The sequence below is a fragment of the Nycticebus coucang genome, unplaced genomic scaffold, assembly GCF_027406575.1.
Source record: "Nycticebus coucang isolate mNycCou1 unplaced genomic scaffold, mNycCou1.pri scaffold_49, whole genome shotgun sequence".
In the NCBI taxonomy this organism is placed as follows: Eukaryota; Metazoa; Chordata; class Mammalia; order Primates; family Lorisidae; genus Nycticebus; species Nycticebus coucang.
Genome location: NW_026515580.1, coordinates 866,547 through 998,859, shown reverse-complemented (window position 1 = coordinate 998,859; position 132,313 = coordinate 866,547). Strand labels below are relative to the sequence as shown.

General features: G+C 38.7%; 1 protein-coding gene, 1 non-coding gene and 1 gene segment (V, D, J or C); 2 read left to right on the top strand and 1 right to left on the bottom strand.

The window, feature by feature from the left end:
- Nucleotides 1–21,678: 21,678 nt before the first annotated feature.
- Nucleotides 21,679–22,638, bottom strand: LOC128579372 (immunoglobulin lambda variable 6-57-like). The segment is given in 2 exon segments: nucleotides 21,679–22,452; nucleotides 22,571–22,638. Coding segments are annotated over 2 exon segments (369 nt in total).
- Nucleotides 22,639–30,471: 7,833 nt separating this feature from the next.
- On the top strand, nucleotides 30,472–82,228 carry LOC128579371 (solute carrier family 5 member 4-like). 2 transcript variants are annotated; one of them, XM_053581503.1, is made up of 10 exons: nucleotides 30,472–31,379; nucleotides 32,831–33,032; nucleotides 36,304–36,439; nucleotides 38,143–38,250; nucleotides 39,180–39,280; nucleotides 39,461–39,541; nucleotides 42,011–42,179; nucleotides 43,383–43,598; nucleotides 76,311–76,481; nucleotides 80,408–82,228. In XM_053581503.1, exons 4-10 carry the CDS (start codon nucleotides 38,155–38,157, stop codon nucleotides 80,489–80,491), a joined length of 918 nt encoding a protein of 305 aa, XP_053437478.1. In that variant the 5' UTR covers nucleotides 30,472–31,379; nucleotides 32,831–33,032; nucleotides 36,304–36,439; nucleotides 38,143–38,154; the 3' UTR covers nucleotides 80,492–82,228. The 2 variants fall into 2 exon arrangements, with proteins under 2 accessions (XP_053437478.1, XP_053437479.1); XM_053581504.1 differs by lacking the exons at nucleotides 30,472–31,379; nucleotides 32,831–33,032; nucleotides 38,143–38,250; nucleotides 39,180–39,280; nucleotides 39,461–39,541 and having other exon boundaries at nucleotides 34,701–36,439.
- Nucleotides 82,229–84,765: 2,537 nt separating this feature from the next.
- LOC128579390 (U6 spliceosomal RNA) lies at nucleotides 84,766–84,872 on the top strand. The gene has a single exon (XR_008378137.1). It is a non-coding gene; the product is annotated as a U6 spliceosomal RNA (small nuclear RNA).
- Nucleotides 84,873–132,313: the final 47,441 nt, after the last annotated feature.

Genomic DNA, 132,313 nt, shown 5'->3' with positions numbered 1-132,313 from the left:
ACTCAAGAAACTAAAAGTAGACATAACATTTGATCCTGCAATTTCTCTACTAGGTATATACCCAGATGATCAAAAATCATTTTACAACAAAGACATTTGCACCGGAATGTTTATTGCAGACCAATTCATAATAGCCAAGACTTGAAAACAGCCCAAGTATCCATCAACCCATGAATGGATTAACAAATCGTGGTATATGTACACCATGGAATACTATGCAGCCATAAAAAGATGGAGACTTCACAACTTTTATGTTTACCTGGATGGAGCTGGAGTATAGTCTTCTTAGTAAAGTATCTCAAGAATGGAAAAGAAAGTATCCAATATACTCAATACTACTATGAAATCAATATATAATCCCCTACACATTCATATGAATTGTAAAACATAATTATAGTCCAGAAAGTAGAAGGAAAGAGGAGAGAGAGGGGAGGAAAAAGGAGTGATGGGAGGAGGGAGAGCATTTGGGGGGACCTCACCTAATGTGTGTGATGCAATGGTACATTTCAAAACTATTAAGAAATGAGCATAACTGTGAAGGATGTGTTACTTAATTCAATGTAAGCATTTTACATTGTATATTAAACCAGTACACTGAAACGCATAAATACATCAATGTACACAGTTATGATTTAAGAAAAAATATAAAATTATAAATAAATAAATAAATTTCACATTTAAAATAAATAGTGAAAAACTGAATAAGCTTAAAAAATCCTTCAAAAAATAAGAAGACAAAGAGGCAATGTCTCAAATATGAAGCAATAGAATGGGAGTCAGACTCAGGAGCAGAAGGGGTAGTGGGCAGGGACTCACAGGTGGAGGAAAGTCACACGTCACCCATCAGTGAGGACATGGTGGTCAACTTCTTTCCCCCCAGCTGAGTGATTTACCAGCTGTCTGCACAGCACCCTTGTTCTCAGCACATCACACAGCGTCCCCTGCTGGCCACAGGGCCCACCTCCTCCACTCACTGTGACAGCTGTAAGTACTTAGGACATGGTTCTTTTCACATGGTACTTTTGTCTGGTGTCACAACCCAAGAAAAGAAGGAGCCCTTATGATCTCACACTTAGATTTTCATCTCTGTGGAAAATGATTTTTGAATTACGATTTATTCCTGTTTTTCAAAACGGGGTCAAAATTGTTGTCAAATGTACCTGGAATCTCCTACCTTGCCTGTTTCAGACACTGCTAGTGGTTGTCAGAGTGAAAGAGCACAATAAAAAGTGGGGACATTGTCTGTGTAGGGGATGGGGTAGACAGGGAAGTGGGGGATGGGGGTAGACAGGGAAGTGGGGGATGGGAATAGACAGGGAAGTGGGGGATGGGGATAGACAGGGAAGTGGGGGATTTGGATAGACAGGGAAGTGGGAAATGGGATAGTCAGGGAAGTGGGGGATGGGAATAGACAAGGAAGTGGGGGATGCGATAGTCAGGGAAGTGGGGGATGGGATAGTCAGGGAAGTGGGGGATTGGAATAGACAGGGAAGTGGGGGATGGGGATAGACAGGGAAGTGGGGGATTTGGATAGACAGGGAAGTGGGAGATGGGATAGTCAGGGAAGTGGGGGATGGGATAGTCAGGGAAGTGAGGGATGGGAATAGACAGGGAAGTGGGGGATGGGATAGTCAGGGAAGTGAAGGATGGGAATGGGCAGGGAAGTGGGGGATGGGGATAGACAGGGAAGTGGGAGATGGGATAGTCAGGGAAGTGGGGGATGGGAATAGATGGGGAAGTGGGAGATGGGATAGACAGAGAAGTGGAACTGCAGAAGCATCAATCAACTGTGATGTTTATGTCCAGATCTATGGTGTAAGTCAAGGAATCCCCATCGAAGAGAATTAAGGGTGTTCTAATGAGAGGTCAGGATATGTGCCCAGACCACAAGGTGGGAGGTAGTTTCTGGTGACGGGACTGGCAAGAGCAGAGAGATGGATAATCTGAGCATGGATTCCAGCAGCTCCAAGTTGAGGACACAAGAAAAATCTAAGAAAACTTAGTTAAGCCTTATATTTCATTTTACCAAATACTAGGGCACATATACATTCATATGTGCAAATAGTCACATATATACTCAGTGGTGTTGCCTACACAGGCTTGTTAATTACTAATTTTATTCATGTTAATATTTTTTACTGTCTTGAATAGTACACAATATTATGACTAGGAAGCTGTCTTTTTTACAGGTCTAGTTTACACAGTGCTCTGTGAAGTTCCCATGTGCTGCGTGAGGAAGGGGGAGCTCATGAGCTTTTGTCTCACTTCCCCACTGGCCTGAAGCACCGTGCAAACCGTTGAGGTCTTGTCCCATGCTGTACAGAAATAGTCAGCCTCGTCCTCATCCTGGAGCCCAGAGATGGTCAGGGAAGCGACATTTCCTGATATGGACCCCATGAACTTCGCTGAGATCCCTGGAGGTCGATTGTGCACCCTGTCCACCAGGAGTTTGGGGGACCGACCTGGGTGCTGCTGCAGCCAGACTGCTCCCTCATTACCAACATTATTGCCGTTCCCAGTGCAGGTGAGTGTGACTATCTGTCCCAGGCCCATGGACACCGATGGGGGCTGAGTCAGTCCTGCCTGGGCCAAAGACACTGTAAGGGGGACAGAGAGGACAGTGAGAGCAGGATCACAGCCCAATGTGAGTGAAAGTGAGGGGAGTGGAGCAGAGCTGGGTGAGGATCCCATAGCTCCCTTTCCCACACCCACTGTAAGGTGCACCCTCACCTGTATGACATGTGAGGAGAGTGAGGAGCAGCAGAGGAGCCCAGGGCATGGTGCAGACTCAAGTTCTGCTTCCTGAAGTTCTGGTTTGGAGACTGAACTCCACTAATTCTCCTCATATCTCCCACCGTCTTCATGGGGGTGGGGCCACTACATTCAAATATGAATTTGCTTTCTGTCTGTTTCTGGGCCACCTGCCTGGGTACTCGCAGGACAGCAGGAGAAAGAGTAAAAGGAGATCAGCTGGCCCCATGGCTGGAGGTGGCCTGACTCATGGTCCTGCAGGTCAGTGCTGTGGCCCAAATCTAACACAGTGAACGCAGTGATGGCTGAACTCCCCTGCAGGCCCTCAGAGGTTTCCCAGGTGGGTGGGGCCATCTCAGAAATGTCCCCCACTGCTCGTCACGGCCTCCAGATCCCAAACCCTACTTGTCTTTCTAACACATCTGGGCATTCCAGATGTGAAGAATTAGAGGAACACTGGGTGTCCTGACCCTCTTTTCTCAACTGTTCATGATGTTGGTGAAAGATACAGGGAAGCTGGGAATTCTCAGTATACTGAGTGCCAGGCTAAGTGATTCCCTTGCCTGCAAAGAGCTTGACTTTCACCTGCATCAGCATCAGGTTATGTCATTACTTTACTGAGATCATCTGTTACATCTCCAAAAATAAAGAATATTTTATGTTTCCATTTTGGGGAGTACAATCACACTTATTAACAGCACTCTCATGGTCAGCCTCTGAAAGTTCTCTATATTGTTATTTAACTTATTTTTTAACCACCATATATGTCTCTTTGTTTGAGACCCTCCCATTCAAGTGTAAATAATATCCCTGTCTACATTCCCAAGTGCCCATTATACACATACAACCTTGCAAATGTTACAATGTGAGTTTGTGTTTTACAATAAACAACTCACTTTTTTTTTGTTTAGAACTTTTGCTCTTTATTTAGTGGATTTTTTTTCTTTTTAAACTGATAATTATACTTTGAATTTTATCCATTTTATATGAAATTATTTTATTACTTCCAATTGGTTAGTGTCTCACCTTCTGTGTGTTCGTTATAAATTCCCCTTGTGTTAGACAACGAGCTTGCTTCCAACACTTTGCTCACAGTAAGGATCTTCTGGTAAACATTTCCCTCTGTCTCTGTACAGGGTAGACATCTGCGTGGCATGTACAAACACACTTATTTTTCGTGTGTGCTGAGGAACTTTCTTCCAGATAGCTGAACATGTTTATGCCCCCACACTTGACAGTTTGTGATTTCCCACATTCTCACTGGCATTTTATTATATTTTACATTTTATGTATTTATTGTTCTTTTTTAAAATTTCAGATTAATATGAGGGTACAAATGTTTAGGTTACATTGTTTTCATTTCTAAGGTAAAGTTCAAGTTGTAGTTGGGCCCTTCACCCAGGGCTGTACTGAACACCCTCACAATGTGCACATTAGTTGAGATCCCGCCAGTTGCCCCCTTTTGCCCCTCTCCCTACTCATACTCTGAGGGCTCCATCCGACATTCAGTATGTCAGGTCTTCCTTGTCCAGCTAGCAGAAGTACAATGGGGCTAGTGGTTCCACAAATCTGGAGTTTTGGGGAAAGCACAAGTAAGAGCTGGTACCAACACAAATGATAAGATGGAAACGTTGCTGCTTCTCCCAGAGCAGGAGATAGTGACTTCCTGATCCACAGACTCCAGCAATAAGAATGGTACGGGATCCTGAAAGTGCATTTACTCAAAGATAGAAAGTCTGGGGCCCAAAACACCAGCCATGCTGGGCACCCAGAAGGAAATAAACCACCGTGTTTTCTTCTAGGGATTCTCCCCTTACCACAAATCCAGTCATCTTTGTAGAGAGTGATGAGAAGGAGGAGGAAAAAGGCCAGGCCATAGTGGAGAATCTCCAGACATCTGCTTCCAAAGAACATCAGCTGAGACAGAGATGCCCAAATCTTTATCATTCCCCTCATTCTGGTAGAGGAAGGAGCCCATTGTTAAAATTATTTTTCACCTGATTCTCCAAGCCCCTTCCTGAGACATGACTGATTCTAGGTCCCTCTGCCTTGGAGTTTGGTTGTGGAGGGTGTAAGTCTGGTGAACTTCTGATGTGGGCATCCTTAGGGATTTGGGAGGAAGGATCCAATGGGCACCAGGGAGCGCTGAGCACAGGGCACCAGCCAAAGAAGCCCAGCTGCCGCCTCACCATATGTAACAGACAGTCCCACAGCGCCTCCTGCTGGCTGTCCGTGGTCCAGAATCGTGTCTGAAAGGCACTGTCAGCATCCTGGGCTGTGCCAGTGCCTCTGTGACGGGTACTACCTGACCGTTGCCTTTACCACACCCCTCGTCTTCACAAAGTACACCAAGGGCCCTCTCAAGGTTCCAACTTCCTCACCACAACTCATCTCTTACCTTCATAGAGTGCTCTCCTCACTATTTGGACTTACTGAGTGATCCTTGTTTATGTGAGGAGTGAACATTCAGCACAGCAAAAGGACAAAGGACGCAAAGAACAGCCACAGGCTCAATGTGTAGAATTCTCAAGAAGCTCCATGTCTTTCTGACCCCAATTTCCACACACTTGGGATCAGGTCCCTTAAATCTCCCATTTATTCCTCTCATAACCACCCAGGTGTGGATAAGGTAGGTCCCACAGTAGATCAGAAAACAGCCCTCTGCTTCAGTCTAAGAGCATCACACTCACCCAGGATCCTAGAGGGAGGCAGACACATCTGTGCCCCCAAAAGCAGACCAGAAAATCAATAAGGCTCAGCAGATGCTGAAATGGCCCCAACATTCATCTCTACCCTTTCTCAGCTGTGACTTTACCTTAGTCCTATCACTGATCTTAAATTGTCCGTGTAAATCAGCTCCAGATTCTCTTGCCTGTACTCTGAGATCAGGCCAGTCCTCCCAGGGACCAACTAGGAGATACACCTATTTGTGACCCCAGATCAGGCTTGAAGACCTCAGTCTTGGCTGTAATTATTGAAGCATCCCTGTAACTCGGTTACAGTCCCTCCCAGCCAGGGTCTAGGGCTGCACTGCCTGCCTAGGGATCTACTCAGTGGCCATTAGGAGACTTAACGTGGGCCAAGAGGAAGCAAAGCTGTCCCACACACCTGATAATAGGCCTTCTACCTGTGCAACCCAAAGAAGATCCTCATCACTGCCCCAGCTCTCTGGACCAAAGTCCAGGATACAGTCCAGTCCACCTATGGACTAAATGGATTCTATGCTGATGATGACTTCAGGTAAGTGTCTTCCTCACCCCCCTATTATGGTCTCTATAGCAGCCATGTGACCCAGGTCCAACCTCATTCAACTATGATCCCACAAACAATTCCATCATCCCAGAGACCTAACAGAAGAAGTCATTAATGTGCTGAAACTGAAAGTATATTATCTATCTAATAGTATTTTCCCTCTTGTTCTTCTCATCCTTTAGAAACCACCTTTGTAATTTCTGTTTCTGTGATTTTGGCTATACTGGGTACTTCCTATGTGTGCAATTGTAAAATCTTGCTTAGCATAATGCCCTCGAGGTTTATTCATGTTGTGGCCTGTGACAATATTTCCTCCTTTGTAATGTGCATAATATTTCTTATATTCATATAAATCATTTTCTTTACCCATTCACATCAATAAGCATTTCAATTGTTTCTACCTCTTGGTTTTTGTGAATAAATGAAACAATCAACATGAATGTGTAAAGATCTCTTTGAGATTCTGCTTTGAATTATTTTGAATATATGCCCACAAGTGGGAACTAATGAGATTTTTAATTTTGAATTTCAGCTCCTGGAATACAGGAAGAATCTTATTTTATATTCTGTGTCCATAACTCCAACTTGAGCCCGTGTTGTTCTATTTTTCTTACCTGTTCTTTTCTTTTTGTCTATGTCTTCTTAATCTGTCATATACGGATATATTTTTGCTGAGTATTATATATTCTGTTTGTTACATTTTTAAGATTGTTTTAGATTTTGAATGATGTTATTATACTGCAAATAGGCCTTATATTTGCTTCAGGCAGGTGATTGTGAAACATTAACAATAATTGTTAAAAGAGAAAAAGATGTTCATTATTTAATACAGGTTTTCTGTATGACCTTAAATGGTCTACTCTAAAGAATGTTTTTATGTGTACTAGGGAAAAAAAATGTACATTCACCTGCTGTTGGATACAAATTTCCATATACAAAGTGGACATAAAATTCATGTGCAATTTGAAGTTACAACTATTTTAAATTGCACACAAACTTTATCTATGCCTTGTATGTCTATTTGGTTCATTTGGTATAAAGCACTCTTCAAGTTCAGTATTCCCTTATTAATTTTCTGTGTGGTGATTGAATGTGGGATATTGGAGTCCACTGATAGTATTATATTGCTATCTGTTTATTCCTTCATGTTGATTAATATTTTTTTATACAGCAAACCTTGAGAAATTCAAGAAAATTTAAATAATACCTAGTAGTGTTTATCACCAAAAAGGAATGAATCTAGAAATCAGTAACTGGAGGAATCTTGAATAATTCACAAATATGTGGAAGTTAAACAGAATGCTTCTGAACATCCAGTTGGTCAAAGGAAAGGTCAAAAGGGAAAATTTAAAATATCTTGACACAAATGACAACAGAAACACAACATAACAAAATTTATAGGATTCAGGAATAGCAGCTGTAAAGGAGAATTTTATAGAAATTAAAAAGAAGATGTCTTGGTGCCCATAGCACAATGGTTAGTGTGCCAGGCATGTACACTGAGGCAGGTGAGTTCAAACCTGGCCCATGCCTGCTAAGCAACAATGACAACTGCACCAAAAATTAGTCAGGCATTGTGGCAGGCACCTGTAGTCCCAGCCTTTTGGAAGGGTGAGGCAAGAGAATCTTTTAAGCCTAAGAATTAGAAGTTGCTGCAAGCTGTGACAGCTGAGAACTCTACTGAGGGCAACATAGTGAGACTGTATCTCAAAACAAACAAACAAACACATAAACAGCCTAACATTATGCCTTAAGGATCTAGAAAAAGAAAGATATATTAAGCTCATAGTTAGCAGAGAGAATGAAGATCAGAATACAAATAGATCAAATAGAGAACAGAAAAAAGACAGTGGAAAAATGTGAATAAAACTAAGTTGTTCTTTTGAGAAAAAATTGGATAAACACTATGTAGGCTAAAAAAAAAAAACGAAAAGAATCAAATAAGTAAAATTAGAAATGATAGTGGATCCATTACAACAGATGTCTCAAATGTTAAACAAAACCATAAATAAACTATTATGAATAACTATATGACAACAAATTAGATAACCTAGAAAAAAACTAGATAAATTCTATTATAACATACCATGATTTGATCAGGAATAAATAGAAAGCTTAAATATAGGAGTAGTAAATACAGTGATTTGGAGAAGTAATTTTAAATCTTTCCAAAAGGACAAGGCAAGGTCCAGATGGTCTCACCACTGAATTCTTCTAAATACTAATAGAAGAATCATCACTAATACTTTTTCACCACTGAATTCTTCTAAATACGAATAGAAGAATTATCACTAATACTTTTTAATCTCTTTCAAAAAATAGAATAGAACAAGAGGGAATACTTCATAGCACCTTTATTAAGGTCAGTATCACCTTGATACTTAAGACAAAGACACCACAAGAAAAGAAAACCAGAGGCCAATATCTCTGATAAATATTTATGCAAAAATCTATAATAAGATTTTAGCAAAAATTCAACAATATATCAAAAAGATTATACATCATGACCATGTGGAAATTATCCCTGTCGTGCAAAGCTTAACACATGCAAACCAAGCATTGTTAAATCACATTGACAGAATAGGTAGACAACACACGATCATCTGAAATGATGCAGAAAAACATATGACAAATTTCAGCATCTTTTCTTGATGCAAAAAAGTCTGAATGCTTAAATATAGAAAGAAATGTCTCAAAAATAATAGAGTCTATTTATGAAGAAAACAATAGCTAACATCACAATTAACAGGAAACAACTGAAAGGTTTCTCCACTAAGATATGGGACCAGGCAGGCATGCCCACTCTCACCATGTTTATTCAACAAAGTACTGTCAGTACCGGTAAGAGTAGTCAGAAAATAAAGAGAAATAAGAAACCATCTATATCTGAAGGGAAGAAGTAAATTACCTCCATTTGTAGGTGACGTGATTCTATATATGTAGAAACTCTAAAAACTCTATCAAAAAACCTGTTAGAAGTAATAAATAAATAAAGTTGCAGGATACACAGCCAACATGCAAAACTCATCTCTACACACAAATAACAACCTAGGTGAAAAAGAAATCAAGAAAACACCAAAAAATGATAGCACCAAAAAATAAATAAATTTGACCAAGGCGGTGCAAGATTTGCACACTGAAAACAGTAAAATACAGATGAAAGAAGTCTGGGTGTGGTGGTTCATGTCTGTAATCCTGTAAATTTGCAAGACTTAACACACATGTCAAAGAACTAGAAAACAAGAACAAACCAATCCTAAATTTAGCAGAAGAAAAGAAATAATAAAGCTCAGAGCAGAGCTAAATTAGATACAGAACAAAAAAAAAAAAAACAACACAAAGGATCAACAAAATAAAAGGTTATTTATTCAAAAAGACAAACAAAAATGAAAAATCAATAGCTAGACTAACAACAAAAAAATTAGAGACAAGATTCAAATAAACAAAACCAGAAATAAAGAAGGATACATTACAACTGATACTACAGAAATGTAAAAGGTCATCAGAGACTATTATGGATAATCATGTGTGTACACTCACTAACTGGAAAATCTAAAGGAAATGCATAGATTCCTAGACACATACCTATAACCTTCTGAGATTGAAATAGAAAGAAAGAGAAATGAACAGATCAATAATGAGTAGTGAGATTGAAACAGGAATAAAATTCCAAATTTAAAAAATAAAAAAGAGCGAAGTGCCACCTGTATTCACACCTGAATTCTACCAGACATATTATGAATAACTGGTTCCAATGCCTCTAAAACTGTTTCAGAAATTGAGGAGGATAAAATTCTCCCTAAATCATTTTAGTAGGTCAGTATTGCCCTGATACCAAAATGAGACAAGGACAAAATAGCAACAACAAAAAAGAAAATTACACAGCAAAATCCCTGATGAACATAGACATAAAAACCTTCAACAACATACTAGCAAACCCAGTACACCGTGAATAAGTGGGTCATATACCAGAACACAAAGGTGGCTCAATGTATAGAAATCAATGAATGTGATATATTGTGTAAACATATTTAAGGGCAAAAAACATTTTATTATATGCAGAAAAATAGTTTTATATTATCTAGTGTGCCTTCATAACTAAAACACTAAACAAAGCAGGCATAGAAGCAATAATGGCCGTATACCAGAGACTCACAGCAAACGTCACACAAAATGGAGAAAAATTGAAAGCATTCCTTCAAAGAACTATAACAAGACAAAGATGCCCACTTTAACCACTCCTGTTCAGCATAGTACTGGAAGTCCCAGCCAGTTTAGTTAAGTCAAAGGGAAAACAAACAAACAAAAAAAATAATAATGCATCCAGGTTGGAAAAGAGGAAATCAAATTACCTTTGTTCACTGATATGATCATTTATCTACAAAATCCTAAAAACTACACAAAAAATTCTGGATTTGATAAATTAATTCAGTAAAATTTCAGGATGCAAAATCAACATACAGAAATAAGTGGTGTTTCTATATACCCAGCTAATAATAAAATCAAGAAGGCAAACCATTTACAATAGTGACAAAACTAAAATATATGGAACTACAAAGGAGGTGATATATCTCTGAAAGGAAAACTACAAAATACTGATAAAAAAATTGTAGATAACACAACCAAATGGAAAAACATCTCAAGCTCATTAATTGGAAGAATTAATGTTATTAAAGTAATCAATGCAATCCCTGCCAAGACACCATTGTAATTTTTTGCAGAATTAGAAAAAAATGGTAAAGTTCACAATATCTGAAACAATCCCCAGCAAAAATGGCAAAGCTGGAGACATCTTATTATCTGACTTCAAATTATACTACAGGGCTATAGTAATGAAAACAGCATGGCACTTATATAAAAATGAACACAGATCAGTAGGACAGGGAAAGAAGCCCAAAACAAAGCCACATATAACCAACTAACCTTTCACAAAGTTGACAAGAACATACAATGGTGAAAAGACACCCTTTTTAATAAATCATGCTGGTAATTAGCTTGTCCTATGCATAAAAATGTAACAGGGCCCCTATCTCTCACCATCTAAAAAATCTACTCAAGGTAGATTACAGACTTGGATGTAACACCTGAAACTATAAAAAATATTAGAAGATAACCAATAATAAACTCTTCTGGACACTGGTCTAGGGAAAGAATTCTTAACTATGACTTCAAAAGCAGAAGCAAATGAGACTTAATTAAACTTTCAACAATAGAAAAATGAGGCTTAATTAAACTAAAAAGCTTCTGCAAAGCAAAAGAAGTAACCAACAATGGAGTGAATAAATAACTCACAAAATGGGGGAAAATCTTTGCGAACTATATATCCAACAGGGCACTAATACGCAGAATTTACAAGGAGCTCAAACAACTCAGACATAACAACCACCGAAAACCCAAATAATCCCATTACATTTGGGCTAGGAATATGAATATAAATTCTTCAAAAGAAGACAAAAACACATATAAGAATGTCCAGCATCTCTACTCATCAGAGAGATACAAATTAAAACCACAGTGAGATATTTTATACCAATCAGAAGGGGTACTATTAAAAAAGATTAGAAAAAATAACAAATGATGAGGATGCAAAGAAAAGAAAACTCTTATACCCTCTTGTTGAGAATATAAACTAGGACAACTTCCATGGAAAACAGTAGGGATATTTATCAAAGAACTGAAATTAAAAGTACCCTGATTGCCATACAGTCCAGCCATCCTGCTACCAGTTAAGTACTCAAGGGAGAAAAAATAATCTTATCAGAAAGATACCTGTGCTTGTACTTTTATCACAGCATTACTCACAATGGCAAAGATAAGTAATCAACCTAAGAGTTCATCAACAGAAGACAGGGTAAATAAAATGCAGTGGAATACAGGCAGTCCCCAAGTTGCAAACATCTGACTGATGTATGACTCAACAATTAGGAAGAGAGGCCATTACAGGTGATAGGAAAATATACACATTCCCACTGATATACAAATTCAATTTAAGAACAAACCTATAGTATCTATCTCATTTCTAACCAGGGACTGCCTGTACTATTCTGCTATAAAAATAACCATGAGATAGTATATTTTGCTGCAATGTGGGTGGAATCTGAGAATGCTATCTTAAGTGAAACAACTGAGACATGGAAAGATAAATATGACATGTTCTTGATTAGGACTGGGAATTAAATATTGTTTATGCATGGAAATAGAGTGTGAAATGATGGACAGGGAGACTCACAGGAGGGCTAGGTGGGAGGGGTTGTGTGATAGGAAGTTGCCTGGCGAGCACATTGTGTGTGGCTACCCTGCAGATACACTGAAGGCCCCCAACTTACTACAGAGAAGTATAGCAATGTAGAAAAATTACATTGTTATCAAAATATAAAAAATGGTGAAACCCTTCGTTAGTCTAGTTACACAGTGCCCGTCCAGTCTTGGGAGCCACTGTCTTCATTAAGCCACCAGCCCATCCTGATCCACCCCATACACACACTCTTATTTATTTATTTATTTATTTATTTTTTGAGACAGAGTCTCACTATATTGCCCCTAGTAAGTGCTGTTATGTCACAGCTCACAGCAAACACAAACTCTTTGGCTTAAGTGATTCTCTTGCCTCAGCCTCCCAAATAGCTGGGACTACAGGCACCCACCACACCGACTGGCTATTTTTTAGAGACCAGGTCTTGCTCTTGCTCAGGTTGGTCTGGAACCTGTGAGCTCAGGCCATCCACCTGCCTCAGCCTCCCATGTGCTGGGATTACAGGCTTGAGCCCCATACCCACACTCTCATGGATAATCACCTAGCACACAGTAGACCCTGAAGACCTAGATTGTGACTGATGCAGAGGCTTTCCCATTATGTCACGTAATTCAGCCTCTGCTGCTCCTCATCTGTACTGTCCTATGTCAGCGTTCTCCCAGGGCTATTGTGTTGTATGGAGACCTCGTCAATATTTGTACAAATGTCCAACTCTGCTCATCTGTCCTTTCAAATGCTCCTTTCCACCGGAGCCCACACTATCTGTACTATGAGAGGCACATTCTCCAAGCCCTCTGAATGATGGAGACAGATCCCACTCAGGCTGATAAGAGAGCTCAGTGGACAAGTGGATGTCACAGAGGGGACAGCATTGTCCAGTCTTATCCCTGAACTGTGCCCAGATATGCAGTTGGTGCTGTGTCCCTCATTTCAGGCTGTCTTCCCACTGAGGTGGGTGTTTTATGGCCATCCTGCAGACCTTGGCAGTGACACATACAGCAATTCAGTAACATGTCTAGTATGCGTGTGTCATGTTTGTAAGAGCCGTGTTTGCAATTCAGATTTTTTAAAACTAAGAAAACAAAAAAAAATTTAAAAAAATATTTCTGTTATTATTTCCTTTCTTGATGGAAGAGTCTTGGAGAAAGGAGTGATAGGAGGAACAGGAATCAGGGAAAGAATCAAAAGACAAGAATTCTGGAAGGGAGTGTTGATGATGCTCACAGCAGCTGAGTCTGGGCCAAACACCATGACGAGATTATTCTGTGACCTTGTTTAATCTCCCACAACCCTACGACATAAGCAATGTCCTGATCCATCTTCGACAGGCTGAGGACCCCAAGATGGAGAAATTATTGGACCTACGAGGTGAATTAGGGTCATCTAGGACACAGGGCTTCTGGGGCCCAGTGTTCCTGCAGACTTACGAGTGGCTGCACCCTGAGGATGTTCCAGCCCAGAACAGAGCAATGTCCATGAGGCTGTGCATATGCGGCTCTGAGAGCTCACCAAGTTCAGAGGCAGGTGCAGGAACAGAGCATAGCCCCGGGATGTTCCGGCCCAGAACTGAACAATGTCCATGAGGCTGTGCATATGTGGTTCTGAGAGCCCACCCAGTGCTGGGGCAGAGGGAGGAGCCGGTCAGAGACCTCGGAGGTTTTTGTCTCATTGCACCACAAAGGTCTTTGGGTTGCCGTGATATGTTTTACAGTAATTCTCGGCCTCTTCCTTGGACTAGAACACAGAGATGAGCCAAAGTCCTGCATCAGCTGATGTCTGGTTGGATCCAGACAGTTAACCAGGAACCCTAGAGCTGGGGCACTTGTCTGATTAAGGTGAAATGTCAGGAGATACTGGGCTCTCTGGTTTCTGATGCCAATGTATCCAGAAGTCATTGACACTGAAGCCACTGCTCAGTGTGCAGATGACTCTCACAGACCCTCCCACAGATTCAGATAGAGAGGGTGGCCGAGTCAGCCCAGCGGGAGAGGGAACCTGCAAACACAGGCTCTCATGGGACAGGGACGAGTTACTGTATGTGGCATTCGGAGCCAGAGGGGCTGACAAGATTGGGGAGTTTCTCTGGGCCTTGGAGGCCTGATCTTACCTGGCCAGTGAGAAAGGAGCATGACTAGAAGTGTCCAGGACAAGGTGGACACAGCCCTTCTTTGGCTCTTGAGCGGGGAGTGGGATGCCCTGAGCATCTTTTATCTCCTTATCTCCTTCCATGGCCTCAGGTGGGAGAGGATGTTCATGCAAATCACTTCCCCCTCCAAGAGGTCTTTACTCTTCCATCAGCACCAGCTGAAGCCTGAGCTGTGTTCTTTAGACAAATGAGGCTGATGGGTGAGACACACACTGCGGCTCATGGGAGCATCTGTGAGGAAGCTGGGGCCTTCCCCAGACCTGTAAGCAGGAGTCCCCATCAACAAGCATCTTGAACTTCTAGTACCGTACATGGAAAATCCTTACAAGACACAAATCTGAGGTCCCAGAGGCCTCACATTATGCAGAATGAGCCCATTAGGTGAACAAGAAAATGAGAAATGTATCCTGCCACCACAGTTTGCTTTCCTGATGGGTGGAATCTTTGGGAGCCTTTTTAGCTCATGCCTAGATATTTCCTTTATACCTTTCATTACCATGACTGTTTGGTTTTCAAAACTAAGTGCTCATAAGAATTACACACTGCAGGTCAGATATAGTGGCTTATGCCTGTAATGCTAGCACTCTGGGAGGCTGAGGAGGGAGGATCACTTGAGCTCAGGAGTTCAAGAAGAGCCTAAGCAAGAGTGAGACCCTATCTTATTCTTAGCTCAGTGTTCTGGAGGGCTCCCATAGTCCCAGATAATCAGGAGGCTGAGGCAGGAGGATCATTTGAATCCAGGAGATTGAGGGTGCTGTGAGTTAGGCTGATGCCATGGCAATCTAGCCCAGTAAACAGAGTGAGATTCTTTGTGAAAAGAAAAAAAATACACAACATACTTTTTTGTTGTTGTTGTTGTTTTTGATTGTTCATTTGTTTTTGTTTGTCTTTTCCCAAATTCACTATGGCTCACACAGTAAAAGAGGACTTTCTCTAGGATATTTTTACAAAATGTTTTGCCTTTACCACGGACTCACTTCAAATTGCAAAGGGAAAATATCTCTCTTCTATGACTGATGGGATGGAATGGCCTACACAGTCAGGGGCGTCAGCACAGACAGAAGTCAGCACAGAAACCTGTGTGTGTAACACCACAGGGAGAGAGCAGCCATCTGTGTGTGTGTGGGGGAGAGGGGGTCACTGTCCTGCTCCCTGGGCTCCACAGCGAGTGGGGAACGAATAAAAGGGTGCTGCTCTTTGGAACAGCATGAAGGTGCCTGGAATGACAACCACAGTAGCTGAGGAATTTACTCGTGAGCCTCATCTCTGAAAGGCGCAGCCCTGGTGAGCACTGTGCCCACTACGGCTCATGATGACAATGTCACATGTGATGCATCATTTGGTCTTCACCACACATGGGAGGGTACCTGTCATTCATACAGGAATGGAGTGAAGTGAGGCTCTCCAATTACAGATTACAGACTGCCCTCTGAATCACCCTCTCCCCAGGACAGCGAGGACCACCTGCTGGCTCTCTGAGGATGCTCATGGGAAAAGTGGACACTTGGCTTCCTGCAGAGGACAGGATCACACTACTGGCTCAGCCCTCATGGGAGATGACTGGACCCCATCCAGGATGGGGGAGCTAGCTGGGGACAGTGGATGATGAGTTACCTCTGGGGTCTGTCAGGGAAAGAGGGAACACACAAGAACTTGTCAGCACAATCACAAGTCTATTCTGATAAACTCCCAAATATCAAAGCCTGTTTCTTTTTGCTAAAGAGTTCTTCCCTCATTTTATCTAATACCTCACACATTTTACTGTATCAAGGAGAAGGAACATAGACATGCCTTCAACACTTGGCTTGGAAATCTCAGCTAAATATTGAAGTTTATTATTCTCAAGTTCAGCTTTCACCACAAGTGCAGAACACAACCCAGCTGAGATTTCTTCACAGCACAGCAAAGGTGCCCTGTCCTCCAGTTTCCAGGACATTTCCTCCTTTCCTTCTGAGTCTTCACCAGCATGGTCATCAGCACCCACATTTCTACAGATGGCATGTTGGAAGCAATCTAGTCCTTTGCTAACATGCTCTTCAAAATTCCTCCAGGCTCTATCTTTTATCTAATTCCAAAATTATTTCCACATTTGTAGATGTTTGGTATAAAAGCATCTTTCTTCCAAGCAACAAATATGTATCTGTTTCCATTGTTACTGTGTGACTTACCACAAACCGAGATACTCAGGGAGATGTGTACCCATGTGTCTAATAGAATACACTATATGTAGTGAAAAATGGAGCAGTGGATGGGGGAGCTGCAGGGGAGCCCCTGAGACAGAGCTGTTGTGGACATAATGGTGAGTGTTGGTTGCTTCAGTGAAGACCGTCCACTGTATCCTCTATGGATTTGAGAATATACTGATGTTTTCAGTAAAGAAAGAAAAAAAAAGAGAGAGAGAAAAGAAAGGAAGGGATGGTAAGGGAAGGAAATGAAGGGAGAGGAAAGGAAGGGAAGGGAGAAGAAAAGGAAAGAGAAAAATAGAAGAGAAAAATTTAGACTTTTTATTCGTCTGTTTCAGACAAATTTCACAGAATAAAGGATGAACTTAGGCCAGCTGTCACTCAAGGAGGACAGTGTAGATCAGCTATGGCCTGGTAGCTATAGAGAGAAAGAAAAAAGAGAGAAACAAGAAGGGACCAATCTGAGCAATGTTTAAGATTTTCTTCTCCAGCTCCAGTTATCAACTAGATGTGTAGTGTGACTAACAAAGAAGAATAAGTAAATATTCAGAGGTTTCCAATTATGTTTACTTTCACTGAGAAAAGGGCAATGCCATAAAAGCAGATAATACATATTAGACAAGGTACATGATTGGGAGGATAAGATAATGCTTGATAATTGCAAATGAGTATGGTTCCTGTTTTAGCAAAAACATGTGTTGTTCATTCAAAGCATGTTATGATAACTAACAGTAAGCAAGTGTGATAGATACCTATCTTTTAGAATCTCCATTTCTGGGCTATAGTATCCTTATCCTTTTTTTATATCCAAAATTTCATGGGAATGGCATCCTACCATTTCAAGAATGGCATCCTACCACTTCTTGCTTCGCTGAATGGAAGGTCAGCACTGTGCTGTTGTCATCAAACACATCCACAATGATTTCTTTGAAGATATAGTTGATTTTACCACAGAGGTAAACTGTATTTATCCCCTTTACATGCTACTTTTTAATCTTGAATTTTCTTAAATAATAGGTATTCTCTAGTTTTGATAATACGAGGGAGTATATAATTCATGATTTACAATGATTTGGATTTTAGCGTCCTATTAAGCTTAAAAACACCTGTACAACTTCCATCCAGACAGGGCATCAAAAGCAAGAAATAAGTTCCTTGTATGCCCTGGACTATACTTGCCATTGGTGACTAATGAACATCAAAATATTTATTTTTCAATCTCCAAAGCCACAACTTCTTGTCATTTTTGTTTCCATCTTCACAAATGAATTTCAATTCTTGGTGATACAACTTCCAGAATTCTGTGGACAAGACTTGGTGCTGTCACTGCTTTTAATGTGAGGACAGATCTGAAATATGTGTAGGAGGCACCCGGCAGTGAACTCTAAGCAGGAGAACCAGGAGTCTCTGGGGACTGATGAGTCTTCTCCTTCCTTCCCATGAAGAGGGTCCCTGGGGAAGGACGACAGGTCAGCTCCCATGCTGACTGGACATGATCCCTTCCCTGACCTCTGGTTGATGCTAAACTTCAGGTCCACATAGGTAAGCAGAAGAAATTCCTCTCCAATCTTTTCACTTCTGTGTTTGTGTTGGTTTGAGTAAAAATGTCCGTTTTTTATTAAGTCATATAGACATAGATCATGTCTACATTAATGCATTTATGGGGAACAATGTGCTGATTTTATTCTTTATACTTATTTAATGGAAAAGTGGGAGAAAATTTCCGAGTGGAGAGTTTTGTTTTTATGAGAGCAATGTAGGTGCCTTTCAGTTTCAGCAAAGACACAGACCAGCGCCTGTGGAGTGTTTGTCCCCTTCTCCATGTGTCTGTGCTACTATGGGAATCATCACTGTTCCTGGACTGACAGTGATACTCAGCCCATCCTCAGGCTGCAGCCCATAAATGCGCAGAATCCCTGCCATGATCAAGGTATCTTTGAATCCAGAGAAGAAGTTGGGGACCCCAGAGCCGTGGTGCTTATCTGAGTCTGAGTAGTAGCTCAGGAGATGCCAGGAGGGCTCCCTGTCTTCTGCTGGTATAAACGTACCTAGAAATCACTTGCATGGAAGCCACTGCCCAGAGTGCAAGTGAGTCTGGGTGATGCTCCCAGGGATGCATAGAGGGAGGGCGGCTAAGTCAGCACAGGCTGGAAGAGGGAATCTGCAAACACAGACACTTGTGGGTGCTAGGGCAGGGACTAGGGCTAGCCTGCTAGGGTTCTGAACCGGGGGGTGGTCTGCTAGGGGAGCTGATCCTAGACTTTGAAGCCTGTAGTAACTTGTGCAGTAAATTAAGAGTAGGAGGAGAAGAGGAATTGTGTCCTACAGCTGTGTGGAAAGCTTTGCTCAGGCCATAAATCACAGTGGTTTTGCCTGTCCCAGGCTGTCTTATCCATTCTCAAAGGTCTCACACAGGAGGCCTTGTTTATGCAAATGTGTTGTTCCCACAGTACATGGCCTGGGCGGGTTGTGGACAGTTAATTGCCTGATCTGCAGAGCCTGCAAAGAAGCAGGTGCTGGGACCACATACAGAGAGGACACGGCTGCTAACTCCACATCAGTGAGCACTGTGTTCCCCTTTCTAGGGCCCAGAAATTATCCTAAGGTGCCCCCTGGTGACCACATGTAAAACGTCACTCTCCTCTTAGTCCCGAGTCTGTGCTGTTCTGGCTTTTCACTGGGATTCCACACATCCTGACTGAGAGGTCTGTGTGCCAAATACTTGGCTCAGATCAGTTTTCCTAAACTCTGTAATTTTTCTGGAGTTTGTGATTTCAAAGAAAATACCTTAGGGTCTGAGAAATAAATAGTACATTGAATATTTAAAAATCCTGTAACACAGTAAGGTGTCTTTAACACTGTCACCCACTACTCGGGGAAATTTGGGGAACCTACTCAGAGTGGACAACCTTTAATTTTGTTCTTGGGAAAATTTGGGAGTAGAGCTCCCAGGAAAGAAATAGAAATTTTAGGCCTTTTAAGAAGAAAAAGAGGTAACACGTCTCAGAGCAGAAAAGGTCACAGCAGCTCCCAGGAGGGCAGCTGTGAGGGGACATTGCAGGTGAGGAGTGACGAGGAGAGGGGTGACCCTGCCAGGATGTGACAATAATGAGAGTTCAAAGAAAGGAACCAATGGGGGAAATCAAAATGAGAGGATGATTTTGAAAAATCATCCAGGTTGCCTTAGGAGGCAACCTGTAGTGGATTTCCAAGCTAGAAATCAGAAGAATGAAAGTGAAGATGTGAACCAGGTGCTAAGAAAGGAGATTTGGATGTACACGTTCTTCTCTGGTGAAGTCAGAAATACCCACCTGCCATTGTTTAACTCAAACATTTTCAGATTTGGCTTTACATGTTTGGGGTTGAGAATAATTGCCTTCTCAAGTCTGCCATTCTCCTTTTCTTGACTGTCTTTCATGCCTTCTTCCTCTGACTGGAGGTGGGGACCCACAATTCTCTCTAAGGTTCTCTCAAGAATAGTATGCCTCAAAATGCCACCTATGGGAATTAACCCATACTTGTAATCAGCTTTTCAACCTCTTAAGCTACAGCCATCAGTTCACTAGAATTATATTCTCTTCCATGTTTCACAGGTAACACCTTAATGAAATATTTGTCAATGAATAAAATGGAAAACCATCCCTGCAACCTCCTTAAACAATTTTTTCAATGTCTCCTGTTTGGCACCAAAACCAATTTTATATATTTCATTAATAGTTCATTATTATTGTGACTGTGGATCCCCGTCTCCCACACATACTTTCAGTTTTAATTCCTATAGTACTCAGAATAGGATAGGACAGGGTAGGTTACAGTAATATTTTATTATAACTCAGTGCCATACAAAAGTAAAAGCTTATTTCTCATGTATATACCATTTCTAACCCTAATTGGCTGTGCTTGTAGTCCATTTGATTTTCATCCAGGATGCAGGCTGGCAGAAAAAATTCTATGGGGTGCACTGAACACATTAGTTTTACATCTGCTGCTAAGAAATAACACATCTCACTCTGTTCATTTCACTGGAGAAAGCTAGTTATATAGAACCAGGCCTCATTTCAGTAGGATTGAAATGTTCAATATATTCCCCACAGACAGAGTGTTGGAAATTGTGGAAACGGTTGGAATTTTATTAAGGTTTTAAACATCTCATTTTACAGGTAAGGGAACAGAGGTAATAAACTACTAAGTCATTTGTCTACATCAGAACTATCCATTAGAATAATCTACTGTGATGGAAATGTTCTCTACCAACTTGTCAAATATGATGACCACTAGGCAGAGATGGGCATTGGGCAGTTGAAATTTAACTAGTGTAACTGGAAGACAGGCTTTTAAATTTTTATTTAGTTTTAATTAACTTAAATTTAAATATGAATATCCACATGCTGTTAGTAGTGTCCATACTGTACAGTGGAGGTACAGGGCATATAAACAGGCAGAGCCAAAATCTGAGCACAGATGCTCTGGCAAAATAAAAGGACATTTGTTATCACTCAGTAACGTGGCTGCTTGTGCCTGTTGTCTCATTCCCATCTTGAAATGTAAATTCTGAGAGGGTAGGACCTTGTCATATGTTTCTTCATATTTGTAAATCATGCTTGAAACCATACTTCCTGGGAGAATAAATGACAGTGGATTTATTCTCCAGCTCAGTATGGTTCAACTTATGATTTTTTGACTTTTGTGAGAATAATAGGAAAGAAAATTTAGATTTAGGGTAATTTTAACTTCCAATGTGTTTATTGGAGCACAATCCCATCATAAGTTGAGTGACACCTGTATTAGATTTTCATGTGCTTGTGAAAAGTTTAGAAATGTTAATTACACACCTAGTCTGGTTAAAAGTAATTCACTCCATGCTGGTTGTGAGGACGTTCTGTGTGACTATCAGGTTTTCTGATCTCACGGGTGCTTGGAATATTATTCCCCCACCAAAATGATCATTTGATTTATGCGTAATTGTTTCATTTAACACATGCAGAAGCAAAAGCACAGAGAGAGGATACGTCTAGCCTCACATACAGCTGAATGGCATACAGAGGATTCAAACCAAGGCTTCCCAATAGCTAAGAATATGCGCTTTTAACCCATTAGCTCTCAAACATGAAAAACATTATGCCCATTGAATGCTTAAAAACAAATGGAGATTTTGTTTGTTTGTTTGTTTGTCACTACTTGGGCATTAGGTTGCTACTGACATCTGATACGTGAGGACCAGGATGCTTCTCAACATCTCAGAATGCACAAAATAGCCCTAACCACAAGGAATAACACAGTCCACACTGGTAACAGTGCCAAGGCTCAAAAACCCTATTTTAAACCACATCCCTTCCATGAAATGATATCAAAGAAATTAGAAGATAATTTCTCAAGACATGGAAATTTGTGTTGGGGGGATGGGAAGGACGCTTGAGCAGAAAATCGCAGCTCTATCCTTAAAGCAGGAGACACGGAAGTGCAGCACATCGTGGTGGGTACAGGCTGAGGGCAGACCCAGGGTGTGGCAGCTCTGGGGAGTTTTTGTCTCACTTCCTCATGAGTCTAGAGCACTGTGTGATAACAGTTATCATAACTAGACAGACAGTAATAGTTGGCCTCGTCCTCAGTCTGCAGATCAGAGATGGTCAGGGAGGCAGAGTTGGAGGAGCTGTGGATGGAGCCTGAGAACCGAGCTGGAACCCCAGAGGGTCTTTGGTTATCTCTATAGATCACAGTGGTGAGGGCACCGCCCAGGAGCTGCTGGTACCAGTTCACATAATTGTCCCCAATGTTGCCGCTGCTGCGGGTGCAGGAGATGGTGAACTTCTGCCCTGGAGACCCTGACACAGACTGAGGCTGAGTGAACACAACGTGGGTCCAAGACCCTGCGAAGAAAGAGCAGCACACAGATCAGTGAGGGCTGTCCCCACATTGTTTCCAAGGAGGAGGGTGAGGCTGTCATCCCAGATGGCCCCCCTCCCTGCATTCCCTGCAGGGAGCCACCTGTGTAATGAGCAAACAGAGTGAAGAGGATTAGAGCCCAGGCCATGGTGGAGACAACCTGTCCTAGGCGTTGCTTCTGGAGCCTCGCAGAACTGAGTCCACCAATTCTTTCTTTCTTTTTTTTTTTTTTTTTTAGAGTTAGTCATTTGATAGATTTATTTATTTTTTATTAAATCTTAGCTGTGTACATTAATGAAATCACGAGGCACCATATACTGGTTTTATACACCTTTTGACACATTTTCATCACACTGGTTAACATAGCCTTCCTGGCATTTTCTTAGTTATTGTGTTAAGACATTTGTATTCTACATTTACTAAGTTTCACATGTATCCTTGTAAGATGCACCTTGTAAGGTGTAATCCCACCAATCACCCTCCCTCCACCCATCCTCCCCTGTCCCTCCCCTCCCTCTCCCCCTTCCCCCTATTCTTAGGTTATAACTGGGTTATAGCTTTCATATGAAAGCCATAAATTAGTTTCATAGTAGGGCTGAGTACATTGGATACTTTTTCTTCCATTGAGATAATTTACTAAGAGGAATATGTTCTAGCTCCATCCATGTAAACATGAAAGAGGTAAAGTCTCCATGTTTCTTTAAGGGTGCATAATATTTCATGGTGTACATATACCATAATTTATTAATCCATTCGTGGATTGATGGGCACTTAGGCTTTTTCCATGATTTAGCAATTATGAATTGGGCTGCAATAAACATTCTGGTACAAATATCTTTGTTATGATGTGATTTTTGGTCTTCTGGGTATATAGATAGCTAGTAAATTAATTATAGGATTGAATGGCAGATCTATTTTTAGATCTCTAAGTGTTCTCCAAACATCTTTCCAAAGGGAATGTATTAATTTGCATTCCCACCAGCAGTGTAGAAGTGTTCCCTTTTCTCCACATCCAGGCCAATATCTCTGGTCTTGGGATTTTATGATATGGGCTAATGTTACTGGAGTTAGATATCTCAAAGTAGTTTTGATTTGCATTTCTCTAATGATTAAGGATGATGAACATTTTTTCATATGTCTGTAGGCTGTGCACCTGTCTTCTTCAGAGAAGTTTTTCTCCAAGTCCCTTGCCCAGGGACTGTGATGGGATCACTCGTTCTTTTCTTGTTTATATGTTTGCGTTCTCTGTGGATTCTGGTTATTAAACCTTTGTCGGAGACTTAACCTGCAAATATCTTCTCCCATTCTGAGGGCTGTCTGCTTGCTTTGCTTACTGTGTTCTTGGCTGTGCAGAAGCTTTTTATTTTGATCAGGTCCCAGTATTGTATTTTTGAAGCTGCTTCAATTGCCCGGGGGGTCCTCCTCATAAAATACACACCCAGACCGATTTCTTCAAGAGTTTTACCTGCACTTTCTTCTAGTATTTTTTTTTTTTATTGTTGGGGATTCATTGAGGGTACAATAAGCCAGGTTACACTGATTGCAATTGTTAGGTAAAGTCCCTCTTGCAATCACGTCTTGGCCCCACCCCCTCCCTCCGTCCCTCTTTCTGCTTCCCCCTCCATAACCTTAATTGTCATTAATTGTCCTCATATCAAAATTGAGTACATAGGATTCATGCTTCTCCATTCTTGTGATGCTTTAGTAAGAATAATGTCTTCCACTTATATCCAGGTTAATACGAAGGATGTAAAGTCTCCATTTTTTTTAACGGCTGAATAGTATTCCATGGTATACATATACCACAGCTTGTTAATCCACTCCTGGGTTGGTGGGGATTTAGGCTGTTTCCACATTTTGGCGATTATAAATTGAGCTGCAATAAACAGTCTAGTACAAGTGTCCTTATGATAAAAGGATTTCTTTCCTTCTGGGTAGATGCCCAGTAATGGGATTGCAGGATCAAATGGGAGGTCTAGCTTGAGTGCTTTGAGGTTTCTCCGAACTTCCTTCCAAAACGATTATACTAGTTTGCAGTCCCACTAGCAGTGTAAAAGTGTTCCCTTCTCTCCACATCCACGCCAGCATCTGCAGTTTTGAGATTTTGAGATGTGGGCCATTCTCACTGGGGTTAGATGATATCTCAGGGTTGTTTTGATTTGCATTTCTCTAATATATAGAGATGATGAACATTTTTTCATGTGTTTGCTAGCCATTCGTCTGTCATCTTTAGAGAAAGTTCTATTCATGTCTCTTGCCCATTGATATAAGGGATTGTTGGCTTTTTTCATGTGGATTAATTTGAGTTCTCTATAGATCTTAGTTATCAAGCTTTTGTCTGATTGAAAATATGCAAATATCCTTTCCCATTGTGTAGGTTGTCTCTTTGCTTTGGTTATTGTCTCCTTAGCTGTACAGAAGCTTTTCAGTTTAATGAAGTCCCATTTGTTTATTTTTGTTGTTTTTGCAATTGCCATGGCAGTCTTCTTCATGAAGTCTTTCCCCATGCCAATATCTTCCAGTGTTTTTCCTATGCTTTCTTGGAGGATTTTTATTGTTTCATGCCTTAAATTTAAGTCCTTTATCCATCTTGAATCAATTTTTGTGAGTGGGGAAAGGTGTGGGTCCAGTTTCAGTCTTTACATGTAGACATCCAGTTATCCCAACACCATTTATTGAACAGGGAGTCTTTCCCCCAAGGTATGTTCTTGTTTGGTTTATTGAAGATTAGGTGGTTCTAAGATGTTAGTTTCATTTCTTGGTTTTCATTTCGATTCCAAGTGTCTATGTCTCTGTTTTTGTGCCAGTACCATGCTGTCTTGAGCACTATGGCTTTGTAGTACAGACTAAAATCTGGTATGCTGATGCCCCCAGCTTTTTTTTTGTTACTAAGAACTGCCTTAGCTATATGGGTTTTTTTCCGGTTCCATACAAAACGCAGAATCATTTTTTCCAAATCTTGAAAGTACGATGTTGGTATTTTGATAAGAATGGCATTGAATAGGTAGATTGCTTTGGGAAGTATAGACATTTTAACAATGTTGATTCTTCCCATCCATGAGCATGGTATGTTCTTCCATTTGTTAATATCCTCTGCTATTTCCTTTCTGAGGATTTCATAGTTTTCTTTATAGAGGTCCTTCATCTCCTTCGTTAGGTATATTCCTAGGTATCTCATTTTCTTTAAGACTATGGTGAAGGGAGTTGTGTCCTTAATTAGCTTCTCATCTTGACTGTTATTGGTGTATACAAAAGCTACTGACTTGTGGACATTGATTTTATATCCTGAAACATTACTGTATTTTTTGATGACTTCTAGGAGTCTTGTGGTTGAGTCTTTGGGGTTCTCTAAGTATAAGATCATGTTGTCAGCAAAGAGGGAGAGTTTGACCTCCTCTGCTCCCATTTGGATTCCCTTTATTTCCTTGTCTTGCCTAATTGTATTGGCTAGAACTTCCAGCACTACGTTGAATAGTAAAGGTGATAGCGGACAACCTTGTCTGGTTCCAGTTCTAAGAGGAAAAGCTTTCAGTTTTACTCCATTCAGTAAAATATTGGCTGTGGGTTTGTCATAGATAGCTTCAATCAGTTTTAGAAATGTGCCACCTATGCCTATACTCTTCAGTGTTCTAATTAGAAAAGGATGCTGGATTTTATCAAATGCTTTTTCTGCATCTATTGAGAGGATCATGTGATCTTTATTTTTGCCTCTGTTAATATGGTGGATTACGTTTATGGACTTGCGTATGTTAAACCAGCCTTGCATCCCTGGGATGAAGCCTACTTGGTCGTGATGAATGACTTTTTTGATGATAAGCTGTAATCTATTGGCTAGGATTTTGTTGAGGATTTTTGCATCTATGTTCATGAGTGAGATTGGTCTGAAATTCTCCTTTTTGTTTGGGTCTTTTCCTGGTTTTGGTATCAGGGTGATGTTTCCTTCATAGAATGTGTTGGGGAAGATTCCTTTTTCCTCAATTTTTTGGAATAATTTCTGCAGTACAGGAATAAGCTCTTCCTTGAAGGTTTGATAGAATTCCGGATTGAAGCCATCTGGACCAGGGCATTTTTTGGTTGGAAGCTTTTTTATTATTTCTTTGATCTCTGTGCTTGAAATTGGTCTGTTCAGGAGCTCTATTTCTTCCTGGCTAAGTCTAGGGAGAGAGTGTGATTCCAAATATTTATCCATTTTCTTCACATTGTCAAATTTCTGTGCATAGAGTTACTGGTAGTATTCAGAGATGATCTCTTGTATCTCTGTGGGATCAGTTGTTATTTCCCCTTTATCATTTCTGATTGAGGTTACTAGAGATTTTACTTTTCTATTCCTCATCAGTCTGGCCAATGGTTTATCTATTTTATTTATTTTTTTCAAAAAACCAACTCCTTGTTTCATTAATTTTCTGAATGATTCTTTTGTTTTCAATTTCATTGATCTCTGATTTGATTTTGGATATTTCGTTTCTTCTACCGTGTTTAGGCTTAGATTGTTCTTCTTTTTCCAATTCTATAAGATCTCTTGTGAAATTGTTGATGTGCTCTCTTTCTGATTTTTGAATGTAGGCATCTAAAGCGATGAATTTTACTCTCGAAACTGCTTTTGCAGTGTCCCACAGGTTTTGGTAGCTTGTGTCTTCATTGTTGTTATGCTCAAGGAAGTTAATGATTTCCTGTTTTATTTCTTCCTGCACCCATCTATTATTCAACAGAAGATTGTTTAATTTCCATGTCTTTGGGTGGGGTCGAACATTTTTATTAGAATTGAGTTCCACCTTTAGTGCCTTATGGTCTGAGAAGATACAAGGTAAAATGTCAATTCTTTTGATTCTGTTGATATTTGTTTTGTGTCCCAGGATATGATCAATTTTGGAGAATGTTCCATGGGGTGATGAGAAGATGTATATTCTTTATCTTTTGGGTGGAGTGTTCTATATGCGTCTATCAAGCACAGTTGTTCTAGGGTCTCATTTAAATCTCTTATATCTTTGTTTAATTTCTTTGTTTAGAGGATCTGTCCAGCTCTGTAAGAGGAGTGTTAAAAACCCCAGTTATTATGGTATTATCAGCTATCATATTGCTCAGACTGTGTAAGGTCTGTTTCAAGAATCGGGGAGCATTCAAATTGGGTGCATAAATATTTAGAATTGAAATGTCTTCTTGTTGTATTTTTCCCCTGACCAATACAAAGTGACCAGCTTTGTCTTTTTTGACTTTAGTTGCTTTAATTCCACATGTATCTGAAAATAAGATTGCAACTCCTCTTTTCTTCTGAATTCCATTTGCCTGAAAAATTGTCTTCCACCCCTTGACTCGGAGCTTTAATTTGTGTTTTGAAGCCAGGTGTGTTTCTTGCAGACAGCAAGTGGATGGCTTGTGTTTTTTAATCCAGTCAGCCAATCTTTGTCTCTTCAGTGGGGAATTCAAGCCATTAACATTTATTGAGATAATTGATAAGTGTGGTAGTATTCTATTCGTCTTATTTTGTGAGAGTCCATTGCTTCGTTTTATCTTTTGCATCATTGTGGAGGTTAGGTTCTGTCCTTTAATTTCTGAGTTCTTACTTTGCTGCTGATCCATTGTGGTGGTCAGTGTGCAGAACAGGTTGAAGTATTTCCTGTAGAGCTGGTCTTGTTGTGGCAAATTTCCTCAATGTTTTTATATCCGTAAATGATTCGATTTCTCCGTCAATTTTGAAGCTTAGCTTAGCAGGGTACAGAATTCTGGGCTGGAAATTGTTCTGTTTAAGTAGATTAAAGGTAGATGACCATTGTCTTCTTGCTTGGAAAGTTTCATTAGAGAAGTCTGCGGTCACTCTGATGGATTTGCCCCTGTAGGTCAACTGGCGCTTACTCCTGGCAGCTTGCAGAATCTTTTCTTTTGTCTTGTCTTTGGACAGGTTCATCACAATGTGTCTTGGAGAAGCTTGTTTAGAGTTGAGGCGACCTGGGGTCCGATATCCCTCTGAAAGCAGTGTGTCAGAATCTTTGGTGATATGATCTGGGAAATTTTCTTTTATAATATTCTCTAGTATGGCTTCCATTCCTTTGGGGCATTCTTCTTCCCCTTATGGAATTCCTATAACTCGTATGTTGGAACGCTTCATAAAGTCCCATAATTGTGATAGTGAACGTTCTGCTTTCTCTCTCTTCTTTTCTGCCTCTTATACTATCTGAGTTATCTCAAGAACTTTGTCTTCTACCTCTGAAATTCTTTCTTCTGCATGGTCTAACCTGTTGCTGATACTTTCCATTGCATCTTTAAGTTCCCTAATTGACTGTTTCAGTTCCTTTAGCTCTGCTATATCCTTTCTATATTCTTCATATCGTTCATCTCTTATTTGATTCTGTTTTTGGATTTCCTTTTGGTTATTTTCCACTTTATTAGCATTTTCCTTCATTGTTTCCATCATTTCTTTCATTGTTTTCAATATGTGTATTCTAAATTCCCTTTCTGTCATTCCTAACATTTCTTCATAGGTGGAATCCTCTGCAGTAGCTACCTCATGGTCCCTTGGCGGGGTTGTTCTGGACTGGTTCTTCATGTTGCCTGGAGTTTTCTGCTGATTCTTCTTCATGAGTGGTTTCTTTTATCTGTTTCCTTGCCCTAATTTTCCTTTCCCTTCCTCTTGCTCTTTAACTTCTCGTGCCTGTGGAAGTTGCGGGTGGGTTTAGACGGATTGAACACATGCGACCACTTGTCAGTTTTCCACTGGTTTAGTCCTCCTCTTGGGGTCCAGAAGTCTCTCGCTGACTCCCTGCATCCACGCAGGGGTGATGATAGGGAGATCCCACCAGCCAGTGATGCCTGGAGTTCTATCTCCCCAGACTCACGGTGCCCAGATGCAAGAAAGCTGTTACTCGGTTGCCATCTTGCTCCGCCTCCGAGTCCACCAATTCTTATATGTCACCCTGATCCTCAGAGTGGGAGATCTCCATGCAAATCTATCTTCCCCTTCCTGGAGGCTGCATAAGCTCCTCCTTCAAACTTTCAACCTTAGCCTTGGCTGCAGTTGGGGAGAGACTGTAGGAGTGTGCATGTTGGGGGCGGGGGAGGATGTTCACTCCCTGGAAGGCGCGGGAGCACCAGCTGGGATTGGGTAAACAGCCCAGGCCCTGGGGAGCTCCAAGCAAGTGCCTAGAGTACAGTGCCCTCTGGTGGTCCGAGAAGACAAGTCAGCCCTGGGTAAGCGCTTGCTCAGGGCTCCTTAGCTTTCCCAACTCTCACCCCTCGCAGTTCAACCACGGGTACAGGGTGCCGCCTGTGGCTGAAGGAGCAGGGCGCCGGCCTCATATGCCAGGGGTGGTGGGTTTGAGTCCAGCCCTGGCTAAAACTGCAAAAATAAAAAGGAAAAAACAAACCTACATTTCTCGTGTTCAGGGATCTCTGTGCATCTTCCTGTGTTCACTGTACATCTAACCTTCAAATATCTCCATATTTTCTAAGGTACACTATTCAGGTTCAGATGTTTTGAGTCACTCTGTGTTACGACACGTAACAAATATCTTTTTTGTTTATTTTTTATTTATTTATTTCTGACAGAGTCTCACTATGTCTCCTTGGGTAAAGTACCATGACGTCATAGCTCATAGCAACCTCAGACCCCTGAGCTGGAGCCATCCCCTTTTTTATTCTTTTACAAAATGAAAATAATGATTTAATGATAAAAATTGTGGCATATCTACATCTTTGATAGACTATAAAATGAATTAATCTTCACAAAGGATATCTAATCGCAGTACATTAAGTAAAAATAGAGCAATATTAAGCCAGACTAAGTACTCTGACATTCAATTAACACATGTTGAATAATGTTGATTAGAACTATGGAAATACAATTTTGAGAGACCTAAAAATATGCCAATATGAGAATTTTCTAACATTTGTTTTCTTCTCTTTCTTTTTGTGAATCAATTATCTTATTCAAGAAAAAAATTTATGCAGAAAGTATAAAGAAAATTTTTTTCCTTTTATTTAATTTTTAATTAAAACCAGAACTTTATACATTTGCAGGATACAATGTGATGACTTGATATACAATGTGGAATGCTTAAATCAAACTGATTAACATAACCATCACCTCACTTACTTTTTTTTTTTTGTAGTAAGACATTTATAATTTATAGGATCTCACCTAATGTGCACAATTCAAGGATATATTTCAAAATAACTAAGGGTAAATTATAAATGTAACCATACTCTTGCCTCAGCCTCCTGAGTGGCTGGGACTACAGGCGTACACCACCATTAAGCCCAGCTAGAGGTAATAAATATCATAATGACAATGGGCTGTTTGAAGGAATGAAGAGGAGGGCTGTGTCTTCTCCAGGATGGACCATGTGGGATGAGTCCGACCATGTGATTGAAAGAAGGCCCAGACATTCTGGAAGGAAGAGGGAGGGACCCTAGGATGGGAGCCCATTTTTCATCATCAAAAGACATCCTGAAGGCATGGTCTTGGGTTTGAATCAAGGAAAATTTAATCAGGGACATGGTCAAGAAGAGCCATTCAGATTTGAAATAAAGACATCAGAATGAAAAGTCAGCAGGACTAGATGAATTTGAAAGAGGTTTGGAGACAGAATTTGCAGAGCTGGGGATCAACTGGATCTCAGGATAGGATAGAGAGAAGAGATTAGAGATTCCTCATTTTTGTGAACCAGATGAGTGTTACTACTTTAGGTGTTATGTCGAGTAGTCTTAAGCCAAAATTTGAGCCTAATAAAATGGCAACATAGAATTAGAGTCAGTGATTCTGGATTAGGATGAAAATAAATGGTATGTGGAGAGTCTGTGACCACCATGATGTCCTATAAAAGCATCTGATTTACACCGGAGGTACAGCCACAGGACTGCCCTTGGTGCTGCCATGCCTACAGCTGAGATTTGTGGACATGCTACTTTTCAGCACAAGGTCAGTGAAAATGCAGAAAGTATTGTTCCTTTTTCACACACCCAGACTGTACCCCATGTTGGCAGCCTGTGCTTCAATGAGTCCCTTCATCTCTAGATTTGGTTCTTTATGAAAATTGTTTTAGAGAAAAATAAAAAAAAAAAAACATAAAACTTATCATCTTAACCCTTTTAAATGTACCATTCAGTAGTGTTAATACTGTTAAGTCCTCCAGAATATTTTTGTTTTGCAAAACTTCATACCCCTTATATTCTATAAATCTGACTGCTTTAGATAACTGATATAAGTGGAATCATACAGTTTTTTGTCTGTTCATCACTGGCCTATTTCATTTAGCTTAATGTTGAAAATTCATCCAGGCTATAGCATGAGACAGGTTTCCTTCCCTTTTAAAACTAAATATTATTGCATTGTATGTATATACTATATTTTTTTTCCATTCATCTGTGGATGGACATTTAGGTTGTTTCCATGTGCTGTTTAATGTGAATAATGCTCTGTAAACATGGGTATGTAAATATATATTTGAGATCCTGCTTTCAGTATTTTTGGATGGAGTCAGAAATGGTGTTGCTGGATCGTATGAGAATTTTGTGAGGGACCACTGTACAGTTTCCCACAGCAGATGCACCATTTTTTCATTCCCACCAACGGTCCATAGGGTTCTAATTTCTCTACAACCATGGCAACACTTGGAATTTCCTGTTTGTTTGTTCTTATAGGAGCCATCCTAATAAGTGTGAGATAATCGTCACTGTGGCCTTGATTTGACACGTGATGTTGAGCCCCTCTTCATCTTTCCATATACTTATTCATCATTTGTAGATCATCTTTGGAAACATGTCTGTTCAAGTGATTTTTCCATTTCATAATAAGGTTATTTGTGTTTTTGTTGTTGATGTTGTTTATACAGGGCAGACATAAATTCTGTGTGAAATTTACTACATTAAACTATATTAAATTGCACAGGAATGTAATGTCCACCTGTATATGATTTTAAAATATTTTATCTCATTCTATAAATTCTCTTTTCATTTTGTTGACCATGTCCCATGACGTACAGACATTTTAAATTTGGATGTTGCCCCTAATTTTGATTTTGTTTGGTGGGCTTTTGGTGTCATATCCAGGAATTCATTGCCAATGTGAATCAACATCAGCCTGCTGGTTATAGTCTCATTTTTACCTGAATGTGAGACATTAACTCAAAATTCTAAAGCACACTCTAGGGAGAGAAGTTAGAGTTGTCTGCATTAGAAATTTGTGACAGTCAATTTGGTACCATGCTCACTGCCAGGGAAGGTGCTAGAAAGACGGAATCGTGGGAGGTCAGTGCAGATTTGAGCAGGCTGGTGGGAAGCGCTTGTGCATCTCCACCACAAAGCAGGGACCCAAATATCAGGTATGTTGGATTTCAGTAAGACAATTCATTTCACCTGATGCCTTTTCAGCATTTGTGGAAGTTGGAGGTTATGAGAGTTTTACAGAGAAGTACATGAATGCCATCACGTCCATAGCAGAAGAGGACAACCTGACAATCGGCGCCAGCTGCTACACTCTTTCGGCGGACTCCTTCCACTTATTCCGAGATCCTGCCATGGCGGATGTTCCGTGTCTTGGAATGATACTCAGAGCACCCATTACAGCTCCGTGGTACTGGTGCATGGATAGGGTGAAGTGTGTGTGTGCATGCACACATGTGCGGGCATGCATTTGTTTATGCTGTTCTTTCTTGTAGAAAAAAATTTAGTTTCTATTTTGTACACATACGTCAGTTAAAGACTCAACCATTTCTACGTGGCTTTTTTTAAAAAATAAAATATAGCTGCCTGGTACCTCACTCTGTACCCTATTTCTTGTCTCTCGGATGCAGACACTTTCAGCTCTTTCAATTAGGTTTTTGACATTTATTTCTATTTTCTAAATCCCTGTGCTCAGTGTGTGGTTTGTGACCATCAGCAAGGACGTCACCTTGAAGATCATTAGGAATAAACACTTTCAGAACCTATGACTCTGTCCAGAACCATAGAATCAGAATTTGCTCCTTAACTTGATCCTCAAGTGAGTCAAATAAGTGCTGGTGTTGCTGCCCCTTTTTTTCCAGTTTTAGGATTTCTCTGCTGGCTTCTCTTGGTGAGCCGTGAGGGCTCAGCTCTCTTACAACCTTCCAGTCTCACTTCCACACGAGCACATCTCCTGCCTCCCACCCTCTTGATGTATCTGCATCAGAATTTTGTGACTTCTTCAATGAAATTCACAAAGAGCCACATAACATGATCTGTTTTTGTGTGTGTCTGTTTGTTTGTTTTCTTTTAGCTTTTTAGAATATTTTCCATGGTATGTATACTCCCTAATTTTTGGTTTTAAATTTTCTTACTAATTTTTAATCATTAAACAGCACACCCTACAAGTATTTCCCTTAATAGTTGTAAGCACACCAAGTACTCCACAAACCCTTTTGCTCATTTTCTCCGGGAGCCTCTGTCCTCTCAGAGCCTGGCAGGGTTTCCTCTCTGTTTTGTGCCCTGCTCTGCCCACAATCCCATCACTACTGTCTTTGGGAAGCCTTTTGTCTCACTCTTGAGTTAAATCTCCTTTTCAGCATCCCATGTGATTTCTTTTTCTTGGTTTATTCCCTCTTTGGGGGCAATCAATACATCTAGTATTTTTCTGAGATCAGTGTTATCACGGGAGGTCAATTTATCGTGGATTTGCATATTTGAGAATGTCTTCATTCTAACATTTCCTTGATAGATAATTTAGTCATTTACACATTTCTAGCTTAGGAAGAATTTTTCCAAAGTCATACATTCATTGTATTCTGAATTCATCTGTTAACAGATTAGAATCCAAAATGATTCTTGATCCTTTAGATATGACTGCTATTTTCTCTCTGGAAGTTTTTCCTTTGTCATGAGAATTCTGAAATTTCACCACTATTGTGTGGATCTATTTTTGTCCCTTGCAATGAGCAACTGTGAGCCTGTTCAACCTGGTAATCGATGTCTTAGAAATTTGGGGGAGGGCGGTGCCTGTGGCTCAGTTGGTAAGGCACCAGCCCCATATACCGACGGTGGCGGGTTCAAGCCCAGCCCCAGCTGAACTGCAACAAAAAAATAGCCAGGCGTTGTGGCGGGCACCTGTAGTCCCAGCTACTCGGGAGGCTGAGGCAAGAGAATCGCTTAAGCCCAGGAGTTGGAGGTTGCTGTGAGCTGTGTGAGGCCACGGCACTCTACCGAGGGCCATAAAGTGAGACTCTGTCTCTACAAAAAAAAAAAAGAAAAAAGAAAATTTGGGGGAATTTTTTCTTTGATTTTTTTTTCCATTTTGTTTACTTCTTGGGACCTTCTATTTAGTGGTAGACTCAGCTGTCCTCTGGTGTCTATACCATTTGTCCCCATTTTTATCTCTTGGTCATTTTACTCTGCTTTCTAGGACCCTTCTTTAACTGTATCCTTGTTTTACTGCTTTTGTTTTTATAACTTTAGAGACCTCATTTTTTGTTTACTGACTATTCATTTTGATAATCTGGATTTATTTTCTTTTATTTTAAATTATTTTCTCTCTGAAGAGTATCTGTGAACTTGAAGCTTATAATTTCACAATTGTTAGCCAGAACCATAGCCAGAGCTTTATTTTCTGTATGTAATCAACTGCTTTTCAAAAAAAAAAAAAAAATGCAGGCTCAGCACCCGTAGCACAGTGGTTGTGGCACCAGCCACATACACAAAGGCTGGCTGGTTTGAACTCAGCCCAGGCCTGCTAAAACAACCATGACAACTACAAGAAAAAATAGCCAGGTATTGTGGCGGGCACCAATAGTCCCAGGTACTTGGGAGGCTGAGGCAAGAGAATCACTGAAGCCCAAGAGTTTGAGGCTGCTCTGAGTTGTGACACCATGGCACTCCACTGAGGGCAACATAGTGAGACTCTGTCTCAAAAAAAAAAAAAAAAGCATCATTTTACCATTAACCTGTGGAACCATCTCTACTATCTATAATTCATCCCAGACAACCTGACTTGCATCCTGTAAGTGGCCCTGTGTTCACCTTAGTTCTGATGCCCAGCCCAGCTTGCCTGCCAGCAGGGCTCCCCTGCTCCCCTGCAGCTTGTGTTTTATCTCCACGTACCTGCTTCCAGCCCTCAGCCTTAAAATACCATCTGCTTCCTCAGCACTGAATTGATAACCACTGCTGTCCTTGATGACTCTCCAAGGACAATCAAGCAGAAAAAGCATTTCTATTATTTTGATAGTCCTTGAGAAGAAAAAATATCAAGAAGTTATGTCATTATGGGTAGAAGTCCTACATTGCTGCAAAATTCTTACTTAAGAGATTGTATAATTTAAGTAGGGTTATGAAATGATATGCATTCTTTTCCCCAGGACTGTCATATTTGAATCATGATTGATGAGGTTCTCAGAATATTCTGAAGAAATCTAGGAATGACTGTCTCACTGTTCTGTTCTAATGGCTACCTGACCATGGTGTTTCCATGACAAGTTGTTAATGTCCCATGGAGACAACTGCCCCGTAACAAGGAAAAGGCATTGATGAAAGGCATTGATGATGCCTCCGTGTATTACAGACATAATTTAAACACATAATTTATGGTGGAATCAGAAGTCACAACTTTGTACCTGGAAGGGCACATTACCATTATTGAGTTGCTGCCTGGGAGCTGTGAGCATATTTTAATAGTAGCTAATGTGTACTGACATCTATGTACCAAGGGTCCTACATACATTATTCCAGATATTCAGAAGTCCTTGCAGTAGGGAATCCTATTTTAGGGATGAGAAACCAGATTCAATTGCCTTTTATTTTCTACTAGCCATGACATCATTCTCATTGTCATGTTAAACTCTGAAAAGAGATACTTTTTGAAATCATCCTCTGGTTGTTCATGAGTGTTTTCCTGGCAGGTTATCATGCAACACCGTCTGTGCAGCAAGGACATGTCCCACGTGAAGGCCGCTTGCATCATGTGTTTTTACCTGAAGCTGCTGCCCATGTTTCTCATCGTGATGCCAGGGATGATCAGCCACATTCTGTACACAGGTGAGCCCTGAATCCATATGGCCTGTCTTTGTTCTATGCTTGGATTCTGAGATGAGTTTTTAAGATGCAATAAAATCGTTACAAACTAGAAAATCCATTCTGGATGGAAGGAAAGGAAGAATTCTTAGTGAAAGTAATAACTTGCGTGGCAGGTGGGAGGCAGGGAAATTTGGCACAGTTGCCGCTTTGCTCCCTTATCCCACAAGCCTGTCTTATTGTGGATATTTGATTCCGTGAATACTGTTTGTGAGTGGCGTGGACTGAGGAAGCACAGAATGTGAGACATAGGCCGCTGGAAGTTGGAGTAGATTTGAGCTAATTTGAGTTGGGTGAGTGGTAGTGGTTGGGTTTGATGACGTCTTGGACTGAGAAGGGCTTTGAGATGTGCTGTCATATCTTAGTCGCTCTGAGGCAGCTGGAGAACTGAGTCTAATTTCATTGCTTTGGAATTGGGCTGTTTGTGGTATGTGAATTTCTGAGTCATCTGAGGGTAACTTCTAGTGCTGAAAGTCTTCCTAAAATATACACTTTCTTTTGTCATTATAAAGAGTGCTGAGAGTGTAACCAAATCTTACTAGGCTAATAGAGAATTCATTTTTCCTACAGAAATCCATGGGGTAAGACTCCATGGATTTCATGTTTTCTCAGCGGGGCACATTAGTTTATTTCACTGAACTCTAACTGAGACAAACACATCAAGAGACCAGAATCCCTTCTCATTGCAGCCTCACGGTGTGGTTTATAACAGGAAGGAAGGTGTAGCCATCCAAGTAGGGAACAGCTAAAGAAATCATTGTATATTTCTTTTCTGGAAAGTTGCACAGAAGAGACTGAAGAATATCTCAAAACTTGGGAAATTGCTGAGGTTATTATGTTACATGTAAAAAGAAGGCTACAAAATAGTATCTCAACCATTACCATAGTTATGCACAAAAGATAATTCTCTGGGAAAAAGGATTAGAAAGGAATATAGAAAATAAGCTCATAACATAAACTGTTATTATCCTGGATCTTACTTTATCAACTTTCCATATCTCTTGTTATGATACTTTGTGTTTTCTCTTTGCAGTTTTGGCCAGGGGTGGGTTTGAACCTGCCACCTCTGGCATATGGGGCCGGTGTCCTACTCTTTTGAGCCACAGACGCCACCCTTGTTATGATACTTTTTAAACAACCTAAAAGCACCTCAAGCAAACAAACAAAAAACCCCCAATGTCTTATGCAATTGCTGGTGACGTAAGGCATCATCACACACCAGGTACTCAGCCTGATTGGCCACTACAAGGGACACCTCCTCTCAGATGTAGGCAAAACATACTGGGCTGAATATGACCAGACAGAGGACTTAACTTCCTGTGCATCCATGGAATGTGTTGCTACCGAAGGAATTTCTTCACTTGCTATTTTTCTGGAGGATGGGATCAGCGTCCTCTGTTTGCTCTCATGGTGTGGCTGGGCCACATCCCAAGAGAAAGCCCCGCCCCATGGGACAGCTCAAGGAGAGCTGCAGAGATGAGATGCTATAAGCTCTTGTTCTAGGCAAAGCAGCAACAGACCTATGGTATGGACTTCAAAGTTCAATCTCCAATTTTAAGGCAAATGTCTTTCCTTCCCCATGATCTATTGAAGTTACCGATTTGTTCAGCTGTTGTGATTTGTGCCTGTCTGGACTTCACTGAACTCACCCTTGAATCCTTCCTCAGATAAGGTGGCCCATGTGGTGCCTTCTGAATGTGTGTAAGACTGTGGCACTGAAGTCGGCTGTACCAACTATCCCTACGCAATCATGGTGCTGGAACTGCTACCTGCAGGTAGGAAACGTCTCTGCTGAGATGGCCTTGGAGGGCTTCATGTGTGGAACTTCAGGAAGGGCTGTGGTATAGTTCTTGGTAATTCTGACATCCATTAATTCATATCTGTGCATCAGACATTTTGTGAGCACCTTACATAGGCTACAAGCCCTTTGCAAAGATTGGAGATTTCATAGACAAACCAGATATATTTCCTGTCAGAAGACACCTTCCTTACTTCTACAGATTCAAGATTATCTTCCAAGGCAATTAAAAACAGTGAAATGATCTGCTGGTCAATAAAAGAGTTTAATGGCCATAAAATTATAAATGCAGGGGCTAGAGGATAACTATTTATTCTGCCTTTCTTGGACTAGAGGTATTCAAATATTATATTTCAATCTATTTAATATACGACCACTTATTGAGTGCCTATCATGTGCCATGTATTGCTCTTGCACTTAGAAAATATCAGTAAAATAGGTACAAAGCCCCTGTCCTTAAGAGTTCACATTTTAGCATTTTGAAATAGCAAATAAATAACACATATAATTTAAGTACATTGTTAGGATTCCAGAAGGATTTCCTACTGAAGTGAACAGAAGCAGCGTCAGGTACAGAGCTCAGGACTGACCAGAAAATCTCATCAGAGGTTGGCTAATATCTGTGACCTTTCCTTCACAATGATATAGATGAGCTTCATCAGTAGGAAGGAGGCGGGAGTCACTGGCATGAATACCCCCATCCACTGTCTGTCAGGGAGGTTTAGAGCCTACTTGGCAGAGGAAACCAGTTCAAAACTCTTGTCTTTGCCCCTGCAGAGACTTCTTTAGCAGAAAAACTTACTCACCTTCTTCCTTTCCAGTTATCTAAGGCTTTAGGAACCCAAGAGTTCCTTCCCCAAATAATATGCTAAAACATGGTTTCTATTCTTCTAAAACTTGTTGCAGGGGATGATCTCTAAGTTTATACTGAAGACTAAAATTCTATACTGGATTATTCTGGGATCATTAGGAAATATGCAGGAACCTCCACATGCTGATGTAGATGGGTAAGGACATTAATTAATGTTCCAGATGACATGTTTAAATGGCTCTCCTGTTGAGCAAGGCCCTCATGGAGCATGGTGTCCAGTAACTAACAAAGCCCCTCCTGCCTCCAGTACTGCGTAGCCTGATGCCGTCTGTCATGCTGGCTCTCTCATGAGCTCCCTGACCTCTATCTTCAACAGCGCCAGCATCCTCTTCATCATGGACATCTACACCAAGGTGCGGAAACAGGCATCAGAGAGAGAGCTTTTGATAGCTGGAAGGTGAGGGAACCCTGGTTTCTCCCTAGAATCCTCTGGAGAAGTGCATATGTCTACATGGTCTAAAACTCCCTTGTTAATGACTTTGGTGAAAGTAAGCATAGAGCCCTAAAGTGAAGGAGGGATCAATAGAGCATTTTTAACTCAGCATATGTCTTTCCAGATACCAAAATTTAGGCCACACATTTAAATGGGACAATTTATATTTCATACTTGAAAGTGTCTCCAATTATCTCTTATTTCTCTCCTTCCTCATACTATTCCCCATCCACATCTTCATGTAACTCCATCAGTATATTAATGGTGTGTAAAATTCCATCCTCCTCTGATAGGTTAATGTGTTATCTCTAGCAGTTCCAGGTGCATCACATGGAGGTAATAGATTAGGATATCCAAACACTGACATGATTGCATTCCTTAAGCAGTGGACCATTTTAGAAAGGGACAGACCCATGGAGGGGGCTAATTCCAAGGCACTTCTGGGAGAGTTCCCTCCATGCAGGGGTTCCTGAGCACCCAGTGGTCCTTGAAGACAGAGAGCTTGAAGAAAATAAGCAGAAAGAAAGTATAGTCTTCTTTCTTCCCTTTATACTTTCTGAGTGGAACCCATATTGTCATAGAATTTTCTAACATTTTAAACATCAAAGTGTAATGTTCAGAAATATAGTGTAATATTCAGAAGTGCAATATTCAGAAGTAATGAGTTCACTTTCTTTCAATGTGGTATCTCATCACAGTAATATATTAGAATTTATCTACTCTACTCATGGACATCTGACTTGATCACTTTTGTTAATGTCTGTTGGTGAACATTGGCACACATTTCTACTGAGTAGATTGTTACAAATGTGCATGTATTACACACTTAGCCTTTTAAAATTTAGCCATTCTTTTTAGAAAGGACTGTAAGAAGAGACCTTAAAAAAAATCGTGACTCTTGCAAAACGTGGTACAATTGATGGTGATGATGATTCTCAATGTTGGAGGGGCTTTAAAATGTTTGCACGTAGGATCTATTAGGTATAGAGTATAAATGTCTGTGTTGAGCACCTGGGGCTGGGCTCAAACCCACCACCCTCAGCATATGGGGACAGCACCCTACTTCTTGAGCCACAGGCACTGCCCCGTAGTATAAATGTCTTAACACAACAATTAAGTAAATGAGGTGAGGGATATACTAACTAGTGTGACATAAGCACTCCAAATTGTATATGAAATAAGCACTTTGTACCCCATAAATGCATTAATGTATACATGATCTATGTGTTTATGACTTAATTCAAAAACTAAAATGGTTGACAAGAGCCTTCTGATACTTACCTTCTTCACAATAAAGAAGTAAAATACGAGTGGCGGATGCCTGTAGTCCCAGCTGCTCGGGAGGCTGAGGCAGGAGAATCGCAAAAGCCCAAGAGCTGGAGGTTGCTGTGAGTCCTGCGATGTCGCAGCACTCTACTGAGCGTGGTAAAGTGAGACTCTGTCTCTACAAAACAAACAAACAAAAAAAAAAAAAGAAGTAAAATACGAAATAGATCACAATTTGAATAGGTGACCCAAGAGAAAATTGACAGGAAAATTCTAAAGCAAGGAAGGAGAGAAAAGGAAGGCAGCCTGCATTACCAGGACTTGCCACGAACCAAGAGAAGCTTCCTGATGAGAAGTGAAGTGAAGCCAACCACACACAGCCTATATTCCTGCCATGAACTCTTACAATTCAAGACACAGGAGAGCCTCTTGCTTGACCTTTCTGGGCAATGAACCTCAAACAGGGAGGTGCCTGGAGACCATGTGAAGGCATTGCTTCACAGGGGAAACACACGATGGCTCCCACATCCACCCCCCAGTCCTAGAGAGCTACAGCACAGTGCCAATGTGAGAGCCCAGACCCCACTGAACTAAGCCTATCCCTGGAGCCAAACAGCCCCTCCATCTCCACATCACTGGAGCCCCATCTACATCCCCCACCCATATTTCCTGCTGCTCTTGTTTGCTGCCATCAGAGCCAAAGGGCAAACCATTCTGCACCCAGCAGAAGAGCTATTGCACATTTTGTGCTCCTCCCCCTTGAGTTGTTGCTACTGCTGGTTGCCAACACTGTGGCCAAGGTAGGAGCAACTGAAAGCAACACTGTTTCCTCCAGAAGTGGGGCTGCTGCACACTTTTAAGAGCTCTGAGGTCAAACTCCTTCATCCATGGCAGCCACCCGAGGCCAAATCACATGTCCCCAGCTTCCTGCTTCCATCTGTTGTCAGTGAAAGCAGCCCTGCCCCTAACATCATCACGGGCACAGTTGTTTCGTGTACTGGTAACATTTGAGTCCTTTCTTTTCTTAAGAATGTATACAGTCAAGAAGCTTGATTTTGTTTGGAAAATCAACAAAAGGCAACAGGAATGAGTTCAAAAACTAAAGTACAACAAACATGCCTATAATAACTTATGTTTAATATCTACAAGATTTTATTTTCTTGCCAGGATATTTATTCTTGCAACAATTGTCATAAGCATCCTGTGGGTCCCACAAGTACAGGCATCTCAAAATGGACAACTGATCCATTACACACCAGCAATGGCTAGTTACCTTGGATCTCCAGTTGCAGCTGTCTTCCTGCTCGCCGTCTTCTGTAAAAGAATCAACGAACAAGTAAGTGGAAACTGAAAAAGCCTTCTCCCCTATGGAGTGGGGAAAATATTGTTTGTTCCACTGCATTCTTGATACCCTATCTATATAAATCATAGCCCATCTCAATTTCTGTTGAAGTCAGCCACAATTACTGAACCTCACTAAAGGATAAAAATACAGTACACATTCATAGTACAGTGTCTATATTTCTTAAAACATATTGTGTATGTGAATTTGCCAGTGCTGAGGAGCACAGATTTAGGAAACAGACTATCACAGTCCAATCATGGCTGTACTACCTAATAGTATCATGATCTGAAGCAAATTACTTGGCTTTGTAAAATGAAGATAAAGAGAGTGTCTATGGTATTGTGGGCTACTGTGACGATTAAATGAGATAGTACGTGAAATGCTTAGAGGAAAACCCTTAGTAAGGGTTAAAAATATGTTAATTTCCATTATGAAACATGAGCACCACATGTGTGATCAACTATAGTGGACCATGTACATTCAATCCCTTACTTGTTCCTAGGTTATTAGCCTTATTATTAAGATTTTGCACATGAGGATCAGATGCAGAGATGTCACTAACAAAATTCTTTCCACGTATTACTTAATATTAGTAAGTAAAGTCATGGGATTCAGACTCGGGTGTTCCTTACTCCAAAGTTCATATTATTATATTAATATCCAGACAATACCATTTTCCTAAAGCATGGCATCTTGAACAAAGGAAGAGGGGCGTATCTTTCCACCTCTATCAATGCCTCAGGGAAAATGAATGCTTTCCATTGTCCAGAGCTTAATAGAACTCAAAACTACCTAATATCAGTTTTACAAATTGTGTAACATAATTCATAGTTCTATTTAATTTGTAAAATAAATTATAATTCCCATATATGTGTGTATATGTATAGGCCTGCATATATGTACACACATATATATATATATATATATATTAATATGTGTGTGTGTCAAGAAAATTTCATCTTGAGTCAGTATAGACAGTAGTTTCCTGGAATTAGAGAATCAACATTGCAGTAGTATTGCCCCAGTAATAAACACATATGTTTGCAATTTTCTCTGTTTTGATAACTTTGTGTTCAATGTCAGCCATTTGTTGCTTCTTCACTGAGGATGCAGGCAAGGTGATAATTATGACTTCCTTGAATGAGTTTCTGATCTTTTCTAAACACTCCTATTTTGTTCTTTGTTCTTTTGCAGGGAGCATTCCGGGGCCTAATCACTGGACTTGTGATGGGCTTTATTCATATGATCACAGAGTTTTCCTATAGAACAGGGAGCTGCCTGGCTACCAGTGACTGTCCCAACATTATCTGTGGAGTGCACTATCGGTACTTTGCCACCATTCTCTTCTCTGGGACCACCGTGGATGCTCTGGGAATTTCTCTATTAACAAAACCCATTCGTGACGTACATGTGAGTGATAAGTAATGGACTTATGCTCATTTAAAAAATAAGGGTTTGTTGCCTTCTAAAGTTGCTGCTAGTATACGACTCCCAGGCAATGTATTCATTGTAACACTACAGTGAGAATAGCAATGAGAGATTATCATCCAGTCCTTCAAACAAACAACCATTTGCACCTAATATGTGCAAACCAGCAGGGAAATAGGAAGTAAGATGTTAGGAAATGAGTGTCATACTTCTAAAATCTCACAGTGCTTTCAGGAGATAAATGTACACCATTTTTAAAATAGGATGTGGGGAAGAGAAGGACAACTGTTGTCTAAAGACTTCACTGCAGAACTGTCACTGGGTTGTGCCTATTTTGGATGAGGAGGAGGTTGTATACAGCATGAACACGGGTATAGAGAGAGAAGAAAAAAAAACACACAGCATAAGGTGGAGGGACAGAGAAAGCGGAGTAATGAGAAGCATTTTTTTTTTTTTTGCAGTTTTTGTCCAGGGCTGGGTTTGAACCCATGACCTCGGTGTATGGGGCTGACACCCTACTTTTTTGAGCCACAGGTGCCACCCATGAGAAGCATTTTTGTCTTTAAAATTGACAATATTTTTAATATGAATTAAATATAGTGTTGGTAAAGATGTGGAGAAATTCCCATAGTCCAGAACTGTGGATGAGTGACTAAGCTTTATAATTTACAGGAACGCAATTGAATAGTATTTATCTATTTCAAAATTTCTATACCTTAAGAGTCAGCAATCTTACTTTCAGGAGCTTATTATGTACAAATTATTTACAAGTACTAATATATATATTTATTTACATAAATACATACAAAATATATCCATACACACTCATATATAAATACATACATATATAAATACATATACATACATACACACTCACATATATGTATATATGTATGCATATATATGGTTTTCTCTGTAAAAGTTTAAAAATGGAAAAAAGTGGGAAAATCCAAACTTCATCATGAAAAGCCTGAGTACACAATAATAATGTATTGAATATTATGTGTCTGCATAAAATATGAGGAGACAAGCAGAAAAATATGTACAGAATAATATAATATTGTAGAGTTGTGCATTTGTACTAAATTACATGTAGATAGATACATGTTTGTCCAACCATAGAATAAAGTCTTAAAGCATACACTCCTGAAATTTTCTACAAAAAGTATCTCAGTAGAAAGGGGCACTGGAGGGCCCTTGTAGAGATTAATCATTTTAAAAATAGAAATACAGCCTATTTTTTCTTCCATCCCATTACCTTGAGTCCTTGTGAATCCTTGTAGTTTAGATGTATTTCTTGGAGGTGGTAAATAATTGGGTTGTGTTATTTCATCCATTCAGCCAGTCTTTTAAGTGCTGCCTTCAGACCATTAAAACTGACTTTTAGGGCGGCGCCTGTGGCTCAAGGAGGAGAGCGCCGGTCCCAAATGCCGGAGGTGGCAGGTTCAAACCTAGCCCTGGCCAAAAACCACAAAAAAAAAAAAAAAAAAAACAAAAGAAGAAGAAAAAAAACCCTGACTTTTAGTGTTGATATTTTGGAGACTGTTCTTTTCAAAATGTTAGATGATATCTTACAGTTTTGTATTCTCTTTGATACTATTGTTTTTGAAGAGCTATGAGCTATAACTTGTGCTTGTTTTTACACTTTTTGGTAGCTATCGTGCTGTTGTATGTTAATGAACTTTTGAGCATTTCATGTAGGGTGGTTCTAATATTAACAAATGCCCTCAGTCTTTGTGTGTTTGGGAACAACATTATATGTACTTAACTTATATAACTTAGTTTAACATGACACAATACCCTTGGCTAGCAGTTATCCTGTTTAAGGACACTAAAAATAAGATCCATTCCTTAATTGTTTGTAAAGCTTCTCTTGAGAAGCCTGCAATTAGTCTAATGGGTTTTCCTTTGTAAGTTATTTGATGTTTTGGAACACTACTCATGAAAGTCTCTCCTTTGTGTTAATTCTGGCCAGTGTTATGATGAATCACATGCCTTGATGGTTCCCTTTTGCAATGAGTCTCCTAGGTATTCTTTGGACTTTTGTCTTTTCTTTATGTCTAAATGTCTTGCAAGATGAGGCAATTTTTGCAATTATTCTCTTAAATAGGTTTTCAAAGTCTTGTGTTTAGTCTTCTTTATTCTCAGAGATGCCTGTGGGTCTTACATTTGGTCATTTTATATATGTGCAATCCCATATTTCTCTTAGACTTTCTTCGTTTCTCTTGATTCTTTGTTATTTTGACTGATTTAGTTCATTAGAAAGACTTGTCTTCAAGCTCTGCAATTCTTTCTTCTGCTTGGTGTAATCCACTCTTAACATTTGCATTGGGTTTTATATTTCTCTAAATGAGTTTTTATTTCTGGAAGTTACTTTGTTTTAATGTATCTATTTCTTCAATAAGCTTTTTTTAAAAATGTTTTCACTAGTTTCTTTGAATTTGTTTTCCATTTTCTCTTGAAAGTCATTGAGAATCCTTATAACTCATGCTTGGAATTTTTTTTTTATATGACATTTTCCTATTTTTATTTTGGTTGGAATTCACTGCTAGAGAGATGTTGTGCTCCTTTAAGGGTGCCCTTTCATACTGATTCTCCCTATCCCAGAATTCTTGCACTGAATTCCTTCTATTCCCCCCCCATTTGGCTGGAAACAGGTTTGAACGCACCACTTCCAGTGTATAAGGCTGGCGCCCTACTCCTTAGAGCCACAGGTGCCACCCACTGAATTCCTTTTAATTGGTAGCAACTGCCTCTTTTTGTTTTTGAATTTTCTTTTGTTTAGATGTTTTTCTCCCCCTTACTCATAAGGATATGTCTGTAGCATAATTTGGGAAAGAACCTTTGGCTTTGCTTGTGAGTACTTAAAAGGTGGTCTAGATTCTGAATGAACACCTTGGTTACAAATATCCTTCATGTGGTGGTTTTCTAAATTTCCAGTTAAATGTAGACTATGGTCGTAGTCTGCTATGTACATGAGCAATCCTATCTCCTTTTGACAAGGACATTTGGAGTCTTTGAAATCCTTTATCTTTCCCCAGCCCTACAGTCTCTTAACAATGTGAATTGTATTGGAATGGTAGGTTTAATCTCTATGACAGTATGAACTGCTTTCAGGTGAGAGCCATCCAAGCTCTGTATGATTGACTCAGTAAATACTGTTTGGGGCTGTATAAGTCATTCTCCTTGCCACTCGGTGGTGACTTCAGGAAATAGCCAGCTGCAGTTTTGTTTTGGGGGACCTTTGAGGGGCTCTGACACTTCAGGAGAAGCACTCCAATGCCCAAGGCAGTCAGTGGAGCCCTGGATCTCCCAGGGGAATACTTTGGTGGAAAAGGGAGGCTGGCTGGGATTGGGTGGGGTGAGTCTTGCTTCAGTCTCCACAAAGGTGGGCATAAAAGCTGTCCTGGCAGGGATTAAAGGACAAATCTGAGGCCACTAGGGAAAGCCACCATGGAGTGGCTGAAATGGACCCACCAAGCCTAAAAGTCTGCTCACAGAGAAGAACCCCTCTGCGATTCATAGTCTGGCAAAAGCAGACTTTTGAATCCACAATTGCCCCAAGGTCTCCTTCCAATATCTGTCCACAAGCAGCAGAGCAAAATAGCTGAGCTCACCAGCAATGGTGTCACAGGCTGGGATTTCTCTACCCAGGATTTTGCCCAGTGCTGAAAGATTGGCTTCCATGTGAGGGGAGGGGGGCACTGTGAGTGTGCTGGGGTTCGGACCCACACTACACTCTCCTTTCAATTCTTCCCTGAGCTCCCTTTCCTCCTAATATTAGTTCAAAAATGTCCATTCTATTCCTTCAAGAATCTAGATTGAATCCTGGGCATATGGGATTTGGCCTGGGGGACTACCCCTGGTCCTCCAAGTTCAATTACTCACCATGCCACAGAGATATTTACTGTTTCCAAGTTGCACATGGAGTGCTCAAGAAGGCTTAATGCCCCTCCATGTGGGTGTATACCTTGATTTGCTGAAGTAGCCAGGCAAGCAACACCAGGGAGGGCTGGCAGACAGGGATCTCATAGTCCAAGCACCACTTGGTCCACTGACAAGTCCATAATAGGAAAAGTATGAGCCCCCACTTTCTGTGGAAGCCTCACTGTAGGGAATATACCAACCAGAGGGGAAGCAGCTGCCCCAGAGACCAGGTCAATTGTCTTTTGGGGAACATGTGCCACTCAGAAACAGTAGGAAGGAGAGGAGACACAGAGGAAAGAGTCTGCATGGAAGTGGTCTGGCATACTGATCCTCTTTGATTTTATTCCAAGTAGGCATCCTGCTTAGGATGTCTTAGCTCTTGGATTACACAGTTACCCTGAGCTCCACAAGTCCATTGTGGCCACCACATTCTGGAAATGCAATGGGAAATGTTTCTGGTGGGACCAGTAACATGAACATCAGTAGCTCCCTGGGGAGCACAAAGACACACAATAGGTAGGGACACACCATGGCATCCATCATCTCAACTCAGGTTTGTGTTGATCGGGGACACTGGCCACCTAGTGCTCTGTTTTCAAGAAGCTCCTCATTTGCTGGCAGGGGCTTTTGGGCTTTTGGGGATGGAGAAGCTCTCCAGCAGGTCTGTAGCCATTAGTCTGCCAGAGATGTGAGTGGAGGAGAAACAGACCCCACGTATCCTTTCCAAAGGACTCCATGTGTCTGGGGCGTTGATTTCTGCCAAAATATTGCTCCTTACTGTTTGTTTCCACAATATCTTCCCACAGATTCTTCAGTAGGATCTGGCACTTTTCCCTTAGAATTATATGTTTTGTTTTGTTTTGTTTTTTAATCTAAAAAGTTTCCTTTCTGGGACGTTCTGGTGATCTATGTCTCTAGTTATCCATCTTTCCCTCCTCCTTCTCCTTCACTGACTGAATTGTGGATTCAAAAGCCCACTGATTCTAGGAACAATTTTCCTAGAATGACCCAGTGCTGGTGTGATTAATTGTGCCTAATGCCATGTCTTGAATCTGTGGCCAAAATATGACAAAGTATATGATAGCACAAATTCTATTGTATTAAAATTATATTTACAGAAAAAATTACAAGTATAAAGCTACAAGTATAAAGTATAAAGCTTAAGTACATAGCCTTATGTACTTTTATAATGTTGTGCACCAGCAGCACTATTTCCTATGTTATTATTATCCATTAAATAATATTATCCATTATATAATGCATTATTATCCATTAAAAAATAACACTCCATTCTTCTCTACTTCCAGCCCCTGGCTCTTGAATTCTCTATTCTATGTTCCTCATCTGAGTATAACCATACAAAAATTGTCATTTCATATCTTGTATCTTTCAATTAACATAACATTTTTAAGATTCAACTGTGTCAGTTTGAGGATCAAATAAAAAAATATCATTGCTAAAGCCAATGTCAAGGAGCTTTTCCTCTGATATTTTTGTTTGTTTTGCTGATTTTTTTTTTTGGGGGGAGAGTGTTTCTTGAAAAAGTTTACAGTTTGGGGTGGCTCCTATGGTTCAGTGAGTAGGGTGCCAGCTCCACAAACCAAGGGTGGTGTGTTCGATCCTGGCCCCAGCCAAACTGCAACAAAAAATAGCCAGGCGTTGTGGCAGGGACCTGTAGTCCCAGCTAATTGGGAGTCAGGCAAGAGAATCGCCTAAGCCCAAGAGCTGGAGATTGCTGTGAACTGTGATATCAAAGCACTGTACTGAGGACAACAAAGTGAGACTCTGTCTCTAAAAAAAAAAGTAAAGAAAGAAGGAAGGGAGGGAGGGAGGGAGGGAGGAAGGAAGGAAGGAAGGAAGGAAGGAAGGAAGGAAGGAAGGTTAGTTTACAGAGTCTTACATTTAAATCTTCCACTTTGGATTGATTTTTATGTATGGCATAAGAGGAGAGTCAAATTTCTTTCTTTTTTGGAGGGTTCTTTGGTTTTTGGTTTTGGTGGGGGGGGGGTTGCATTTAGCTATCCAATTTCCACAACTCAAATTACTAAAAAGACTATCCTTTCCCCATTGGGTATTCTTAGAGTCATTGTTGAAAAATAGTTGATGAAACATAAGTAGATTTATTATTGGTCTCTCTATTCTGTTCCACTGTTCTATATCTTTTATAGCAATATCATATGTTTTCATTTCTACAATATTGTAATATAGTAATAAATAAGGAAATGTGATGCCTTCAACTTTGTTCCACTTTTTTAAATTTTTTAATCAATGAATAATAATTATATATGTTTACAGGGCACACTGTGATGTTTTAATATATGTGTGCATTGTGGAATGATTATATCAAGCTAATTAGGATAGCAATGACCTTGCATACTAGCCAAGAACAGAAAGACAAGTCCTGCATCATCTCACTTATATGAAGAAGCTAAAAAATCAAAACTCATAAAAGCAGAGAGCAGAATGGTGGTTACCAGAGGCTGTCATGGGGGTGGCTGAGCAGGGAGAGTGATCACAAGAGTACAAAATTTCAGTTATGAGGAATACCATGTTTTTTTGCATTTTTTTACTGGGGTTGGGTTTGAACCCGCCACCTCCTGTGTATGGGGTCAGTGCCCTACTCCTTTGAGCCACAGGTACCACCCAGGAATACCTTTTTGAGATGAATTGCACAGTAGGGTGACTATAGTTAATCTTGTAATATACATCTCAAAATTACGAAGAGAATAGATTTTAAATGTTCCTACCATCTTTGTTCTTAATTGCTCAAGATGGCTTTAGCTGGAAAGGCATGGTGGCTTATACCTATAATCCTAGGACTCTGGGAGGCCAAGGTGAGTGGATTGCTTAAGCTCATGAGTTCAAGACTAGCCTGAGAAAGACCCAGATCCTGTCTCTACTAAAAATAGAAAAAACAGCCAGCATCAAGGTGAACACCTGTATTCTCAGCTATTGGGGAGGTTGAGGCAAGAGGATCACTTGAGCCCAAGAGAATGAGTTTACTGTGAGCTATGACATCACAGCTCTCAACCCAGGGTGACAGAGTGAGGCTCTCGTCTCTAAAAAAAAAAAAAAAAAAAAAAAAAATCCTTCAGATGTTGAGAGTCTTTTGTAGTATCATATAAATAGTAGGATATATCAATAACCAATATAAATAGTAGGAAATATCAATAACCAACTTTTAACAATGCATAGATCATCAACACAGAAAATCAATAAGAAAACATTGAACTTGAATGTTTTCATGTCTACACTTCAGACCAAAGGGACCTAATAGACATATCCCGAACATTGCCTCCTACAACAACAGAATGTGTTCTTATCAAAATCACATGCAACAGTCTCCAGGGTAGATAATATGTGAAGCCACAAAACAAATCTTAACAAATTTAAGAAGATTGAAGTCACATCATGCATCTTGTCCAACCACAACAATATAAAACTAAAAATCAGTAACAGAAGAAACTGGACAATTTACAAACATGGAAATTAAGACCCTCCTCAATAACCAATGGTTTAAAAAAGAAATAGAAGGGTAAATTGAAAACCATTTTGAGATAAATAGAAATGGAATTGCAAAAAACTAAAATTTATAGGATGCTATACCCACAGTTCTAAAAGGGATTATAGCAATAAAATTCTACATTAAAAAAGGGAAAGATTTCAAATAAACATCCTGTTACACATCAAAAAAGCTAGAAAAAGCACAACCTAGGCCCAAAGTTAGTAGAAGGAAAAATAATAAATATCAGAGAAAATATAAATAAAATAAGACTAAAATAAACAATAGAAAAGATCAAGAAAACAAAGGTTTTCTTTTTAAGATAAAAAATACTGATGAATCTTAAGCTAGGCTAAGAAAAAAACAAAGAGGACTCAAATAAAATCAGAAATGAAAGAGAAGACATTATGAATGATACCACAGAAATGTAAAGGATCATAGGAAACGTCAATGAACAATTACACATTAATGAATTGAATAACCTAGAAGAAATGAATAGATTCCTATAAAGACAAGCCTACCAAGACTAAATTATGAAGAAACACGAAATATGACTGGCCCAATAATGATGATGGAGATTTAATAAACAATCAAAAAGCTCCTATTTAAAAAAAGCCCAAAGCAAGTCACAGTGGCTGGTACCAGCAGCCTGGCGAAAGAAAACCATTACATACAAAGGGAAGTTATATTAGAATAACTGCAGATCTCTCTGCTGAAACTTTTTAAGCCAGAAGAGGGTGGTCATCGACTTGTAATCTCCTAAAGCAAAATAACTTTCAAACCAGGATCTTGTATCCAGCTAAACTGAGTTTCATTTATGATGGAGAAATTAAATACTTCAATGACATTCGTATGTTGAAAAAATTTGCCATAAGTAAACCAGCTCTTCAGGATATTCTCAGACCTATCCTCCACAATGACCAACCAAATCCTATACTTCAAAAATAAACTCACTCAGAAACTTCGGATCAAACTCCAATTTCCACACTGGCAAAAGGATTACAAATGTCCACAGAACCTTTGAAAAACTCGATACCCAAAATTCCAACAGACTTATCAATATTCTCCATTAATGTGAATGGCTTAAACTGTCCTCTAAAGAGGCATAGGTTAGCTGACTGGATACAAAAAGTCAAGCCAGATATTTGCTGTATACAAGAGTCATATCTTAACTTAAAAGACAAATACAGACACAGGGTGAATGGATGGTCATCCATATTTCAGGCAAATAGTAATCAGAAAAAAGTAGGTGTTGCAATTTTATTTGCAGATACAATAGGCTTTAAACCAACAAAAGTAAGGAAGGACAAGAATGGTCACTTCATATTTGTTAAGGGTAATACTCAATATGATGAGATTTCAAGTATTAATAGCTATAAACCCAACCAGAATGCACCTCAATATATAAGAGAAACTCTAACTGACATGAACAACTTGAATTCCACCAGGTCCATAATAGTCGGAGATTTCAACACTCCTTTGGCAGTGTTGGATCGATCCTCCAGCAAGAAGCTGAGCAAAGAAATTTTAGATTTAAACCTAACCATCCAATATTTAGATTTAGCAGACATCTACAGAACATTTCATCCAACAAAACTGAATACACATACTTCTCATCAGCCCATGGAACTTACAACATAATTGACCACATCTTAGGTCACATGTCTAACCTCAGTAAATTTAAAGGAATAGATTTTATTCCTTGCATCTTCTTGGACCACAATGGAATAAAACTTGAGATGAGTAACAACAGGAATCTTCACACTCATACAAAAACATGGAAGTTAAATAACCTTATGCTGAATGATAGCTGGATCAGAGACGAGATTAAGAAAGAAATCGCCAATTTTTTGGAACAAAACGACAATGAAGACACAAACTATCAGAACCTCTGGGACACCGCAAATGCAGTTCTAAGAGGGAAATTTATAGCACTGCAAGGCTTCCTCAAGAGAACGGAAAGAGAGGAACATAACAATTTAATGGGACATCTCAAGCAGCTGGAAAATGAAGAACATTCCAACCCTAAACCCAGTAGAAGAAAAGAAATAACCAAAATTAGAGCAGAATTAAATGAAATTGAAAACAAAAGGATAATACAACAAATCAATAAATCAAAAAGCTGGCTTTTTGAAAAGGTCAATAAAATAGATAAACCTCTGGCCAACCTACTCAGAAAAAAAAAAAAAAACAGTAAAATCTCAAATCTCATCAGTCAGAAACGACAAAGACGAAATAAAAACAGACTCCTCAGAAATCAAAAAAATCCTTAATATTACAAGAAACTTTATTCTCAGAAATATGACAATCTGAAGGAAATTGACCAATACTTGGAAGCATGGCACCTTCCAAGTCTTAGCCAGAATCAAGTGGAAATACTGAACAGGCACATATCAAGTCAGAAATAGGATCAACTATACAAAACCTCCCTAAAAAGAAAAGCCCAGGACTAGATGGTTTCACATCAGAATTCTACCAAACCTTTAAAGAGGAATTAGTACCTATATTACTCAACCTGTTCCAAAAGGTAGAAAAAGAAGGAAGACTACCCAACACGTTCTATGAAAGAAACATCACCCTGATCCCCAAACCAGGAAATGACCCAAAAAGAAAAGAAAATTATAGACTAATATCACTAATGAATATAGATGCAAAAATATTCAACAAGATCCTAACAAACAGAATCCAGCAACACATCAAACAAATTATACATCATGACCAAGTCAGTTTTATTCCAGGGTCTCAAGGTGGTTCACTATACGTAAATCTATGAATGTAATTCAGCATATAAACAAATTAAAAAACAAAGACCATATGATTCTCTCAATTGATGCAGAAAAAGCTTTTGATAATATCCTCTATCCCTTCATGATCAGAACACTTAAGAAAATCGGTATAGAAGGGAAATTTCTTAAACTGATAGAGGCCATCTACAGCAAACCCACAGCCAATAGCATATTGAACGGAGTTAAATTGGAATCATTTCCACTTAGATCAGGACCCAGACAAGGCTGCCCACTGTCTCCATTGCTTTTTAACATTTTAATGGAAGTTTTAGCCACTGCAATTAGGGAAGAAAAGGCGATCAAAGGTATCCATATAGGGTCAGAAGAGATCAAACTTTCGCTCTTCAGAGATGATATGATTGCGTATCTGCAAAACACAAGGGACTCTACTACAAAACTCTTAGAAGTGATCAAGGAATACAGCAGCATCTCAGGTTACAAAATCAACATTCATAAATCCGTAGCCTTTATATACACCAACAATAGTGAAGTTGAAAAAGCAGTTAAGGACTCTATCCCATTCACAGTAGTGCCAAAGAAGAATAATATTTGGGAATTTACCTAGCAAAAGACGTGAAAGATCTCTATAAAGAGAACTATGAAACTCTAAGAAAAGAAATAGCTGAAAATGTTAACAAATGGAAAAACATAACATGCTCATGGGGAAGAATCAACATTGTTAAAATGTCCATACTACCCAAAGCAATATATAATTTCAACACAATCCCTATTAAAGCTCTGCTGTCATACTTTAAAGATCTTGAAAAAACAATACTTCGTTTTATATGGAATCATAAAAAAACTTGAATAGCCAAGACATTACTCAGAAATAAAAACAAAACAAGAGGAATCACGCTACCAGACCTCAGACTTTACTACAAATCGATAGTGATTAAAACAGCATGGTATTGACACAGAAACAGAGAAGTAGATGTCTCAAACAGAACAGAGAACCAAGAGATGAATCCAGCTACTCACCATTATTTGATCTTTGACAAGCCAATTAAAAACATTCACTGGGGAAAAGATTCCCTATTTAACAAATGGTGCTGGGTGAACTGGCTGGCAACCTGCAGAAGACTGAAATTGGACCCACACCTTTCACCATTAACTAAGATAGACTCTCACTAGATTAAAGATTTAAACTTAAGACATGAAACTATAAAAATACTAGAGGAGAGGGCAGGAAAAACTCTTGAAGAAATCGGTCTGGGCGAGTATTTTATGAGGAGGACCCCCTGGGCAATTGAAGCAGTTTCACAAATACACTACTGGGACTTGATCAAACTAAAAAGCTTCTGCACAGCCAAGTAAACAGTAAGTAAAGCAAGCAAACAGCCCTCAGAATGGGAGAAGATATTTGCAGGTTATATCTCTGACAAAGGTTTAGTAACCAGAATCCACAGAGAACTCAAACGCATTAGCAAGAAAAAAAAACAAGGGATCCCATCCCAGGCTGGGCAAGGGATTTGAAGAGAAACTTCTATGAAGACAGGTGCATGGCCTTCAGACATATGAAAAAATGCTCATCATCTTTAATCATCAGAGAAATGCAAATCAAAACTACTTTGAGATATCATGTAACTTCAGTGAGACTAGCCTATATCACAAAATCTCAAGACCAGAGATGTTGGCATGGATCTGGAGAAAAGGGAACGCTTCTGCAGTGCTGGTGGGAATGCAAATTAATACATTCCTTTTGGAAAGATATATGGAGAACACTTAGAGATCTAAAAATAGATCTGCCATTCAATCCTGTAATTCCTCTGCTGCACATATACCCAGAAGTCCAAAAATCACATCATAACAAAGACATTTGTACCAGAATGTTTATTGCAGCCCTATTCATAATTGCTAAGTGATGGAAAAAGCCCAAGTGCCCATCGATCCATGAATGGATTAAAAAATTGTGGTATATGTACACTATGGAATATTATGCAGCCTTAAAGAAAGATGGAGACTTTACCTCTTTCATGTTTACATGGATGGAGCTGGAACATATTATTCTTAGTAAAGTATCTCAAGAATGGAAGAAAAAGTACCCAATGCACTCAGCCCTACGATGAAACTAATTTGTGGCTTTCACATGAAAGCTATAACCCAGTTACAAGCTAAGAATAAGGGGAAGGGGGAAAGGGAGGGGAGAGAGGTGGGCGCTGGGTAGAGGGAGGGGGATTGGTGGGATTACACCTGTGGTGCATCTTACAGGGGTATATGTGAAACTTGGTAAATGTGGAATGTAAATGTCTTGGCACAGTAACTGAGTTAATGCCAGGAAGGCTATGTTAACCATTGTGATGAAAATGTGTCAAATACTCTATGAAGCTAGTCTATGATGTCCCATGATCATATCAATGTACACAGCTATGATTTAATAAATAAATAAATAAATAAATAAATCACGTTTTCTTTACAGGGACTTTTAGAATTCAGAGTCCGAATATAAATCTGAAGTTCCAAAGTGGGTAAATAAATCCCGGCACCAAATGACAGAATGTGTTGCTGCATAGATTATTTCTGGGTTTTTGAAATAATGAGTTAATCATTATATTCAGAACATATATTTTACATATAATTACAAAATGGGTGCATATCTACATATCTTAATAAGACCTGTGTCTAGGCATTCTCTAATTTATAAAAGAAACAGGATTCCTAAGTCTGTTTATTAAACTTTCAGATTGTAACTTGTGACCACATTCGCGCTACATTTTCTCAGAGAATGAATGCTTCAAATAATAAAGTGCTAACCCACACACACACAAAAAAAGTAGTCCTTCTGACTTTGAAGTAATATAGGAGAGGGGGTCAAAGACAGGTGTGCCTGAGCCAGACCCAGATGGCTGCCCATTCTGGCTCCACAGTTACCAGAATAAGTTCATTTATCCCCTCACCTTAAGTTTCCTTTTCTTTGAAATATGGACAGTCATCTGCACCTTTGAGAGTTTGTGGTGATGACTAAATTAAGTGATGTACATAAAATGATTTGTGAGTGCCTGGCACAAAGTAACTGTTGTTTAATAAATGTTAACTATTAAAAATTATGACTCAGGCCAAACATTCTAGCACTCTGGGAGGCTGAGGAGGGAGGATTGCTGGAGGATTACCAGCCTAAGCAAGAGTAAGACCCATCTCTATTTAAAAAAGTTAAAAAATTAGCCAGGTACTATGGCGGGCACCTGTAGTCCCAGCTATTTGGGAGGCTGAGGCAAGAAGATTGCTTGAGCCCAGGAGTTTAAGGTTACTGTAAGCTAAGGTGCTAGAGCATTGGGTCCATACCCACCATTCACTGGCAGTCTACTCTATGATAAGTAGGAGGGCCACTCCATTGAGCCTTGAAGCCTAGGCTGTGGGCTTGGATGGATCCACCTCAGGTGCAGAGCTTGGTGGTACTAGGAAATATTCAAACAGGAACTTTTAAAGCCAAAGTGGAGAAGTGTTCCATGTGCCACAGCACTCTAGCTCAGGCAACAGAGCGAGACTCTGTCTCAAATTTTATATACATATAAAATTCAGAGACAGGTGCCTGCTACTTGGGAGGTTGAGGTGGGAAGATCACTTAAGGCCAGGAGTTCAAGACTAGCCAGCCAGCCTGGGCAACATAGCATTCATTCTTTAAAAAAAATTAAAAAATATTAGCCAGGCATGGTGATGGGCACCTATACACCCAACTGCTGATGACGCTGGGGCAAAAAGATTACTTCAACCCAGGAGTTTCAGGCTGCAGTGAGCTATGATCACATCACTGCACTCTAGCACTGGTCACAGAATGAGAACCTGTCTCTAGAAAAAAAGAAAGAAAATTACTAGTCAGACATCCACTTCGAGTTAGAAATTGGAACCATGCAATGTCTGTGTTTGCTACTATGAAACAGAGAGGATACTATTTCCACCAATTACCTTTTAGGTAATAATGTGGTGTAGTTAAAAGTGTGAGTTATGAATCCAAGCTGATTTGGCCTCCTACAAGCTATGTGTGTGAACTTGGGAAAGCTCCCTTAGTTTCTCTACCTCATTTTCCCCATCTATAAAATGTGAATAATAACACCATCTATCTAAAAGTTATTGTGCATTGTAGCTATAAAGTGCTTGACACAGTACCTGGCATGAGAATAATCATTTAGTAATCCTTAACGTTTGGGTTGATGCAAACTATTAAAATTTAAATGATGTTAACAATGTGCCAAGTATATTCAAAAATAAAGCAATCCTGGTTTCTCATACTTTATTGATTGGATTCCCTCCTTCTTTTGTAACCACACTCCTTTTGTAACATAGGGAGCCTACATGATGTGGATGGTTGGTAAGTCATCTGGTGCTCTCCTGAAAGAGGCCAAGTGAGGGTTACACCAGACTCAGTCTCAGCTGATAGCTCCCTGTCTAACCACACATGCCTGCCTGTCCTAACTGGTCTTTAGGAATTCTTTGGTCTATATTTGGAGGGAAGTGTAGTAAATGTGTGGGTTTTGTATTAAGACACAATTCCATTACAATGTTAAAGAGCAGTGGAGACAATGGGCAGCCTTGTCTGGTTCCTGATCTGAGTGGAAATGATTTCAATTTAACTCCATTCAGTATGATATTGACTATGGGTTTGCTGTAGATGGCCTCTATCAGTTTAAGAACTGTCCCTTCTATACCAATTTTCTTAAGTGTTCTGATCATGAAAGGATGCTGGATATTATCAAATGCTTTTTCTGCATCAATTGAGAGAATGATATGGTCTTTGTTTTTTAATTTCTTTATGTGCTAAATTATACTCTTAAGATTTATGCATATTAAACCAGCCTTGAGACCCTGGAATAAAACTGACTTGGTCATGATGTATAATTTGTTTGATGTGCTGCTGGATTCTGTTTGTTAGGATCTTGTTGAATATTTTTGCATCTATATTCATTAGTGATATTGGTCTATAATTTTCTTTACTTGTTGGGTCTTTTTCTGGCTTGGGGATTAGGGTGAGGAGGAGGGGGGAGGGAGGGGGGAGTATGGGCAGAGGGAGGGTGATTGGTGGGATTACACCTGCAGTGCATCTTACAAGGGTACATGTGAAACTTAGTAAATGTAGAATATAATCATCTTAACACAATAACGAAGAAAATGCCAGGAAGGCTATGTTAACCAATGTGATGAAAATGTGTCAAACTGTTTATAAAGACAGTGTAGGGTGCCCTATGATCACATTGATGTATACAAGCTATGATTTGATATTAAATAAATAAATAAAGATACAATTCCACCACATGATAGATATGCACACCTGGTCAATTACTGGAATTCATATGTGCCTCTGTTTTATTATCTTCATTGTGGGGATAAAAAGTGTCTGCCTCATAAGGTTTCTGTGATGATCAAATAAAACAGCAATTTGGTTTTTATGTACCTTCTTTTTTGTTTTTTGTTTGTTTTTAGTATGATTTGCCCATGGATACCATGAGTTTTTCTTTTTTTGTTTATTTCTTTCTTTGATTGTTTATTCTATTTGGATTGGTTGAGCTTTTCGTATTTCTGAACTTAGAATTTTCATCAAATGAGGAAAATTTTTTCAACTATTTTTTAAAAAATATGTTTCTTTGACTACTACCTTCTGGATATCCTCTCTTGGTGTGATATGTGTGTGTGTATGTGTGTATAGCATATATCTACGTGATATTTTCTAACATGTGATTGACGTTTTCATTTTCTTTTTGTGTTTCACTTTGTATAGTTTTTATTGCTAAATACAATCCTGTGTTACATCAGTTACTCCAGTTAATCACAATCAGAAAGGGTTTTTATTTCAGATACTATAGTTTTCATCTAGATGTTCCATTTGGGTCTTTTAAAAACAAATTCCACTTCGCAGCATGTTCATGTTTCTTCTATTTTCTGGTACTTATGGAAATAATTATAACAGTGCTAAGATCATCATCTGTCTTTTCCATTATCTTCATCCTTTTGGTCTGTTTTTAGTGATCAATTTTCTCCTGTTGCTTTGAACATCTAATAACTTCTTACTGGATGAGGAACCTTTTGGCTACTGAATTTTATTTATTCACTGAGATATTCGTGGAGATATTGTTCAAAATTAAATTACTAGGAATCAGATTGATCCCTTTGAACTTTGCTTTTAAGGCTTGATGATGTGGGTAAAGCACACTATTAGTCTATGGTTAATTTAGAACTATTACTTTAACCTTTCTGAAAATTCTACCTGAAAATTTGTCTTATGTATGAGGAGGTCTTTTCATCTTGTATGTGGGAATATACTATCCCCCACATTGTGAGTGCAATTGCTAGGCTTATGCTCTCCAGGCCCTATCTCCCAGCCTGGAGGAATTTCCTCTCATGCATATGCAGTTATCAGTATCCAGGGAAAGACCTTATGCAGATGTTTGAAACTGTCTCCTTAGCTCACGGAGACTTCTGAGCTCCTGTGTCCATGTGCTATGGATGATAAGCCATATGCTGTGGCTGTTGTAGAACTTAGCATGTTTGTTTTTTTCTCTCATATTTTCCTATTTCCCAATATATGAAAGTAGTTGTTTTATGTATTTTATCTAGAATTTAATGTAGGAAAGATCTGCTTTCTGAAATCCATTTTACTCAGAAATTAAAGTTTTAGCTTACTAATTATCTTTACAGTCATTGGATTTCTATTGTCTCTGTCCTTTAAAGTTTCAGATAATTATCATACTTTTATTTTCAGAATTTATAAGTTTTCATAATACATTACTTTTTCTTAGGGTTAGAGTGGATTTCGTTTAGTCTAACTTTTCAAATTCTTGCATCGCTAAGTTTACTTGTTAATATTGACTTTACTCATCATAGCTTGTTTCCTTGTAATTTTGAATATACCCTGATTTAAGAATGAACTGTCTAAACTAGATTTGTTTTTACCTTATTCAAGAGTTCTAGGGTCTAAGATGCCCTGAACCATCTGAGTACTAAAATGTTTTGGGCGTTAATTGAGGGTACAAAGAAGTAGGTTATGAGGTTTGCCTTTGTTATGTAAAGTACCTCTTATAATTATGCACTGCCCCCAAGACACCATACACCCTAACCTTGTGCCCATTATGTGGAAGCACACTCCTTCACTCTCCCTGCACCCTTGTTCCCACCTCCACCTGGAATTGATTTGAGATTTTCTCCTCTGTGGGCATGTATTAGATTGTCTACTGGCTTCAGATTAGAATTGAGTATATCGGATTCTTGCTTTTCCATTAATGTGATTTTGTGATATTGTATTAGGAAGTAATGTGATATTGTATTAGGAAGTATGTTTTCGAACTCCATCCAGGTTAATACAAAATATATGAAGTCTCTATATTTTTTAATGGATTAATAGTATTCTATGGTATACATATACCACTTTTTGTTAATCCATTCCTGGGTTGGTGGGATTTAGGTTGTTTCTGCATCTAGGTGATTGTAAATTGAGCTGTGATAAATAGTCTAGTGCAAATGTTCTTATGATAAAATGATTTTCCCCCCCTATGGCATAGCCTAGTAATGGCATTGCAAGATCAAGTGGGAGTTTAATTTGACTTTTTTTGAGGATTCTCCATACTTCTTTCCAAAAAGGTTGTGTTAGTTTACAGACCTACCATCAGTGTAAAAGTGTTCCTGCTTCTCCACATCCACTCCAGCCTATACCACTTTGAGACTTTGTGATAGGGGCTATTATCACTGGGGTTGCGTGATATTTCAGAGTGGTTTTGATTTGTATTTCTCTGATGGTCAGGATGATGACCATTTTTTCTAAATGTTTGTTAGCCACTTACCTGTGTTCATCAGAGAAGGTTCTGTTCAGATCTCTTGCCAAGTGATAGATGGGATTGTTTACTCTTTTTTTGTTGTTGATTAATTTGAGTTCTCTGTAGGTTCTATTCATCAACCCTTTGACAGATTGATATCCTGAAAATATATTTTCCCATTCTAAAGGTTGTATTTTTACTTTACTTGTTGTGTCCCTACCTGTGCCAAAGCTTTTCAGCTTCATTAAGTCCAATTTGCTTATTTCTGTTGTTGTGATTGCTGCTGAAATCTTTGTCATAAAATCTTTCCCCAGTCCAACATCAATAGTTTTCCCACACTTTCTTCTAAGATTTTTTATCATTTCATGCCTTAGATTTAAATTTTTAACACATCTTGAATCAATTTTTCTAAGTGGTTAACAGTGTAGATTGAGTTTCAGTCTTATACATGTGATTATCCAGTTTTTCCAGCACCATCTGTTGAATAGGGATTCTTTTCTCCACTGTATGCTCTTATTTGGTTCATCAAAGATCAGGTGGCAAGTAGGAATAGATTTCATCGCTTGATTTTCTGTTCTGTTCCATGGGTCTATGTCTCTATTTTTGTGCCAATACCATTCTGCTTTGATTACTGTGGACTTGAAATATAGCCTGAAGTGTGGTAGGACGATACCTCCAGGTTTGTTTTTATTGGTAAGAATAGCCTTGGCTATACAGGGTTTTTTATGGTTCTGTACAAAATGAAGTACTATTTTTTCCCAAATATTTAAAGTATGATGCTGATAATTTAATGGGATTTTCATTTAATCTGCTTATTACTTTGGAAAGTATAGATATTTTAACAATGTTGATTCTTCCCAGCCATGAGCATGGTATTTTCTGCCATTTATTCATGTCTTCTGTACTTTCTTTCCTTAGAGTTTCATAATTCTCTTTGTAAAAATCCTTCACTCTTTTGTTAAGTTTATTCCTAGGTATTTCATTTTCCTTGAAGGTATATTCCTAGGTATTGCATTTTTTTTCTTTACTCTGATGTTATTTATGTCCTTGATTTGCAAATCATCTTGTTTGTTATTGGCATATACAAAGTCTACTTATTTGTGGACAGTGATTTTATACTCAAGACATTACTAAATTTCCTGATCACTTCCAGAAGTTTTGTGGTGTAGACTGTGGGGTTTCCTCAGGATAAGATCATAGAATCAGCCAAAAGGGTGAGTTTGACCTCCTCTGTCCCTCATTTGGATGCCCTTTATAGCCTTCTCTTGCCTGATTGCATTGGCTAGAACTTCAAAAAATATTGAATAATAGTGGTGTTAGTGAACATTCTTGTTTGGTTCTAGTTCTAAATGGAAAAGCTTTCAGTTTTTCCTCTATTCAGTATGATGTTAGCTGTGGGTTTACCATAGATGGCTTTAATCAGGTTAAGAAATGTGCCAGCTATTTATATTTTCTTAAGTGTTCTTCTTAGATAAGGATGCTAAATTTTGTCAAATGCTTTTTCTGTATCTATTGAAAAGGTCATATGTCCTTGTTTTTGCTTCTATTGATATGTTGGATTTGTGTATAATATGGATTTGTGTATGATAAACCAGCCTTGCATCCCTTGGAAGCCTACTTGATCATGATATATAATTAAATGAGTAGCTGGAATGTATTAGCTAAGATTTTGTTGAGTATTTTTGTATCAGTATTCATTAGTGAAATTGGTCTGTGTTCACCTTTTTAGTTCAGTACTTTCATGGTTTTGGTATCAAGGTGATGTTTGCTTCATAGAACATGTTGGGGAAGTTTCCTTCCTTCTCAATGTTTTGGAACAGGTTCTGCAGTATCAATTTTATCTTTGAATATTTGATACAATTCTGATGTGAAGCCCTCTGGTCTCAAGCTTTTTTTTCTCTCTTTCTTTTTTTTTTTGTGGAAACTTTTTTACTGTTTCTTCTATCTCAGTGCTTCATATTAGATATTTCAAAATATCTATTTCTTCTTGGTTAAATCTAGGGAGGTTATACAATTCCAGGTATTGATCCATTTTCTCCACTTTGTCAAATTTCTGGGGGTAGAGGTTCTTATAGAAGTCAGAGATAATCACTTTTATCTCTGTGGTATCATTTCTTATTCCCCCTTTTCATTTGTTATTGAGGTTATTAAGGATTATACTTTTCTATTTCTAGTTAATCAGAATAATGGTTTATTTATTTTGTTTATATTTTTGAAGAACCAGCTTTTGTTTCATTACTATTAAGAATGATTTTTTTGTTTTAAATTTCATTTATTTCTAATTTAATTTTGGTTATTTATTTTCTTCTGCTAGGTTTGGGATTGGATTGCTCTCCATTTTTCATTTCTTTAAGATGATTCATTAGGTTGTTGATGTGCTCTCTTTGTTTTTTATATGTAGGCACCTAATGCTATAAATGTAGCCTACATATAGCACTCTCAGGACTGCTTTTGCAGTGTCTCACAGGTTCTGGTAGCTTGTATCTTCATTGTTGTTATGTTCAAGGAAGTTAAATTCCCTCTTTTATCTCTTTTGACCCAAGTTTTATTCAGCCTTTGTGTAAGGATGAAAATTTATGTTGGATTTGAGTTCCACCTTTTTTGCCTTGTGGTCTGAGAAGACACAAGGTATACTTTCAATTCTTTTGAATTTTTTGAGGCTTTATGTGTGCCATAGGATATGATCTACTTTTGAGAATGTTCCATGGGCTGATGAGAAGAATGTATAATCCTTAGCTTTGGGGTGGTGTGTACTGTATATGTCTATTAAGTGCAGTTCTTATCAAGTGATGTTTTCATCCCTCATATGTTTGTTTAGTTTCTGTTTAGAGTATCTGTCCAGTCTGTAAGAGGAGTGTTAAAGTCCCCTTCAACTATGGTATTATAGGATAACATATTGCTCAGACAAATTAAGGTCTATTTCATAGATCTAGAAGCATTTAGGTTGGGTGCATAAATATTTAGAATTGAAATATGCTCTTATTGTATTGTTTATTTGACCAATATGAAGTGTCCATCTTTGTCTCTTTTGAGTTTAGTTGCCTTAAATCCACTTGTATATGAAAATAAGATCACAACCCCACCTGTCTTATGATTTCCACTTGCTTGAAATATTGTTTTTCATCCCTTCACCCTGACTCTTGTTTTGTCCTTCAAGACTAGGTATGTTTCCTGTACACAGAATATGGATGGCTTGTACTTTTATATCCAATCAGCCAGCATGTTCCTTTTCGGTGGAGTGGGGGGGTGCAGAATTGAAGTTACTGATATTTATTGAGCGAATTGACAAATATGGTGGAGGTTTATTCATCTTAATTTGTAAAAGTCTATTGCTTAGTTTTATCTTTTGCATCATTGTGGAGGCTAGATTTTGTCTTTCAGTTTCCGGGTATTTACTTTGATCATGGTCTATTGTGATGGTCAGTGTGAAGAATAGGTCAAGGTACTTTGTGTAGAGCTGGTCTTGTTGTGGAAAACTTCCTCAATATTTGCATAGCAGTAAAATTTTTGATTTCTCCGTCAATTTTAAAGCTTAGCTTACCTTAGCAGCATATAGAATTCTGGGTTGAAAAATGTGTTTAAAGAAGGTTAAAAGTAGATGACCATTCTCTTCTGGCTTGAAAATTTTCAGTTCAGAAGTCCACAGTCACCCTGATGATCTGCCCCTGTTGGTCAATTGGCACTTACTCATGGAAGCTTGCAGAATTTTCTCTTTTGCCTTGACTTTGGAGAGGTACATGATAGTATATCTTAGAGAAGCTCTATTTTGAGTTGAAATGCCCTGGGGTTTATTATCACTCTAAAAGGAGTGTGTAGAATCGTTGGTGATACTTGGGAAATTGTCATGTATGCTGTCTTCTAGTAGGGCTTCCATTCCTCTGGGGCATTATTCTTACCCTTCCAGGATACGTATAATTCATATGTTTGAATGCTTCATGAAGCCCTGTAATTCTTTCAGCTAATGTTCTGTTTTCTCTATCTTCTTTTGTACTTCTTTAACTGTCTGTGTTAGCTCAAGACCTTTATTCTCTATCTCTTTCTTCACCTTGGTCTAATCTGTTATTAGACCTTCTCCATGGTCTAATCTGTTATTATACGTCTATTGCATCTTTAAGTTCTCAGTTAACTTCTTCATTTCCTTAAGCTCTGCTATAGCCTTTCTATCTTCTTCATATCTTTCATCCCTTCTTTCTGTTTTTAGATTTCCATTTGGTTATTTTCCACTTTTTCGACAATTTCTTTCATTGTTCTTATCATCCATATTTTAAATGTCCTTTCTTCATTTCTAACATTCTTTATAGGTGGAATACCCTATAAAGGAGCTACCTCTTGATCCTTTTAGGGGGGCTTACTCTGTTCTGGCTTTTTATGTTGTCAGGATTTTTCTTTTGATTCCTCCTCATGAGTGTTTTTTTTTTTTCTCTGCTTCCTTACCCTATTTTTTCCTTTCACTTCCTTCTCCTCTTTAAATTACCTTGTTTCTGTTCTTAGATACTGCAGTGTTCTTTTGACATAGGACCAAAATGAAGAGAAGAGTGAAGAGAAAGAAGGGAGAAAATATAGAAAAAAGGAAAGAAAAAGGAAAGGTGTACTAAAAGGAAAGATTGACAAAAAGAAGAGAAGAACAGAAATAAAGATATAGGAGTAATAGTGGTATTCAGCAAGGTGCTTTGACCCACACCTACAATTCTCAGCCTCTGTTATGTGGGGTCCCTGGAGGTCAGGAGCTTTTTTCTGCCTGAACTGAAAGGAGATCCCATTTCCACCAAAGGGAGAAGAAAAAACAAAATGAAAAAAAAAATAGCAATTTGTTGCAGTGGATACTTACCAATAGCATCCTTCCAAAGGCCAAAGCTAAAAGACCTCCCATTCCTGGGAGTCAAAGTCAACTCAAGTGGGGCCAGTGCTGTGGTACTGAAGTCCAGGCCTCAGAGTGAGGATTTGTCCCATAACTGGAATAAAGATTGACAAAGAATAAAACTGAGCAAATAAATAAATAAATAAATAAAAATAAACAAATAAGAAGAAATGTATGTAAAGGGAATTGAAAATAAAATTATATGAGATGCAAAAATAGGGGTACATATTATCTGTTATTGCATAAATTTATGAGGGATAGATAGAAAAAGAAGAAAAATCTTTGCACACAAAGACAGTAAAGGAGAGGAATATAAAGGAAAGAAAAAAATAAAAGGAAAACTTTTATTGCTACATAGGAAAACTGTAGCAAAAATAGAGCCACATTATTGAAGAAAGTAAAAATAGAAAAAATAAAAATACTGTAAATAAAAACAAAACAAACAAAAACCTTAATGGATAAAATTGATGAGAAAAAGCATAACAGGGGAAGAGAAACTATCAAAAAAATGGAGCCCTTGCTATTGAAGAAACAATGAAAAAATATAATTGCAAAAAGAAGAAAGAAAGAAAAGGAAAAATCTGAGGGAAAAATTGAAAAAATGTTTAAAAAAAACAAATGTATAGCTGTATAGTGCATGGAGAACAGGTGATGTTCTGGAGTATGAGATCCTAATCACAACACAGGTAAAGCTGTGTAAGATGGGGGCTGAAAGCCTCTATCTTGCCAAGGAGACCTGGTTCCATCTTCCTGATATCTTTGCCCTCAATCCCTTTGAGTTTGGGAGCCTGAGGCTCTCATCAGAATGCTTAATAGAGCATTTTGACCTTTCCAAACCATGTCCTTAGACCTGCAGTGGCTTTCCCAGGAAACTGTGTGTTGCTCAAGTCACCCCACAGGTGGATGAGCAGCTTATACATTTTTGTGATTAAAATATGTCAAGTTTTGTGATTAACCTTTATAAGAGTCACAGTCAAACAACGATTTTCCTTTAAAAAGTCATTTTTTTTTTTTTGTTAAATTTCAGAAAACATCCAGCTACTCGGGAGGCTGAGGCAAGAGAATCGCTTAAGCCCAGGAATTGGAGGTTGCTATGAGCTGTGTGATGCCATGACACTCTACCGAGGGCAGTACAGTGAAACTCTGTCTCTACAAAAAAAAAAAAAAATTTTCAGAAAACATTTGGGAAGGGTATGCAGCCATGATAATTAAGTGCAGTATATTCAGAGTTGAAAACCTTTGCAAGGGCTTTGCTTCACCTAGCTATGTTCCAGTCTCACCTGCATTTCTTTCTTTCTTTCTTTCTTTTTTTTTTTTTTTGCAGTTTTTGGCTGGGGCCTAGTTTGAACCTGCCACCTCTGGTATATGGGGCCAGCATCTTACTCCTTTGAGCCACAGGCACTGCCCTATTTCATTGTTCTTTTTGGCTCGCAGGAATGTAGTCCATACCTTGAAAATCAACACATCATTTATATATTCCCTAGTATGTCTGTCTACCCTATCCCCTGTCCTCTTTGATATGGTTTCTTGTCACTGAATTACAACTTAAAGCTAATCAAAGTTCAAAGTTTATATTTTGTGATTTCACTTTAATAAAGTGTTTGAAATAATACCTACCACAAAATAAATCTTGATGAGTTTCAAGCCATTATTAGTATCATTACTCTAATTATATCACTGCCTTTCAGTGGATTGCGAGGGGACAAAGATAATAAAATGACAAATTAAACTACTTTATCAATTGACCAAGGTATAGTTTTTCCCTGTAATATGAAGTATTGGAAATAAAAGACCTTACGATTTTTTCTTTCAAGATTACATAATTTGGCTATCTGGTAGTTTTAGTCATAATCACAAATCCAGTAAATGAGGGCGAAAGTCAGAAGGATCAATTTTCTCATGGCACCCCAAATCAAAACTTTTAAACATTTTATTTATTTATTTGCAGTTTTTGGCCAGAGCTGGGTTTGAACCCACCACCTCCGGTATATGGGGCCAGGCAGGGGGTGGGCCTACTCCTTTCAGCCACAGGCACCACCCTTAAAATTTTATTTAAAGTTGCCTGAGAAATAATCTGGTAAGAACTTTCATGACTATGTTAAGCAAATCCTTTTAGTCCTTATGTAAATCTAATTTCCTTTTGAGTTATTTCTAATAATAGGTAATTGATATGTATTTGCAAATAAAATATTGGGATGTTTCTGTAGAGGAATGGACACCATACTTGCAAGGATACTAACTGATTCTTATCACAAAAAGGAAACACTGACAATAGGACAGTCTCCTGGCAAGCCTAGAGATGTTTTGTGACTTAGGGGCAATCTCCCAAGTAACTCCGTGTTCCCAAATGAGATAAGATCTATCACTGGTTAGTAAGCAGGTGTTAAATATTGATGCTTGGTGTTCCTTTATGGGGGTTGTGGGGAAAGAACATGTGAAGAAAGAGCACGTGGCAATCCTTATGCATGTAGCCCCCTATGTCATTACTTTAACTCTCCACACCTGTTGTGTGTGTCATTACTTTAACTCTCCACACCTGTTGTGTATAACCTTAATACATACCCTTTGCAGAGAGGGCTCAGAGTTCTCCTGCACCTCTGGTTAGCCCACCTCTTCCGAGCTAGCACTTCAATCCCTGTCCTGCCTGGTTTTTTCCAGTGGCACTGGGAGGCGTAGTGTCCCTGGCAGCCAAATGTTTCACTGACACTTGATGAGTTCTACTGGTGTTGCACAGTGCACTTCCCCAGTCATTTCTAACTCTATATGACACTAATTGGGTATCTTCTAAATTTTTTTGTTCCAGATAGTTTCTCATTACAAGCATTAAACATCCTTCAACATTTTAACTTTTCATTACATGAGAAGGTGCTTCTTTTGCTATAACACCTTCTAGTCTTTAAAAACAGATTATTTAAAAATTCATTTAAAAATTTGTTCAACCATATTCTTAAACTAAAGAACTATTGCCTATAAAAGAACATTAGAGGAAGTAGGGTAGACACAATTATTGATTTGGGGGACTCAGAAGGTGATCTACTTTTAGATCAGAAGCGAAGTTGCTTTTTGACAATTCTCGCCTAATATCCTCTTAGTCTCCTGATACAGAAACCGTCCTATCTCTTGGCCTAGTTGACAGATTTATTGCTCAGATGAACCTCAGACTTAAACAGGGGCACTGAGTAGGGAAGCCGCTCAGCCGCATGCCCGGTGGTGGCCAAGTGTCCAGCGCTGCTGCCCCACGTTCCAGCTGCAGGTCAAAGAGTGGGGGGCGCGTGTTGGCGCCCTCAGGTGGGCCCTCAGGCCAGGCAGACGGATGGACAGGGACGAGCCTGCCAGCCTGTGCTGCCACCATAGCAGCGGCGGCGACCCGATGCCAGATGCCAGCAATCGCGGTCCGAAACCGAGATCTCGGGACTCCCCCAGCAGGACCCAGGCCAGGGCCAGGCGGTGGACCTGGCGCTGGCGGCGGCACGCAGGGGCAGAAAGGGCTGCTCCACCAAACCCTGAGGTCGGTATGCCCAGCGCCCACGGAGTCTCGTCAGCGTGGGTGCCCAGGAGGAGCAAACGGTGTCCCAAGGGCCCTACAGACCCCGCCTCCCGGGCCGCTCCTCCTGGGCCCACGCCGGGAGCGTAGGTGTGCATCACTGGACACTGGGCGGCCACCGGGCATCTGGGCTGAGCGGCTGCATTTTGGTGCTGCGTCCGCTGCCTCCAGGCCAATGGCCAGGCTTGGCTGCCACTGAGGGTTCAGGTGCCCGGGCCTGTACTGCTAGGGGCGCAGGCAGGCTCAGAGTTGCAGGGTTGCTCCCCACAGTCCCTGGCCCTGTCCAAACAGCAGCTAGCACCAGAAGTATCTGCCTGAGCTGAGGGTACAGGACTCCCTAGATCCCTCCTGCACGCACCATGTGTGGCAGGTGTGCTAGGCCTGGCAGGCAGCGCGCGAGGACTCCATCCACCCGGGCAGCCAGCAGGGAGCGCCCCCCCCCCGTCCCCAAGCTCTGTAGCCACCCCCTGCACGCGCCCCTAACCGCAGCACAGAACCTAATGATGCCAGCGGCGGTTCTTCGCGCGCACACGCACTGCAGTTACCAGGCTTTGGCTGTAAAGGTAAGTGGGCGTAATCACGGAGCTTGTTCCCTGGAGTTGCCACCAGACCTGGGTGGTGCACTGGCCTAAGGCTATGCAGGCAGAGAAAAGCTGAGGGGAGTGGGTGGGGGAGTCAAGGGTTGGGAGGGGTTGGGGGTTGGTGGAGTGGGGAGGTGAGAGGTTGGGGGGGCGGGGGTGAGGAGTGGGAGGATAGTGGGAGACGCCCCATTTCATGGGCTCCTTGGCCGAGCCCTCCTGTAGCCAGGGCTCTTTAGCACCTGAGATGGGGAAGCCTGGGAGAGGTCCCACGCCCTGGCCACCACTGTGGGCAGCAGAGCAAAAGCTGAACCTCATCTGGTTTCCATCCACTCCAGGTTCCCCTTACTGAGCTCTGTATTGACCTTTTTTGTTTGTTTGTTTTTTGGAGAGTCTCACTTTTTTGCCCTGGATAGAATGCTGTGGCATCCTAGCTCCACAGCAACCTCAAGCAATTCTCTAGTCTCAGTGTCCAACGCCTGGCTATTTTTAGAGATGAGTCTCCCTCTGGCTCAGGCTGTTCTTGAACCTATGAGCTCAGGCAGTCCATCTGCCTCAGCTTCCAGAGTACTAGGATTACAGAAGTGAGCCACCGTGCCCAACCTGTATTGACCATTTTAAAGTAATTTAACAAAGAAAATAAGGTGTAACAGCATTTTATTTTTGTTGTACACATTGTAGAACATAATGTTCTATATGTTATAGAAAAGTACATAATGAGAGAAATAATTCAGACAATATCCACCTCTGAGCTAACACATCTTTATTTTTTTAAGTGTATTTATTGATTTATTAAAATATATACTACATTTTCTGCATCCACTCGTGAATTGAAGAGCATTCAGATTGATTCCATATCTTTGCAAGTGTGAATTGTGCTATGATAAGCACTTCGACGTATTTTTTTTAAGGCTTTTTTTTTTTATTAACTCTTTTGTACATAGATCATAAATACATTTATGCCATTTTCAATGTGTTGATTCTTTGTACAAATTGGAGTGCTTACATCATAGTAAGCAACAGAACTTTCACCTCATTTACCCAATTATAGCATTAGGACATTTATGTTCTACACATGATAGATCCAACTTGTACTTGCAATATGCTACATAGTTGTGGTCCCCCTAATATCCCCTACTAATCTTCCCATCCCTTCCCTCCCTCATCCTAGGCTAAAGTTGTGTTTCAATTTTTATATGCAAGTGTGAGTGATTATAAATTGGTTTCACAGTAGTACTGAGTACATTGGATACTTTTTTCCCCCATTCCTGAAATACTTTACTAAGAAGAATATTTTCCAGCTCCATCCATTTAAACATAAAAGAGGTAAAGTCTCCATTTTTTTACTGCTGCGTAGTATTCCATGGTATACATATACCACAATTTATTAATCCATTCAGGGTCCATGGGCACTTGGGCTTCTTCCATGACTTGGCAATTATGAATTGAGCTGCAATGAACAATCTGGTGCAAATATTTTATTGCCAAATAATTTTTGGTCCTTTGGATATACACCTGGGAGAGGAATTGCAGGATCTAACAGCAGGTCTACATTTAGATCCCTGAGTGTTCTCCAAACTTCCTTCCAAAAGGAATGTACTAGCTTGCATTCCCACCAGCAGCGCAGAAGTGTTCCCTTTTCTCCACATCCATGCCAACATCTGTTGTTTTGGGATTTTGTGATGTGGGCTACTCTTACTGGAGTTAGATGGTATCTCAGAGAAGTTTTGGTTTGCATTTCTCTGATGATTAAAGATGATGAGCATTTTTTCATTGTAATCTTTAGATCAAATCAAATATCCATTTTATATCAAAGTGCAGCTGCAGGTATGTGTTCTCAACCAAGGGGTCTTAAAAAGCAATTTTAAAGTGGTAAGATGATTGCATGTGCTTGAACAGGAAGATTCATTTTCCTGAAAATGTGAGCTCTTTCCATGTTTATTAATTTTATATCAGCCAAATAAAAATGCCAAAATTTTTCAATTTTTGAAGTGCATATGGTGTCTGTTTTTTGTTATTGTCATGACATTAAGAAACTTTTTAATGGTGTGAATAAAGAATTGCCAATTTAGATATCAAAATGTGGTATTACTTTCCACAAATTGTTTACTAACATTTGAAAAGACACATGAATGAATGAAACACAATGTAAAATCCAGATACACCCAAATATATAGAAGAATTTAAAACTTGAAACTTATTTTATATTATTGTCAAACAATAAATTTTTCATAACTGAGGTGTCTGTTAGCTGGAAATAAACTAGATAGATTTTTATATCACAAAAGTAAGTTCATGGCTTGGTGCCAGTAGCTCGGTGGCTAAGGCACCGGCCACATACACTGAGGCTGGTGGGCTCCAACCCGGGCCTGCTAAACAACAATGACAACTAACAACAAAAAAATAGCCAGGTGTTGTAGTGGACACCTGTAGTCTCAGCTACGTGGAAAGCTGATGCAAGAGAATCTTCTGCTTAAGCCAAAGAGTTTGAGGTTGCTATGAGCTGTGATACTATGGCACTTTACCGAGGGCAACATAGTGAGAATCTGTCTCAAAAAGAAATAAAAGTAAGTTCATAATAAAATACCTATTAAAAGTGTTAAATATACTAAATGAGAAAGTACCAGGAACGAATCCAAATGCCTGTTGATATAGATACATTTTATGGTAATGAAGCCCTTCCTGAGAATGACCTCTCAAGCAAGTTTCCTGAAGTTTGTTTTAGAAAAAGAAACGTTAAAACCCCCCTGTATATCAGGAAAAAAGTTAACAAAACATGCTTGCAAAATATTTACAACACATACAAGTATATCAAATAAAATATATCATAATGTTACAGAGATTTCTTGTGTATCAAGAAAATAATTCTAAAATTGGGCAAAGTACATTTTTCTTTACTGATCTACAATTGACCTCTGGACCTGGGAAAAATATTTGGTGTTCTTGATAAGACAAGGACCTTAAGTGAAAAGGGGAATAAATGTTGTTTTCTATCCACAAAGTTTATAAGGCTGCTATGTGGTGATACTTTGCTTTTATGTGCTCATGACCTTTTTAAATAGACTCCAACAAGTCACTCATACTAAGATATTTTTAGGAAATAGTTATAAATCTATACCATTTATCTTTCTCAGCTCTGCTTAAAAGTTAAACTGTATTAAGAAGAACCTACATAACATTTTTATAATAAACTTCAATGCATCCATAGGGTAGTATAATATGTGACAATTGAAGGTGGCATATACACAGGTGTCTGCTGACATGTGGAGGTGAACTTTTAAGATGTACAGTGAGGAAAAAGTCAATTTGCTGATACAGACACATGGACTATGGCAATGTGAGAGCTGAAAATATGTAAAAAGTATGATAAAACCAGTTAGTATTATAAATTATTATAAGACTAAGTTTTTGCTTTTTTTCCCTGTGATTTCTACAGTGAACATGTATAAGTTTTAGTAAAAGCTTATTATTAATGAAATAATCATTTCCCAAGGATTATTAGATATGAACCTTACACATGAAGACTAATGTCCCACTTTTTATTAATTAATTTATTTGAATTAGTATCTTCTGCTAACTTGTTTCTTCAAAAGTAATCTTTTTACTTAGATCTGTGCATGTATATTATGTTGTGTATACATTTTATTATGTACATATATTTTCATTATATATTTATTACATATATACAAATAATTATACATTAATCATTATATTTGTGCCCTTAAGAAAATAAAACTGCAAATATAAATGATTATTAATCTTGCAAAAGTACTGTTTTACTTCATGAGTTTTTTCTTTTCTTTTAATTGAACTCTCCATCTTTTCAATCCATGTATTCTCGAAACATAACCTTATAACCCCTTGGGTAGTAGACATATACTATTGCCTTTCAGGACCATTCCATCCTAAACCTTCATATTTACCTGACATGTTAGCCTGAGAAAGTTGAAAGGTTTAGAATTGTTGCATTAGGACTTGATCTCATGTGAAGTTGTTCCTCCCTCCTGTCAAGCACAGATAAAAAGATTCCTTTACTTTTGAAGAGAATAAAAGCAGAAAAAGCATTTCTAAAGTTAAAAACTTATTTAAAAAGACCTTTAAGTGACCTTTGAAATTTTATAATAGTTTTCATTACTAATATCAATCATTGGAAATATCTCATTTATATGTCAATCAATCTAAGCACTGAATAATGAACAGCACTTACCATTTGATTCCTGCATTTCCTTTTGTTTAAAGATTTTTGAAATCAAAGTGAGCATTAACAATGTTTTGAAAATTCATTGTTGTTATCTCAGCCTTCTTTTTGTCATAGTACTTTTAAAAACTATAATGTCTTTAAATGTCAATCATATGAAAATAAATGCTAGAGACCTGTGTGTGCCAAATCTCACTGTAAGCTACCATAGAGGGTGCCGTGCCCCATTATCTTACATTCAATAACAGAATTTTTAAAAAGCTACCAATTATAGTTATAATCATGAATTACAAGTGGCATTCCTAAGTCAGAGATATTAAAATGCAAAAATGGAACATCTTAGAATCATTGAAATACAATTGTATTTCTAATCTTTAAAACATACCACAAAGTAGATAGGATTGTATCATTTTACTTATCGGATTGTCGTGTTTCTTAGCAGTCATAGCAATAGTTATAATATCAAACAATTACTGAGCTGTTATTTGTACCAGGAACTGTTCAAAATACTCAGTATCACAATGGCATCTGGTGAGGTGTCCTTACTATTTTTATTTCCATTTTATTGATGAGGAAATTGAGGCACAGAAAAGCTAAGCCAAAGTGTGTGTCAAACCTAAGATGAATTGAATTCAAAGGCCAATGTCTTTGGATTCTAATAGGCTGTTCAGTGAGTGCTAATAAATATTGTTCTGTCTTCACAAGAAAATTAAAGATTTGTTCTGAAAACAGGAATACATGCAACTTAATGCTTACAATTACATGAATAATTACATGTTTTGAGTTTGTGTACTACAATTTTTTTTTTTTTTTTTTTTGTAGAGACAGTCTCACTTTATGGCCCTCAGTAGAGTGCCGTGGCCTCACACAGCTCACAGCAACCTCCAACTCCTGGGCTTCAGCGATTCTCTTGCCTCAGCCTCCCAAGTAGCTGGGACTACAGGCGCCCGCCACAAGGCCCGGCTATTTTCTGGTTGCAGTTTGGCCGGGGCCGGGTTTGAACCCGTCACCCTGGGTGTATGGGGCCGGCGCCCTACGGACTGAGCCACAGGCGCCGCCCAGTGTACTACATTTTTTTTTTTTTTTTTGTAGAGACAGAGTCTCACTTTATGGCCCTCGGTAGAGTGCCGTGGCCTCACACAGCTCACAGAAACCTCCAACTCCTGGGCTTAAGCGATTCTCCTGCCTCAGCCTCCCGAGTAGCTGGGACTACAGGCACCCGTCACAACGCCCGGCTATCCTTTTTTTTGTACTACAATTTTTTAAAAAGGTTCTCTCAGTTGTGTAGGAGTGCTTTGCATTTGGCTTGTGCAAGAGGCTATGCCTGGGTGTCAACTTTGTTGGTTGACAAGAACTGCGATCTGAGCATCAGAGATGCTGAAGAGAGGACTCCTCTGATAAAGGTATATAGTAGCCAAAAATTTCAGCATGAGATGGATTTGATTTAACCCCATAGAATAAAAATGAATTTATCTCATTTGAATATAACTAATGAGTGAAATCCGTGAAAGGTTTGTATTGCATTCCTAGAACTTATGATCTATTTCTTGGTCTAATACTGACAGGCCCTGCAATGTGAGAGACTGCAGTGTGTCACTCTCCTCTTAGAACGTGGTGCGGATCCCAATATTACAGATATTACAGATATCCACTGTAACTGCGATCTCCACAGCGTTAATGTAGAGATTACAACAAAACCCCCTGAACATGGTGCCACTACAGAGGTAATGAACAAGGTATAGATTAACAGACTTTATTTTGAAAATATTGGAAATGCATTTGTTTTAACATTGACATATGTAAGGGTTCAATTTTCCAAGTTTGGAAACTTAAGCATTCCCTAAATTAAAATATTTTGAAATAGCTCAATTGTCTAAGATTTCTGTTTAAATATTGGTACTTTCAAAGAAGGATGAGAGAGTGCAGCTTCTTTTATGCGTTTATGGCAAATAGTTGTGATAACACTGAATTTGTTGAAAGTTAAATTATTATTTCAAATGTTTTCCCATTCTGTTGTTTTTTTCTAATTATTGTAAAATAACACAGAAAAGCCAATTTATCCTACAAATGGGATTTATCTTAAAAATTTGACAAAAGAAATGTATTTTCTAAGAAATGGAAATCTTGCTGTTGACAGGTTCCTTAAAAAGTAATTTCTAGGAACCTGATTTGCCTCACATAAGCAAGGGGTAAAGAGGAAAACGGGGAAAGGAGAGTGATCAGAAACACACAGGCCAGTTTAAAAAACTACATAACTGGGCGGTGCCTGTGGCTCAACAGAGTAGGGTGCTGGCCCCATATGCCAGAGGTGGCGAGTTCAAACCCAGCCCCGGCCAAAAAACTGCAAAAATAAATAAATAAAAATAAAATTGGCCCCCCACCAGTGATCGCTCTCTGGCCGTCTCCAGCACCCTCGGCCCCCCACAGCCGTTGGTCCGGGCGGGGGAGGGAGAAAGTGAGACTCGGTGTCATCACCATCCATTGTCAGAAGGGTAGGAAACTGGAATCCAGCAGCAGCGAGCAGCAGCTGGGCGGTCACATCTGGAAATGCAAAGCCAACCTCCCCCCCACCTCCTCCTCCTCCACCCCCTCTCCTACCCTGGAACACTTCCAAAACCACTTCGCCTTCAGCCCCTGCCTTGGCCAGAGGGATTTATTTCATGGGGATGTGTTCAGGGAAGAGCGAATTCAGAAGGATATCGACGTCGTGATTCAGAAGTCCAGAGCCGAGAAGGACTGCCTGTTTGCAGATTTCAGATACTCAGACTCCACCTTTACTTTTACCTACGTCGGTGGCCCCAAAAGATTCCTTGGAAAACGACACAGCCATCAGTGATTCACAGGATACCCAATGCTGCCTCCCAATTTCAGAGCGTGCCAAGAATTATAAACCAGAGGCTTCAATTATATACAGTTTGGAAGTTTATGCAAAAGACATTTCTTCCCTACACCTTGTTATGCTTGTGATCTATCTTTTTATTCTTACTGGTTAACACTTAAAGCACCGAAGGTTTGGGGTTCTGGTCCTTCATCTCACTTGCAGTCAAGACATAGAGTTAGTGGTAGAAGAAACAGAAGGGTTGAAGAGGAAAATGGCAGCAGCTAAGGGGATAGAAAAGCAGGCTGAGTCCCTGCAGCCAGTGCTTACCAAAGGCAAGTCGGGATCAAAAGGAGCCCAGCACCCACTATGACAGCACACTGCTCTGGGTCCTGAGTGTCATCTTTCAGCCAGGAAATAATTGTGAAGATGTAACTCAGGTTTTAAAAATACACAAATAAGAATTGTTTATCATAACAAAAAAGATATGCCAAAAAAGAAGATAAAAGACATGATTCCTTTATCTCCTATAAACATATATTTTTTTGAGACAGTCTTTGTCACGCTTGGTAGAGTGCTGTGGAGGCTGAGCTCATAGCAACCTCAAACTCTTGGGCTTACGCGATTTTCTTGCCTCGGCCTCCGGGTGACTGGGATTAAAGGCTCCCACCACAATGCCTGGCTATTTTTTAGAGATGGGGTCTCATTCTTGCTCAGGCTGGTCTTGAGCTCAGGCAGGCAGTCCATCTGCCTCGGCCTCCCAGTGTGCTCGGATTACAGGCGTGAGTCACACTGCCTGGCCTCCTATTACCATATTAGAATTGAATTTTTTATGTGTCTACATGTATATAAAATGTATATGCATCCAAGGATCATGTTGTACTCTTTTGAGACCTCACTTTTTTCACCTGAGAATATAACACCAGTGTATTTCCTTTAGAAAGGATCTGAGAATAAATAACATGTAAAAAATTGAATTTTCCAATCAAAGAGTGTGACTCTGCATGATAAAAAATCTAATACTTATATTAGAAAATATTATAAAATTAGAAATTACATGTTTAGCACATTGTTAGGAGTTGCCTACATATGTACACCCTTCATTACATGAATAGATATTCTTTCCTGTGGTCATGGGTAGTTTGGTGTCTTTTGAAGTGTATCTTCTTTGTTTAAAAGGGTTTTCTGTCCAGGTAAATCAGGATCAAATGGGATTTTGACCACGGTACTCTAAAATTCCTTTAAAGTACCTGCTACCTCTTCTTTCTCTGGGCCTTTGCACATGCTGCCTGGAGCACTGACTCACATTTTAACCTCCTTTCTCTTTCTTGGCTCATTCCTACTCAGCTCTCATTGTTGAGATCCTTGCTATCCCAAATTCTCCTGTGAGGCCTTTCCTGGCATCTTAGTTTGAATGATTCTGATACATGTTTCTAATAAAAAAAGAAAGATTTATACAGAAAATAAAAATAAATAAAATTAAAAAATTATGTAACTGCGGGAAATACCAAGAAGAGGGTTTTTTAACTTTGATTAAGTCAACAAATGTTTTTTACAAGTAGATTTTTCTCAATCATAATAGTAGCAAATCCTTTACCTTTTTTTTAGTTGAAGCTGTAATATGAACTATCGTAACACATATTTTAGGGTCACAGAGCTTCAGCATAATCAGGATCTCAGTTTGAAACACTGAAAACCATGAAGTTAGTAAGAATACATATAGGAACTTTTTTAATAATTCAGTTCAATAGTCCTAGGAACTAGTTATCCATTTGGTTAAAATCTGGGAAAATTCAGTATTAATACAAATAGACTGTAACAGAATATATATTGGAAAACATTCAAAGTGGATATTATGAATTTTTTATAGCAAATTTTATTCCATATAGGGGCCTGATTTTTTTTCCTTTTGTAGAACATATGGTGCTAAAGAAAGGCAAGATTTTACATGCAAATACTTGCTTCATTCACAACCATTTGGAAACACATGTATAACAACTATAAAAACAGTCTATAGTTCAGTTATGACCCATAGATAGGTTTAGTATCCTTCCATACATTGAACCAACATGTATTAAGAAACAGGAAAAATCTGGATTTCAGGCTTTACTTAAGGAATCATCAAATCTTGTGTCAGGCTTCTCTTGAGGAATCTCTAGGTGTCCCTTGAGCCCATCTTACTGTTCAGTATGCTGTGGCAAGGTTGGCCCTTGATAGGAGGCATAGGCTTTCCAGTTTGCTGCTGCACCCACCTAACTCTGGTCACATACTGTGCCTGCACAAGTATTTGAACGTATGATTCCTGTTTTATAGTGTATGTTGATAAAACTTTCAAGGTTTTCCAGATAGATTATATTTGTCTGTAGTATGTAAGCTATAGTTTTTATTAGTCCCTTAGTGATGGGGTCAGATCTTAGAACTTAGAAAATGCCTTTTAAAAACATTGTCTTTGCATCTACTAAATAATTGTTTTCCTGTTAGAACACCTATAAGCCTTTTTAAGTTAAGCATGGTTGTAGTTGGATAGATTATGCATATTGCAGAAGACATATGTTTCTCCTCAGCACCATCCCTTAAAAATGCTAATGATTTGGTGCCTTTACTTAGGCTGTAAATAATTCATGTAGGTCAGTATTAGAACTTCTATTGAGAAACCATAGTATTTCTGCTTTATATTTTGCCTAAAATAAACATATTTTAAAGAGAAACCAGAAAAAAATGCATTAGAAAGGTAAATATGCGTTAGGTTTCCAGATACCATTTTCATCAAGAATAAAATTTCTTAGTGAGCTTTCTAACAGCTGAGATAAAAATTGATAATCTTTTTTTTTTTTTTTAAGACAGAGTTTCACCATGTCGCCTTTGGTAGAGTGCTGTAGTATCACAGCTCACAGCAGCCTCCCAAGTAAAAAATTGATAATCCTGTAACAGGAGACATCCCATGGGCCATTTAATAATTAGCAAACAAAGTTTATTTGAAGCCTAGCTTTTCTTCACTCAGAAAACCTTTGTGAATCATTTGAAGCAGGAATTACAGACGAATTGGCATCTGGGGTCTTGTCACCATCAATAGAAGACAGTCCTTTGAGTTGGTATCACCTGGTGAAATCCTCCCCCTTTGTTGGAAAGCTTTCAAACCTGTGTCACAGAAACTCTAATTTCTCAACTGTTAGTGTTTGCCTCAAAAATGTATTGCCAAAGAGGGATTAAGCAAATTTAAGAGATTGCTTTAATATTGCACATATAATGGAAAGTTTGGTAATATTTCTCATGCATAGATGATCACAGAAACTTTGTGTTGGGGTACATACTTCTTTCAGTTATCTTTGAAATCCAGTGTAAGAAATGTTGATCTGGGGTAATAATTTGGATCATTAACTCAATAAAAATACTGAAAATGTTTACTACTATAACTTAGGGTAGGGGGATATAGAGATATTAATAATAGATACTGCCTCTGCCCACAAGAAGCTCTTGGTTTAGATGAGAAACAATAAAATAATTACAATATACTGTGGTAAATGCTGTGATAGAAGCAAAGATTCTTGGAAGCTGTAAATGTCTGAACTGAGTTTTGGAGGTAACCTGAGTTGATATGATAAGGCATGAGAGGTGTTTCCAATGGAAGGAGTGGCACATTGGAAAGCACAGAGTACTGAGAAGGAAGAGGCAACTTTTTATTTATTTTCTATATTACATGTACAATTTTAGGACCTTATATAAGGTTTTTCACTTCAGTTGAAAAATGTATAATTTTTTCACTTATTATATTAATTGTTTTTGCTGTATTGCAGATGTTAGAAGTTTTAATTAAGAAAATATACATCTAGTTGATGGTTGTAAGAGGTGTAGTAATTAGTTCTTTTTTTCTAAACCTGAGTGGTGTTCTGGAGTGGTAATACTCTCTCTCCTCAGAAATGTTAAACGAACAATAACATTAACTCATGATTATAACACAGATTTTCAGTTACGCAGAAAAGCAGTTATTTTGACTGGGCGATATGAAGGACAGTATACAGAAGGATTTATCTTTTCTTTCAATATTGACTGATACTTGTTTGTAACTTGGTGTTTTGGTGATATATTAGCTGACAGGCTTTAGTTAGTTTTATAAAATGTGGACTTAAACTTGTAGTTTACTTTATGACTTAATACAAACTTCTTCACTCTTTCCTAGTATTTTTCAACCTCTGTTGCTTATATAGTTTTCCTTTAGAATGTTCTGTTCCCCATAAATAGGAGCTGGGATTTTCTCTTTTGAATGACTCAGTGAGTCTTTGCTTTAAGTTGTTTTCTATGAAGAATATTGATGTTAGATTATCCTTAAGTGACTATTAATTGCTATTAGCAGATCCTGTGGCTTCATCAGCTTTTTTTCCATGTTCACTTATAGTGTAGTTCAATGTTTTAATTTTATTTTTATTATTTATTTATTATTACTATTTTATTATCTTTTTTTTTTTTAGAGACAGAGTCTCACTTTGTCGCCATTGGTAGAGTGCTGTGGCATCACAGCTCACAGCAACCTCCAACTTTTGGGCTTAGGCTATTCTCTTGCCTCAGCCTCCCAGGTGGCTGGGACTACAGGCACCTGCCACAATGCCTGGCTATTTTTTGTTTCAGTTTGTCCAGGGCCAGGTTTGAACCCAATGCCCTTGGTATATGTGGCTGGTACCCTACTCACTGAGCCACAGGCACTGCCCGTTTAATGTTTTATTTTTAATTGGTCTGGGAAGAGAGAAGAAAGCTTTATCTGGATGAACTTTTCCTTGAATAAGAAAAGCCATAGGTGGGTGATAAAGGGTAAACAGAGAGGCTTTAGATTCCCCAAAGCCTGGGTTGGATTCCTGGCTTTTCCACTTGCTAGGAGTGACATTAGGAACATTATTTATCACCAAATGTGTTTTCTGATCTGAAAAGGAGCATAATCTTCCAAGGATTATGGACCTTAGGCAAGAAAATTGCTTAAGACTAAGAGTTTGAGGTTGCTGTGAGCTGTGATGCCGTGGCACTCTACCCAGGGTGACAAAGTGAGACTCTTTCTCAAAACAACAACAACAAAAAAAGATGAATTAATGCTAAATTATAACTATTGCAACTTTTTCATCAGGTGAAATTTCATGGTTTGGTTGAGATAGTTTTAGAATGGCAATGAGATAGCCACAGGAAAAGCAAAAGAACAGAGTAGCTACAAGTAGCAATGAATGCAGGATTCTTAAGACTTTTAAGTCCTTTAACCTTAGGGATTTCAATTTTGTTTATTTTATTCCAAGCATAGCCCCTATACATGGGATAAAGACAGTGTCACAACTCTGCTTTCTCTCAGTAGTTATTTGGGTCTTGAAAGGTCCACTTGAGTAGAAGCTGTTGTACATTCTCTGTTGTACTATTATGCTCTAGACCCTCCTCCTTGAAATTATCAGGAACTTGAAGGGTTTTAAAGTGCAAGAAAGGCAATCCTCTTTTATAAGGCAGAAAGCAGAGAAGAAGAACTTTATAATCATTCTGTTTCCCTTGATTGTGTTGCTGCATTGTTGCCATGGAAACTGGTCCTGCAGTCTGGTAATTATGGACCTTTCCTACTAGGAATTCTTTGCTGATTCAGATGCCTCAGTCTCCATGGTCAACCACACTTAAACTTTCAAGTAACACTTTTTTTAGTTCACATACATATGCTTATATGCTTGGTCATCGTTCCAAAAGTATCAGTATCCTACTCTGGCAGCTAGGCCTCCAACCTTTAGCCACACAAACACATAGTGAGCAAAGATATCCCACCCCATACTTATATGGAGCTTATACGGAGCCCACATTTTAGTTTAGACTTAGTCTAATCCTTTGTAAATTGTCCTTTAAAGTCCTTTTCTCTAGCAAATAGTAGTTGAGATTGCTCTAAACTGTCAGAGAGTTTCAATTAATGTTGCAGGAAAAGATAGGAGTTCCGTTTTTTCTTTGTTACCAGTTCTATGCCCTGAAGCCTACTTATAGCCTGTGCAGCACTTTTTCTTAGGCTGTGAGAGATCCCATATCCTTCTCTAGTAGTGGACACCAACTTCTCCTTGGCCCTCAAATGATCTGTCCTCCATAATTATGAAAATATTTCAAGATACTTGGTTCTCTACCTCAAAATTTAGAAAGGTTTTCAAATTCTATGTCAAATTCTAACAAGCTGCTGGATGTAAATCTCTAAATCTGAACAGGTTAGTTGGATTTCCATGACAAATCAATACCAAAGCAAATAGACAACCTTACCCAATAAGAAAGGTTATTTGCATATTTTGTATCAGACAAAAGCTTAATAACTGGATCTACAGAAAACTCAATTAATAAACACAAAAAGAGCCAAGAATCCCTTATACCACAGGGCAAGAGAGATGAATAGAACCTTCTCTGAAGAAGACAGATGAATGAAAAAATAACAATCATATGTAAAATGCTCACCATCCCTAATTATTTGAGAAATGCAAATCAAAACCAGTCTGAAATGTCACCTAACCCCATTGAGAATGGCCCACATCATAAAGTCTCAAAACTACTGATGCTGACATGGATGTGGAGAGAGGGGACACTTTTGCACTGCTGGTGGGACTGCAAACTAGTATAACCTTTTTGGAAGGAAGTATGGAGAACCCTCAAAGAACTCAGATTACACCTCCCATTTGATACTGCAATCCCATTACTGGTCATCGACCCAGAAGGAAAAGGAAAAAAAAAATCTGTTTACCATAAGGACACTTGCGCTAGACTGTTTACCACAGCTCAATTTACAATTGCTAAAATGTGGAAACAGTCTAAATACCCACCAACCCAGGAATGAATTAGCAAGCTGTGGTATATGTATACCATAAAATACTATTCAACCACTAAAAAAGATGGAGACTTTACATCTTTTGTATTAAACTGGATGAAGTGGCACACATTATTCTTAGCAAAGTATCACAAGAATGGAGAATCAAGAATCCTATGTACTCAATTCTGATATGAGAACAATTAGTGACCTAGCACACGGTGGAGGCTAAGGACGGGGAGAACAGAGAAAGAGAGAGGGAGTAAGGGGTTATGGGGGGGTGGTACAATTTTTGGGAGTGGAACACTATTATTGAAGGGTCTTATCTGACACAAACAATCAATGTAACCTGGTTCTTTGTACCCTAAATGAATTCCCCCCTAAAAAAAATACTTACATACAAAAGTAGAACTTTGTGCTTGCTTTCGCAACACATATAATAAAATTTAAACAATACATAGACAATTAGCATAACTCATGTGCAAAGGTCACACGCAGTTTCTTGAGACACTTCTTATTTTGCACAGTCCTTGGATGCTCTCTGAATTATTTGACAAACTATAATAGTATGAGTCAAAGCAAAGTGGGCAGCACTCAATAGTGAAACTGTGATGTTCTCTAAAAAAAATTTTGTGTAAGATGATCTATGAAATGAGAATGGAGCTGAATAACACCTAGGATGTTGTGTGCAATGTGTTGTTGTTATATTTCAGAAATGACAGTGTCCTCTTGGATCTCCTTCATGGAACTTAAAGAAGTAGGGATTTTTGTCTTCCACATCAATTGGAGATGAGCATGGAGATTAAATAACAAAGATCTGCTGGTTCACAGTTTGAGTAGGAAGAGAGAATAGTAGGAGTACAGGTCTTGACATCTATTAGTTTTCTACCATTATAATGGGGGAAATTTACTTTGTTATCTAATTTAGTGAGCTAATGTATTTACAAATAAATTTTGTTGAAAACTATGAAACAGCTGAGATGACCTTGTTACTGGATGAGCAGAGTTTGGCCACCTGTCACTGTCAGCCAATATGGAGAGATGGGGATAGGTGCACCAAACTTTATTTGTCAGAAGTCCATCAATTGTGCAGAAGATGAGAGTGGCCTCTCCAAGACTGTTCTGTTATTTCCAAAATCACAGTTTTTTACTGTTGGGGATTCACTGAGGGTACAAAGAACCAGGTTACACTAATTGCAGTTGTCAAGCAAAGTTCCTCTTATAAATGTGTTCCTCCCCCCCCAAGAGGTGTGCCAAACACTGTGACTTTCCCCTCCTTCCCTCTCTCCACTCCCCAATTCCCCACCCCTCAATATGTACTAGGTCATCAATTGTCCTCATACCAAAACTGAGTATATAGGATTCTTGCTTGTCCATTCTTGTGATGCTTTACTAAGTAGGATGTGTTCCACCTCCATTCAAATTAATACAAAAGATGTATAGTGTCCATCTTATTTAGTGGCTGAATAGTATTCCATAGTATACATATACCACAGCTTGTTAATCCATTCCTGGGTTAGGGGGCATTTAGGCTGTTTTCACATTTTGGCGCGATTGTAACTTGAGCTGCAATAAACAGTCTAGTGCATGTGTCCTATGGTGAAAGGATTTTTTTTCTTCTGGGTAGATGCCCAGTAATGGGAGGATCAAGTGGGAAGTCTAGTTTGAGTTCCTTGAGGCTTCTCCATACTTCCTTCCAAAAGGTTGTATTAGTTTGCAGTCCCAGCAGCAGTGTAAAAGTATTTTCTTCTCTCCACATCCACATCAGCATCTGTAGCTTTGAAACTTTGTGTTGTGGGCCATTCTCATTGGGGTTAAATGATATCTCACACTGGTTTAGATTTGCATTTCTCGAATAATTAGGTATGATGAGCATTTTTTCATATGTTTGTTATTTTCTCATTTGTCTGTCTTCTTTATCGAAGGTTCTGTTCATCTCTCTGGCCCATTGATAGAAGGGATTGTTGGCTCTTTTTCTGTTGCTTAGTTTGAGTTTTCTGTAGATCCTAGTTATCAATCTTTTGTCCAATTCATAATATGCAAGTATCTTTTCCCATTCTAATGATTGTACATTTGCTTTGGTTGTTGTCCCCTTAGCTGTACAGAAGCTATTAAGTCTAATTAAGTCCTGTTTTTTTTTTTTTTCTACTGTTGAAAATGCCACTGAAGTCTTGTTCATACAGTATTTTCCCAGGTTGATGCCTTCGAGTGTTTTTCCAGTATTTTCTTCAATGATTTTTATTGTTTTATTCCTTATATTTACTTTTATCTATCTTGAATAAATTTTAGTGAGTGGTGAAAAGTGAAGGTCTAGTTTCAGTTGTTTACAAGTGGTTATCCATTCTCCCAGCACCATTTACTGAATAGGGATTCTTTCCTCCAGTGTATGTTCTTGTTTGCTTTATCAAAGTTTAGGTTGCTGTAAGATGTTAGTTTCATTTCCTGGTTTTCTATTTGGTTCCAAATGTCTACATCTTTATTTTTGTGCCAGTACCATGCTGTTTTGATCACCATGTCATTGTAGTACAGCCTAATATATGGTAGGCTGATTCCCTCAGCTTTGTTTTTATTACTAAGGATGGCCTTAGGTAGACATGGTTTTTTCCTGGTTCCATAAAAAACAAAGAATTATTTTTTCCAAGCCTTGAAAGTATGATGTTTGTATTTTAATGGGAATTGTATTAAATCTGTAGATTGCTTTGGAAAGTATAGATATTTTAACGTTGTTGATTGTTCCCAGCCATGAGCATGGAATGTTCTTCCATTTGTTAATACCCTCTGCTATTTCTTTTCTTATGGTTTCATAATTTTCTTTATAGAGATCCTTCACCTCTTTTCTGAGGTATATTCCTAGGTATTTTATTTTCTTTGAAACTACTCTGAGGGGAAGTGTGTCCTTGATTGTCTTCTCATCCTGGCTACTATTATTGATGTATATAAAGGCTACTGATTTGTAGAGATTAATTTTATGTCCTGAGACCTTAATGTATTTTTTTTATTCAATCATAGCTGTGTACATTAATATGATCATGGCGCACCATACACTAGTTTCATAGACCGTTTGACACATTTTCATCACACTGGTTAACATAACCTTCCTGGCATTTTCTTATTTATTGCGCTAAGACATTTACATTCCACATTTACTAAGTTTCACATATACCCTTGTAAGATGCACCGAAGGTTACGCCTACAGTAGGATTACACCTTGCTGTATTTTTTGATCACTTCCAGGAGTCTTGTGATTGACCCTTTGGGGTTCTCTAAGTATAAGATCATATCATCGGCAAAGAGGGAGAGTTTGACCTATTCTTCCCCCGTTTGTATGTCCTGTATTTCCTTCTCTTGCCTGATTGTATTGGCTAGAACTTCCAGCACTATGTTGAATTAGTAGTGGCAATAGAGGACAACCTTTTCTGGTTCCAGTTCTAAGTGGAAAAGCTTTCAGTTTTGCTCTGTTTAGTATAATACTAGCTGTGGGTTTGTCGTAGATAGCTTTGAACAGTTTAAGAAATTTTCCACCTATACCTGTATTCTTCAGTGTTCTAATTAGAAAAGGATGCTGGGGTTTATCAAACGCTTTTTCTGCAGGTATTGAGAGGATCAGGTCTGCATTTTTGCTTCTTTTAATATGGTATATAACAAAATCACAGTTTTATACATAAAAGTTAAAAGAAAGAATCATACTGACCCTTATATTAAACAGCAGTAATTAATATTTATTTTAAATAACAAAAATCACCATAACCCATGATCTGTAACAAACAATAATTGACATAACCCATGATCCATATGACATTTCAATTCAGAAATTAATCTCCTTAATCCATTGCCTTAACCTATTTAAGATATGCAATTTTAGGTTAAAACCATATTTACAAAACAACAAGGATGGAAGACATGAGGCAGAGGTCACATAGGACATAACTGTCATCTCAGCCCTAGCCTGACTAACTCCATCTTATTCTCACTACATGTTCTGTCAACCTGATTTATAAGCCACAGGGTAGAAAACAACCAATACCCAAAAAAGTAGGACTCAATACATATGTACTGGAAAATTCAACATTAGAATATTACAAACTATGGGGCAGCACCCTTAGCTCAGTGGGTAGGGTGCTGGCTACATACACCAAGACTGACCAGTTGGAACCCTCCCAGGGCAGCTAAAACAACAATGACAACTGCAACAGCAACAACAACAAAAATAAACAGGCATTGTGGCCTGAAATTGTAGTCCTGGCTACTTGGAATGCTGAGGCAAGAGATTTGCTTAAGCCCAATAGTTTGAGGTTGCTGTGAGCTGTGACACCACACACTCTACTCATTGTGACAGTGATACACTGTCTCAAAGAAAACAAATGTTTTGACCTGTAAGGTGCTCAGAATAGATCCTTTTCTATTTGATTCCTTCTATTTAATTCTGTTGATGAACAGAATTGTTAAGTAAATAATCTTTATTCCTTTGCCCATTTAACAAATAACTATCAAGTGTCTTTTAGGTAGTAAGCATTTTTCTAATGTTATAGAAGACAAACATTTAAAAAAATACTATCACAAACCAGTTTTTGTTTTTGTTTTTCTTTTTTTATTTTTATTTATTTATTTTTTATTTTTTTGTAGAGACAGAGTCTCACCCTATGGCTATCGGTAGAGTGCCGTGGCATCACACGGCTCACAGCAACCTCTAAATCTTGGGCTTACGCGATTCTCATGCCTCAGCCTCCCGAGCAGCTGGGACTACAGGCATCCGCCACAACGCCCGGCTTTCTTTTGGTTGCAGTTTGGCCAGGGCTGGGTTTGAACCCGCCACCCTCGGCATATGGGGCTGGCGCCCTACTCACTGAGCCTCAGGTGCCGCCCCTTCTTTTTCTTTTTTTGAGACAGACTTTCACCATGTCACCCTGGGTAGAGTGCTGTGGCGTCACAGCTCACAGCAACCTCCAATTTTTGGGCTTAAGCGATTCTCTTGCCTCAGCCTCCCAAGTAGCTGGGAGTACAGGTGCCCACCACAATGCCTGGCTATTTTTTTTTTTTTTTTGCAGTTGTCACTGTTGTTTAGCTCGCCCAGGCCAGGTTTGAAACCTTCAGCTTCTGTGCTGTGGTACTGAGTCACGAGCTAGTTATTATCACTGTTGTTTTAATTATTTACTACTTTCTTCAATGTTTACTGTGTGCCACTTGGCCTCTGCAAGCACATGCTTATATTGTTTCTTATGTATTTATTATGTTATGTTATGCCAGCCACATTTAGTCCATGCAAAGAAATTAAAGCTTTAAGAAATGAATGAGATATAAGGTAAGCAGGCAGAGTGAACAACAGTCTTCCAGAGAAAGAAGCAAAATAATGATGCTTCTAGAAGAAACACCTAACCAGATTACATAATTGTCAGAAGGAAGAGCAAGTGCAAAATCTGATGTTCATAAGAAGCCTTTTCAGGACATTGGAGAGGTTCAGTTTTACAGGGAATGAGATGAAAACCTGGCTCAGGAGGGAGGAGACAAATGGCTGACTGAAGCCAGCTTTCCACAGAGGCTCCCATCCAGAAGGAGATTTAAAGGACAAAAATTTAGCAAATAAGCTGGTGGATTTGAGCTGCACTAAGAGATAAGGTTGAAGAACGCACGTCAACCCCGCTGAGTTGAGCTGTGACCACAAGGATACAAACAAAAGGTACAATATACATCACGAAGCGGACGGTAGTTCCCTCCGCCATGAGAACAGCTTGGAGTGTCCCACAAACATTCAGGCAGAGTTCAAATGTCCTCCCACTACACTCCACAGAAGAGACCCTCTAAAAACTGGACCTACCTCCCCTACTAGGGTGCCATGGTGTTCTCCTGCCAGGCATAAAACTGTATAAAACTGTATATATTCTCTACCTGCAACTCTGAGCTCCCAGAACTCCCCTCCACTCTCACTCTGAGGTCTGGAGGCCTGTGCCCCAGGAGTTCAGATTCTTGGGTGATTTCTCGAGGGGTGTGGACAGTGCCTAAACTGCAGATGGTCAGTGCTGACTCTGGGGCATGGGAGCGAGGAGAGGATGGTCGGCTGATAGGAAACCACACCAGAGCAGAAGTTCTCTGAGGCATGGAGCAGCAGCCGTCTTTTAGCAGCAGTGTGGCCAGGCATAAACTGTACATATTCTCTACCTGCAACTCTGAGCTCCCAGCATTCCCCTCCACTCTCACTCTGAGGTCTCGAAGCCTGTGCCCCAAAAGTCCAGATTCTTGGGTGATTTCTTGAAGGGTGTGGAAGTGCCTAAACTTCAGCTGTTCAGTGCTGACTCTGGGGCACAGGAGCGTGGAGAGGACAGTGGGCTGAGAGGGAATCACACCGGAGCAGCAGTGCCCTGAGGTGCAGAGCAGCAGCCGTCTTTCAGCAGTAATACGGCTCACTCCTGGATATTCTGAAGCCATACCCCCTGTCTCCCTGGGCAAACAGAGGAGGCCGGACGTCTACTCAGGTGGCAACCACCACTTAACAGGTCTGGGATGGAAACGCAGGCCCCGTGAGTAAAGGCTTTGCCTGAGGCGGTACCAACCTGGAGCACAGCGACTAGAAACACACTTGAAGGCCTGGGAAGTTTCTAGGGTGGTGCTGACCAAGAGGACCACTTCACTGAACTTAACATGTGCCCAGCCCTCACGGGATCGTCAGCCTATAGACAAAGGAAGGCAGCAAGCTAGAACTGACAGGTAACCGAATACAAACCTACAGGAATGAAGACAGGGCCTGAGGCGCAGGCCCTGAGAACTCAAAACAGCTTCTCTTCTGCAGGGGAATTTATCAGGGATAGAAACAAATTCCCACAAATTTGTTCTGTTCTGTTCTGTTCTGTTCTGTCTGTAACATCAATCAGGGGCAGGGCTGGAACTAAGTGAACACCCCACAGCCTCTATCAAGTGCCCGAGGTTCTCAGGCCTCACCTCCCCCTGCAAGATAGAGGCAGCACACAGCAGCCTGGCTGAGCAGAAATAGATTTCCTTGTGATTCAGGCAGGTGAAAACCCCTGGAATATCTGTTCACTACAGGCAACAGAGTTAGCCAACTGTGGGCCTATCGGTGACTGAGCGTGACAGAGGTGCAAGGTGGGGAAGGAGGCATCAACCTTCCCAGACTGATCTATTTCCTGGGTGGCTCCTACTGACTCCATGCAGAACTGGAGCAAGCCATATCAGAGTAGTCACCAGACGCCTGTGATCCAGTTGCCATAGAACTTTTAAACTCTCCCACCTGAGACTGGTGCTGACTGAGAAAATTGTTTTGGAAATTTTGAACTAAGCCAATCACCAGAGGACTATTCAGGTGGTGCCCTGGGCGTGTGGTTACAGGAAGTTTTGATTTTCCTTTTTCAATTATTGCCTGTGGGGGGAGGGGTGACTTAATTGCTGGCATTTCTCCAAAGCTGAGATTTCAACCCAGAGTAACTGTTTCACTAGGGTCGAACAGAGACCAGCTAAAAACAAGAAAGAAATACTTAGCCCCAGAATACCAAACAGGTCAACAGTTTATCAGTCCATAGCACTGTATGGGTCCTCGACAAAGCTCCACGGGAAAAATCAAAGGTAGTAAAGCAATCAAGGGGTGGAATCAATGGAAAAACTCTGGTAACATGAATAACCAGAATAGATCAACCCCCCCAATGAAACATATGGCAGATGTAACTGAAGATCCCATTCATAAACAGTTGGCCGAGATGTCAGAAATAGAATTCGGAATTTGTATTGCAAACAAGATTAATAAAATGGAGGAAAATTTGGAATTAGAAATTCCAGCAGCAATTCAAAAGTCGGAATTAGAAATTCGAGGAGAAATTCAAAAGTTGTCTCAAGAATTTAACAAATTTAAAGACAAAACCACCAAAGATTTTGATGCACTGAAGCAAGAATTTGCAGCCCTCAAAGATCCGAAAAATACAGTAGAATCCCTCAATAGCAGAGTGGACCAAGCAGAAGAAAAGATTTCTAACATTGAAGACAAAGGCTTTGAATGCTCCCAAACTCTCAGAGAGGAAGAGAAATGGAGAGCAAAAATGGATCATTCTCTAGGAGAGTTCTGGGATAATTTGAAGAAGGCTAATTTCAGCCTCATTGGAATCCCTGAAACTAATGAAGTGGACTCACTAGGCACAGAGGCCCTTCTCCATAAAATTATGAAAGAGGCATAGACATGCCAAGAGACATGCCAAGAGATTCTGAAATTCAGATAGCAGACAGTTTCAGAACCCCACCACAACTCAATGCCAATAAGACATCCCCCAGGCATATCATACTTAACTTCAGTAAAGTTAATATGAAGGAGAAAATACTCAAAGCAGCCAGACGTAAGAATTCCATTACCTACAAAGGGAAGAATATTAGAATGACTGCAGATCTCTCTGCTGAAACTTTTCAAGCCAGAAGAGGTGGTCATTGATTTTTAACCTACAAAAGCAAAATAACATTCAACCCCGGATCCTGTATCCAGCTAAACTGAATTTCATTTATGATGGAGAAATTAAATTCTTTTTTTTTTTTTTTTGTAGAGACAGAGTCTCACTGTACCGCCCTCGGGTACAGTGCCGTGGCATCACACGGCTCACAGCAACCTCTAACTCCTGGGCTTCCACGATTCTCTTGCCTCAGCCTCCCTAGTAGCTGGGACTACAGGTGCCCGCCACAACGCCCGGCTATTTTTTGTTGTTGTTGTTGCAGTTTGACCGGGGCTGGGTTTGAACCCGCCACCCTCGGCATGTGGGGCCGGCACCCTACGAGAAATTAAATTCTTTAATGACATTCATATGTTGAAGAAATTTGCTATAACCAAACCAGCTCTTCAGAATATTCGCAGACCTATCCTCCATAATGACCACCCCAATCCTCTACCACAAAAGTGAACTCACTCAGAAACTTTTGATCAAGCTCCAATTTCCACACTGGAAAAAGGATTAAAAATGTCCACTGTATTTACGAAAAACACGATACCCAAAATTTTACCAGATTTATCAATATTCTCCATTAATGTGAATGGCTTAAACTGTCCTCTAAAGAGGCACAGGTTAGCTGAAGGATACAAAAACTCAGGCCAGCTATTTGTTGCATACATGAATCATATCTTAACTTAAAAGACAAATATAGTCTCAGAGTGAAAGGATGCTCATCCATATTTCAGGCAAATGGTAATCAGAAAAAAGCAGGTGTTGCAATTTTATTTGCAGATACAATAGGCTTTAAACCAACAAAAGTAAGAAAGAAAGGAAAAGAATGGTCACTTCATATTTGTTAGGGCTAATACTCAATATGATGAGATCTCAATTATTAATATCTATGCACCCCACCAGAATGCACCTGAATTTATAAGAGAAACTCTAACAGACATGAGCAACTTGATTTCCTCCAGCTCCATAATCATCAGAGATTTCAACACTCCTTTGGCAGTGTTGGATCAATTGTCCAATAAGAAGCTGAGCAAATAAATTTTAGATTTAAACCTAACCATCCAACATTTGGCTATAGCAGACATCTACAGAACATTTCATCCAAACAAGACTGAATACACATACTTCTCATCAGCCCATGGAACATACTCCAAAATCGATCAAATCTTAGGTCACAAGTCTAACCTCAGTAAATTTAAAAAAATAGAAATTATTCCTTGCATCTTCTTGGACCACCATGGAATAAAAGTTGAACTCAGTAACAAAAGGAATCTCCATACTCATACAAAAACATGGAAGTTAAATAACCTTATGCTGAATGATAGCTGGGTAAGAGATGAGATTAAGAAGAAAATTGCCAAATTTTTGGAACAAAATGACAATGAAGACACGAATTATCAGAACCTCTGGCATAGCGCAAAGGCAGTCCTAAGAGGGAAATTTATAGCACTGCAAGCCTTCCTCAAGAGAACGGAAAGGGAGGAAGTTAACAACTTAATGTGACATCTCAAGCAACTAGAAAAGGAAGAACATTCCACCACTAACCCAGTAGAAGAAAAGAAATAACAAAAATTAGAGCAGAATTAAATGAAATTGAAAACAAAATAATTATACAACAGATCAATACATCAAAAAGTTGGTTTTTTAAAAAGGTCAATAAAATAGATAAACCTTTGGCCAACCTAATCAGGAAAAAAGATTAAAATCTCTACTCTCATGAATCAGAAACAACAAAGAAGAAATAACAACAGACTCCTAAAAATTCAAAAAATCATTAATGAATATTACAAGAAACTTTATTCTCCGAAATATGAAGAACAGAAGGAAATTGATCAATATTTGCAAGCACGTCACCTTCCAAAACTTAGCCAGAATCAAGTGGAAATGTTGAACAGGCCCATATCAAGTTCTAAAATAGCATCAACCATACAAAACCTCCCTAAAAAGAAAAGCCCAGGACCAGATGGTTTCACGTCAGAATTCTACCAAACATTTGAAGAGGAATTAGTACCTATATTTCTCAACCTGTTCCAAAATGTAGGAAAAGAAGGAAGACCACCCAACACGTTCTATGAAGCAAACATCACCCTGATCCTCAAACAAGGAAAAGAAAAGAAAATTATAGACCAATATCACTAATGAATATAGATGCAAAAATATTCAACAAGATCCTAACAAACAGAATCCAGCAACACATCAAACAAATTATACATTATGACCAAGTCAGTTTTATCCAAGGGTCTCAAGGCTGGTTCAATATACATAAATCTATAAGTAAAATTCAGCACATAAACAAATTAAAAAACAAATACCATATGATTCAATTGATGCATTAAAGCTTTTGATAATATCCAGCATCCCTTCATGATCAGAACACTTAAGAAAATCGGTATAGAGGGAACATTTTTTAAAATGATAGAGGCCATCTACAGCAAAGCCACAGCCAATATCATGTTGAATGGAGTTAAATTGAAATCATGTCCACTCAGATCAGGAACGAGACAAAGCTGCCCATTGTCTCCACTGCTCTTTAACATTGTAATTGAAGTTTTAGCCACTGAAATTACAGAAGAAAAGGTGATCAAAGGTATTCATATAGCGTTAGAAGAGATCAACTTTCACTCTTCTCAGATGATATGATTGTATATCTGGAAAATACCAGGGATTCTACTATGAAACTCTTAGAAGTGATCAAGGAATAGAGCACCATCTCAGGTTACAAAATCAACATTCATAAATAGGTAGCCTTTATATATACCAACAATAGCCAAGTTGAAAAAACAATTAAGGACCCTATCCCATTCACAGTAGTGCCAAAACAGATGGAATATTTGGGAGTTTATCTAACAAAGGACGTGAAAGATCTCTGTAAAGAGAACTATGAAACTCTAAGAAAAGCAATAGCTGAAAATGTTAACAAATGGAAAAACATACTATGCTCATGGCACAGAAGAATCAACATTGTTAAAATGTCCATACTACCCAAAGCAATATATTATTTCAACACAATCCGTATTAAAGTTCCACTGTGACACTTTAAAGGTCTTGAAAAAACAATACTTTGTTTATATGGAATCAGAAAAAAAAACTTGAATAGCCAAGACATTACTCAGAAATAAAAACAAAGCAGGAGGAATCACACTACCAGACCTCAGACTATTCTACAAATCGATAGTGTTAAAAACAGCATGGTACTGGCAAAAAAAACCCCAGAGAAGTAGATGTCTGGAACAGAATAGAAAACCAAGATATGAATCCAACTACTTACTATTATTTAATCTTTGACAAGCCAATTAAAAACATTCAGTGGGGAAAATATTCCCTATGTAACAAATGGTGCTGGGTGAACTGGCTGGCAACATGCAGAAGCCTGAAACTGGACCCACACCTTTCACCATTAACTAAGATAGACCCTCACTGGATTAAAGATTTAAACTTAAGACAAAAAAATATAAAAATACTAGAAAAGGGTGCAGGGAAAATCCTTAAAGAAATCGGTCTCGGTAAGTATTTTATGAGGAGGAACCCTGGGAAATTGAAGTAGTTTCAAAAATACACTACTGGGACCTGATCAAACTAAAAAGCTTCTGCACAGCCAAGAACACAGTAAGTAAAGCAAGCAAACAGCCCTCAGAATGGGAGAAGATATTTGCAGGTTATGTTTCCGACAAAGGTTTAGTAACCAGAATCCATAGAGAACTCAAACATATAAGCAAGAAAAAAAACGAGATATCCCATTGCAGGATGGGCAAGGGACTTGAAGAGAAACTTCTCTGAAGAAGATAGGCACGTGACCTACAGACATATGAAAAAATGCTCATCATCTTCAATCATCAGATAAATGCAAATTGCAAATCAAAACTACTTTGAGATATCATTTAACTCCAGTAAGATAAGCCCATATCACAAAATCCCAAGACCAGAGATGTTGGCGTGGATGCAGAAAAAAGGGAACACTTCTACACTGTTGGTGAGAGTACAAATTAATAAATTCCTTTTAGAAAGATGTTTGGAGAACACTTAGAGATGTAAAAATAAACCAGCCATTCAATCCTACAATTCCTCTACTATGCATATACTGAGAAGAACAAAAATCACATCATAACAAAGATATTTATACCAGAATGTTTATTGCAGCCCAATTTATAATTGCTAAGTCATGGAAAAAGCCCAAGTGCCCATCGATCCACAAATGGATTAATAAATTGTGGTATATATACACCATGGATTATTATGCAGCCTTAAAGAAAGATGGAGACTTTACCTCTTTCATGTTTACATGGATAGAGCTGGAACATATTCTTCTTAGTAAAGTATCTCAAGAATGGAAGAAAAAGTATGCAATATACTCAGCCCTATTATGAAACTAATTTATGGCTTTCACATGAAAGCTATAACCCAGTTACAACCTAAGAATAGGGAGAAGGGGGAAAAGGAGGGAAATTGGTGGGATTACAACTGCGGTGCCTCTTACAAGGGTATCCATGAAACTTAGTAAATCTGGAATGTAAATGTCTTACACAATAACTATGAAAATGCCAGGAAGGCTATGTTAACTAGTGTGATGAAAATGTGTCAAATGGTCTATGAACCAAGTGTATGGTGCCCCATGATCATACTAATGTACACAGCTATGATTTAATTAAAAAAATAAAAAATAAAAAAAGAACAGAAAGAGAGGAAGTTAACAACTTAATGGGACATCTCAAGCAACTGGAAAAGGGAGAACATTCCAACCCCAAACCTAGTGGAAGAAAAGAAATAACAAAAATTAGAGCAGAATTAAATGAAATTGAAACCAAAATAATAATACAACACATCAATAAATCAAAAAGTTGGTTTTTTGGAAAGGGTCAATAAACCTTTGGCTAACCTAATCAGGGGAAATAAGGGTAACATCTCTAATCTCATCAATCAGAAATGAAAAAGACAAAATAACAACAGACCCCTCAGAATTCAAAAAATTCTTAATGAATATTATAAAAAACTTTATTCTCAGAACAATGAAAATCTGAAAAAAATTGACCAATACTTGGGAGCACGTCATTAGCCAGAATCAAGTGTAAATGTTATAGGGATCATTCACGTCCTTTGTTAGATAAACTCCAAAATATTTCATCTTTGGCACTACTGTGAATGGAATAGAGTCCTTGACTGTTTTTTTCAGCTATTGTTGGTATATATAAAGGCTATGAATTTATAAATGTTGTTTTTGTAACCTGAGGCGTTGCTGTATTGATCACTTCTAAAAAGCTTCTGCACTGCCAAGAACACAGTAAGTAAGCAATGAGAAAGCCCTTAGAATGGGAGAAGATATTTGCAGGTTATGTCTCTGACAAAGATTTAATAACCAGAATCCACAGAGAACTCAAATGAATTAGCAAGAAAAGAACAAGTGATCCCATCTCAGGCTGGGTAAGGGCCTTTAAGAGAAACATCTCTGAAGAAGACAGGTGCACAACTTACAGACATCTGAAAAATGCTCATCATCCTTAATCATCAGAGATATGCAAATCAAAACTACTTTGATATATCATCTAAATCCAGTAGGATTAGCCCATATCACAAAATCCCAAGGCCAGAGATGTTGGTGTGGATGTAGAGAAAGGGGAACACTTCTGCACTGCTGGTGGGAATGCAAATTAATACATTCCTTTTGGAAAGATGTTTGGAGAACACTTAGAGAACTAAAAATAGACCTGCCATTCAATCCTATAATTCCTCTACTAGGTATATACCCAGAAGACCAAAAATCACACTATAACAAAGATATTTGTACCAGAATGTTTATTGCAGCCCAATTCATAAAGCCCAAATGCCCATTGATCCACAAATGGATTAATAAATTGTGGTGTATGTACACCATGGAATATTAGGCAGCCTTAAGGAAAGATGGAGACTTTACCTCTTTCATGTTTACAAGTGTGGAAGTGGAACGAACATATTCTTCTTAGTAAAGTATCTCAAAAATGGAAGAAAAAGTATCCAATGTACTCAGCCCTACTATGAAACTAATTTATGGCTTTCATATGAAAGCTATAACCCAGTTATAACCTAAGAATATAGGGAAGGGGGAGATGGAGGGGGAAGGAAGTGTGGAGAGTGGGCAGAGGGAGGCTGATTGATGGGATCACACCTACGGTACATCTTACAAGGGTAAATGTGAAACTTACTAAGTGTAGAGTATAAATGTCTCAACACAATAACTAAGAAAATGCCAGGAAGGCTATTTTAACCCGTGTGATAAAAATATGTCAAATGGTATATAAAACCAGTGTATGATGCCCCATGATTGCATTAATGTACACAGCTGTGATTTAATAATAAAAAAAGAAAGAAAAAAAAAGTAAGCCAATAAATTTTAGAATTAAACTTAACTATTCAACAATAAGAAATAACAGACATCTACAGAAGATTTAATTCTAACAGAACTGAATATACTTTCCTCTCATTAGCCCATGGAAAATCTTCCAAAATTGATCACATCTTAGGTCACAAATCTAACCTAAGCAAATTTAAAGGAGTAGAAATTATTCCTTGTATCTTCTCAGACCATCATGGAATAAAACTTGGATTCATGTGAATGTTACTTTCTTTCCATCATTACTATTATTATTGCTTATTTTTTTTTTTACGATTATGAAACCAATTTATAATCACTCACACCTTCACATGAAGAATAGATCACAACTATGGCCCAAGATGAAGGAAGGAGGAGGGGAGGATATGAAAGTAGGAGGGAGGTCATATTGAGGGAGGGTGAATGGTGGGATCATACCTATGGTGCATAATGCATGTTGGATCTATCAGTATAGAGTATAAATGTCTTAACACAATAGTTAAGTAAATGAGATGAGATATATATTAACCGGTGTGATGTAAGCATTCCTAATTCTATATGAAATCAGCACACTGTACCGCATAAATGCATTAATGTATACATGATCTATGTGTTTATAATTTAATACAAAAACAAACAAACAAAACAAAACCAAAAAAAATCCCAAAACTGTATATAAAATATTCTGGCATCCCTTTTCAATCGGCTGAAATAAAATCTGAGCAAAGATAATGCTTGGTGGGAGTATGGGAGAAATTTTTTTGTGAATTGTTTTCTTTTGGCTGGGTGTTGTGACTCATGCTGTTATCCTAGGACTCTGAGAGGCCAAGGTGGTAGGATTGCTTGAGCTCAGGAGTTTGGGACCAGCCTGAGCAATAGCAAGACCCCATCTCTACTAAAAATAGAAAAATTAGCAGGCATGGTGTTGGGCATTATAGCTGTGAGCTAGGCTGATGCCATGGCACTCTAGCCCAAGCAACAGAGTGAGACTCTGTAGCAAAAAAAAAATAATAATAATAAAATAAAATAAACTGTCTACTTTCAGAGACAATGGCTATCACAATTTTTATATTATGTATGGTAAGATAGACTTAATGCCACCACACACAAATATATTTTAAAATAAATTCTTTTTTTTTTATTAAATCATAACTGTATACATTGATATGATTATGGGGCATCATACACTCGCTTCATAAACCATTTGACACATTTTTATCACAGTGGTTAACATAGCCTTTCCGGCGTTATCTCAGTTACTGTGCCAAAACATTTACATTCTACATTTACCAAGTTTCGCAAATACCCCTGTAATATGCACCACAGGTGTGATCCCACCGATCCCCCTCCCTCTACCCACCCCCCCTTTCCCACTTCCCCCTATTGTTAAGTTGTAGCTGGGTTATAGCTTTCATGTGAGAGTCCCAAATTAGTTTCATGGTAGGGCTGTGTACATTGGGTACTTTTTCTTCCATTCTTGGGATACTTTACTAAGAAGAATATGTTCCAGCTCCATCCATGTAAACATGAAAGAGGTAAAGTCTCCATCTTTCTTTAAGGCTGCATAGTATTCCATGGTATACATATACCACAATTTATTAATCCATTCGTGGATCGATGGGCACTTGGGCTTTTTCCATGACTTAGCTATTATGAATTGGGCTGCAATAAACATTCTGGTACAAATATCTTTGTTATGTTGTGATTTTTGGTCTTCTGGGTATATGCCCAGCAGAGGAATTACAGGATTGAATGGCAGATCTATTTTTAGATCTCTGAGTGTTCTCCATATGTCTTTCCAAAAGGAATGTATTAATTTGCATTCCCACCAGCAGTGCAGAAGTGTTCCCTTTTCTCCCCATCCACACCAACATCTCTGGTCTTGAGATTTTGTGATATAGGCTAGTCTCATTGGAGTTAGATGATATCTCAAAGTAGTTTTGATTTGCATTTCTCTGATGATTAAAGATGATGAGCATTTTTTCGTATGTCTGAAGGCCGTGCGCCTGTCTTCTTCACAGAAGTTTCTCTTCAAATCCCTTGCCCAGCCTACGATGGGATCTCTTGTTTTTTTCTTGCTGATGCGTTTGAGTTCTCTGTGGATTCTGGTTATTAAACCTTTGTCAGAGATATACCCTGCAAATATCTTCTCCCATTCTGAGGGCTGTCTGCTTGCTCCGCTTATTGTGTTCTTAGCTGTGCAGAAGCTTTTTAGTTTGATCAAGTCCCAGTAGTGTATTTTTGAAGCTGCTTCAATTGCCCGGGGGGTTCTCCTCATGAAATACTCACCCAGACCAATTTCTTCAAGGGTTTTCCCTGCATTCTCCTCTTGTATTTTTATAGTTTCATGTTTTAAGTTTAAATCTTTAATCCAATGAGAGTCTATATTAGTTAATGGTGAAAGGTGTGGGTCCAATTTCAGTCTTCTGCAGGTTGCCAGCCAGTTCACCCAGCACCATTTGTTAAATAGGGAATCTTTTCCCCCACTGAATGTTTTTAATTGGCTTGTCAAAAATCAAATAGCGGTAAGTAGCTGGATTCATCTCTTGGTTCTCTATTCTGTTCCAGACATCTACTTCTCTGTTTTTGTGCCAATACCATGCTGTTTTGATCACTATCGATTTGTAGTAAAGTCTGAGGTCTGGTAGTGTGATTCCTCCTGTTTAGTTTTTATTTCTGAGTAATGTCTTGGCTATTCGAGGTTTTTTCTGATTCCATATAAAATGAAGTAATGTTTTTTCAAGATCTTTAAAATATGACAGTGGAGCTTTAATAGGGAGTGCGTTGAAATTATATATTGCTTTGGGTAGTATGGACATTTTGATAATGTTGATTCTTCCCAGCCATGAGCATGGTATGTTTTTCCATTTGTTAACATTTTCAGCTATTTCTTTTCTTAGAGTTTCATAGTTCTCTTTATAGAGATCTTTCACGTCTTTTGTTAGGTAAATTCCCAAATATTTCATCTTCTTTGGCACTACTGTGAATGGGGTAGAGTCCTTAACTGTTTTTTCAATTTGACTGTTGTTGGTGTATATAAAGGCTACCGATTTATGAATGTTGATTTTGTAACCTGAGACGCTGCTGTATTCCTTGATCACTTCTAGGAGTTTTGTAGTAGAGTCCCTAGTGTTTTCCAGATACACAATCATATCATCTGCGAAGAGCGAGAGTTTGATCTCTTCTGACCCTATATGGATACCCTTGATCGCCATTTATTCCCTAATTGCGGTGGCTAAAACTTCCATTACAATGTTGAAAAGCAACGGAGACAATGGGCAGCCTTGTCTGGTTCCTGATCTGAGTGGAAATGATTCCAACTTAACTCCATTCAATATGATATTGGCTGTGGGTTTGCTGTAGATAGCCTCTATCAGTTTAAGAAAAGTCCCTTCTAGACCAATTTTCTTGAGTGTTCTGATCATGAAGGGATGCTGGATATTATCAAAAGCTTTTTCTGCATCAATTGAGAGAATCATATGGTCTTTGTTTTTTAATTTGTTTATGTGCTGAATTACATTTATAGATTTACATATATTGAACCAGCCTTGAGACCCTGGGATAAAACCAACTTGGTCATGATGTATAATTTGTTTGATGTGTTGCTGGATTCTGTTTGTTAGGATCTTGTTGAATATTTTTGCATCTATATTCATTAGTGATATTGGTCTATAATTTTCTTTTCTTGTTGGGTCTTTTCCTGGTTTGGGGATCAGGGTGATGTTTGCTTCATAGAATGTGTTGGGTAGTCTTCCTTCTTTTTCTACATTTTGGAACAGGTTGAGTAATATAGGTACTAATTCCTCTTTAAAGGTTTGGTAGAATTCTGACGTGAAACCATCTGGTGCCGGGCTTTTCTTTTTTAGGGAGGTTTTGTATAGTTGATGCTATTTCTGAACTTGATATGGGTCTGTTCAACATTTCCACTTGATTCTGGTTAAGTCTTGGAAGGTGGTGTGCTTCCAAATATCGGTCTATTTCCTTCAGATTTTCATATTTCTGAGAATAAAGTTTCTTGTAATATTCATTAAGGATTTTTTGGATTTCTGATGAGTCTGTGGTTATTTCATCTTTGTTGTTTCTGATTGATGATATTAGAGATTTTACTCTTTTTTTCCTGATTAGGTTGGCCAGAGGTTTATCTATTTTATTGACCTTTTCAAAAAACCAGCTTTTTCATTTATTGATCTGTTGTATTATTCTTTTGTTTTTAATTTCATTTAATTCTGCTCTAATTTTGGTTATTCCTTTTCTTCTACTGGGTTTGGGGTGGGAATGTTCTTCCTTTTCCAGTTGCGTGAGATGTCCCATTAAGTTGTTAACTTCCTCTCTTTCCGTTCTCTTGAGGAAGGCTTGCAGTGCTATAAATTTCCCTCTTAGAACTGCCTTTGCAGTGTCCCAGAGGTTCTGATAGTTTGTGTCTTCATTGTCGGTTTGTTCCATAAAATTGGCGATTTCTTTCTTAATCTCATCTCTGACCCAGCTATCATTCAGCATAAGGTTATTTAACTTCCATGTTTTTGTATGGGTATGCAGATTCCTGTTGTTACTCAATTCAAGTTTTATTCCATGATGGTCCGAGAAGATGCATGGAATAATTTCTATTCCTTTAAATTTACTGAGGTTAGTCTTGTGACCTAAAATGTGGTCAATTTTGGAGTAAGTTCTGTGGGCTGATGAGAAGTATGTGTATTCAGTTTTGTTGGGATGAAATGTTCTGTAGATGTCTGCTAAATCTAAATATTGGATGGTTAGGTTTAAATCTAAGATTTCTTTGCTCAGCTTCTTTCTGGAGGATCGATCCAACACTGCCAAGGGAGTGTTGAAATCTCCGACGATTATGGAGCTGGAGGAAATCAAGTTGCTCATGTCTGTTAGAGTTTCTCTTATAAATTGAGGTGCATTCTGGTTGGGTGCATAGATATTAATAATTGAGATCTCGTCATATTGAGTATTACCCTTAACAAATATGAAGTGACCATTCTTGTCCTTCCTTACTTTTGATGGTTTAAAGCCTGCTGTATCTGCAAATAAAATTGCAGCACCTGCTTTTTTCTGATTACCATTTGCCTGAAATATGGATGACCATCCTTTCACCCTGAGTCTGTATTTGTCTTTTAAGTTGAGATGTGACTCTTGTATGCAACAAATATCTGGCTTGAGTTTTTGTATCCAGTCAGCTAACCTATGCCTCTTTAGAGGACAGTTTAAGCCATTCACATTGATGGAGAGTATTGATAAGTCTGTTGGAATTTTGGGTATCGAGTTTTTCAAAGGTCCAGTGGACATTTTTAATCCTTTCGCCAGTGTGGAAGTTGGAGTTTGATCCGAAGTTTCTGAGTGAGTTTACTTTTGTGGTATAGGATTGGGTTGGTCATTGTGGAGGATAGGTCTGAGAGCATCCTGAAGAGCTGGTTTACTTATGGCAAATTTTTTCAACATATGAATGTCATTGAAGTATTTAATTTCTCCATCATAGATGAAACTCAGTTTAGCTGGATACACTATCCTGGGTTGAAAGTTTTTTTGCTTTAGGAGATTAAAAGTTGATGACCAGCCTCTTCTGGCTTGAAAAGTTTCAACAGAGAGATCTGCAGTTATTCTAATATTCTTACATTTGTACGTTATAGTTTTCTTTCGCCGGGCTGCTTTGAGAATCTTCTCTTTCATGTTAACTTTAGTGAAGCTAATTATGATATGTCTGGGGGATGACTTATTGGGGTTGAATCGAGCTGGGGTTCTGAAGCTGTATGCTATCTGAATTTCAGATTCTCTAAGCATGTCTGGAAAATTTTCTTTCATAATTTCATGTAGAAGGGCCTCTGTGCCCTTGGCGGCCAGTTCATCATTCTCCAAAATTCCTATAACCCTTATGTTGCTTTTTTTCGAATTATCTGAGAGTTCTCTGAGTGAGTGATCCGTTTTTGCTCTCCATTTCTCTTCCTCTTTGAAAGATTGGAGCGTTCAAAGACTTTATCTTCAATGTCAGAAATCCTTTCTTCTGCTTGCTCCATTCTGTTACTGAGGGATTCTACTGTATTTTTCATATCTTTGAGGGCTGTAAGTTCTTGTTTCAGTGTGTCTAAGTCTATGGTGGTTTTGTCTTTAAATTCGTTAAATTCTTGAGACAATTTTTGAATTTCTCCTCGAATTCCTAATTCCATTTTATTAATCTTGTCTGCAAACCAAATTCTGAATTCGATTTCTGACATCTCAGCCAGTTGTTTATGAATGGGATCTTCAATCACATCTGCCATATCTTTTCTTGGGGGGGTTGATCTATTCTGGTTATTCATGTTACCAGAGTTTTTCCGCTGATTCCGCCCCATGGTTATTTTACTCCTTTTGGTTTTCCCCTGGGGTTTTATCGAGGGCCTGTACAGTGTTGTGGCCTGAGAAACTGGGGCCCTGTCTGGTGTGGTGGAGCAAAGTGGTTCTGTCTTGTTTTCAGCTGGTTTCTGTTCGGTCCTATTGCAACGTCTACTCTGGCTTGAAGTCTCAGCTTTTGTTTGCATCCTTGTGATCACAACTTGCCTCAGCGGTGTTGATGTGCGTTCTTCAACCTTCTCTCTTAGTGAGGCTCAAGTCCACCAGGATATTTACTAAATTCCTGTCCCTTAATTCTCCTTCTGGACGGGAGCCTTTGTTGAAAGCTGGCTTCAGTCCGCCATCTTGTCTCCCTCCATCTGATAACTGGCAAACTCACTTTAGTCCTCAAGAACTTTCTTCAGTTAAAATTTGGGAAAATTGACAAATACATTTAAAATGCCATCAGCAAGGTAGAGAAGTGTCCAATGCTTTCCACAGCACTCCGCTCCCCGCCGCCTCGGCCACCCGCTCCGCTATTGCTTAATATTTTGATGCAGCAATCGTTTGATTTCTTTTCTGAATGTATTTGTCTTTATTCATTCTTTACAAGGTTTTTGTTTCTAGTCCTTATCTTAAACATTGTTATTGTTATCAAAATTTAAACCTTTTTAATTCTGTGAAGGCAAAAAGGGGAAACCTAATAAACACATGTATATGTAAAATAAATTAAAAAAAAAAACTTGAACTCAGTAACAACAGGAATATGTATACTCATACAAAAACATGGAAGATAAATAACCTTATGCTGAATGATAGCTGAGTCATAGACAAGATTAAGAAGGAAATTAATAAATTTTTGGAACAAAATGATAATGAAGACACAAATTACCAAAACCTGTGTCATATTGTAAAGGCAGTCCTAAGAGGTAAATTTATAGCATTGCAACCCTTCCTCAAAAGAATGAAAAGATAGACAGTCAACAACTTAATGGGACATCTCAAACAACTGAGAAAAGAACATTCCACCCCTAAACCCCACAGAAGAAAATAAATAACTAAGATTAGAGCAAAATTAAATGAAATTGAAAACACACAAATTATACAAAAGATCAATAAATCAAAAGTTGTTTCTTTGAAAAGGTCAATATAATAGAAAAACCTTTGCCTAACCTAACCAGAAATAAAAGGATAAGATTCCTAATTACTCAAAAAGAAAACAGAGAGGAATGATGAACACCAAATAATGACAGACTCCTGAGAAATGCAAATCCTTAATGGATATTACCAAAAACTCTATTCTCAGAAATATAAAAATCTGAAAGAAATTGACCAATACTTGGAAGCATGCCAGCTTTCTAGATTTAAACAGAAAGAGGTGGAAATTCTGAATAGACACACATCAAGTACTGAAATAGAATAAACTGTACGAAATTTCCCAAAAAGGAAGAGTACAGGACCAGATGGCTTCACATCAGAATTCTACAAAAACTTTAAGGAGGAAGTAGTACCTGTATTACTTAACCTTTTCCAAAACATGGAAAAAGAAGGAATACTCCCCAACATATTCTATGAAGCAAATATCACCCTGATACCCAGACCAGGAAAAGACCCAACAAGGAAAAAAAAAAAAAATTATAGACCAATATCTCCATTGACTTTGATGCAAAAATATTCAATAAGATACTAGAAAAACAGAATTGAACAACACAGGAAACAAATAATACATTATGACCAAGTGGGTTTTATCCCAGGGTCCCCTGGCTGGTTCAATATACATAAATCTATAAATAAATACATCACATAAACAAAGACCATAAGATTCTCTCAATTGATGCAGAAAAAGCTTTTGATAATATACACCATCCTTTCATGATCAAAACACGTCAGAAAATGGGTATAGAAGGGACATTTCTTAAACTGATAGAGGCCATCTACAGTAAACCCATAGTCAATATCATACTGAATGGAAATCATTTCCACCCAGTTCGGGAACCAGGCAAGGTTGCCCATTGTCTCCACTGCTTTTTAACATTGTAATGGAAGTCTTAGCCATCACAAGCAGGCAAGAAAAGGCAATCAAGCGTATCCAAATAGGATCAGATGAGATCAAACTGTCACTCGTCACAGATGATATGATTGTATATCTGGAAAACCCCAGGGACTCAACTACAAAACTCTTAGAAGTGATCATGGAATACAGCAGCGACTCTGGATACAAAATCAATACTCACAAATCAGTAGCCTTTATATATACCAACAATAGTCAAGCTGAAAAAATAATCAAGGACTCTATTTCCTTTACAATAATGCCAAACAAGATGAAATATGTGGGACTGTACCTAACAAAGGACATGAAAGATCTCTACAAAGAGAACTATGAAATGAAACTCTGACAAAAGAAATATCTGAAGATGTTAACAAATGGAAAAATATATCATTTTCATGGCTTGAAAGAATCAACATTGTTAAAATGTCTATACTACCAGGGCGGTGCCTGTGGTTCAAAGGAATAGGGCAACGGCCTCATATGCCAGAGGTGGTGGGTTCAAACCCAGCCCGGCCAAAAACTGCAAATGTCCATACTACCCAAAGCAATCTGCAGATTTAGTGCAATTCGTCTTTTTTTTATTATTATTAAATCATAGCTGTGTGCATTAATGCAATCATGGGGTACAATGTGCTGTTTTTATATACAATTTGAAATGTTTTTATTTTATTTTACCAAACTGATTAACATTAAAGGACCTCTGTCATACTTTAAAGATCTGGAAAAATTAGTACTTCATTTTATGTGGAAACAAACAAACAAAAAATCCTCAAATAGCCAAGGCAATACTCACAAATAAAGACAAATCAGGAGGACTCATGCTACCAGACTTCAGTCTTTACTATAAATCTATAGTGATCAAAGCAGCAAGGTACTGGCACAAAAATAGTGGGGTAGATTTATGGAAGAGAATTGAAAACCAAGAGATGAACCCAGACACTTATTGTCATTTGATCTTTGATAAGCCCATCAAAAATGTGAATTGGGGAAAAGATTTCTTATTTAACGGATGGTGCCGTGTGAATTGGCTAGAAACTTGTAGAAGACTGAAACTCGACCCACACCTTTCACATCTAACAGAAATTGACTCTCACTGGATAAAAGATTTAAATTTAAGACATGAAACTATAAAATTTCTTGGAAAGAGTATACGGGAAACACTTAAAGAAATTGGCCTGGGAGAAGAATACTTTATGAGGAGGACCCCCTGGGCAATTGAAGCAATACCAAAAATACATTACCAGGATCTGATCAAACTAAAAAGCTTCTGCACTGCCAAGAACACAGTAAGTAAAGCAAGTAGACAGTCCTCATAACAGGACAAGATATTTGCAGGTTATGTTTCTGACAATGGTCTAATAACCAGAATCCACAGAGAACTCAAATTTATTAATAAGAAAAAAACAAGTCAGGAAGGGGTAAGATGGCTGACTGGAAGCAGCCTTCGACAAAAGCTCCTGTCCAGAGGGAAGGATAACGTCCAGCAAGTACACAATTAAGCTGAAGATTGGGAGCCGAGCTGAGAGAGAAGTGACATAACTTCAGGCCACCTCTGCTGAGGCAAGCTGCGACTCCAAGGAAGCAATCTTCAGCTAAGACTTCACCAAAGTCACTGATCCACCAGGATTGGACAAGAACCAGCTGAATACAAGACAGAGCCACCTAAACCCACCATACCAAGCAAGTTTCCTCAGCCTCAGATTGTAATACTGTACAGGTCCTTTGCAAAGCTAAAAGGTGAAAAAACTTCAGTCATCAGTCCCAGATCCTTAACAAAGTGCTGGTGAACCACAATTCCATGAAACTACAATCTAATTTCACCTTACCTGACCACCTAGTGAAAAACAATCATGAGGCAGAATAAGCAGAAAAACTCTGGCAACATGAATAATCAGAGTAGATCAACTCCCCCAAGAAACAATAAAGCAGACACAGCACAAGATCCCATTCACAAACAAATGGCTGAGATGATGGAAATCGAGTTCAGAGTTTGGATAGCAAATAAAATCAGCAGAATGGAGGAAATGATGGAATTAGAATTCAAAGAAGAAATTCAAAAGATGTCTCAAGAATTCAATGAATTTAAAGACAAAATGACCAAAGATTTTGACACATTGAAGCGAGATTTTGCAGCCCTCAAAGATCTAAAAAATACAGTAGAATCCCTCAGTAACAGAATGGAGCAGGCAGAAGAAAGGATTTCTGACACTGAAGGCAAAACTTTTTAATGCTCCCAAACGCTCAAAGAGGGAGAAAAGAAACGGATCATTCTCTCCGAGAGCTCTGGGATAATTTGAAGAGATCTAATATTCACCTTATAAGAATACCTGAAAGTGATGAGGTTGCTGTGAAGGATACTGATGCTTTGCCTTATGAAATAATTAAAGAGAACGTTCCAGACATGCCAAGAGATTCTGAAATTCAGATAGCAGACAGTTTTAGAACACCAGCATGACTCATCCCGAATAAAAATTCTCCTAGACACATTATAATTAACTTTGCTGAAGTTAATATGAAGGAGAAAATTTTTCAAGCTGTAAGACATAACAAAACTATTACATACAGGGGGAAGAACATTAGAATGACTAGAAATCTCTCTGCTGAAATCTTTCAAGCCAGAAGAGGGTGGTCATCAACCTTTAATATGCTTAAACAAAATAACTTTCAACCCAGGATCCTGTATCCAGCTAAACTGAGTTTCATCTATGATGGATAAATTAAATACTTTAATGACATTCACATGTTGAATAAATTTGCCATAAGTAAACCAGCTTTTCAGGATATTCTCAGACCTATCCTCCATAATGAACAACACAATCCTCCACCACCAAAGTAAACTCACTCAGAAATGTTTGATCAAATTTCCACTTCCATAGTGGAGAAAGGATTAAAAATGACCACTGGACTTTCAAAAAAATTGATAACCAAAACTCTATCTGGCTTATCATTACTCTCAATTAATGTGAATGGCTTAAATTGCCCTCTAAAGAAACACAGGTTGGCTGACTGGATACAAAAACTCAGATCAGACATAGGCTGCATTCAAGAATCTCACTTACCTTAAAAGGTAAACAGACTCAGGGTGAAGGGATGATCATCTATAATTCAGGCAAATAGAAAAAAGCAGGTGTTGCAATTTTATTGACAGGTACAATAGGCTTTAAACCAATTAAAGTAAGAAAAAATAATGATGGTCACTTTTTATTTGTGAAGGGCAACATACACCACGATGAAATTTCAATTATCAACATTTACACACCCAAGCAGAATGTGCCTCAATTTATAAAAGTAATTCTGACTTTAGCAACTTGATTTCCCCCAGCATAATTATTGGAGAAGAACACTCCTCTGGCAGTGTTGGATAGACCTTCAAAAAAGAAGCTAAGTGAAGAAATTTTAGAACTAAACTTAACCATTCAACATTTACATCTAATGATATCCACAGACCATTTCATCCTAAAAAAACCAAACACACATTCTTTTATCAGCCCATGGATCATCCTCTAAAATTGATCACATCTTAGTTCACAAGTCTAACCTCAGCATATTTAAAAGAATTGAAATTATTCCTTGTATTTTCTCAGACCATCACAGTATAAAAGTTGAACTCAGTAACAACAGGAATTTCCACTCACATACAAAAACTTGGAAACTAAATAATCCCATGCAGAACAATAGGTGGGTCATAGACAAGATTAAGAAGGAAATTACCAAATTTTTGGAATGAAACAATAATGAAGAAACAAACTATGAGAATTTCTGGGATACGGCAAAGGCAGTCCTAAGAGGAAAATTTATAGCATTTCAAGTCTTCCTTGAGAGAACGGAAAGAGAGGAAGCCAATAAGTTAATGGGGCATCTCAAGTAACTGGAAAAGGAAGAACTTTCCAACCCTAAATGCAGAAGAAGAAAATAAATAAATAAAATTAGAACAGAACTAAATGAAATTGAAAACAAAAGAATCATACAACAGATCAACCATTCAAAGAGTTGTTTTTTTTAAAGGTCAATAAAATAGATAAACCATTGACTAACCTAAACAGAAGTAGAAGAGTAAAATTCCTAATTTCATCAATCAGAAATAATGAAGGCCAAATAACAACAGACTCCTCAGAAATTCAAAAAATCCTTAATGACTACTACATAAAACTGTATTCTCAGAAATATGAAAATCTGAAGGAAAAAGATTAATACTTGGAAACATGCCACCCTCCTAGACTTAGCCAGAAAGAAGTGAAAATGTTGAATAAGCCTATAAGAAGCTCTGAAATACAATCAACTATAAGAAATCTCCCCAAAACTAAAAGCCCAGGACCATATGGCTTCACATCACAATTCTACCAAACCTTTAAAGAGGAACTAGTACCTATGTTACTTAACCTTTTCCAAAACATTAAAAAAGAAGGAATACTTCCCAACACATTCTATGAAGCAAATATCACCCTGATACCGAAACCAGGAAAATATCCAACAAAAAAAGAAAATTATAGACCAATATCTCTAACGAATATTGATGCAAAAATATTCAATAAGATCCTAGCAAACAGAATCCAACAACACATCAAATTATACACCACGACCAGTTGGGTTTCATCCCAGGGTCCCAGGGATGGTTCAACACACGTAAATCCATGAATATAATACATCACATAAACAAATTAAAAAACAAAGATCATATGATTCTCTCAATTGATGCAGAAAAAGCTTTTGACAATATCAAGCATCTTTTCTTGATCAGAACACTTAAAAAAATAGTGATAGAAGGAACATTTCTTAAACTGATAAAGGGAATCTACAGCAAACCTAAAGCCAATATTATAGTGAATAAAGTAAAATTGAAATCATTTCCACTCAGATCAGGAACCAGGCAAGGATGCCCACTGTCTTCACTGCTTTTTAACATTGTAATGGAAGTTTTAGACACCGCAATCATGCTAGAGAAGAAAATCAAGGGGATTCAAATAGAACCCGAGGAAATCAAACTGTCACTCTTCGCAGACCATATGATTATATATCTGGAAAACCCTAGAAATCAACTACAAAACTCCTAGAAGCTATCAATTTTGTATCAAAATTAACACTCATAAATCTGTAGCCTTTATATACACTAACAATAGTCAAGTGGAAAAAACAGTCAAGGACTCTATTACATTTATAATAGTCCCAATGAAGATGAAATATCTGGGAATGTATCTAATTAAGGATGTGAAAGATCTCTATAAAGAGAATTATGAAACTCTGAGAAAAGAAATCACTGTAGATGTTAACAAATGGAAAAATATGCCATGCTATTGGCTGGGAAGAATCAACATTGTTAAAATGTCTATACTACCTAAAGCAATTTACAGATTTAATGTGATATATATTAAAACACTTCTGTCATATTCTAAAGACTTGGAAAAATTAGTACTTTGTTTTATATGGAAACAGAAAAAACCTCAAATAGCCAAGACATTACTCAGAAATAAAAGCAAATTGGGAGGAGTCACACTTCCAGACTTCAGACTATACTATAAATCAATAATGATCAAAACAGCATGATACTGGCACAAAAATAGAGAGGTAGATGTATGGAGCAGAATTGAAGACCAAAAGGTAAGCACAGACACTTAAAATCATTTGATTTTTGACAAGCCTACTGAAAATATAAATCGGGGGAAAGATTCCTTATTCAATAAATGGTGCTGGATGAATTGGCTGGCAACTAGTAGAAGACTGAAACTGGACCCACACCTTTCTCTTCTAACAAAAATTGACTCCTACTGGTTAAAGGACTTAAACATAAGACATGAAACTATAAATATTCGTAGAAAGAGTGCAACGGAAACGCTTGAAAAAATTGGCCTGGGAGAATACTTCATGAGGAAGACACCCTGGGCAATTGAAGCAACATCAAAAATACATTACTGGGATCTAATAAAATTAAAAAGGTTTTGCACTGCCAAGAACACAATAAGTAAAGCAAATAGACAGCCCTCAGAATGGGAGAGGATTTTTGCAAGTTATACTTCAAACAAAAGGCTAGTAACCAGAAACCATAGCGAACTCAAACTTATTACTAATTGAAAAACAAATGGTCCCATTTCATTGTGGGCAAGATACATGAACAGAAGCTTCTCTGAAGAAGACAGGCACATGGTCTACAGACACATGAAAAAATGCTCATCATCTTTAATCATCAGAGAAATGCAAACCAAAACTACTCTGAGATACAGATACCATATCACTCCAGTAAGAGTAGCTCACATCACAAAATCCCCAAACAACAGCTGTTGGCATGGATGTGGAGAAATGGAAACACTTCTGCACTGATGGTGGGAACGTAATCTAGTACATTCTTTTGGAAGGAAATTGGATAACACTCAGGGATCTAAATGTAGACCTGCTGTTTGATCCTGCAATTTCTCTTCTAGGTGTATATCCAAAGGACCAAAAATTATTTGGCAATAAAGATATTTGCACCAGATTTTTCATTGCAGATCAATTCATAATTGCCAAGTCATGGAAGAAGCCCAAGTGCCCATCAACCCATGAATGGATTAATAAATTGAAGTATATGTATACCATGAAATACTATGCAGCAGTAAAAAAAAAAATGGGGACTTTACCTCTTTTATGTTTACATGGATGGAGCTAGAAAATATTCTTCTTAGTAAAGTATCTCAGGAATGGAAAGAAAAAGTATTCAATGTATTCAGTACTACTGTGAAACCAATTTATAATCACTCACACTTGCATATGAAAAATGAAACACAAATTTACCCTAGGATGAAGAAGGGAAGTGGAGGGAGACATGGGGGAAGGGGGTGGGAGGAATATTAGGAAAGAGTAGGGGGACCACACCTATGGAGCACATTGCAAGTACAAGTTGGATCTATCATGTGTAAAACAACAATGTCCTAATGCTATAATTGGGTAAATGAGGTGAAAGCTACGTTGACTAGTATGATGTAAGCACCCCAATTTGTACAAATAATCAACACATTGAAAATGGCATAAATGTATTTATGTACAAAAGACTTAATAATAATAATAATTTAGAAAAAAATAACAGTGATCCCATTTCATTGTGAGCAAGAGACATGAACAGAAACTTCTCTGAAGAAGACAGGCACATGTTCTACAGACACATGAAAAAATGCTCATCATCTTTAATCATTAGAGAAATGCAAACCAAAACCACTTTGAGATATCATCTAACTCCAGTAAGAATGGCCCACATAACAAAACCCCAAAACCACAGATGTTGGCATGGATGTGAAGAAAAGGGAACAGTTCTGCACTGCTGGTGGGAATGCAAGGTAGTACATTCCTTTTGGAGGGAAGTTTGGAGAACACTCAGGGATCTAAATGTAGACCTGCCATTTGATCTTGCAATTCCTCTACTAGGTATATATCCGAAAGACCAAAATCATTTGGCAACAAAGACATTTTCACCAGATTGTTGAATGCAGCTCAATTCATAATAGCCAAGTCATGGAAGAAGCCCAAATGCCCAGCTAACTATGACTGGATTAATAAATTGTGGTAGATGTATACCATGGAATACTATACAGCATTAAACAAAATTTGGAGATTTTAACTCTTTTATGTTTACATGGACGGAACTGGAAAAATATTCGTCTTAGTAAAGTATCTCAGGAATGGAAAAAAATATATATCCAATGTACTCAGTACTATTAGGAAACCAATTTATAATTGCACTCCTTCATATGAAATATGAATCACCACTATAGCCCAGGATGGAGAGAAGGGGAAGGATATGGGAGGGAAGGGGGGTGTTTTGATAGAGGGAGGGTAAATGTTGGGACCACACCTATGGAGTATATTGTAAGGGAAAAAGTCAAAACAAGCATAGAACACAAATGTCTTAACACAGTGATTAAATAAAGGAGGTAAAAGCTTGTTAATTAGTTGGACGTAAACGCTTCAATTTGTACAAATAATGAACATATTGAATCCCACAAAGGCATAAATGTATTCATGATCTATGAATATATGACTTAATAAAAGGAAAAAATGATTATTCACCAAGATCACGTGAGATTCATCGCAGGTATGTAAGAATGCTTCAACATAGGCAAACAAATAAATATGATACATTACAAGAACAGAAAAAAACATAAAATTTTATTATATAATCTATCACTATAGTATAAATTATTTAATTATATTCTAACAACTGTTAAGCTAAAATATTTTCAATTTATATAAGGATAAGTTATAGGCATATCAGATTTTTTTATTAAATCATAGCTATGTACATTATGTGCTGGTTTTATATAAAATTTAGGTATAATTCCCACCTTAGGGAAATGTATAATTGAACAAGATCACATCTAATGAAAAAAATGAACTGCATGGTATGTGAATGAGACCTCAATACAATTGCTTGTAAAAATCCAATTATCTAGGGCTGCTATGGATCTGTTATTTTCTCCCATTAGAAAGATAACATTTAATTTTTTGGAGGGCGGAGCAAGATGGCAGCCGAGTAACAGCTTCCTTGAATCTGGGCAAAGTGAGTCTGGGGAGATAGGACTCCAGGCATCTCTGGCTGGTGGGATCTGCCTATCATCACCCCTGAGAGGATACAGGGAGTCAGCGAGAGACTTCTGGACCCCAAGAGGAGGACTAAAACAGTGGAAAAATGGCAAGTGGTCGCGCGTGTTCAATCCGTCCAAACCCGCAACTGTAAGTTCAGTAGCAGCGAGACTGCAAACCAGAAAGGCCTTACCTGTGAACTGTTTTGGTGTCTTTGGACTTGACACTCAGCTGAACTGCCTTGGGGAGAGCCTGACCGGGAGTGCGGAGAACTTTGGCCATTGTCTACGGCCCCAGTCTGAGCCGCTGAGCCAGGCGGAGCTAATAGTGTTTGGCTCTGGGTCACAGGCAGCCATTGTGAGTGATCTGCACCGGCAAGCTCCGCCCTCAGGGTCGCAAAGCTAGAACTGGGTGGGAGCTGGTAACCCAGCGACCAAGTAGCCTAAGGGTGGGGTCTGAGCCGCCTTGCAGCCCTAACCCTCGGGGGCAGAGAGAGACAAGTTTTGGCACACAGGGTAAGTGGATAGCCACTTCAGCAGTGATTCCAGCGACAAGCACTTCCCCTGGGAAAGCTTCTGCTCGGCAAGTGAACAAGTTCAAAGTGCCTTTTAAGTGGGCTGAAGAGAGATTTAGGGTGTCTACCTGCTGGGGTCTGAGAAACTAGCAGCCTCCAGTCGTTATCAGAACTGTAATTAACATCTCATACCCCAAAAGACGACGTGTTGCCCAGACAATATTCAATAACATATACATACTGCTTTGTTTTTGGTTGTGTTTTTCTCTTTTTTTTTGGTTTGGTTTTTTTTTGTTTATTTTGATGTTGTTGATTGTTGTTTAGTTTTCTAAGTTCAACCTTTTCCATACAGATCCTCTTTCTTTCTCAATTTTTCTAGTTTAATTATAATTTCCCATTGCTGCCTATTTCAATAATTAGAACTTCATTTTTGTTAGTGTTTCTACTGCTATTATTTGGTTTTTCCAGCCAATTTTATCCCGTAAAGTTTTCTGTTTGCTTGTTTTGGTTTGATTTATAGCATTTTTGTCTTTCCTCTCTACTTGGTGGAGGTGGGGTACTGAGTCTGATCAGGTTAGCAAAGAGCTGCTGACCACAAGGGAACCACCCAACTGGGCACCCCCAAAAGGAGCTTTTTTTTTTTAAGGTTGTATCAAAGTACCCTACTGTACACCTATATTGCTCTGTCTCCCTCTTTCTGTGCCTTTCTTCTTTTTGTCAATATTCCTTTTATCCACCCCCTCTCCTTTCTCTATTTTTTTTTTTCTTATCACTCGGTCCTCCTTCCTTTCATCTCTTTTTTGCTCTTCAACCTTCTCAACCTTCTGGTCCTGTAACCCTTAGTCCACAGGCATGAGAACTTAAAGAGCAAGAGGAAGTGAAAGGAAAATTAGGGCAAGGAAACAGTTAAAAGAAATCACTCATGAGGAAGAATCAGCAGAAAACTCCAGGCAACATGAAGAACCAGTCCAGAACAACCCCGCCAAGGGACCATGAGGTAGCTACTGCAGAGGATTCCACCTATACAGAAATGTTAGGAATGACAGAAAGGGAATTTAGAATACACATGTTGAAAACAATGAAAGAAATGATGGAAACAATGAAGGAAACTGCTAATAAAGTGGAAATTAACCAAAAGGAAATTCAAAAACAGAATCAAATAAGAGATGAATGATATGAAGAATATAAAAAGGATATAGCAGAGCTGAAGGAAATGAAACAGTCAATCAGGGAACTTAAAGACGCAATGGAAAGTATCAGCAACAGGTTCAAACATGCAGAAGAAAGAATTTCAGAGGTAGAAGACAAAGTTTTTGAGATAACTCAGATAGTAAAAGAGGCAGAAAAGAAGAGAGAGAAAGCAGAACGTTCACTGTCAGAATTATGGGACTTTATCAAGCGTTCCAACATACGAGTTATAGGAATTCCAGAAGGGGAAAAAGAATGCCCCAGAGGAATGGAAGCCATATTAGAGAATATTATAAAAGAAAATTTCCCAAATATCACCAAAGATTCTGACACACTGCTTTCAGAGGGCTATCGGACCCCAAGTCGCCTCAACTCTAACCGAGCTTCTCCAAGACACATTGTGATGAACCTGTCCAAAGTCAAGACAAAAGAAAAGATTCTGCAAGCGGCCAAGAGTAAGCGCCAGTTGACCTACAGGGGCAAATCCATCAGAGTGACCGCAGACTTCTCTAATGAAACTTTCCAAGCAAGAAGACAATGGTCATCTACCTTTAATCTACTTAAACAGAACAATTTCCCGCCCAGAATTCTGTAAACTGCTAAGCTAAGCTTCAAAATAGATGGAGAAATCAAATCATTTACGGATATACAAACATTGAGGAAATTCGCCACAACAAGACCAGGTCTACAGGAAATACTTCAACCTGTTCTGCACACTGACCACCACAATGGATCGGCAGCAAAGTAAGAACTCAGAAATTAAAGGAAAGAACCAAACGTCTACACTGATGCAAAAGATAAAACTAAGCAATGGACTCTCACCAAATAAGACGAATAGAATACTACCACACTTATCGGTTATCTCAATAAATGTTAATGGCTTGAATTCCCCACTGAAGAGACATAGATTGGTTGACTGGATTAAAAAACACAAGCCATCCATTTGCTGTCTGCAAGAAACATACCTGGCTTCAAAAGACAAATTAAAGCTCCGAGTCAAGGGTTGGAAGACAATTTTTCAGGCAAATGGAATTCAGAAGAAAAGAGGAGTTGCAATCTTATTTTCAGATTCATGTGGATTTAAAGCAACTAAAGTCAAAAAAGACAAAGATGGTCACTTTATATTGGTCAAGGGAAAAATACAACAAGAAGACATTTCAATTCTAAATATCTATGCACCCAATTTAAATGCTCCCAGATTCTTGAAACAGACCTTACTCAGTCTGAGCAATATGATATCTGATAATACCATAATAACAGGGGACCGTAACACTCCTCTTACAGAGCTGGACAGATCCTCTAAACAGAAATTAAACAAGGCTATAAGAGATTTAAATGAGACCCTAGAACAACTGTGCTTGATACATGCATATAGAACACTCCACCCCAAAGATAAAGAATATACATTCTTCTCATCACCCCATGGAACATTCTCCAAAATTGATCATATCCTGGGACACAAAACAAATATCAACAGAATCAAAAGAACTGAAATTTTACCTTGTATCTTCTCAGACCATAAGGCACTAAAGGTAGAACTCAACTCTAACAAAAATGCTCGACCCCACCAAAAGGCATGGAAATTAAACAATCTTCTGTTGAATAACAGATGGGTGCAGGAAGAAATAAAACAGGAAATCATTAACTTCCTTGAGCATAACAACAATGAAGACATAAACTACCAAAACCTGTGGGATACTGCAAAAGCAGTTTTGAGAGGAAAATTCATCACTTTAGATGCCTTCATTGGAAAAACAGAAAGAGAGCACATCAACAGTCTCACAAGAGATCTTATGGAATTGGAAAAAGAAGAACAATCTAAGCCTAAACTCAGTAGAAGAAAAGAAATTTCCAAAATCAAATCAGAGATCAATGAAATTGAAAACAAAAGAATCATTCAGAAAATTAATGAAACAAGGAGTTGGTTTTTTGAAAAAATAAATAAAATAGATAAACCATTGGCCAGACTAACGAGGAATAGAAAAGTAAAATCACTAGTAACCTCAATAAGAAATGATAAAGGGGAAATATAACAACTTATCCCACAGAGATACAAGAGATCATATCTGAATACTACCAGAAACTCTATGCCCAGAAATTTGACAATGTGAAAGAAATGGATCAATATTTGGAATCACACCCTCTCCCTAGACTCAGCCAGGAAGAAATAGAGCTCCTGAACAGACCAATTTCAAGCACTGAGATCAAAGAAACAATAAAAAAGCTTCCAACCAAAAAAATGCACTCGTCCAGATGGCTTCACTCCAGAATTCTATCAAACCTTCAAGGAAGAGCTTATTCCTGTACTGCAGAAATTATTCCAAAAAATTGAGGAAGAAGGAATCTTCCCCAACACATTCTATGAAGCAAACATCACCCTGATACCAAAACCAGGAAAAGACCCAAACAAAAAGGAGAATTTCAGACCAATCTCACTCATGAATACAGACGCAAAAATTCTCAACAAAATCCTAGCCAATAGATTACAGCTTATCATCAAAAAAGTCATTCCTCATGATCAAGTAGGCTTCATCCCAGGGATGCAAGGCTGGTTTAACATACGCAAGTCTATAAACGTTATCCACCATATTAACAGAGTCAAAAATAAAGATCACATGATCCTTTCTGCATAGATGCAGAAAAAGCATTTGATAAAATCCAGCATCCTTTTCTAATTACAACACTGAAGAGTATAGGCATAGGTGGCACATTTCTAAAACTGATTGAAGCTATGTATGACAAACCCACAGCCAATATTTTACTGAATGGAGTAAAACTCAAAGCTTTTCCTCTTAGAACTGGAACCAGACAAGGTTGTCCTCTGTCACCTTTCCTATTCAACGTAGTGCTGGAAGTTCTAGCCAATACAATTAGGCAAGACAAGGAAATAAAGGGAATCCAAATGGGAGCAGAGGAGGTCAAACTCTCCCTCTTTGCTGACGACATGATCTTATACTTAGAGAACCCCAAAGACTCAACCACAAGACTCCTAGAAGCCATCAAAAAATATAGTAATGTTTCAGGATATAAAATCAATGTCCACAAGTCAGTAGCCTTTGTGTACAACAATAACAGTCAAGATGAGAAGCTAATTAAGGACACAACTCCCTTCACCATAGTTTCAAAGAAAATGAAATACCTAGGAGTGTACCTAATGAAGGAGGTTAAGGACCTCTATGAAGAAAACTATGAAATCCTCAGAAAGGAAATAGCAGAGGATGTTAACAAATGGAAGAACATACCATGCTCATGGATGGGAAGAATCAACATTGTTAAAATGTCTATAATTCCCAAAGCAATCCACCTATTCAATGCCATTCCTATCAAAATACCAACAACGTACTTTCAAGCTTTGGAAAAAATGATTCTGCATTTTGTATGGAACCGGAAAAATCCCCGTATAGCTTAGGCAGTTCTCTGTAACAAAAATAAAGCTGGGGGCATCAGAATACCAGATTTTAGTCTGTACTATAAAGCCATAGTGCTCAAGACAGCATGGTACTGGCACAAAAATAGAGACATAGACACTTGGAATCGAATTGAAAACCAAGAAATGAAACTAACATTTTACAACCACCTAATCTTTGATAAACCAGACAAGAACATACCTTGGGGGAAAGACTCCCTATTCAATAAATGGTGTTGGGAGAACTGGATGTCTACATGTAAAAGACTGAAACTGGACCCACACCTTTCCCCACTCACAGAAATTGATTCAAGATGGATAAAGGACTTAAACTTAAGGCATGAAGCAATAAAAATCCTCCAAGAAAGCATAGGAAAAACACTGGAAGATATTGGCATGGGGAAATTCTTCATGAAGAAGACTGCCATGGCAATTGCAACAACAACAAAAATAAACAAATGGGACTTCATTAAACTGAAAAGCTTCTGTACAGCTAAGGAGACAATAACCAAAGCAAAGAGACAACCTACACAATGGGAGAGGATATTTGCATATTTTCAATCAGACAAAATCTTGATAACTAGGATCTATAGAGAACTCAAATTAATCCACATGAAAAAAGCCAACAATCCCATATATCAATGGGCAAGAGACATGAATAGAACTTTCTCTAAAGATGACAGACGAATGGCTAACAAACACATGAAAAAAATGTTCATCATCTCTATATATTAGAGAAATGCAAATCAAAACAACCCTGAGATATCACCTAACCCCAGTGAGAATGGCCCACATCACAAAATCTCAAAACTGCAGATGCTGGCGTGGATGTGGAGAGAAGGGAACACTTTTACACTGCTGGTGGGACTGCAAACTAGTACAACCTTTCTGGAAGGAAGTATGGAGAAACCTCAAAGCACTCAAGCTAGACCTCCCATTCGATCCTGCAATCCCATTACTGGGCATCTACCCAGAAGGAAAGAAATCCTTTTATCATGAGGACACTTGTACTAGACTGTTTACTGCAGCTCAATTTACAATCGCCAAAATGTGGAAACAGCCTAAATGCACACCAACCCAGGAATGGATTAACAAGCTGTGGTATATGTATACCATGGAATACTACTCAGCCATTAAAAAAAATGGAGACTTTACATCCTTCGTATTAACCTGGATGGACGTGGAAGACATTATTCTTAGTAAAGCATCACAAGAATGGAGAAGCATGAACCCTATGTACTCAATTTTGATATGAGGACAATTAATGGCAATTATGGTTATGGGCGGGGAAACAGAAAGAGGGACAGAGGGAGAGGGTTGGGCCTTGGTGTGTGTCACAGTTTATGGGGACAAGACATGATTGCAAGAGGGACTTTACCTAACAATTGCAATCAGTGTAACCTGGCTTATTGTACCCTCAATGAATCTCCAACAATAAAAAAAAAAAAGAAAAAAAAAGAAAGATAACATTTAATTTTTTAAAAATACCTAAATTAATCTGTTGCTGAGTATGGAATATAGAATCACAGGTATTGACTAAAAACATTCCAATGGCAGTATCTGGATAATTTTCTTAATTATTTATTTTGGGTGTACCTCCTATCCAAGACCTGAATATTTCTATGCTTTAAAAACATAATTACAGTGAAATGAAAATGCAGGCAACTAACTTTGCAAAGAGTTTATAAATTAACCTAAAACATTTTCATTTTAGACAAGAGTATAAAAGTCTTTCTCTATGAGTTAACCTGAAATCCATGAAATAAGTATACACAGATTTTGTATACATTCACAAAATTGAAGATATGTTCTGGAACAATTCATTAGACATTACTCTGATTTAATCTGGCTTGCCTCACAATGGCAACAGAGAAATCACTGAAAATGACTGTTTAACAAGAAAAATATCTCTCAACTTTTGTGAAAAATGATGCATAAGCCTCAACTTTCCTAAGGGTATATATTATAAGAAAATATGGTATATTTCTGTGTAATTTTAAGAAAAAGTGTCAGAATGAAAGTCAGAATTTAAAAAATAAGTGCAAGATAAAGATAATAAAATTGTATGAAAACTACTCATAATGAAAATATAAAAAAGCTGTCAGCTGAAGCTAGTATTCTAAAAGACTTTATGTTATTAAATCAGCTCTAGATGAACTGTTGTTGTTAACTTCATACATACTTGATTTGTCATCTGACTTATTTTTCTCATTGAATGTTGGGTCTTGTCTTCTAAATGAATATGACAACGTAATGTAATTTCAAGTAAAGTCTCTGATCTAGATAGTTTCTGCATGGTATCACACAGTTCCTGGCAAGGTTGTCTCAAAACTACCTGGTAAGATATTTTTGTTCCTGATATTTTAAACACTTTATTATTATTTAACTCTAACCTATTTACCTTGAAGATTATCATCACATACATTGACTCACCTTCTTTTCCTCATGTGTACACATTCCTTTTGACTACTAAATTTGGCTAAGGACACTAAGGAAAGTGTGCTACCTTCCCCCCAAGTCAGTACTCTGTTACTCAGACAACAAATTCAGTCTTCTATTCATTCCTTCCCTCATGAATGTGAAATGCATAAGGACCAACTGAAGGCTTAAAAGGAATGTGAAATGCGTAACATTCATATGCATGTGGCTGGGATAGTGGTGGCAAATTCTACCCTGTAAAATGGTTCCTTTCTTTTTGATTAGAAGCTCAGATCAGCCTCAGAGGTTCTCACAAATGCAATGCTCTGCTCAGACTCTCCCAATAATTCCTATTTTACAATAAAAGTAAAATTCCAATGGCTCCCCCAGGCCCTAAGTAAGCTGGCCTCCACCTCCCTCCCTGATCTCAACTCCTATAACTCCTACCCCTACCCAGCTCCCTACTCACTTTTCTTCTGCTTCATCTTTGTCTTAAAATGAGGCAACATAAAGACAATAAAATTATGATTTCAGCATTTTTACTCTATTAACAATTTATAACTTAAATTTTTATAATTTTGTAAGTGACGCAATGTCTTTACTCAAAGTAAAACATGTCTCAGTTGTAACTTTTATTTGCTAGAAACAAGATATGTTTCTAGGCTGATATCACAAATATAGATCTAGATATTCTCACATTCAACCAGATACAATGCTTAGTCACTACCAAATACGACTTCACTTTTCTTTTTGGAAGTTTGAAAAATATTTATTTCTTGATACTTACTTCTCTTTTCACTTTCTCTTTTTTATATTGGTACTGCCTTTTTTTTTTTTTAAAGTGATTGCATTCATCAAGCACTTCTTGCTTTTCTCTTCCAAAAGCAGACTACACCTTTCATGCACTACCTCAAGAGCCTTCACCGCTGCTGCACACAGGCTGTCTCTGGTGTTTCTTGGCATCTCTTTAACAGCAGAATCCTTGCGAACATCATCCAGCTGTTGTTGAAGTGACATAGTTTTACACTGCAGCCCAGATAGTCTCTGCTCTGAAGACTCCTGATTTACAATGTACATACTCCCTGTACTTTGTTCACTTTGACACTTTAGTTATATGTTCTGCTTTTCAAACTGTTCTTCTTTAGGTCTCTTTGCACACTTTCTAGAGCAAAAGTCTTCTCTCAAAGAGCATCTTTCATGTGACAGAACTCAACTTGCAGGCAATTGAATTGCTCTTCTGCATCACAAAGTTGTTGGGAAAGGGTATCAGCATGAGAGTTCATATATTCCAGTATACCAGACCATTCTTCTTTTGTTCTCTGGAAAAAGAAGGCCAGGTCTCCTCAGTCACGCTCACGGATAGCATTTGCCAGTCATAGATGGTGGGATTCAAGTTCTGCTTCCAGTTTTTCCTGGTTTTCTTTTGCTTCCTTCAGTTTATCTTGTACTTTATTTTCCTCTCCCCGTATGTTGAGCTGGCCCCTATACTGGGCTGTTACTTTCATTAACTTTTCCTCACTGAGCTTCACAGTACTTTGAAGGCCATCAGTCTTTTCTTTGATAATTTCAAAGTCTTGCAGGTGTTTCTTGTCTTTCCCTTGATTCTGCATTTTTATTCTTTCTACTTTGAATTGTAGCCTGGCAATTATTTTCTTCAGCAGATCTCTTTCATGTCTTTGATAATTCTAAGTAAAATAAAGGAAAATTTTAGCTATCACACAATAAAATAATATATCATGATTTCCCCAGAAAGTAAAGAATAACCTGCACATTTATGAAATGAAAGTGTTGCAAAAAGCAGCTAACTGGGCAAAGACACTGGATCCAAACCTCAAACCTTATAGAGGATAAATTCCTGAATGTTCAAAAATTTACATGGATACAATTAATCTATGAAAGCAAAAAAGAAATGATTAAAAAATTTTATAACTCTTCAAATTGAAAAAGACTTTCTTTGAATTACAACAAAGCCAAATGCACAAAATTCTAATATTAAACTGTGACACACAAGAAAGTTGGGTGTACACTCTGGTGTTCAACCTACATCTCACTCCATAGTAGTGAGAGAGGATACCTGAGAAGGGTGAGGTCTAGAAGAACAGGTCTTTGCAAGGAGAGCACAAGGATGCACATGCAGGGTCCTCTCCATGGTGACTCAGCTCTTGGATATTTGTAAACTTAACTTCCTGAAACTTGGAAATTTCCAAGTTCTGTGAAAAATTGTAGTTCTGTAGGGGCAGGAATAGTATCTCCCACTTGATTCAAAATGGCCAATGAGAAGGGTAACTGTTGGGAGGAACTTTTTGACTGTCAATTATAAGGGAAAGACCAAGGCAGTTGGGGAGCGTGGCCATTTGGAATTCTTCTATGCTGTAAGCTCCCGGCTGGTGAATAAAGCCCTTCCTCTTATAAATGTGGTGTTTGCGGGCTCTTTCTCTCCATTGGGCCTTGTCTTCCTGCAACATTTTTAGTTCCCTGAAAGGAAACGAGATCACCACTGGAAAGAACACACATCTGATAGTTGCCGCCAATCCTCTGGATGCCCACGTGGGGGACCCTGATAGGCCTGGGCGATGTGGACCACTTAACGCACCAGGGAGGCAGTTTGGCCTCCCTGTGTGGATGCCTCCACTGGGCTGAGAAAGGACCCCCTCTGCGAGTCTTCAAAAAGTCAAACACCAGGAGGAACTGGCATGCAGAAATGGGTACCTACACAGGGAGATGTCTAAGGCAAGGTATGATGGATCTGGGGATCCCATTACAGTTTTAGTGGAAGAGGAGCTTGATCAACTCCTTGGGCATTAGATCACTGGCAGGTCTGTTGAGAGGAGTGTGAGAGTGTGTGGATGTTTCGTGACTGACAGAACTCTGAGGGTGGAGTTGGACCTCCCTTCACAGGGACTAGGGAGTGTTGGTTTGCCTCCTATGGCTAAGTAGCAGCTCAAGAGGGAATTTGAGGTTGCCCAGGTTAAGAAGTGAGTTGGAATTATGTGCATGTGAGTGCTTTGAGAATGACTGAGATGAGTAACAATAAGTGGGGTTTCGCCCCCTCCCCCATTCATGGGGTGAAACAAATGTGTGAGTGTGCCCTTCTTCCCTGCTCCAACTTTGCCCCCTGGCTATTCTGAAAGAAACTGGAATTTCCAGGTTTTCCACTTTCTGTCTTTGGTGGTGGCCACATGGCCATGTGGGACTTGGGAGAAAATGAAAAGACATTGGAAAGAATGTTGTTGTAGTTTTGTTACTGGAATGTCTTCAGTGAGTGTTTGGTCTCAGGAATTTGAGAATTGAGCCCACGGGCCACAGATCAGTGATAAAATGGCATTTTGTTGGATTGAGGGTCATGCAGAGAGAGTGGAGAGTGCCAGAGCTGTTGGCAGAAGGGTCGTGCCTTCAAAAGTGCTGCGGTTCAGGCATTCCAGTGAACTCTGGATGGTCCTTGAAAATCTGGGGAAGAGAGTGTAAATCTCATGCTGGATGAGGCTGTATCCATGTAAGCAACAGGTCTCCAAGGTGAACAGCCTCTGGAAAGGAGGAGGAGGCCCAGATCAGAGGTTTCCTGCATAAGTCCTTTTTCTAGGGGTAAATAATTGGCCCTATGTGATATTTTGGCCATGACTCGGTACATGTAAAAATACCTTTACAAACTGAAGGGGTGTTCTAGCAAGTGAATAAATGCAGCGCCTCACATTGGACAAGGTTATTAGCTCTTTGCTGCAGATTTGTCTGGGGAGGGGATTAGGGTGTGTGCTCCTTAGTCAGGGTGGAGCCATCCAAAAGGTTTTTGGGCTGCTTTGTCCATGACCTTGCTGGGACTCAGAGGGTTTGTGCCTGGAGATGGAAATCTGATGTCTAAGTTCACCTGAGCCTGAAAAAATGGGGGTTCCCTGTCCAGCCCTGAGTGGGAAAATCCTGTACCAATGTTACATCTCATAAAAATGTCTCTCATTTGTAAAATGTAATAATTTGGTTGTGTAAATTTTTGGGGAAATGGAATCTTTGTCAAAGGATAAGATTCTTGCCTTTTAAACCTTCTAGTTATCAGTTTGGCTGAGTGAATGGGTGACTTCAAGGTAAACTGGGATCCTGTTTTGTGGGAAGTGAGTTTTTGAGAGTAAGAGAAATTAGACAGAAAGGAGAATGGTATTGTGTAAAGAAAGAATCTTGCGTGATAAATTTTGTCCTGAAACAGAATGGTTGTGTAAGAAAGTGAAAGGCAGGGCAAAAGTTAAAGAAAGTTTAGAATGTTTGTAGATGGTCTATGCAGGTTAACTGAAGCAGATAAAAGAGAATTTGTGAAAAAATTTACATGTGATCCAGTTGACTATGTATTTTCTTTAAAATCTTTTGGCTTGAAATTTTCTTTAAACAAATGATTTAGGCCTTTGACATTTGACAAACCTTCCAAAATAAAAACTCTAAATCTGGGGGTTGGTGAGCGTAAGGCAGTGGTTACAACACTGGCCACATGCACTAAGACTGACAGGTTCAAACTTGGCACCAGCCAAAAACAACAGCAACAACAAAAAACACAACTTTAAATTTGGTCCTCTTGAAATGTTAAGACCACTGAAAGTCATGGGAAAACAAATTAAACTTATTTGATTTATTAAAAATATATAGGAAACATTGTCAAATTTGAAATGGTGGTTAATTTTGTGTGGGTTATGGTTATATATATGTTCCAATATTATAAAGCATTTGTCTTTACTAATGTATAAAGCATTGGTCTATACTAATGTATAAGACGTTGGTCTGTCCTAACATATATTGTCGGTAATAATTTTAATTCATCTAAAAAAAAGTATTTTTTATGTAACTGGCTGAGTCCAAAGCTTATCCTAAAAAGAAAAAGAAGTATTAAGAGAGGCTGATGAATTCTCTCGAATTCAAATTCCTGATGTCTTTGCAAATTGAATATCTTCGAACTAAAAGCAGATTTTTAGAACTTTAATTGGAGAGTTAACATGTCTATGAGTATTGCTAACCTAACTTCAATAGAACAGAAATCAGTGACGTGGAACTGGGCTAGTTTGTAATGGCTTTTTGTTTGAAATATTGTTGATTCTTTTTGTGTTCTGTTTTCCAGAAGTCAAGAAAATAATTTTCTGTCTTTTGAGCTATTTGTAGCTTTTCTAGCAATGAATGTACTTATGAGCAGAGTTTGAAACATGTATTTTTCTCTCTCTTTGATTTCTCCATATTTTGAAAGCCATTTTTAAGTATTCTTAATTTCTGGAAATACATTTATTTGCATAAGTTCAACAAAAATCTGTTTTTTTTCTATAGGACTTGATGAATGCACTGGTTATTTTTCCAAGGCTTTGGCTGAAATAGCATTTCCAGAGGTGTCCAGGCTGCATTAAGGAATTAAGGTTGACTTTATAAGGCCAATAAAAAAAGTCCTTTGGAAAACTGGCCAGATACCCATCAGTAACATTTCCTGATTTGTTGTAAGTAACGAAGGTGGCTTGCTGATGGGACCATGAATCTAAGTGTGCTTGGAGACCTCAGGAGAATTGGCATTTACCCTTTATGCATACAGATATCTAATGGCACAGATAAAACCTGGGCTCTGAAAGGCTTTCAAAAAGTCCAGCCTGAGATTCCTTATAAAAGGTTCCAGCAAAACCAATTTTAAAGAAAAGAAGAACCTAGATGGCTAATAATTAATTCTTCTTACTGCACTTTATGAAAATAATCAGACCCCCGTATATTGAAGGTGCAGTTTATTTTTAGCAAATAAGTTAGTTGTACTATAATTTGCCTTAATTGGAGAGAGAAAAATAGTTTAAAAGGAGGAAAAAGAGGCTGTGGTCCATCTGTATTTAGATCCCAGCCTTGTCTGTACTGTCAACTCATAAAATGAGATGTAAGTGTTTTACTAAATTGATCTGTTAAACGGGACTAAGAGACTGGCCAAAAAGTATAGAATTATATACAGTAATTATATTTACTCTGAAGCCTTAAAACTCAACAAAGGTCACTGTTGGCTACACTGAAAAAACTTGTACAATATTAAATGTTATCTAGAATTTCCCAGTAAATGGTGTAACTGTAACACTGCATCCTACTCTGCTGAATCTGATGCCAGCAGAAGCCAAGTGACCCACTTGTCTGGACTTAAAAGATCTCTTTTTCAGAATAAGGCTGGCTCTGGGAAACCAGAGGCTGTTTTCTTTCCAGTGGGCTGTTTGCTTTCCATGCTTTCCAGACATGGAAACAGTACACATGGACCAGGTTGCCACAGGGGTTCAAAACACCCATGATTTTTGGAGAAGTGCTGGCTTGTGACCTCCAGAAATTCCCGGCTGAGGAATTAGAATGTGTGCTGTTCCAATATGTCAATGACCTCCTTTCAGGACATCCTACCCAGGAGGGCTGTACCCCTGGCATGGACTGTCTTTTATAAAATCTAGAGGTATGTAGTTATAAAGTGTCCAAACAGAAGGCCCAGATTTGCCAGCAGCAAGTACGTTATCTAAGATTTACTGTACAGCAGGGGTAGAGGTAACTAGGCATGAAGTAGAGGAGGTCATTAATTGCCTCCTCAGCCCCACTAGCCAAAAGCAGGTTTGGAAATTCTTATGCATGGTCGGCTTCTGTTGTCTTTGGATTCCCAACTTTGCTGTCTTAGCTAAACCTTTATATGAGGCAACTAAAGGAGAGGAGGGAGAGCACTTGGAGTGGGTAGGAGAAGAGGAACATGACTTCTCCCAGCTAAAGATGAGGCTTATGGCTGCCCCTGCATTGGGACTGCCAGACTTGACCAAGCCCTTTACTCTGTATGTCTCAGAGAGAGATAAAATTGCTGTGGGTGTGTTAAACCAGGTGGCTTGGTCCTGGCCAAGGCATGTAGCCTATCTCTCTAAGCAGTTGGATAGAGTGGGAAAAGGACGGCCACCCTGTTTATGGGCTCTAGCCACTACTGCTCTCCTTGTGCAAGAAGCTGATAAGCTGAATTTAGGGCAGGATCTCAGAGTGAAAGTACCGCACACTGTGGTCAATTTTATGGACACTAAGGGACATTTTGGCTTTCTAATGGAATGCTCTAAACCAAGCCATGCTCCTTCCAGTCAGTGGAAGAGAGACTGAGCTTGACTGTATGGAAGTTATAGATAATGTGTACTCTAGCAGACCTGACTTGCATGACCAGCCCTGGACAGATGCAGACTGGGACTTGTATGTAGATATAAGCAGTTACGTGATGGCACAAGGTGAGCCGTGGGCTGGGTATGCTGTGGTCACCTTAACAGAGACGGTAGAGGCTAAGCCCCTACCTCAAGGGACATTGACTCAGAAGGCTGAGTTAATTGCCTTCACTGGAGCCTTGAAACTAAGTCAAGGGAAAAAAATTGAATGCTTTTCTGACTCTCCAAGTACACAGGACATTGTACACAGAGATGGGACTATTAAATTCTGGGAAAAAAGGACATTAAGTATCAGCAGGAGATAACTACAGTTCTAGAGTCAGCATGGAAAACTCGGAAAGTGGCAGTTATGCACTGTCATGGACATAAAAGAGATGCTTCTACCATCACCCAAGGGGAACACCAGAGCCAATACTGAGTCAAAGAGAGTAATAATAAGCCAGATAGAGTTTTGGTTATCAATTTTTTTGAAAGTCCAGTGGTCATTTTTAATCCTTTCTCCACTATGGAAGTGGAAATTTGATCAAACATTTCTGAGTGAGTTTACTTTGGTGGTGGAGGATTGTGTTGTTCATTATGGAGGATAGGTCTGAGAATATCCTGAAAAGCTGGTTTACTTATGGCAAATTTATTCAACATGTGAATGTCATTAAAGTATTTAATTTATCCATCATAGATGAAACTCAGTTTAGCTGGATACAGGATCCTGGGTTGAAAGTTATTTTGTTTAAGCATATTAAAGGTTGATGACCACCCTCTTCTGGCTTGAAAGATTTCAGCAGAGAGATTTCTAGTCATTCTAATGTTCTTCCCCCTGTATGTAATAGTTTTGTTATGTCTTACAGCTTGAAAAATTTTCTCCTTCATATTAACTTCAGCAAAGTTAATTATAATGTGTCTAGGAGAATTTTTATTCGGGATGAGTCATGCTGGTGTTCTAAAACTGTCTGCTATCTGAATTTCAGAATCTCTTGGCATGTCTGGAACGTTCTCTTTAATTATTTCATAAGGCAAAGCATCAGTATCCTTCACAGCAACCTCATCACTTTCAGGTATTCTTATAAGGTGAATATTAGATCTCTTCAAATTATCCCAGAGCTCTCGGAGAGAATGATCCGTTTCTTTTCTCCCTCTTTGAGCGTTTGGGAGCATTAAAAAGTTTTGCCTTCAGTGTCAGAAATCCTTTCTTCTGCCTGCTCCATTCTGTTACTGAGGGATTCTACTGTATTTTTTAGATCTTTGAGGGCTGCAAAATCTCGCTTCAATGTGTCAAAATCTTTGGTCATTTTGTCTTTAAATTCATTGAATTCTTGAGACATCTTTTGAATTTCTTCTTTGAATTCTAATTCCATCATTTCCTCCATTCTGCTGATTTTATTTGCTATCCAAACTCTGAACTCGATTTCCATCATCTCAGCCATTTGTTTGTGAATGGGATCTTGTGCTGTGTCTGCTTTATTGTTTCTTGGGGGAGTTGATCTACTCTGATTATTCATGTTGCCAGAGTTTTTCTGCTTATTCTGCCTCATGATTGTTTTTCACTAGGTGGTCAGGTAAGGTGAAATTAGATTGTAGTTTCATGGAATTGTGGTTCACCAGCACTTTGTTAAGGATCTGGGACTGATG

What these genes read in the sequence shown, in the direction of transcription:
- LOC128579371 (XM_053581503.1), top strand. Translation starts at nt 38,155, where the DNA reads ATGTGGTGCCTTCTGAATGTGTGTAAGACTGTGGCACTGAAGTCGGCT. An exon ending in CCACATGCTGATGTAGATGG is followed by an intron (nt 39,281 to 39,460) that starts GTAAGGACATTA and finishes TATCTTCAACAG; the next exon opens with CGCCAGCATCCTCTTCATCA. An exon ending in CTACAGAGGTAATGAACAAG is followed by an intron (nt 76,482 to 80,407) that starts GTATAGATTAAC and finishes TTTTTAAGACAG; the next exon opens with AGTTTCACCATGTCGCCTTT.